Below are 136,820 nucleotides of genomic sequence, written 5' to 3' on the forward strand. Positions count from 1 at the left end.
GAATTGTATCAGGCTGAGCCTGGCACATGTTGTGGACACATTGACTCTACTCAACGCATCCGCTCATAGACGATCCTCTATCTCTCCTCCCAGCTCCTCCTCCCATTTGCGCTTCAGCTCCTCAATCTACGTCGACTCTGACCCCATAAGTTACTTGTAAATGTCAGAGACACTCCCTTCTCCTACCCACCCTCTAGAAACGACCCTGTCCTGAATCCCCCTTGGTGGTAGGAGCGCAAAGGTTGAAACCTGTCTACCTAGGAAGTCCCGCACCTGCAGGTACCTGAATTTGTTTCCCCTCGCCAACCCAAACTTCTCCTCCAGCGTCCTCAAACTTGGAAAGCTCCCCTCTATAAACATATCCCCCATCCTCTCAATCCCTGCTCTCCGCCATATCCGGAACCCCTCATCCATACTTCCCGGGGCAAACCGGTGATTATTACAGATTAAAAAAGGACCGCGGAATAAAGATGCGGAGACACTGAAATACAAACAGGAATCTCGGGAGGACTGTCATCTTCACCGTCAACACTCTCCCAACTAGTGACAACGGAAGCATGTCCCATTTCTGAAAATTATCCTTCATTTGGTCTACTCATCGGGCCAGATTTAATTTATGCAGCCGGTCCCATTCCCACGCCACTTGGATGCCTAGATACCTAAAGCTTCCCCCTACTAATCTAAACAGCAGCTCCCCCAATCACCTCTCCTGTCCCCTTGCCTGGATCGCAAACATCTCACTTTTCCCCATATTTAGCTTATACCCCGCAACCGGCCAAATTCCTCTAGAATCCTCATGATTTCTTCCATCCGCTCTGCTGGGTCCGGTACATACAGAAGCAGGTCGCCTGCATAAAGCGAGACTCTGTGCTCCACCACCTCCCGGACCAGCCCCTTCCAGCCCCTTGAAGCTCTCAAAGCAATTGCCAGTGGCTCTATAGCTAGCACGAACAACAGTGGGGAGAGGGGGGGATCCCTGTCTCGTCCCTCGGTGCAGTCTAAAATAGTCCGATGTTGCCCTATTCGTCCGTACGCTCGCCACAGGAGCCTGATACAGCAACCTGACCCAGTCAATAAAGCCCCGCCCAAATCCGAACCGTCCCAGTACCTCCCACAGATATTCCCATTCTACTCGATCAAATGCCTTTTCTGCGTCCATTGCGACCACTACCTTCACCTCCCTACCATCCGGGGGCATCATGATCACGTTTAATAGCCTTCTTATATTGGCCACTAACTGCCTACTGTTATGGGTCAGGGTTTAGAAAACCCCAAAGTGTATCAGGAAATTCACCTGACCCACAACTTTTAATAGATTGTGGTGTGGGGAGCACACAGCCCACTCTACAAGTGTGGTACAGCAGAAATGGAAAAGTATTTTTTAAAGCAAAACAATGTTTATTCTATGAACTCAAGTTAACCTTTTTAAAACATACAGTGAACATCTTAGCAACCATTAATTCAAATACAACCCCCAAAGAATACAACACTAAGTAATCCTTTAAGCTTTCCTTTTAACATCCATAAGACTTAAAACACCTTTTACCAGAAGCACATCAGGTTAAAGTCACTATTGAAAACATTTAGAATTCTGAATTCACCAAATGATCAAGAGATAGTCTTTTGATGGCAAAGAGATCAGCAGTACACCTGCTTGGTCTGGCTTCAATTCCAACACTGAAAACAAAACTAAAACACACCCTGCAGCAAACAGCCTGAAACGAAAGTAAAAAGCCGACACACAGCCCAGCTCCACCCACTCTCTGACATCACTGCAGTAATAAACAGCCATATTTTAAAGGTATTCTCATTACAGATATTTATATACATACCCATTTATAAACACCCATTTCTTAAACGTACTCTCAGATGGACCTACCCTTAACAAACCCCGTCTGGTTCTCCCCAATAATGTCCGGAACACAATCCTCAATCCTGGAGGACAAAGTTTTGGCCAGCAGTTTGGCATCCACATTCAACAAGGATATAGGCCTGTAGGATCCACACAGCTCCGGGTTCTTGTCCCATTTAAGGATCAGCGAAATCGTGGCTTGTGACATTGTCGGGGGCAGCACCCCCTCTCTCTCTTGCCTCATTGAACATCCTCATCAACAACGGTCCCAATATCCCAGAGAACGTTTTATAGAACTCCACTGGGTACCCGTCTGGCCCTGGGCTTTACCCGACTGCATGGCCTTCAGACCCTCCACTATCTCTCCCAACCCGATCGGGGCCCCCAGCCCTTCTACCAGCTACCCGTCCACCTTTGGTAAATTCAGCCCCCCTAAGAAGCACCTCATCCTCTCCGGCCCCGTTGGGGGTTCCAACTCATACAGCCTACTGTAAAAATCCTTAAACGCCTTATTCACCCCTGTTGAATCTCCAACCAGGTTCCTACCTCCATCATTTACTTTCCCTATCTCCCTGGCCGCCTCCCTCTTTCTAAACTGCTGTGCAAGCATTCTGCTGGCCTTCTCTCCATGCTCTTAAAATCGCCCCCCTCGCCTTTCTCAGCTGCTCCACTGACCTCCCTGTGGTTAACAAACCGAACTCCGCCTGTAGACTCCGCCGTTCCCTTAAAAGCCCTGCCTCTGGGGTCTCCGAATATCTCCTATCGATCTGTAGTATCTCCTTTACCAGTCGGTCCGTCTCTGTCCTGTCTACCTTCTCCCTGTGGGCCTGTATCGAGATCAGCTCCCCTCTAACCACCAGACCACCGCTGCTGAGATTTCCCCCATGTCGTTGACCTGCAGGTAGTTCTGAATACATTTCCCCCAGCCGCTTGCACACCCCTTCATCAGCTAAAGTTCCCACGTTTAACCTCCAGTGCGGGCGCTGGTTACTGTCTTTACTAACCTGTAGGTAACCCAGTGCGGGGCATGGTCTGAGATTGTGATTGCCGAGTACCCCGTGTCCACCACCCCTGTCAGTGAAGCCCTGTTCAGAATAAAGAAATCGATCCGGGAGTACACTTTATGCACGTGTGAGTAGAAGGAGAACTCCTTCACCCTCGGCTGCCCAAATCTCCAGGGTCCCCCCCCCCCCCCCCCCCCCCCCCCCCAAATCTGCTCCATGAACCCTTTTAGTTCCTCTGCCATTGCTGGCACCCTGCCCGTTTGTGAGCTTGACCGGTCCAGGCCAGGGTCAATAACTGTGTTAAAGTCCCCTCCCATGACCAACCTGTGCGAGTCCAGGTCCGGTATCTTCCCAGCATCCTGTTTATGAACTCCACATTGTCCCAATTTGGCGCATACACATTTACTAATACCACCTGCACCCCCTCCAGTTTCCTACTGACCATAATGTACCGACCTCCCACATCCGAGACTATTCTACCCACCTCAAACACCACCCACTTATTGATCAGGATCGCGACCCCTCTAGACTTTGAATCTAGTCCCGAGTGAAAGACCTGGCTGACGCAGCCTTTCCTCAATCTAATCTGGTCAGCTACTCTAAAGTGCGTCTCCTGCAACATCACCACGTCCACCTTCAGTCACCTCAGATGCGCGAACATGTGTGCCCTCTCTTGACCGGCCCATTTAGCCCTCATACATTCCAGGTGATCAGCCCAGTTGGGGGGTTCATTGCCCCCCCCCTTCGCCGATCAGCTGTCCCCTTTTTTGGGCCAGCCTCCAGCCTGTGCTCCACACCTCCACTGGCCCGTCCCCAGGCAGCCTCCGCCCCCAACCTCCTCTTTGTCCCTCAGCACAAGTTCCTCCCTCGTCAGCAGAACATTTTTGTCCCCTCCCTCCCTAGTAACAATACAATATAACTCACCCCCTGTAATAAACCTAACATATGCACACACCCCACTACGATTCTGTGAGCTAGCCCGCCCAGCTAGCTTGGTGGCCCCACCCCTGGCGCCAAAAAGTCTTCCACCTATTGTTCCCTCCTCACCCGCTCATTCGTACAATGACAAACAATCCCAACACAATTGCTCGACAGAAAAAACAGGAAGAAAAAAAAAACACTAACAAAGATCAAGTAAGAGATCCAAAGTCTAAACAAGCACACCTCCATCCCCCAACAGTGCAAATGTAAACCTTAACTTACTCATCTCTGCAACTGGCCCCAAATCAGTACAGAAGCCATTACATACAGCATCTGCAAAACTAAAAACAAGAAACTTTTATTTTAAAAAAACATGAACATTGCAGCAAAGTTCAAAAGTTTTCAGTCCACCACCAGTCCTTTCCTTTTCGCGAAGTCCAGCGCATCCTCAGGCAACTCAAAATAAAAGTGCTGTTCCGCGTACGTGACCCAGAGCCAACAGTCTGAACTTCACCTTTTCCTTAAAAAGGGTCGACCTGATCTGGTTAAAGTCCGCTCTACTCCTGGCCACCTCCGTACTCAGGTCTTGGTAGATCCGCAGGATACTGTTGTCCCATTTGCAGCTCCGTGTCTGCTTGGCCCACTGTAGAATGCGCTCCTTATCCAAGTACCTATGGAATCTCACCATCATTGCCCTCGGGGGGGGGGGGGGGGGGGGGGGGGTGGGGGGGGGGGGGGGGGGTTCTCCCATTCACGGCTTCCTCGCGAGTGCTCTGTGAGCTCTGTCCACCTCCACGGGTCGGGAGAATGCCCATCCCCCAGCAGCTTCTCAAACATGTCCGTGATGTATGCCTCAGCGTCCCGCTCCTTCGGACCCTATTCTCTAGGTCCTCCACCTTCTCTAGGAGCCTTTTCTGCTGGTCTCTCAGCATGCTCACCTCCAACTCCACCGCGGTTTGATGTTCCTCCTGGTCAGCCGGCGCCTTCTCTACTTTCTGGATCGCCCGATCTTGGGCATCCAATCTAAGCTCCATCCGCTCAATTGACACTTTTATCGGGGTCCAAGCAGTCCCGTTTCTGCTTAGCGAAGCCTTCCTGAATAACTTGCATCAGCTGCTCCGTTGACTGCTGGGTCGCCTAGCCAGAGGTCCGGTGCTCTGCCATGCTTTCTCCCCCTACAGTTTCAGCCCAAGCCTTCGCTGTCTTTCTGTTTCTGCCTTTCCGAGCACTTCTAATCCTCCTCTCCATGCACCGATGTGGGAATTCAGTACATAATTGCCTCTGTCATCAATTTTTCAATTCAAGTCTGGTAGAAAATCGGGGGGAAAAGGTACAAAAGTCCGACCCGAGCGGGAGCCCCAAATGTGCGACTTACTCCTTCACAGCGCCACCGGAAGTCCCCCTCATCTCAGTTCTAAATCTACCACCTCTCAACTTATATCTGTGACCTCTCGTTCTACATTGCCCCACAAGTGGAATATTTGGTCCAAGTTTATTTTATCAATCCCTCTTTATATTTTAGATACCTCGATCACATCCCCTCTCATTCTTCTAAACTCCAGCAAGTATAAGCCCAAACTGTTACATCTCCCCTCATCCGTAAACCCTTTCATCCCTGGAATCAATCTGGTTGAAGGTAGAAGATCAGCCATGATCTAATTGAATGGCGTAGCAAGCCTGAGGGGCTGAATGGGCTACTCCTGCTCCTTATCGTCGGTTCAAAATTTAAGTGCATCTGAAAGGCATGCAGACAATAAATATGGCTAGCCATTTGCTTTCTTTAGTAATTGCTTCACACAATAATTATATACATCATGAGGTGATAGTTACCAGATTATTTTCCTCAAATATTCCTTTATATGGGCATCAGATTCACTATTTTGGATTAAAAACTGCTATTTCCCCTTTACCATCATAAATAAAATCATACATTAAACAGTGGTAGACTCTTTGTTATTTGAGTATGTCCCAACTGTAAGTGACTTCAAAGTCTGATGTGAGAGCAGCATGAGTGTCCACAGAATTGGCACGTCATGTCATGGTTGATGGTCGGGGGTGGGGTGTGGAGCCTCGCCAGCTACGCCTTCCTCTGGCATGTTGGATGTTCGCAAGTTTCTCGTAGATGGTCCTCGAAGCACGCTGAACCAAATGTTTCTACCTCGGCTGGTCACCTGCAGTCTTCTCCCAAGAGAGGCAGCCTGTAATGCTCATTCGGTAAGGCTCATTATGAGGAAGTCCTTGTCTCATTTGTACTGACCACCTTGATCTCATTTGTCCTGAGACAGTTCCCAAGAGAAGATCTGCTTGGGGATTCTATAATCATCCATCAGGAGAAATGGCCTGTCATCTAAGTTAACATTTCTGGAGGGTGGTCTCCATGCTGTTGAGCCCAGCTCGTTGAAGGACCATGTTGCTTGTGATGGCAGTGGCGTAGTGGTATTGTTACTGCACCAGTAAACCAGAAATCCAGGGTAATGATCTGGGGACCCGGGTTCGGATCCCGCCACGACAGATGATGAAATTTGAATTCAACAAAAGTCTGGAATTAAAAGTCTAATGATGACTATGAAACCATGGCCGATTGTCGTAAAAACCCATCTGGTTAACTAATGTCCTTTAGGGAAGGAAATCTGCCATCCTTACCTAGTCTGGCCTACATGTGGCTACAGACCGTCAGCAATGTGGCTGACTCCTGACTGCCCCCTCAAAGTCAATTCGGGATGGCCAATAAATGCTGCCCAACCAGTGACGTCCATGTCCCATGAAAGAATTTTAAAAAACATTTTGTCCCTGCCTTCAAACTCTTGTGATGGACCTCAAGTATCTTGGGTGGAAGCATTCCAGATCGTTGATGTAGCAATTGTAGCGGATCTAGGATTCTGTGTCATGCAGCAGGATGGTAAGCACAGTGGCCGAGTAGTTTGATGTTAGCCTTCAGCTTATTGCCATGCTCCTTCCAGATACGATCATGGAGCTGTACGTCGGGAGAACTTACTTTTTTGGTTGCATGCACTGATATCAATAGTGGAATCCTGAGAGAGCATATTGCCAAGGTATGAGAATTCTTCTACAACCTTAGAGACTGTTGCCATCAGCATTTATATCAGGTCCTTCATATGCGCGTGTTGATGGCTGAAACACCATCTTGGTCTTGGACATACTGATTCAGAGATGAAAGGTTTTGACAACACTGAACAACATGTTTGTCATGATCTGTATGTCTGCTTCGCTGTGGGCAGCTAAGCACAGTCATCTGCACACAGAATTCTCAGATTACTTCGTCCGTGACTTTGGAGGAGGCGCACTGTCTGGAGAGATTGAAGGGCTTCACTGAACAGAACGCAATGCTCTCTGGTGGTATGCCTCTGTTGGCTTACTTAGACATTGCAGCAAAGAAGAGATTGAAGAAAAGTTTGGAGAGCTACGAGGCATCATTGCTTTATGTCACTGGTTACTGCAAGGCATCTTGTCACTGGCACAAACACATCCAACCATGCCATCGTGCAGTAGGTGTAAACTCTTGACAAACATGTTTGGACATCCTCCTTCGAGAGAAAGTGCATTAGACCAGTTATTTTCAAACTTATGGTCGCGACCCGCAACAAATGAATGAAATTAAAATTGCTTATTGTCACAAGCAGGCTTCAATGAAGTTACTGTGAAAAGCCCCTAGTCGCCACATTCCAGCACCTGTTCGGGGAGGCTGGTATGGGAATTGAACCGTGCCTTGGTCTGCTTTAAAAGCCAGTGATTTAGCCCAGTGTGCTAAACCAGCCCCTGGTTCACCAAGGTTCACCAAACTAATTCCTGGGATGGAGGGATTGTCTGATGGAGGAAAAATTAAACAGACTGGACCTTTATTCTCTGGAGTTTGGAATAATGAGAGCCCTTCTCATTCAAACGTAGAAAATGTATGCAGGGCTTGACAGGGTTGATGCAGGAAGGATGTTTCCCCTGGCTGGGGGTTTTAACCAGGGGCACAGCCTCAGAATAAGTGGCAGGCCATTTAGGACTGAGATGAGGAGGAATTTCTTCAAACAGAGGGTGGTGAATCTTCGGAATTCTCTGCTCCAGACGGTTTTGGGAACTCAGTCATTCAATATGGTCAAGATTGAGATTGATAGATTTTTCCATATTAAAAACATCAATGGATCTGGGGATAGTGTAAGGAAATGGTGCTGACGCTATGATTTAATCGAATGGTGGAGTGGGTGGGCTTAACATTCGACACCTGCTCTTATTTCTTGCGTTCTTATCTTATTACAAGATAAAGTATCACACCGAGCCACACATGGAGAAAAGTGAGGTTGGGAGGCTGACAGGCATAGGGAGGGAATTCCAAAGCTTTGGGCCTAAGCAGCTGATGGCACTGCCACCAATGATGGAGAAATAATGATTGGGACTGCAGAAGAGTTTAGAATTAGTGGAGCACAGAGATCTCGGAGAGTTCTGAGATTGTAGGAGATCACAGAGATAGGGAGGGGCAAGGCCATGGAGGATTTCAGTATCAAGACATGACTTGACTGGGAAGCCAACCAAAGCAGCGAGCACAGGGGTGATAAGGAAATAGGACTTACTGTGAGTCAAGACATGGGCAGCAGAGGTTTGGATGACCCAAAGCTTATGGAGGGTAAAATGTGGGAGACTAGCCAGGAATGTTTTGGAATTGTCGCTTGTAGAGGTAACAAGAGTATGGATGAGGGCTCCGCAGCAGATGAATTGAGACAGCAACAAAATCGAAAGTTACCAAAAGTATTACCAGGGTGACCAATTCTAATGGAAAAGATTAAGGGACATTTTGACATTTGGGTCTGTCAGAACTGGTCCCAAGATGGAACGGCACTCATGGGGGTTTCCCGGGGGATTGGAGCCCCCATAGCTGCGTGCCCTTTGGGCAGGGTAGTACCCTGGCACTGCTGGTGCCACCTGGTCACCCTTGCAGTGCCAGCCTGGCAGTGTCATTTGGATGCCAGTCTGGCACTGCCAAGGTGCCCAGGTGACACTGCCAGCTGTAGGGGCACTGCTAGGTTGGCATTTTTGCATGGGTGCGATTAGGTCAAGGTGCCCTGTGTGGATGCTGGAGGGATGCTGGGGGGAGGGGGTTGCGGGGTGCTCCCATAGTGTGTTAGGGTTTGGGGGGGGGGAGGTTGGGAGTCGCATCAGGGGCTTGAGATCGAGATGCCATATAAAAATGGTGTCCCACTCCCTCGTTACATTGAGGAGTTCCTAGGGGTAGCACGATGGTGCAATGGTTAGCACTGCTGCCTCACGGCGCTGAGGACCCAGGTTCGATCCCGGCCCTCGGTCACTGTCCGTGTGGAGTTTGCACATTCTCCCTGTGTCTGCGTGGGTCTCACCCCAAAAGATACGCAGGGAAGGTGGATTGGCCAGACTAAATTGCCCCTTAATTGGGAAAAAAAGAATTGGGTAAAAAGAACTACATTGAGGAGTTCTGGTGAGCAGAGCTCCTCGATGTAGAAAACAGGGCTGGGTGCGGCCTCGGCTGTGCATTCCCCATTGTGGCCCCCTATTTAATGTGAATGGCATTGGATAGCTATGTGTTTCTCAGTGCTGCGAGCGCCGGGAAACACGTGGCTAAATGCACTCGCTACGGGACTTTGTTCCCATTTAGTTGAATCGCACCCAAAGAGTACTAAAGATTCATGACCCTCAGAGAAACAAATTCTCCTCATCTCTGTCTTACACAACAACCTCTTATTTTTAAACAATGACCCCTAGTTCTAGGTTCTCCCACAAGAGGAAACTTCCTTTACACATCCACCCTGTTAAGATCACTCAGGATCTTAAAGGTTTCAATCAAGTTGCTTCTTACTCTTGTAAATGCCAGGGAATACATGCCTACCCTGTCAAACCATTCCTCTTAAGACAACCTACCTAGTCCAAGAATTAGTCTAGAAAATCATCTCTGAACTGCTTCTGATGCATTTACATCCTTCCTTAAATAAGGTGACCAATACTCTACACCAAATGTGGTCTCACCAATACCCTGTATAACTGAAGCATAGCTTCCCTACTTTTATATTCAATTCCCTTCACAATGAACAATAGCATTCTATTAGCTTTCTGAATTACTTGTTGTACCTGCACACCAACCTTTTGCAATTCATGCACTCAGACCCCACTGCATTGCCCAATGTTCTCATTCAGTTAGCATGGCTTTATGATTCCAAGACAAGTAATTTAAGCAAATAGATTACAATGTATCTATAAACACAGCAATAATGCAAACTATGCAGCGCCAAGGAAAATCCCACTTTCAACAGTACTTTGCCGTTGTTTTGGCTTCGGTGACAAACTCTCTGTTGAGGCCACTCTTTAAGTAATTTCCTGTACTTGCGTATTGGGGCGCCATTTTTAAAGGCAGCCTTGATTTTTGAATCCCCCTCAGCCCTCCCACCGTGGCCTCCGGCCCACTCCCCCCATTCACCCAACTTACCTCTTCTGGGGTCCTTGACCCCCCCCCCCCCTCCTCCCGCCGCCCCACACCTCACCTCACCTCTTATGGGCAAGGCATCCCCGGACCCAATCCCTAGCATAGGCAACCTGCAACCTGGGTACTTTAGTGCTGCCAGCCTGCTAGTGTGCTACCCGGGCATCCTGGCAGTGCCAAGGTGCGAGACTGGCAGTGCCAAGGTACCCAGGTGCCAGGGGAAGTGTCAGGGTACCACCTTACCCGGTCCCAAACCAACCTGGGGCCTCAACTCCCTAGGGTGACCCCCAGGTGCCATCACGACTTGGTCTGACTTTGTGAACCAGTATCAAATGGCGTCCGTTTGAGGCCTCGCTGGGGATGCCAGTGAATCTGGGGTCTCAGGTGAATCCGACAAATACATATTTAAATGTGCCTTATGACTCAATTAAATATGCGCAACTGCATCACACACAGCGAGAGCGAAATCCAGATCGCGACACCTCACAAAATTCAGTTGAAGAGGCCTCTCGCAAGATTCAACAGCCTTGTCCCGACACCTAATGGGCGTGACCAGGCCATTGAATCGCGCCCTATGTGCGGCGGCGGGCGGCTCCTGCATAGCCTGTTCCGCCAACCAGAATATAAGGATCCAGCACCAGATACATTAATTAGAATATCTTAAAGAGGTGAGTTCCCTTCCGAATCTCCTGGTGGGTTGGCAGCTGATTCATCCACCAGTCCTCTGCTGGTGGGTTTGAAGGTCCAAACGCCAAATTTAAATACCAGTCCAGCACACTTATAAGACTCTTTTTAGCCCACCCTGTATTAACCAGACCATCCAACATGTCCAGAACCCAGAGAAAAGGCCCACAGCCTCAAGAAGAAGGCAGCACCAGCTTTCAGCACCAGTCCGCTATTTGGGGAGCGCGGGCCCACCTGCATATCCTGTACACGAGGGGTGGCTCAAAGAAGCACATCAACCTCAACTTTCAAGCTTGGAAGGCTGATGCCCAGGAGTCAGCTTGGTCGTCAGTGCAGGAAGCAAATTGTGTTATGTATTTAAGTAATACACCCCTACTGGTGGAACACCACATGATTTGCAATGACATCAGCAGAGTGTTTGCGCGGACTCTAGTTCTCCATCTTTTTAAAAAATATATATATTTATTAAAGTTTTTAACCAACACAATTTTTCCCCCTTACAAACAATAACCCCCCACCCCTTAACAAAATAACACAAAATCGCACTGAGCAAGATATATACATGGCAAAATGGTATATTTACATAGCTTTATACACTGGCTCTCTCCCGCACGTGCCAGTTTCCCCCCCGCCCTTCATGTTATCTCCTGCGCATCCATCCCCCCAAGCAATCCCCCATTCCACCCCCCCTCCTCCCCCAGGGTTGCTGCTGCTGACCGATCTTCCTCTAACGCCCCGCGAGATAGTCTAGGAACGGTTGCCACCGCCTGTAGAACACCTGCGCAGACCATCTCAAGGCAAACTTAATCCTCTCCAGCTTTATGAACCCGGCCATGTCGTTTATCCAGGCCTCCAGGCTAGGGGGCTTCGCCTCCTTCCACATTGGCAAGATCCTTCGATGGGCTACTAGGGACGCAAAGGCCAGAATGCCGGCCTCTTTCGCCTCCTGCACTCCCGGCTCGTCCACTACTCCAAATATTGCTAGCCCCCAGCTTGGCTTGACCCGGACTTTCACCACCTGAGATATTGCTCCCGCCACTCCTCTCCAGAACCCCTCCAGTGCCGGGCATGACCAAAACATATGGGCATGGTTCGCCGGACTCCCTGAACACCTTCCACATCTGTCCTCTACCCCAAAGAACCTACTCAACCTCGCTCCCGTCAAGTGCGCTCTGTGAACCACCTTAAATTATATCAGGCTGAGCCTAGCACATGAGGAGGAGGAATTAACCCTACCCAGGGCATCAGCCCACAAACCTTCCTCGATCTCCTCCCCCAGCTCCTCCTCCCATTTACCCTTCAACTCTTCTGCTAGCGCTTCCCCCTCTTCTTTCATCTCTTGGTGTATTGCTGAAACCTTGCCCCCCCCGACCCATACACCCGAGATCACCCTGTCTTGAATTTCTTGTGCCGGGAGCAACGGGAATTCCCTGACCTGTCGCCTCACAAAAGCCCTCACCTGCATATATCTAAATGCATTTCCCGGGGGTAACTCAAACTTCTCCTCCAGTGCCCCTAGGCTCGCAAATGTCCCGTCAATGAACAGGTCCCCCATTCTTCTAATCCCCGCCCGATGCCAGCCCTGGAACCCCCCGTCCATCTTCCCCGGGACAAACTGGTGGTTACCTCTGATCGGGGACCACACCGAGGCTCGCACTGCACGCCTGTGTCGTCTCCACTGGCCCCAGATCCTTAACGTTGCCGCCACCACCGGGCTCGTGGTATACTTTGATGGCGAGAATGGCAGCGGTGCCGTCACCTACGCCCCCAAGCTCGTTCCTTTACAGGACGCCAACTCCATCCTCTTCCATGCCGCCCTCTCTCCCTCCATAACCCACTTGCGGATCATCGCCACATTTGCTGCCCAGTAGTAGCTCCGTAGGTTTGGCAACGCCAACCCTCCTTGGTCCCTACTGCGTTCCAGGAACTCTCTCCTTACCCTCGGGGTCTTATTAGCCCACACAAACCCCATAATACTCCTACCTACTCTCTTGAAAAAGCCCTTGGTGATCACGATGGGAAGGCACTGAAACACAAACAAAAACCTCGGAAGGACCACCATTTTGACCGACTGCACTCTACCCGCCAGCGAGAGCGGTAACATGTCCCATCTTTTGAAGTCCTCCTCCATTTGGTCCACCAACCTCGTCAGATTCAGTTTATGTAGGGCCCCCCAACTCCTGGCTATCTGGATCCCCAGATACCGAAAACTCCCCACCGCCCTCCTCAGCGGTAGGTCCCCTATCCCTCTTTCTTGGTCCCCTGCCTGTAATACAAAAAGCTCACTCTTCCCTACATTGAGCTTATAGCCTGAGAACTCCCCAAACTCCCTCAGAGTCTGCATGACCTCCACCATCCCCTCCATTGGGTCCGCCACGTACAGCAACAGGTCATCCGCGTATAACAACACCCGATGCTCTTCTCCCCCTCGGACCACCCCCCTCCATTTATTAGACTCCCTCAGTGATATGGCCAAGGGTTCGATCGCCAATGCAAACAACAAGGGGGACAGGGGGCACCCCTGCCTCGTTCCTCGGTACAGCCGAAAGTACTCCGGCCTCCGCCGGTTAGTCACTACATTCGCCACCGGGGCTCTGTAAAGGACCTTAACCCAGCTGATAAACCCTCCCCCAAACCCAAACCTACGCAGCACCTCCCAGAGGTACTCCCACTCTACTCGGTCAAAGGCCTTTTCTGTGTCCATAGCTGCCACTATCTCCGCCTCTCCCTCCTCCGATGGCGTCATTATCACGTTTAAGAGCCGCCGCACATTAGTGTTTAATTGCCTGCCCTTTACGAATCCTGTCTGGTCCTCATGAATCACCCCCGGGACACAGTCCTCAATCCTCGTGGCCAGCAACTTATAGTTGCCAATAACTTAGCGTCCACATTGAGGAGCGAAATCGGCCTGTACGATCCACATTGCAGTGGGTCCTTGGCTCGCTTTAGAATCAAGGAAATTGGTGCCTCCGACATTGTCGGGGGCAGGGTCCCCTCCTCTCTTGCCTCGTTAAAGGTCCTCACTAGTAGTGGGGCCAACAGGTCTACGTACTTTCTGTAGAACTCCACCGGGAACCCGTCCGGCCCCGGGGCCTTCCCCCCCTGCATACTCCCCAAACCCTTGCTCAGCTCCTCCAACCCGATTGGTGTCCCCAAACCAGCCACCTCTTGCTCCTCCACCCTCGGGAACCTCAGTTGGTCTAGGAATCGTCTCATCCCCTCTTCCCCCCCTGGGGGCTGGGATCTGTACAGCTCTTCATAGAAGGCCTTGAATACCTTGTTTATTTTCGTTACACTCCGAACCGTGGCTCCCCTTCCATCTTTGATTCCCCCTATTTCCCTCGCTGCCGTCCTCTTACGGAGCTGGTGTGCCAGCATCCGACTAGCCTTTACCCCGTACTCGTAGGTCACCCCCTGCGCCTTCCTCCACTGTGCCTCCGCCTTCCCCTTGGTCAACAGGTCAAACTCCGTCTGGAGCCGTCGTCTTTCCCCCAGTAATCTTTCCTCCGGGGCCTCTGCGTATCTCCTGTCCACTCTCAAAATCTCCCCCACTAACCTCTCCCTTTCCATGCCCTCTGTCTTCTCCCTATGAGCCCTGATGGAGATTAGCTCTCCCCTGATCACCGCCTTCAACGCCTCCCATACCACCCCCACTCGCACCTCCCCATTGTCGTTGGCCTCCAAGTACCTTTCTATACACCCCCTCACCTTCCCACACACCACCTCATCTGCCAGCAGTCCCACATCCAGCCGCCACAGTGGGCGTTGGTCCCTCTCCTCTCCCAGCCCCATTTCCACCCAGTGCGGGGCATGGTCCGAAACGGCTATGGCCGAATACTCCGTCCCCATCACCCTCGGGATGAGCGCCCTGCCCAGAACAAAGAAATCTATTCGGGAGTAGGCTTTGTGCACGTGGGAGAAGAAAGAAAATTCCCTGGCCTGCGGTCTTGCAAACCTCCATGGGTCCACTCCCCCCATCTGATCCATAAACTCCCTGAGCACCTTGGCCGCCACCGGCCTCTTTCCCGTCCTTGATCTGGAGCAGTCCAGTGCTGGGTCCAGCACTGTATTAAAGTCCCCTCCCATTATCAGGCCTCCTACCTCCAGGTCCGGAATGCGCCCCAACATGCGCTTCATGAATCCAGCATCATCCCAGTTCGGGGCGTATACATTTACCAACACCACCCACGTCCCTTGCAACCTACCACTCACCATCACATATCTCCCTCCATTATCCACTATGACAGTCTTGGCCTCAAATGACACATGCTTTCCCACCAAAATTGCCACCCCTCTATTTTTTGCGTCCAGTCCTGAGTGAAATATCTGTCCTACCCATCCCCTTCTTAACCTGACCTGGTCCGCCACCTTCAGGTGTGTCTCTTGGAGCATAGCCACGTCTGCCTTCAGTCCCTTCAAGTGCGCGAACACTCGAGCCCTCTTCACCGGCCCATTCAGGCCTCTCACGTTACACGTTATCAGCCGGATTGGAGGGGCTCTCAACCCCCCCCCCGCCGACTAGCCATCTCCTTTTCTGGGCCAGTCCCATGTCCGCGTCTCCCTCGCCCTCCAGTCCCCCAGCCGGGGGACCTCCGTCCCGACCACCTCTTCTGTGTCCCATTCCCTTTCGGCCAGTGCAGCAGCAACCGACTTTTGCCCCCCTCCCCTCCCCCCCGCTAGACCACTGTCTAGCTTTTTTGCTCCCCCCATATCACTCCCGTAAGTCAGCTGACACCTGCTGACCCCGGCTTCCCCCGCCGTCCCTTTGACCCCCCCCCGTGTGGGAGTCTCCCAATCCATATACGTTCCTTTGTTCCCCTTCCCGCCTTTCTTCCCGCGCGTGGCAACCCTCCCCGCCTTTCTTCCCGCGCGTGGGAACCCCCCCCCCGCGCTTTCCAAAACCTGCCCCGCCCCCTCTGGCGCAGCTCCTGTCGTGGCCTTGTCTCTCTCCCCCAGCTCATATAACATTTCCTGCATGTGACTGACCCCCTATATACAACAACCATCATACTTCAATCCTCAAACACCCCCCGCCCTCACAAACCCTCAGTTAGAGTCCTACTTTCCAGTTTGTATAAAGGTCCACGCCTCTTCAGGCGTTTCGAAGTAATGGTGTTGGCCATTATGTGTGACCCACAGTCGCGCTGGCTGCAGCATTCCAAATTTCACTCCTTTCCGATGCAGCACCGCTTTGGCCCGGTTGAAACCCGCTCTCCGCTTAGCAACCTCCGTGCTCCAGTCCGGGTATATTCTGATCTCCGCATTGTCCCACTTGCTGCTCCGCTCCTTCTTGGCCCATTTCAGGACCCTCTCTCTGTCCGTAAACCGGTGAAATCTCACCACCATCGCCCTTGGCGGCTCATTTGACTTGGGCTTCCTCGCCAGCACCCGGTGCGCCCCGACCAGCTCCAGCGACCTCGAAGGGGCCTCCGCGCCCATCATCGCCCCGATCATCGTGCCTGCGTATGCCGCGGCATCGGCCCCCTCCACTCCTTCTGGGAGACCCAGGATCCTCAGATTATTTCTCCTCGACCTGTTCTCCAGGTTTTCGAGTCTTCCCGCCCACTTCTTGTGTAGCGCCTCGTACCGCTCCACTCTCACCGCCAGGCCCAAGAGCTCGTCCTCATTCTCACTCACTCTTTTCTGGACCTCCTGGATCTTCACCTCGTGGGCCTTCTGCGTTATCCCTGGTGTGGTGTTGGGTGCTCTGAGGTACAGACGAACCAACACGGTTGCGATTGGTACAACGCAGTTTTATTCCAACTAGTTATTTACACATCTGACTTGGTACTCAGCACGTGGTGAATGTGTGAGTGTCTTGTTAATGAGGTCCTGGCCTTGTCCTGTCTCCAGATGGACTGACCAGGAGGTGTCGTCTTTCTTGTCTTATACTGTGTCTGCTCTTGTCTGTGATTGGCTGTCGTGTTATGTGTGCTAATTGGTCTGTTGGTCTGTCTATCATGATGTGTGTGTTGTGATGTGTGTTTGAATATCATGACATCCTCCCTTTTTTACAAGATTATGTGCCTACGTGGTTATAAATATAAATGTGTCCTGAGTGCAGCTAAAGGTGTGTGTGCGTGATATTTACAGCATGTACATGTGGCGTAACTATATACAAGGGGCGATGTCAGGTGTGACATGCTAACGAGGTTGTACCATAACAAAATTTGGACCGATCAAACGAGGCCTGGAACGATAAAACAGTGACATGTTACAATACAGTAGTTGCTAAAATTTGACGTGTGAACAGTCTCATAAGTCCAGTCTAGTAGGTGGGCGACGAATTTGGGTTGACCGCCTCAAGGGTGGGTCGAGAACCACCGGCTGAGGTGCGAGCCTGGCCACGGGCGGCGACAGAAGGGGCATGGTATATGGCAGCTCCACGAAGTCGCTATCAGGAACCAGTGGAGGACACGGCGTCTGTGTATGGTTCCGTTACGAGCGTGGAAGTAGGCGAAGGGCTCGGCGATTGCGCCTACGCACAGATCCATCCGGCATGCGTACCAGGAACGAGCGGGGAGCCACGCGTCGGAGAACTTCGGCAGGTGCTGACCAGCCACCGTCTGGTAGGTGCATGCGGACGTTGTCTCCAGGGGCCAGGGAGGGAAGATCAGTTGCCCTTGTGTCGTACGATCTCTTCTGGCGATCGCGCTGCAGTTGCATCCTATGCAGTACCGGAGCATGGTCTATTGTTGGTGCAAGGATGGAAGGCACAGTGGTTCTGAGGGCGCGACCCATCAGCAGCTGTGCTGGCGAGAGACCCGTGGCTAGTGGGGCCGAGCGATAGGCCAGCAGGGCGAGGTAGAAGTCCGATCCGGCAGCAGCAGCCTTGCAGAGGAGCCGCTTGGCAATGTGAACGCCCTTCTCCGCCTTTCCATTGGACTGGGGATGCAGAGGGCTGGACGTCACGTGTGTGAAGCCATACGAGGCCGCAAAGGATGACCATTCATGGCTGGCAAAACAGTGCCCATTGTCCGACATGACAGTCATCGGAATGCCGTGGCGAGCAAAGGTGTCTTCGCAGGCCCGGATGACAGCAGGCGACGTCAGATCGTGCAGGCGTATGACTTCTGGGTAATTGGAGAAGTAGTCCACTATGATAACATAGTCTATGCCAAGCACGTGAAATAGGTCGACACCCACCTTTGCTCAGGGAGACGTCACCAGCTCATGGGGCAGAAGCGTCTCAGGAGGTTGCACCGGCTGAAACCTTTGGCAGGTTGTACAGTTGAGCACCATGTTGGCAATATCGTCACTGATGCCCGGCCAGTATACCGCCTCTCGGGCCCTCCGTCTGCACTTCTCGACCCCCAAGTGGCCTTCGTGTATTTGATCGAGAACCAGCTGGCGCATACTGTGCGGAATCACAATCCGGTCGAGCTTCAGAAGGATCCCATCAATGATGGCTAGGTCGTCTCGTACATTGTAGAACTGCGGGCACTGCCCTTTGAGCCATCCTCCCGTCATGTGGCGCATCACTCGCTGCAAAAGGGGGTCGGCCGCTGTCTCTCGGCGGATGCGGGCCAGACTGGAGTCGTCAGCCGGCAGATTTGCCGCTGTCAAGGCCACCTATGCCTCGACCTGACATACAAACCCCTCCGCATCTGGCGGCGTGCTCACTGCTCTGGATAGGGCATCCGCCACGATGAGGTCCTTCCCTGGAGTGTAGACCAGTTGGAAGTCGTACCTCCTGAGTTTAAGTAGGATGCGCTGGAGGCGAGGGGTCATCTCGTTCAGGTCCTTGTTTATTATGCTGACCAGGGGGCGGTGGTCAGTTTCGACAGTGAATCGAGGAAGACCATAGACATAATCGTGGAACTTGTCTAAACCGGTTAGCAAGCCCAGGCATTCTTTTTTGATTTGCGCGTAGCGCTGCTCTGTGGGGGTCATGGCCCGCGATGCATAGGCAACCGGGGCCCATGACAATGTGTCATCCCTTTGCAGGAGCACTGCTCCAATGCCGGATTGGCTGGCATCAGCTGAGATTTTGGTGGGACGAGACGTGTCGAAGAACGCCAACACTGGTGCCGTGGTGAGTTTGCGTTTGAGCTCCTCCCATTCCAGCTGGTGTGTGTGTTGCCACTGGAACTCTGTAGATTTTTTGACGAGGTGGCGCAGAGTCGTTGTGTGGGAAGCAAGGTTGGGGATGAATTTCCCTAGGAAGTTGGCCATGCCAAGGAAGCGTAGGACAGCCTTCTTGTCGGCCGGCTGCGGCATGGCTGTGATGGCGCTCACCTTGTCTGCATCCGGACGGACCCCTGACCGGGAGATATGGTCCCTCAGGAACTTCAATTCGGTCTGGCCAAAGGCGCACTTGGCTCGGTTGAGGCGCAGGTCGTTTTCCCGTATGCGGACAAAAACGCGTTGGAGACGATGTATGTGCTCCTGCGGTGTGGTGGACCAGATGATGACATCGTCCACATATACGCGCACCCCTTCGATGCCTTCCATCATCTGCTCCATGATTCTGTGGAAGACCTCGGATGCCGAGCTGATGCCAAATGGTATCCGGTTGTAGCAGAATCTGCCGAAAGGGGTGTTGAAGGTACATAGCTTTCGGCTGGACGGGTCCAGTTGGATCTGCCAAAATCCTTTAGAAGCATCCAGTTTCGTGACTATCTTCGCTTGGGCCATTTCACTGGTGATCTCCTCCCGTTTGGGTATGGGATAATGTTCCCGCATAATGTTATTATTGAGGTCTTTGGGGTCTTTTCAGATGTGTAGCTCGCCAGAGGGCTTCTTGACACACACCATGGAGCTGACCCATGGCGTGGGCTCCGTGACCCTGGATAGGACCCCTTGGTCCTGGAGATCCTGCAGCTGCAGCTTGAGGCGGTCTTTAAGTGGCGCAGGAACCCTGCGAGGTGCGTGAACGACCGGGATGGCGTCCGGTTTGAGGCGAATTCGGTAGGTGTATGGCAGTGTTCCCATGCCTTCGAATGCCTCCTGGTTGTGGGCGAGGAGCGATTGGAGCTGTGCGTTGAACTCTGCATCCGGGAAGTCAGACGTGCCGTCTGGAGAGAGAGAGAGAATTTGTTGCACAAGGTGGAGAGCCTTACATGCCTGTGCGCCCAGCAGGGTGCCCTTCGATGAGCCAACTATCTCAAACGAGAGTGTGGCCGTGTGTGTTTTGTGTGTCACCTGGAGCTGGCAGGATCCCATGGCCGGGATAACGTTCCCGTTGTAGTCGACCATCTTGCACCGGGATGGCTGGATTGGTGGTCTGACCTTCATGGCATAGAATGCTGACCATGCTATGAGGTTGGCGGAGGCGCCAGCGTCCAGGCGGAAAGTGATCGGCGATCGGTTGACCGTCAGGGTGGCACTCCATTCATCGGCCAGATTGATGGTGTTGACCCGGTTCGCATCAATGACCGCAACGCGGAAGGCGTCTTGGTCATCTGTGTCGTCGGTTTGGATGTCGTGATGTGGAGGCTGGATGGTCCGCACGTGTCTGCGAGGTTGTCGGAGATGTGGAAGATCCACAGGTTGAGCCGCTCGACATTAGGCAGCGTAGTGGCCCATCTTGCCACAGCGTAGGCATTGTCGGGTTTTTGCAGGACATTGCCCTTTTAAATGTGCAGCTCCACAGTTGCCACACGTCATGACGTCATGGCGTTCGTTACGCCACTGCGCATGCGCAGTTCGGTCTTGCGTCGGGCGCGCCTGCGCAGCACGTCCCTCAGTGTTGCTGTAGGTTTTGGTGCGCACAAACGCGGGAGGCCTCAAAATGCGTGCGAAACGGCCACCCTCGTCCGGGCCGCGGGCCGGGAGAAACTTGATTGCCTGGATGCGTTCGGCCTCGTGGGCGGCCTGGCTTGCCAATTCGATCGCTTGGGACCCCCTCCGTGCCGATTCGGTCACCTGAAATTGGGCATAGCGGCTGGTCACATTTTCATGCAGGACACAGGCTTCAACTGCAGATGCTAAGGTCAGGCCTTTAATTTTTAGAAGCTGCTGGCGTAGGCCACTGGAGGCAACGCCAAAAATGATCTGGTCCCGGATCATGGACTCTGAGGTGGTGCCGTAACCGTAGGACTGCGCGCGTATGCAGAGGTGCGTCAGGAAGGACTGAAAGAGCTCATCCTTACCTTGTAGGCGCTGCTGAAAGATATACCATTCAAAGCTTTCATTGACCTCAACGTTGAAGTGCTGGTCGAGCTTGAGGGGGACCGTGTCATATTTAGATTTGTTCTCGCCTTCCGCGAACACCAAGGAGTTGTATACATCGATGGCGTGCTGACCTGCGGTAGTGAGGAGCATGGCAATCTTTGTTTCGTCCAAGGCGCCCTGTTTTTCGTTGGCTCGCATGAACAGTTCGAATCGCTGCTTGAAGAGCTTCCAATTGGTGCCCAGGTTCCCAGCGACTTGCAACGGCTGCGGTTTGTTGTGGGTGTCCATGGCTCAGGATGGCAGATTTGCCGGTAAGTATCGATTCACTCACTGGTACCATGTGGTGTTGGGTGCTCTGAGGTACAGATGAACCAACACAGTTGCGATTGGTACAACGCAGTTTTATTCCAACTAGTTATTTACACATCTGACTTGGTACTCAGCACGTGGTGACAGTGTGAGTGTCTTGTTAATGAGGTCCTGGCCTTGTCCTGTCTCCAGATGGACTGACCAGGAGGTGTCGTCTTTCTTGTCTTATACTGTGTCTGCTCTTGTCTGTCGTGTTATGTGTGCTAATTGGTCTGTTGGTCTGTCTATCATGATGTGTGTGTTGTGATGTGTGTTTGAATATCATGACACCTAGTCCTTCAATTACCGCCAGCATAGGCGCCAGCATCTCCTTACGCAGCTCCTCAAAGCAGCGCTTGATGAATTCCTGCATCTCCTCTTTGTCCCCGGCCGCCGCCATTTTGCTTTTTTTCCCTCGCTTCTCCCGCTGCTCCAATGCCGCTTTTTTGGCCGTTGTACTTCGGGTCCGATCCATAAAAGTTGGTAGGGGACCTCTCTCTTCTCTTCCCCACGGGATGTCTGTGAAAAAAAAATCTGTTGGGGCTCCTCTAGCGAGCCCGAAAGTCCGTGATCGCGGGAGCTGCCGAATCATGCGGCTTAGCTCCGCATAGCCGCAACCGGAAGTCTTAGTTCTCCATCTTAACCTTGTATGAGCAACAGCTCTAAACAAACCTCTCATCATGTTTTTAGGAAATCTAAGTGTGTGGCATCTTCGTACCTTTTCTCGTTGTGGCACATAAAGAGAAAACCAGCGACGAGGATTGAGGCAAGAGAAAACTGTTGAGGCACTAAAATTGTCAATGTGAAAAATTAACACGGCAACGAGAGCGAAGAAGATTCTCGGGATCGGACTCAAACGTCAATGAAGGGAAAAACCGCTAATGCAGAAGGTTTGAAAAAAAAACAAAGCACAACCTTGAGTAAGCAGAACAAAAGTTCAAAAACCTGCTTGCCGTTGGAATTGGGTAGACTGTAGACTGCAGGGACCGTACACATGGCAAAGTGAAACGGGTTGCAAAGTCAGAACGGGAACATCAAAAGTCTTTCTGATTCTGTGCAAGCTACTACTCGTATATGACAAACCACAGTTCAAACAAAAGAAACATTTTATTTTGCTTTGTGGATTAGGAGACATCAGGGGCGAAATTCTCCTGAAACGGCGCCAATCAGACGGGCATCGCGCCGCCCCAAAGGTGCGGAATGATCTTTGGGGGCCGAGCCCCAACATTGAGGGGCTAGGCCGACGCCGGAGGAATTTCCGCCCCGCCAGCTGGCGGAAACGGCCTTTGTTGCCCCGCCAGCTGGCGCGGAAATGACATGTTGGGGAGGCGCATGCGCAGGAGCATCAGCGGCCGCTGAAAGTTTCCCGCGCATGCGCAGTGGAGGGAGTCTCTTCCGCCTCCGCCATGGTGGAGACCGTGGCGGAGGCGGAAGGAAAAGAGTGCCCCCACGGCACAGGCCCGCCCGCGGATCGGTGGGCCCCGATCGCGGGCCAGGCCACCGTGGGGGCATCCCCCGGGGTCAGATCGCCCCGCGCCCCCCCCCCCTCCCCCCCAGGACCCCGGAGCCCGCCCATGCCGCCTTGTCCCGCCAGTAAATAGGTGCTTTAATTTACGCCGGCGGGACAGGCAATTTATTGGCGAGACTTCGGCCCATCCGGGCCAGAGAATCGAACGGGGGGGGCCCGCCAACCGGCGCGGCGCGATACCCGCCCCCGCCGAATCTCTGGTGCTGGAGACTTCGGCAACCGGCGGGGGCGGGATTCACGGCAGCCCCCGGCGATTCTCCGACCCACGCCCCTTGTTTCATACTTTTAAAAAAATGGAAGGGAGGAAGGCTGAAGGAAGATTAGACCCTGGGAGCCGGTATCCAAAATGGCGGACAAAGTGGGGACAGATGCATTTGATTGATTGCTGGACTTCTTCAAGGTCAGAATTACAGTAAATAGATTCTTGTTAGGTGAATTGGACATTCTGAATTCTCCCTCAGTGAACAGGCGCCAGAGTGTGACGACTAGGGGATTTTCACAGTAACTTCGTTTCAGTGTTAATGTAAGCCTACTTGTGACACTAATAACGATTATTGTTTTCACAGGCGTATTTACTAAAGAATGCGGCCATAAAATCATAACCATCGTGACGCATAGAGGTTTTATTGTTACAGGAGACTTCCATTAGGGATAACTTCTGCTCCTGCTCTTTATCAGAGATCCATGGATCAAATCCTGAGTGGGCTAAATGGGGTGCAATGTTATCTAGATGACATGCTCATCACCGGCTCAACTGAGCAAGAGCACTTGACGAACTTGGAAGCTACACTGGAACATCTACAAAACCATCATCTCAGAGTTAAAAAGGAAACGTGTGACTTTTTCAAGACATCCATAAACTACTCGGGTCACATCATCACTAAAGATGATTTGTATAAAGAGCCCCCCCCAAAATTAGAAATTTTAGAAGCACCAGGTCCTCAGAATGTGACACAACTGAGGTTGTTTCTGGGATTAATAAATTATTACTTTAAATGTTTAAAATTTTTCCAATTAAGGGGCAATTTTTAGCGTGGCCAATCCACCTACCCTGCACATCATTGGGTTGTGGGGGTGAGACCCATGCAGACACGGGGAGAATGTGGAAACTCCATTCACACGGACAGTGACCCGGGGCCGGGATCGAATCGGGGTCCTCGGCACTGTGAGGCAGCAGTGCTAACCACTGCGCCACCGTGCTGCCCAATTATTACGGTAAATTAGTTCGAAATTTAGCAACACTATTGAAGCCATTACACACTTTGTTATATGCCAAACAGGTATGGCACTGGAAAGACAAATGCAAAAGTGCGTATAGAGGGAAAAGAAGCCTTAAAGAAGTCAGAGCTAATGGTTTACTACAATCCCAAACTGAAGTTACAACTTTCCAGGTGTTTCACTCCGGCCTTCATAGTAGAGCCCGGTGGGGTAGCAATACTGATTAACAAGAGAGTGCGGTTTCAGATGGAGACGGTGGTGGCAGCTCAGGGGGGCAGGTTACGGGTACTTTGGAATGAAGGTTGGTGGTGTTGGTTAGCGTGTATGCTCCCAATTGGGACGATGTAGGGTTCATGAAGAAGATGTTAGCTGCCATCGCCCATATGGACACACATCAGTTGATTCTGGGGGGAGGAGGGGGACTTGCTTACAGTGTTGAACCTGAGAGTGGATCGGTCTAAGCCAAGCAGCGGGATTCTCCCTTCTGGGGACTAAGTCCCCACGTCGGCAGGAGAACTGGCGCCAACCACTCCGGTGTTAACAGCCCCCGAAAGTGCGGAATTCTTCGCTGGAGGGGCACCGAAGGGACTGCGCGAGTTTGTGCATGCGCCAAAGGGCCGGCGTGATCTTGCGCATGCGCGGAACCGCCGGCATAGTTTCGTGCATGCGCAGACCGGCTGGCGTATTTTGCCGCATACGCAGGGGGTTGTCTTCTCCGCGTCGGCTCCTGTAGGGCTCCGCCATGGCCGGCGCGGAGAAGACAAGGTCTTCATCGACCAGGCCACCATTGGGGCCCCCCCCCCCAGAGTCGGATCCCCCCGCGCGCCCCCCGAGGAGTGCCCCAGCCGACTTACCTGCCAAGTCCCGCTGTGTGGGACCATGCCTAACCCACGCCGGCTGGACTTGCCAAAAACGGACAGCCGCTTGGCCCATCGGGGCCCAGAGAATTGCCGGGGGGGGGGCGCTGCCAATGGCCCCCGACCGACGTGGTGTGAACCCCGCCCCACCTGAAAACCGTGCCGGAAAATACAGCAGCCGGCATCGGGGCGGTCTGAGGTTCTGTGTGTAGATGGCGAGGGTGATAGATGAGTATGTGGAGTTTAATAAAAATGGGGAGGTCTGGCCGTTGGTGCAGTGGGAAGCTTTGAAAGCGGTGCTGAGAGGTGAGATAATCTCACACAAGGTGCAGGTTGAGAAGGAAGCAAGGGAGGAGCTCCACTGGTGCACAATTTTGGAGGTTGATGACAAGTATTCGGCAATCCCAGTGTGCTGAACGTATTGCTGCTACAATTTCCCACTGTATTGTGTTGTATTATGTTGATGCCCTTGTGGGCTCTGCCTGTGGCTCCGCCCCCTCAGGGGTGGTATATTGATCTGCAGCCTGTAGGCGGCACTCAGTACAGAGCAGTCGCAGGCAGGCACAGATCTAGCTTATTAAAACCACTGTTCACTTCTACTCATCGTCTCATGTGAATTGATGGTCGCATCAATTTAATAAGCTAAGATATCGCAATGGAAGCCGCCCTCAAACCTGATTGACTGGAACTCGACCCACAGGCAGCTGAAGCCAAAGGAATCTTTTCACATTGGTTCCGCTGCTTTGAGGCCTACCTCGCCGCCACCTCCTCGCCCGCCATCACCGAGGTACAGAAGCTGAGTCTCCTCCACACCTAGGTGAGCCACAGAATCTCTGTACTAATCGAAGACGCGACCACGTACGCAGACGCGTCGCGATCCTGAAAAGACATTATGTGAGGCGGGGGAACGAAGTGTTTGCGCAGCATCTCCTCACCACACATCGTCAACGCCCCGGGGAATCGCTGGAGGAATATCTGCGCGACCTGAGGGCACTCGCTCGAAACTGCAACTACAAGGATGCCACGGCCTCGCAGCACAGGGAACTCGCCATCCGGGACACCTATGTGGCTGGAGTCCGGTCCAACTATGTCATACAGCGCCTGCTCGAAAAGGGCACCCTTGACCTAGAAGAGACGGTAAAGCTATCCACCTCATTAGAGGTAGCCTTCCAGAGTCTAAATGCTTTCCCCTCCGACCACGCGACTTCCTCGTGGGCGGCGGAGGCGCGACCATCACCCGACACGAGGGTGTCCCAGGCCTGTGCCGCGTGGCTGCCCGCCCAACCCGGGGGGCCGCCTTGCTATTTCTGCAGTCAGAACCAGCACCCCCGGCAGCGTTACCCAGCTCGGAACGCGACCTGCAGCGACTGCGACAGGAAAGGACATTTTGCCAAAGTCTGCTTGGCCCGACCCAAAGTTCCAAAATCGCAGACTCACAGACTCACAGGCCCGCAGCGTGGCTGCGTGCCTGCCGGTAACGTCCCCTTCTGATGCGTCATCTGCCTCCTGCTATCCATGGGGACTGCCATCTTTAACCCTACCCGACACGTGCGACTCATGGGGGCCGCCATCTTGGCTGCCATCTTCAACATCACCCGACATGTGTGACCGACGGGGGCCGCCATCTTCAACGCCGCCCGACACGTGCGACCGATGGGGGCCGCCATCTTGGGACCACCGCACTAACACCGACCACGCCGGCTACCCGCAGCTTGGCGCTGTCACTCTTTTTTTTAATAAATATTTTATTGAAAATTTTTGGTCAACCAACACAGTACATTGTGCATCCTTTACACAATATTATAACAACACAAATAACAATGACCTATTTTATAAACAAAAAATGAATAAATAATAAATAACAAAAATGAAAACTAACCCTAATTGGCAACTGCCTTATCACAAGTAACACTCTCCAAAAATATAATTTAACAGTCCAATATATAATTATCTGTCGCAACGACCTATACATATTATACAGTATATATTAACAACCCTGAGAGTCCTTCTGGTTCCTCCTCCCCCCCCCCCCCCCCCCCCCACCCCCCGCCCCCGATCCTGGACCGCTGCTGCTGCCTTCTTGTTCCCATTCCATCTATCTTTCTGCGAGGTATTCGACGAACGGTTGCCACCGCCTGGTGAACCCTTGAGCCGACCCCCTTAGAACGAACTTAATCCGCTCTAGCTTTATAAACCCTGCCATGTCATTCATCCAGGTCTCCACCCCCGGGGGCTTGGCTTCTTTCCACATTAACAATATCCTGCGCCGGGCTACTAGGGACGCAAAGGCCAAAACATCGGCCTCTCTCGCCTCCTGCACTCCCGGCTCTTGTGCAACCCCAAATATAGCCAACCCCCAGCTTGGTTCGACCCGGACCCCCACTACTTTTGAAAGCACCTTTGTCACCCCCATCCAAAACCCCTGTAGTGCCGGGCATGACCAAAACATATGGGTATGATTCGCTGGGCTTCTCGAGCGCCTCGCACACCTATCCTCCACCCCAAAAAATTTACTGAGCCGTGCTCCAGTCATATGCGCCCTGTGTAATACCTTAAACTGAATCAGGCTTAGCCTGGCACACGAGGACGACGAGTTTACCCTGCTTAGGGCACCTGCCCACAGCCCCTCCTCGATCTCCTCCCCCAGCTCTTCTTCCCATTTCCCTTTTAGTTCATCTACCATAGTCTCCCCTTCGTCCCTCATTTCCCTATATATATCTGACACCTTACCATCCCCCACCCATGTCTTTGAGATCACTCTGTCCTGCACCTCTTGTGTCGGGAGCTGCAGGAATTCCCTCACCTGTTGCCTCGCAAAAGCCCTCAGTTGCATACACCTGAATGCATTCCCTTGGGGCAACCCATATTTCCCGGTCAGCGCTCCCAGACTCGCGAACTTCCCATCCACAAACAGATCTTTCAGTTGCGTTATTCCTGCTCTTTGCCACATTCCATATCCCCCATCCATTCCCCCCGGGGCAAACCTATGGTTGTTTCTTATCGGGGACCCCCCCAAGGCTCCAGTCTTTCCCCTATGCCATCTCCAATGTCCCCAAATCTTCAGTGTAGCCACCACCACCGGGCTTGTGGTGTAGTTCCTCGGTGAGAACGGCAATGGGGCTGTCACCATAGCCTGTAGGCTAGTGCCCCTACAGGACGCCCTCTCTAATCTCTTCCACGCCGCTCCCTCCTCCTCTCCCATCCACTTACTCACCATTGAAATATTAGCGGCCCAATAATACTCACTTAGGCTTGGTAGTGCCATCCCCCCCCTATCCCTGCTACGCTATAAGAATCCCTTCCTCACTCTCGGGGTCTTCCCGGCCCACACAAAACCCATGATTCTCTTTTCAATCCTTTTAAAAAAAGCCTTCGTGATCACCTCCGGGAGGCACTGAAACACAAAGAGGAATCTCGGGAGGACCACCATCTTAACCGCCTGCACCCTCCCTGCCAGTGACAGGGATACCATATCCCATCTCTTGAAATCCTCCTCCATTTGTTCCACCAACCGCGTTAAATTTAACCTATGCAATGTGCCCCAATTCTTGGCTATCTGGATCCCCAGGTAACGAAAGTCCCTTGTTACCTTCCTCAACGGTAGGTCCTCTATTTCTCTACTCTGCTCCCCTGGATGCACCACAAACAACTCATCTTTCCCCATGTTCAATTTATACCCTGAAAAATCCCCAAACTCCCCAAGTATCCGCATTATTTCTGGCATCCCCTCCGCCGGGTCTGCCACGTATAGTAGCAAATCGTCCGCATACAAAGATACCCGGTGCTCTTCTCCTCCTCTAAGTACTCCCCTCCACTTCTTGGAACCCCTCAACGCTATCGCCAGGGGCTCAATCGCCAGTGCAAACAATAATGGGGACAGAGGGCATCCCTGCCTTGTCCCTCTATGGAGCCGAAAATATGCAGATCCCCGTCCATTCGTGACCACGCTCGCCATCGGGGCCCTATACAACAGCTGCACCCATCTAACATATCCCTCTCCAAAACCAAATCTCCTCAACACCTCCCACAAATAATCCCACTCCACTCTATCAAATGCTTTCTCGGCATCCATCGCCACTACTATCTCCGTTTCCCCCTCTGGTGGGGCCATCATCATTACCCCTAACAGCCTCCGTATATTCGTGTTCAGCTGTCTCCCCTTCACAAACCCAGTTTGGTCCTCGTGGACCACCCCCGGGACACATTCCTCTATTCTCATTGCCATTACCTTGGCCAGGATCTTGGCATCTACATTTAGGAGGGAAATAGGTCTATAGGACCCGCATTGTAGCGGGTCCTTTTCCTTCTTTAAGAGAAGCGATATCGTTGCTTCAGACATAGTCGGGGGCAGTTGTCCCCTTTCCTTTGCCTCATTAAAGGTCTTCGTCAATACCGGGGCGAGCAAGTCCACATATTTTCTATAGAATTCGACTGGGAATCCATCCGGTCCCAGGGCCTTTCCCGCCTGCATGCTCCTAATTCCTTTCACCACTTCTTCTACCTTGATCTGTGCTCCCAGTCCCACCCTTTCCTGCTCTTCCACCTTGGGAAATTCCAGCCGATCCAAGAAGCCCATCATTCTCTCCCTCCCATCCGGGGGTTGAGCTTCATATAATTTTTTATAAAATGTCTTGAACACTCCATTCACTCTCTCCGCTCCCCGCTCCATCTCTCCTTCCTCATCCCTCACTCCCCCTATTTCCCTCGCTGCTCCCCTTTTCCTCAATTTGTGTGCCAACCTGCTCGCCTTCTCCCCATATTCGTACTGTACACCCTGTGCCTTCCTCCATTGTGCCTCTGCAGTGCCCGTAGTCAGCAAGTCAAATTCTACACGTAGCCTTTGCCTTTCCCTGTACAGTCCCTCCTCCGGTGCTTCCGCATATTGTCTGTCCACCCTCAAAAATTTTTGCAGCAACCGCTCCCGTTCCTTACTCTCCTGCTTCCCTTTATATGCCCTTATTGATATCAGCTCCCCTCTAACCACCGCCTTCAACGCCTCCCAGACCACTCCCACCTGGACCTCCCCATTATCATTGAGTTCCAAGTACTTTTTAATGCATCCCCTCACCCTTAGACACACCCCCTCATCTGCCATTAGTCCCATGTCCATTCTCCAGGGTGGGCACCCTCCTGTTTCCTCCCCTATCTCCAAGTCTACCCAGTGTGGAGCGTGATCCGAAATGACTATAGCCGTATACTCCGTTCCCCTCACCTTCGGGATCAACGCCCTTCCCAGCACAAAAAAGTCTATTCGCGAGTAGACTTTATGGACATAGGAGAAAAACGAGAACTCCTTACTCCTAGGTCTGCTAAATCTCCACGGGTCTACACCTCCCATCTGCTCCATAAAATCTTTAAGTACCTTGGCTGCTGCCGGCCTCCTTCCAGTCCTGGACTTCGACCTATCCAGCCCTGGTTCCAACACCGTATTAAAATCTCCCCCCATTATCAGCTTTCCCATCTCTAGGTCCGGAATGCGTCCTAGCATCCGCCTCATAAAATTGGCATCATCCCAGTTCGGGGCATATACGTTTACCAAAACCACCGTCTCCCCCTGTAGTTTGCCACTCACCATCACGTATCTGCCCCCGTTATCCGCCACTATAGTCTTTGCCTCGAACATTACCCGCTTCCCCACTAATATAGCCACCCCCCCTGTTTTTCGCATCTAGCCCCGAATGGAACACCTGCCCCACCCATCCTTTGCGTAGCCTAACCTGGTCTATCAGTTTCAGGTGCGTTTCCTGTAACATAACCACATCTGCCTTAAGTTTCTTAAGGTGTGCGAGTACCCGTGCCCTCTTTATCGGCCCGTTCAGCCCTCTCACGTTCCACGTGATCAGCCGGGTTGGGGGGCTTCCTACCCCCCCCCCCCCTTGTCGATTAGCCATCCCCTTTTTCCAGCTCCTCACCCGGTTCCCACGCAGCTGTATCTCCCCCAGGCGGTGCCCCCCCGCCCATCCCCTCCCATACCAGCTCCCCCCTCTCCCCAGCAGCAGCAACCCAGTAATTCCCCCCTCCCACCCCCCCGCTAGATCCCCCGCTAGCGTAATTACTCCCCCCATGTTGCTCCCAGAAGTCAGCAAACTCTGGCCGACCTCGGCTTCCCCCCGTGACCTCGGCTCGCACCATGCGACGCCCCCTCCTTCCCGCTTCTCTATTCCCGCCATGATTATCATAGCGCGGGAACCAAGCCCGCGCTTCTCCCTTGGCCCCGCCCCCAATGGCCAACGCCCCATCTCCTCCACCTCCCCTCCTCCCCCCATCACCACCTGTGGAAGAGAGAAAAGTTACCACATCGCAGGATTAGTACATAAAACTCCTCTTTCCCCCCTTTTTAACCCCCCTCTTCGCCCCCCACATTCGCCCCACCACTTTGTTCAAATGTTCTTTTTAATAACCCGCTCATTCCAGTTTTTCTTCCACAATAAAAGTCCACGCTTCATCCGCCGTCTCAAAGTAGTGGTGCCTCCCTCGATATGTGACCCACAGTCTTGCCGGTTGCAGCATTCCAAATTTTATCTTCTTTTTATGAAGCACCGCCTTGGCCCGATTAAAGCTCGCTCTCCTTCTCGCCACCTCCGCACTCCAGTCTTGATAAACGCGGATCACCGCGTTCTCCCATTTACTGCTCCGAGTTTTCTTAGCCCATCTAAGGACCATTTCTCTATCCTTAAAACGGAGGAATCTCACCACTATGGCTCTGGGAATTTCTCCTGCTCTCGGTCCTCGCGCCATCACTCGGTATGCTCCCTCCACCTCCAATGGACCTGCCGGGGCCTCCGCTCCCATTAACGAGTGCAGCATCGTGCTCACATATGCCCCGACGTCCGCTCCCTCCGCACCTTCAGGAAGACCAAGAATCCTCAGGTTGTTCCTCCTTGCGTTGTTCTCCAGTGCCTCCAACCTTTCCACACATCGTTTCTGATGTGCCTCATGCGTCTCCGTCTTCACCACCAGGCCCTGTATGTTGTCCTCATTCTCGGCTGCCTTTGCCTTCACGACCTGAAGCTCCCGCTCCTGGGTCTTTTGTTCCTCCTTTAGCCCTTCGATCGCCTGTAGTATTGGGGCCAACAGCTCTTTCTTCATTTCCTTTTTGAGCTCTTCCACAGCATTTCAAGAACTCTTGTTGTTCAGGGCCCCATGTTAAACTGCCACCTTCCGACGCCATCTTGGTTTTTGCTTGCCTTCCTTGCCGCTGTTCTAAAGGATCCACTGCAATCCGGCCACTTTCTCCTCCTTTTTTCATCCGTATCCAGGGGGGATTCCCTTCTGGTTTACCGCACAGTGTTTTTAGGCGTCAAAATTGCCGTTGGGGCTCCTATCAAGAGCCCAAAAGTCCGTTTCACCGGGAGCTGCCGAAACGTGCGACTCAGCTGGTCATCGCCGCACCCGGAAGTCGGCGCTGTCACTCTTGGCCAGTCACGGCCCAAGCACCTCAAGAACTCCATGATGACCGTCCGGGTCAATGGGCACGAAACGCCCTGTCTGTTTGACTCTGGGAGCACGGAGAGCTTCATCCATCCGGACACGGTAAGGCGCTGTTCCCTCCACATTTCCCCTGCATCCCAAACAATCTCCCTTGCTTCCGGATCACATTCTGTGCAGATCCGGGGGTACTGTGTCGCGAACCTCGCGATACAGGGCGCCGAGTACGCCGATTTCAAACTCTATGGCCTCCCCAATCTCTGCGCTCCTCTCCTGTTAGGACTGGATTTCCAGTGCAACCTCAGAAGCCTGACCCTGAAGTTCGGCGGACCCCTACCCCCTCTCACCATATGTAGCCTTGCGACCCTTAAGGTCGCCCCCCCCCTCACTCTTCGCGAAGTTCACCTCCGACTGTAAACCCGTCGCCACCAGGAGCAGGCGGTACTTTGCCCAGGACAGGACTTTTATCAAGTCGGGGTCCAGCGGCTCTTGAGGGAGGGGATCATCGAGGCCAGTAATAGCCCTTGGAGAGCCCAAATGTTGTTCGTCAGGACCCGGGAAAAGAACCGGATTGCTGTAGACTACAGCCAGACCATAAATCGTTACACACAACTCGATGCTTACCCCCTTCCCCGCATTGCGGACATGGTTAATCAGATTGCACACTACCGGGTTTTCTCCACGGTAGATCTGAAGTCCGCATACAACCAGCTTCCGATCCGCCCGGAAGATCGCCACTACACTGCCTTTGAGGTAGACGGCCGCCTCTTCCACTTCCTCAGGGTCCCCTTCAGCGTCACCAATGGGGTCTCGGTATTCCAAAGAACGATGGACCTGTCGTCTTTTAAAATCTTTCCTACTTCAAGACTGTGAAGAAAACAACTTTACAACTCTGTTTCGAAATAAATAACTTTGTCTTTATTGACCAAAGTCTGCATGCAGATGGCTACAGGTTAGAGAGAGAGAGAGCTGTTAAGGTAAACCTGCTCATTCTTTCTCAAGCTCGCAAAGACATGGAGAAAACGTTCAATATTTATACACAAGCTGTATCATTTAACAAAATCAGACCTTGTTCAAAAATGTCAATACAGTCATAACTTCTGATCAAACATGTTGTCATGGAAAGACCCTGACTCGGCTTATTTGCAGTAGTTTGTTTTTAGAGGAAATAAGACGTGGTCCTATTTTGTTTTTCACCTCTGCCCTCATGATGCCTTGACGCAGATGGACCTAGGTCATGAGGAAGTTGTGTTATTAGGACATTCCTAGATCGTGGCTTTGTTATCAGGTTTTAATAAGGTCAGGCACTATCTTCCCTCTTCTGGCCTTGTATGATACAATTATGTGGATTCTTAGCTTTGTCTAGTTTGTCAGGGTCTGATCTTGGCACTAGCTGACACAGCTTTCTCACACTTGGTTACATAAGTTGGCTATTTTTCCCATCATGCTATTGCTGAGTTTGTACACTTTCACAGACCGAATGGTTGATCAGTACGGGCTGCGGGCCACGTTCCCGTACTTGGATAACGTCACCATCTGTGGCCATGATCAGCAGGACCACGACGCCAACCTTCATAAGTTCCTCTAAACCGCCCATGCCCTCAATCTCACCTACAACAAGGAGAAATGCGTTTTCTGCACAACCCGACTAGCCATCCTCGGCTATGTCATGGAAAACGGAATCCTAGGGCCTGACCCCGACATCATGCGCCCCCTCCTGCAACTCCCCCTTCCCCACTGTCCCAAGCCCCTGAAGAGATGCCTGGGGTTCTTTTCATATTATGCCCAGTGGGTCCCCAACTATGCGGACAAAGCCCGCCCACTTATCAAAGCCACCATCTTTCCCCTGACGACTGAGGCTCGCCTGGCCTTCAGCTGCATCAGGGCAGACATTACCAAGGCCACGATGCACGCGGTAACGGATCCATCCCCTTCCAGGTGGAGAGTGACGTGTCGGATGCCTGGCCGCTACCCTTAACCAGGCATGCAGGCCCGTGGCCTTCTTTTCCCGTACCCTCAACGCCTCCGAGATTCGACACTCCTCTGTCAAGAAGGAAGGTCAAGCCATTGTGGAAGCTGTGCGGCATTGGAGGCACTACCTAGCCGGTAGGAGGTTCACCCTCGTCACCGACCAACGGTCGGTAGCCTTTATGTTCAATAACACACAGCGGGGCAAGATCAAGAATGATAAAATCTTGAGGTGGAGAATCGAACTCTCCACCTATAAATACGATATTGTGTATTGTCCTGGGAAGCTCAATGAGCCCCCAGATGCCCTGCCAGCGTGCAAGATGACCGACTTCGGGCCATCCACAATGACCTCTGTCACCCGGGGGTCACCCGGCTCCTCCACTTCATCAAGGCCCGCAACCTGCCCTACTCCACCGAGGAGGTCAGGGCCATGACCAGGGCCTGCCAAATCTGTGCGGAGTGTAAACCGCACTTCTATCAGCCAGACAAGGCCCACCTGGTGAAGGCATCCCGCCACTTTGAGCGCCTCAGCGTCGATTTCAAAGGGTTCCTCCCCTCCACTGACCGCAACGTGTATTTTCTCAACATTGTTGACGAGTACCCCCGTTTCGCCTTCGCTGTCCCATGCCCCGACATGACCGCAACCACTGTCATTAAGGCCCTGCACAGCACCTTCACCCCGTTTGGTTTCCCCACTTACATCACAGTGACCGGGGCTCCTCGTTTAGGAGCGATGAGCTGCGTCAGTACCTGCTCGGTAAGGGCATTGCCTCGAGCAGGACTACCAGCTACAACCCTCAGGGAAACGGACAAGTTGAGAGGGAGAACGCAACGGTATGGAAGGCCGTCCTACTGGCCCTACAGTCTAGAAGTCTCCCAGTTTCCCGCTGGCAGGAGGTCCCCCCGATGTGCTCCACTCCATTCGGTCGCTCCTCTGCACAGCCATGAACGAGACCCCTCACGACTGTCTATTTGTCTTCCCCAGAAAATCCACCTCTGGGGCATCGCTTCCGTCCTGGCTGACAACACTAGGGCCTGTCCTCCTCCGGAAGCACGTGAGGAGCCATAAGTCCGACCCCCAGGTCGAGAGGGTCCAGCTCCTACATGCCAACCCTCAGTATGCCTACGTGGCGCACCGCGACAGCCGACAAGATACAGTCTCCCTCCGGGATCTGGCACCCGCCGGTTCCCCAGTGACCATCACCTACGCCCCCCGCCCTACACTGAACACCGCCCCCGCCCCTACACGGCCTACACCCCCCCTCCCCCATCACCAACCCACAGTGATGAAGTTCCAGACGACACGCTCCTGGAGTCAACGTGCCCAACACCCGTGCCCGCAGTGGCGAGTTCAACACCTGTGCCCGCAGTGAAGCCGGAGCTGAGGAGATCACGGAGAACGATCAAGGCGCCGGACAGACTCGATCTGTGAGCCCACTTTACCCCCGCTGGACTTCAATTTTTTAACAGGGGGTGAATGTGGTGAACGTATTGCTGCTACAATTCACCACTGTATTGTGTTGTATTATGTTGATGCCCTTGTGGGCTCCGCCTGTGGCTCCACCCCCTCGGGGGTGGTATATAGATCTGCAGCCTGTAGGCGGCACTCAGTACAGAGTAGTCGCAGGCAGGCACAGATCTAGCTGATTAAAACCACTGTTCACTTCTACTAATCATCTCGTGAATTGATGGTCGCATCACCCAGCCCAGAGCTTTTGGACGGTCGGAATGCACTGCAGACACAGTTCGATCTGTTGTCCACAGGTAAAGTGATGCGTTGGTTGAGGCAGGCAAAAGGAGCAACGTTCAAATATGGGGAGAAGGCCAGCAGTTTGTTTGGATGTGGTGGAGCTTTTGGAGGGATTGGAGTGCCCTATAATGGAGGAGGAGGCTAGGGAGTGTTTGGAGGAGCTACTGGGGATTGAGGAGTTTTGGACGGCCACAGGAAAAATGCAGATGGGCAAGTTACTGGGGTCAGATGGGTTCCCGGTGGGATTTGAAAAAAAAAAATTTACTGGGTTTTTTGCACATGGTATACTTACAGGTGCACACAAAGAGAAACAGAAAAGAGGATAACAAAAAACAAAAACACTACATATATAAACACATAAATAAAAAACCAAGGGATGGGAAAGTAAAAACTGGGGAGTGTATAAGCATAGAAGCACCTGAGAGACAAATACATTTTACATGTCTTTGGGGGGCCTTTTCTTCAGTTTAAAAAAAAGAAAATACATACAGCACAAGCAAAACAAAATAAAACTGGGTGGGCGGGGCGCCTGGGCAGATGCCTCTCATGTTGCTTGCTTCTCCCGGTCGGTTTTCGCTGTTGTTGCGTGTTTGCCTCCGCTTCGGCTGTCCGTCGTTCCTTCCTCCTGTACTTTCTTACTCTCTGTTGTCCTGCTGTGTTCATTAGGGCCGTTGTCATTTCCCCTGGTCTCCTTCCAGTTTGTGTTCCCTCATCTTTCCTCCCCTCTATTATTCTTTGTCCCCTCGTCCTTCCTTCTCCCCCCCCCCTTCCCTACCCCCCTTTACCCCACCCCTCCCCACTCTCCCTCTCTGCAGCTCTCCTTCCTTTTCTGTTGTGTTTGGCTACCCCCGCTTGCACTGTTTTTAAAAAAAAAAAATTTTCTTTAATTTCTTAATTAGTTAACGCAATGTCAGTCAGAGGGGTGCAGCGCTCTGACTGTGTGATGTGGCAGGTCCGAGAGGCTTCTAGCGTCCCAGATGGCTACATCTGCAGAAAGTGCACCCAACTGTGGTTCCTCACAGACCACATGGATCGGTTGAAGCAGCAATTGGATGCACTTAGGAGCATGCAGGTGGCGGAAAGCATCATAGATAGCAGTTATAGTGATGTGGTCACACCCAAGGTGCAGGCAGAGAGATGGGTGACCACTAGCAGCGGCAGGCAGTCAGTGCAGGAATCCTCTGTGGTTGTCTCCCTCTCAAACAGGTATACCATTTTGGATACTGTCGGCGAGAATAGCCTATCAGGGGAAAACAGCAGCAGCCAGAGCAGTGGCACCACGGCTGGCTCTGATGTTCAGCAGGGAGGGTCAAACCACAGAAGAGCAATAGTCATAGGGGACTCTATAGTTAGGGGCACAGATAGGCGCTTCTGTGGATGTGAAAGAGACTTCAAGATGGTTTGTTGCCTCCCTGGTGCCAGGGTCCAGGATGTCTCAGAACGGGTAGTGGGCAGCCTGAAGGGGGAGGGCAACAGGCAGAGGTCGTGTTACATATTGGTACTAACGACATAGGCAGGAAGGTCCTGCAGCAGGAGTTCAGGGAGCTAGGCAGAAAGTTAAAAGACAGGACCTCTGGAGTTGTAATCTCAGGATTACTCCCTGTGCTACGTGCCAGTGAGGCTAGAAATAGGAAGATAGAGCAGCTAAATACATGGCTAAACAGCTGGTGTAGGACAGGGGGTTTCAATTATCTGGACCACTGGGAGCCCTTCCGGGACAGGTGTGATCTGCATAAGAAGGACGGGTTGCATCTAAATTGGAGAGGCATAAATATCCTGGCCGCGAGGTTTGCTAGTGTCACACGGGAGGGTTTAAACTAGTATGGCAGGGGGGTGGGCATGGGAGCAATAGGTCAGAAGGTGAGAGCATTGAGGGAGAACTAGGGAATAGGGCCAGTATGGCTCTGAGGAAAAGCAGACAGGGAGATGTTGTTGAAAACAGCGGGACTGGTGGCTGAAGTGTATATGTTTTAATTTAAGAAGTATAACAGGTAAGGCAGATGAACTTAGAGCTTGGATTAGTACTTGAAACTATGATGTTGTTGCCATTACAGAGCCCTGGTTGAGGGAAGGACAGGATTGGCAGCTAAACGTTCCAGGATTTAGATGTTTCAGTCGGGATAGAGGGGGGCGTAAAAGGGATGGAGGAGTTGCGCTACTGGTTAGGGAGAATATCACAGCTGTACTGCGGGAAGACACCTCAGAGGGCAGCGAGGCTACATGCGTAGAGATCAAGAATAAGAAGGGTGCAGTCACAATGTTGGGGGTTTACTACAGGCTTCCCAACAGCCAGCGGGTGATAGAGGAGCAGATAGGTAGACAGATTTTGGAAAGGAGTAAAAGCAACAGGGTTGTTGTGATGGGAGAATTTAAGTTCCCCAATATTGACTGGGACTCACTTAGTGCTAGGGGCTTGGACGGGGCAGAGTTTGTAAGGAGTATCCTGGAGGGCTTCCTAAAACAATATGTAGATAGTCCAACTAGGGAAGGGGTTGTACTGGACCTAGTATTAGGGAATGAGCCCGGCCAGGTGGCAGACGTTTCAGTAGGGGAGCATTTCAGGAACAGTGACCACAATTCAGTAAGTTTTAAAGTACTGGTGGACAAGGATAAGAGTGGTCCTATGGTGAATGTGCTAAATTGGGGGAAGGCTAATTATAACAATATTAGGCGGGAACTGAAGAACCTAGATTGGGGGCGGATGTTTGAGGATAAGTCGACATCTGACATGTGGGAGGCTTTCAAATGCCAGTTGAAAGGAATTCAGGACCGGCATGTTCCTGTGAGGAAGAAGGATAAATACCTGCAGAAAGTGCACCCAACTGTGGTTCCTCACAGACCACATGGATCGGTTGAAGCAGCAGTTGGATGCACTTAGGAGCATGCAGGTGGTGGAAAGCATCATAGATAGCAGTTATAGTGATGTGGTCACACCCAAGGTGCAGGCAGAGATGGGTGACCACCAGAAGGGGCAGGCAGTCAGTGCAGGAATCCTCTGTGGTTGTCCCCCTCTCAAACAGGTATACCATTTTGGATACTGTTGGGGAGAATAGCCTATCAGGGGAAAACAGCAGCAGCCAGAGCAGTGGCACCACGGCTGGCTCTGATGTTCAGCAGGGAGGGTCAAAGCACAGAAGAGCAATAGTCATAGGGGACTCTATAGTCAGGGGCACAGACAGGCACTTCTGTGGATGTGAAAGAGATTTCAAGATGGTATGTTGCCTCCCTGGTGCCAGGGTCCAGGATGTCTCAGAATGGGTAGTGGGCATCCTGAAGGGGGAGGGCAACAGGCAGGGGTCGTGGTACATATTGGTACTAACGACATAGGCAGGAAGGTCCTGCAGCAGGAGTTCAGGGAGCTAGGCAGAAAGTTAAAAGACAGGAACTCTGGGGTTGTAATCTCAGGATTACTCCCTGTGCTACGTGCCGGTGAGGCTAGAAATAGGAAGATAGAGCAGCTAAATACGTGGCTAAACAGCTGGTGTAGGACAGGGGGGTTTCAGTTATCTGGACCACTGGGAGCTCTTCCGGGGCAGGTGTGATCTGCATAAGAAGGACGGGTTGCATCTAAATTGGAGAGGCATAAATATCCTGGCCGCGAAGTTTGCTAGTGTCACACGGGAGGGTTTAAACTAGTATGGCAGGGGGGTGGGCACGGGAGCAATAGGTCAGAAGGTGAGAGCATTGAGGGAGAACTAGGGAATAGGGCCAGTATGGCTCTGAGGAAGAGCAGACAGGGAGATGTTGTTGAAAACAGCGGGACTGGTGGCTGAAGTGTATATGTTTTAATTTAAGAAGTATAACAGGTAAGGCAGATGAACTTAGAGCTTGGATTAGTACTTGGAACTATGATGTTGTTGCCATTACAGAGCCCTGGTTGAGGGAAGGACAGGATTGGCAGCTAAACGTTCCAGGATTTAGATGTTTCAGTCGGGATAGAGGGGGCGTAAAAGGGATGGAGGAGTTGCGCTACTGGTTAGGGAGAATATCACAGCTGTACTGCGGGAAGACACCTCAGAGGGCAGCGAGGCTACATGGGTAGAGATCAAGAATAAGAAGGGTGCAGTCACAATGTTGGGGGTTTACTACAGGCTTCCCAACAGCCAGCGGGTGATAGAGGAGCAGATAGGTAGACAGATTTTGGAAAGGAGTAAAAGCAACAGGGTTGTTGTGATGGTTGAATTTAAGTTCCCCAATACTGACTGGGACTCACTTAGTGCTAGGGGCTTGGACAGGGCAGAGTTTGTAAGGAGTATCCTGGAGGGCTTCCTAAAACAATATGTAGATAGTCCAACTAGGGAAGGGGTTGTACTGGACCTAGTATTGGGGAATGAGCCCGGCCAGGTGGCAGAAGTTTCAGTAGGGGAGCATTTCAGGAACAGTGACCACAATTCAGTAAGTTTTAAAGTGCTGGTGGACAAGGATAAGAGTGGTCCTAGGGTGAATGTGCTAAATTGGGGGATGGCTAATTATAACAATATTAGGTGGGAACTGAAGAACCTAGATTGGGGGCGGATGTTTGAGGGTAAGTCAACATCTGACATGTGGGAGGCTTTCAAATGCCAGTTGAAAGGAATTCAGGACTGGCACGTTCCTGTGAGGAAGAAGGATAAATACGGCAAATTTCGGGAACCTTGGATAACGAGCGGTATTGTAGGCCTTGTCAAAAAGAAAAAGGAGGCATTTGTCAGGACTAGAAGGCTGGGAACAGACGAAGCTTGTGTGGAATATAAGGAAAGTGGGAAGGAACTTAAGCAAGGAGTCAGGAGGGCTAAAAGGGATCACGAAAAGTATTTGGCAAATACGGTTAAGGAAAATCCCAAGGCTTTTTGCACGTACATATAAAGCAAGAGGGTAGCCAGGGAAAGGGCTGGACCACTGAAGGACAGGGGAGAGAATCTATGTGTGGAGCCAGAGGAAATGGGCGAGGTACTAAATGAATACTTTGCATCAGTATTCACTGAAGAGAAGAAATTGGGGGTGTTGAGTCTGGAGAAGGGTGTGTAGATAGCCTGGGTCACATTGAGATCCAAAAAGACGAGGTGTTGGGCGTCTTGAAAAATATTAAGGTGAATAAGTCCCCAGGGCCTGATGGGGTCTCCTCCAGAATACTGAAGAAGGCAAGAGAGGAAATTGCTGAGGTCTTGACAGAAATCTTTGGATCCTCACTGTCTTCAGGTGATGTCTCGGAGGACTGGAGAATTGCCAATTTTGTTCCTTTGTTTAAGAAGGGTAGCAAGGATAATCCAGGGAACTACAGGCCAGTGAGCTTACATCAGTGGTAGGGAAATTACTGGAGAGAATTCTTTGAGACAGGCTTTACTCCCATTTGGAAGCAAGTGGACGTATTCGCGAGAGGCAACATGGTTTTGTGAAGGGGAGGTAGTGTCTCACTAACTTAATAGAGTTTTTCAAGGAGGCCACAAAGATGATTGATGCAGGTAGGGCAGTGGATGTTGTCTATATGGACTTTAGTAAGGCCTTTGATAAGTCCCTCATGGCAGACTGGTACAAAAGGTGAAGTCACATGGGATCAGAGGTGAGCTGGCAAGATGGATACAGAACTGGCTAGGTCATAGAAGGCAGAGAATAGCAATGGAAGGGTGCTTTTCTGATTGGAGGGCTGTGACTAATGGTGTTCTGCAGGGATCAGTGCTGGGACCTTTGCTGTTCGTAGTATAAATGATTTGGAGGAAAATGTAACTGGTCTGATTAATAGGTTTGCGGACGACACAAAGGTTTGTGGAATTGCGGACAGCGATGAGGCCTGTTCCTATGCTGTACTTTTCTTTGTTCTTTGTCCCCCCCCCCCGCCCCGGGTCCTACCTCCCTTCCTTCTCTTTTCTCACGTCTTGGCTACATTCCCTGGCTCTTGGTTACTTGATTATTTATTTGTTTGTTCGTTGGCCACAAACAGGTCCCGGAACAGTTGGGTAAATGGCTCCCATGTTCTGAAGAAGCCATTTTCTGACCCTCGGAAGTCGAATTTAATTTTCTCCATTTGGAGAAATTCCGATAGGTCGGACAGCCAGTCTGCAGCTTTAGGTGGTGCTACTGACCGCCAGCTGAGCAGGATTCTACGGCGGGCGATCAGGGAGGCAAAGGCAAGGGCGTCCGCCTTTCTCCCTACCACTTTGGATATTGCCTCGAAGAAGGCTGTCCAGTACCCAGCAAGTCTGGGACAAGACCAGAACATGTGGGCATGGTCGGTCGGGCCTCCTTGGCAGTGTTCACATCTGTCCTCCACCTCCGGGAAGAACTTACTCATTCGGGTTCTTGTTAAGTGGGCTTGATGTACCATCTTTAGTTGCATTAGGTTGAGTCTTGCGCACTTGGAGGTGGAGTTGACCCTATGTAGTGCTTCGCTCCAGAGTCCCTACCCTATTTCGAGCCCCAGGTCTTCCTCCCATTTCTTCCTTGTTGCGTCCAGTACAGTGTCGGCCCTCTCTACCAGTCGTTCGTGCATGTCGCTAGTTTCCTTTACCTAGAATGTTTGCGTCCAGTAACTCCTCGAGTAGTGTCTTTCGTGGTGGTTGTGGGTACATCCTTGTCTCCTTCTGTAGCAAGTTTTTAAGCTGCAGGTATCGGAGTTTGTTGCCCTTAGCAAGCTGAAATGTTTCCGTCAGTTCGTCCAGTGTTGTGATCCTGCCGTCAGTGTATGGAATTTTTAAAGAGCTTTGCGGACCAGCTGGTGCCGCTGTTGGTGGAGATGTTTGAGGATGCAGAGGCAAGGGGGGACGCTCCCGGAGACGATGAGGCGGTCTTCCATTTAATTTTTATTGAAGAAAGATAAGTAACCGGTGGAGTGCAGTCATACGGGCCGATATTTCTACTAACTGTGGATGCCAAGATTTTTGCTAAGGTGCTAGCGCTCAGGATGGAGGAGTGTCTTCCACAGGTGGCTGGGGAGGACCAGAGAGGGATTGTGAAGGGCAGGTGGTTGTCCTCAATGTATGGTGTTTGTTGAATGTGGTGCTCTCCCCATCGGGAAGGGGGGGCAGGTGGTTATTGTGGCGCTGGATGCAGAGAATGCCTTTGACAGGGAGTTACCCGTTTGTGGTGTTGGAAATGGTTGGGATAGGGCCCAAGATTGTGTCGTGGGTTAAGTTGCTTTATAGGGAGCCCAATGCGAGTGTCCGTATGAACAATTGGAATTTAGGATGTGGATTTGGGTGGGTTACAGTTCCAGGTGGCGACCTCCCACTTTAGGTATCTGGGGGCGCAGGTGGCTCGAAATTGGACCCGGCTCCGTAAATTAAACTTCATGAGCCTGGTGGGTAAGGTCAAGGCAAATTTACAGAGGTAGGATAGCCTCCCTCTGTCATTGGCTGGCTGCGTTCAATCGATAAAGATTAATATTTTACCACGGTTTCTATTTTTATTCCAATTGGCCTGCCGGTGTTTTTGCCGAAGGTATTTTTTCAGGGGGTGGAGTGGTTGATTACTTCATTTATCTGGGCGGGGCAAGGTAGTCAGAATTCGGAAAATGGTGCTTCTGATGGGTCGGTAGTTGGGTGGTTTGGCTCTGCCGAATTTGATTTATTACGACTTGGCGGCGATCGTCAAGAAGGTGCTGGGCTAGTATGGGGACCAAGAGGAAATTTAGGTTAAGGTGGAGGCAGATTCATGTAAGGGGTCAGGGCTGTGGGTGCTGGTGATTTTAGAACCTACAGTGCAGGAGGCCATTCGGCCCATCGAATCTGCATCGGCCCACTTAAGCCCTCACTTCCACCCTATGCCCGTAACCCAATAACCCCTCCTACCCTTTTTGGACACTAAGGGCAAGTTAGCATGGCCAATCCACCTAACCTGCACGTCTTTGGACTGAGGGAGGAAACCGGAGCACCCAGAGGAAACGCACGCAGACACGGGGAGAATGTGCAGGCTCCGCACAGACAGTGATGCAGCGGGGAATCGAACCAGGCGCTGTGAAGCCACAGTGGTAGCCACTTAAGCTACCGTGCTGCCGTGAACAAACGGAGAGCAGCCCAAAAGGAACAAAGAGGAAACGGAAACTTAAAAACCATCAAACCAAGATAAAGCAGTGCAATCGCTCGGTGCCCACTGAGCACGGAAGGCCTCGAGTGTGCCCATGGACACCGCATGCTCCCTTTCCCGTGACGCCCGGCCGCGAAAGAGGGGCAGACATTCCGGTCGGATGACCCAAGGACCTTGGATATTTTAAATAAATTCAAATTTCACCTGGGTGGAGCTCAACTGGTGCTGGAACTGACCGTGCCCTGGCCCAGGGTGTTGTGACCCACTATCGACAGAATTCAAAGGAACTTAATTGGAGGTAAGGTAAGTGACTTTGGCAAGTCCAGTGGCTGCGATGAGCACAGTATAAGTGACCCTCTAGTGAAGGGCCAAGGGCCCAGCAGCAAAAAAGAAAATATACTTATATACTTCAGAAGTATAGTGGTCTAATTAAAAAACATTGATTAAAGGGTCTAAACAAAGTTGGAAGTATAATGCAGTGGGAAGAGGAAGAACATTTTAAGATTTGCAGGGCTGGGGGCAGGCGGCTGGTTGCCATGGCGTCCGGGCTGTGCAGTCGCCGGACGCGCACGCGCACTGCGTCACTTTGAGGCCTTGAAGCCGGGCCGCGGGCGGGGTGAAGCTCTCCTGAGGGGAGCAGTGGCAGCAGCGCGGGGGGGTGCCTCTTTGCCTGAGGAGGAGGATGAGGGCCATGGCGGACAGGAGGGAGGAGCCGTCTCCTCGTCCCGAGCAGCAGCGGCCCAGTCAGCCGCCCAGCCTGGTGCAGATAGTCAAGTCCTTGAGCCCCGTGCTGCCCTGTGCTAACGTCTCCACAGCCCTGCTCGGATGGATCATATTCTACCTGAGCTGCAGATGCAATATGTTTGACGCGCGCACCTTTACCCTCGGCCACTTCCACAGCCGCCTGCAAGGTAAGGATGGTGTGGGTCCTGAAGCCCTGGAATCGTGAGGCTATGTGGGATGGGGGGATGGGGGGGGGGGGGGGTTCCTTTGCCTTTTGTTCCATGACATGCTTGTCATTTAATCTCACCCCTCCCCATCCTGGCCCCTAACCTCTCCTTAACCTTTCCTTTTACCCCCAACTGACCAGCCCACCTCCCCACCCCACCCTTTTTCAAAAGCATAAAACCCATCAGATTTCTCCAATTCATAATATTTATTAGTGTCACAAGTAGGCTTACATTAATACTGCAATGATGTTAGTGAAAATCCCCTGGTCGCCGCATTCCGGCGCCTGTTCGGGTACACAGAGGGGAAATTCAGAATGTCCAATTCACCCAACAAGCACATCTTTCGGGACTTGTGGGAGGAAACCGGAGCACCCAGAGGTTGTAAAGAAGAGTCATATTGGACTTGAAACGTTAACTCTGCAGATGCTGGGGAAATTTTCTGTTTCCATCTTGTTCAGGGCCCATTTGGGCACCTGGATAGTGAGATGTTAAAAATTCCATTTGACATACTCGCGCACCCAGCGGTACAATGGTAGCATCTTCCAAGTCTCAAAGCATTTGGATGATGGATTTGGATATGCAGTGAGAGTAGGTGGGTGTTACTGTAAGACGTGAGCATGGTATGTATGTGTGGTCATATGCAGGAAATGGGCGGAAGCTGAAAAAGCAGTTGAACCAGTAGTTAGACACAGGCGCAGATTCTCAATCATTGTAGTGGTTGGGGAAGGGCAGTAGATTGGCGAGATACTTTTAAATGTAGCAGACAGAGACAGAATTTGCAGTCTAGCGCAGAGAAAAAAACATCATCTTGATGTTGAGAGGAGCATCTTCAGGGCTGTTGTGATGCTCTGTGGCCCAGACACTCAAGGGCCACAACCTGCTAAGAGCCAAACATAGAGGGGAGCTCATCAAGGACAGGGAGGCACTCTGTTTACCAGAGAGAACATTTTGAAAAACATCTTAACTGGGATTTAGGCTGGAATTCTCCAGATGTTGGGATCGCATTTTCCCGCTGGGAGTGCACCCCCACCCATGGGTTTCCTGGCAGCTTGGAGTGGTTTCAATGGGAAATCACATTGACAAGTGTTGGGAAGAGAGAATCCCACCGTCAAGAAACACATAGCTGGGGGATCAGAGAATCCCGTCCTCTGTCTTTGACTCAAATGCCCTCAACCCCATTCCTGGTACTTCACCTTGCTTCGTCTCAATGCTACCCCAGTCTGGAGTGAAGTTGAAAAAGCCGTTTGACACCTGAAAATCACAAAGACCTGTAGCAGATGGAATCCTGGCTGAAATTCTGAAAAGCAGTGGCGAAACCCTTCTGGCATGGCTGTATTGTCCATCTGTGAAGAAAGAGTGCATATTAAGGAATCTTGAGCACATTGTGATCTTGACTATATTCAAGATGGGAAAACAAGTCAGAATGTGGTAACTACAAGGGAGTCTCCCTACTGACTGCCACAGGGAAGATGATTGCCAGGATTTTCTTAACTGTTTCCTCCCAATGCCTGAAAAACTCTTTCACAGTTTGATTTCGCACATCATGGGTGTCCACAGATCTAGAATCCATAGAATCTCTGTAGTGCAAAGGAGGCCTGTTGAGTCAGCACCGACCCTCCGAAAAAGCACTCCGCCAAGGCCCACTCCCCCGCCTTATCCCCGTAACCCGGCACATCGATCATGGCCAATCCACATAACCTGCACATCTTTGGACTGTGGGAGGAAACCCACACAGACACTGGGGGAACATGCAAACTCTTTTCTTTAATAAATTTAGAGTACCCAATTCTTTTTTTTCCAATTCAGGGCCAATTCACCTACCCTGCACATCTTTGGGCTGTGGAGGTGAAACCATGCAAACACTGGGAAAATGTCAAACACCACACTGACAGTGACCCAGAGCCGGAATCGAACCCTGGGACCTCGGCGCCGTGAGGTAGCAGTGTTAACCACTGCACCACCGTGCTTCCCCAGAACATGCAAACTCCACACAAGACAGTCACCCAAGGCTGGAATTGAACCCGGTCCCTGGTGCTGTAAGACAGCAGTGCTAACCACTGCCACCGTGCCGCCAATGATCTTAACTGATGTATGTGGCTTTTTTCTGACCTCACAATAACCTTTGGCTCTGTGAACTGTGAAGGCTCATGAAGTATCCTCTTCAAATTTGGCTGCCCGTGACTTCCGGTGACGACGATGTGCTGAGCAGTTGCACATCTGGTAGCTCTCCTCCCGTGGGCCCGAGAAATAGCCAATTTTCAATGAAAACGTGTCAAAAAACGCAGCAACTCATTCCCCGACCTTGCTGGGAGAGTGCAGACGATCAAAATGAACGTGCTGCCCAGGTACCTCTTCCTACTTAGATCCATCCCGATTTATATCCTCAATGCCTTTTCAACTCATTGGACAAGTTAACCATACCGTTTGTATGGTGGGGGGGGATAGACTGCTAGGAACCCAAAGAAGGTCATACAAAAAACAAAGTCCAGGGGAGGGCTAGCCCTACCAAATCTACAGTACTACCATTGGGCAGCGACAGCAGAAAGAGTAATGGGATGGATTAAGGAGCCAGAAGCTTATGGGGTGTGCGCGGAGGAGGCCTCCTGGGCCCTCGCCATCCAGCAGCCCAGTAGTGGTAGCCACCCTCCAGACCTGGAACCAGTTACGGCAGCAATTCGGCCTGACCGAAATGTCCGACAAAGCCCTGATCTGCAACAACCATAGATTTGCGCCAGCACTCACTGATGACACGACCTTTAAAAGTTGGAGACGGTTCGTGGGGGGGGGCCACTGACAGTTAGGGACCTACACATCCACGGCAGGGTCACAACACTGGACGAACTGACGGAGAGATTCCAACTAGCAAAAGGCAACCAACTCGGCCAGGAGGAGACCAGGACATACCTGCGACCACCGTGACAAACACTACTAGAAGAAATGCTGGACGCAAACATGCTAGGTCGAGGAAACTTTAGCGACATGTACGAACGATTGGTAGAGAGGGCCGACACTGTACTGGATGCGACGAGGAGGAAATGGGAGGGAGACCTGGGGCTCGAAATAGAATGGGGACTCTGGAGCGAAGCACTACATAGGGTCAACTCCACCTCCACGTGCGCAAGAATCAACATAACGCAACTAAAGGTGGTACATAGAGTCCACTTAACAAGAACCTGAATGAGTAGGTTCTTCACGGAGGTGAAGGACAAGACGTGAACGGTGCCAAGGAGGCCCGGCCAACCACGCCCACATGTTCTGGTCTTGTCCCAGACTGCTGGATACTGGTCAGCCTTCCTCGAGGCAATGCCTTCTTTGAGGCAATGTCCAAAATGGTGGGGATGAGGGTGTAGCCGTGCCCGAAAGTGGCGGTCTTCGGGGTTTCAGACCAGCCAGATCTCTTCATGGGGAGGAGGGCGGAAGCCCTTGCCTTCGCCCTTCCTGATCGGCCGGCGTAGAATCCTGCTCGGCTGGCGGTCAGCAGCACCACCTAAAGCTGCAGACTGACTGTCCGACCTATCGGAATTTCTCCAAATGGAGAAAATTGAATTCGCCATCCGGGGGTCGGAAGATCTCTTCCTCAGAACATGGGAGACAATCACCCAACTCTTCAGGGACCTGTTTGTGGCCGACGAACAAACAAATAGATAAACAAGTAGCCAAGAGCTAGGGTAACATAGTCAAGGCATGAGAGACGAGAAGGAAGGGAGTGAGGACCGGGCGGGGGGGGGGGGGGGGGGGGGGGGGCTTGTGGGCAGTGCAAGGGGGAGTAGCCAAACACAGCCGAAAAGAAAGGGGAGCAGCAGAGAGGGAGGGGAGGGGGGCAGGGAAGGGATGGGGGTACAGGGAGGAAGGAAGAGGGGAGGAGAACTGCAGAGGGGAGGAAAAAGGAGGGATCACGAACTGGAGGGAAAGCCCAGGAAATGACGACGACCACACAGCAGGGCAAAAGAGAGTAGGAAAGTACAAGAAGGAAGTACGACGGACAACCGAAGCGGAAGCAAATGCACAAAAACAAAAAAGAAAACCGACCAAGAGATGCAAGTGACCTACCCAGATCTGTTTTTGCTTGCTCTGTATTTAACAAAAAAAGCAGAAAAGAGGCGGGGGAGAGAAAGGCGCCCCCCTCCCTAATGGCATGTGTAATGAAATTCTCTCCTCTTTGCTTCTCTGTACATACACTTCCCCTGTTGGTATCGTATCAGCCTAGGGTTTTTAGTTTTGAGTTTTGTAATGTTTTTTTATTTCTTTTTGGTTTCTTTTTGTGTGTACACTGTAAATATATCATGCATAAAACCCAATAAAAACATTATTTAAAAAAAAAAATTTGGCTGCCCTCCGAAACTTGTCATGATCCTCCAGCTACTCCTCAATGACATGCAAGGCATGATCCTCTCCAATCCTAAAAACCCGATTTCAGTGAAAACTGACATAACATCGTATCTGAAAGAAGGCACATCTTTAAACTCTTTCAGTACTGCACTGGAGTATCAGGGTGTTGATTACCATTCTGAAAGTTGGAAAACACTTGAGCAGTCACGTCGTACAGCTGAAGTTAAATATAATAGTCAGACTCTATTGCAAGATTGATGATTGCACAGGAGCTGATGCAATAATCAGCAGTACAAATACTAATTGAATACAACTAGTGAGAAAATCTTTCGGAATCTTGGACACGGTGTCACAGTCTCAGAATAATGGGGTGGCCAATTAGGGCTAAGATGAGGAGAGTTTTCTTTTTATTCAAAAGGATGTGAATCTTTGGAATTCTCCACCCTAAAGAGGTATGGATCTATATCTTTGTGTGTGTGTGTGTATATATCTCAGAATATATTCAAGACAGAAGTCAATAGATACTTTGGTATTAAGGGATATAAGGATAGTGCAGGAAAGTGGTAAAAGATCTGTTTTTAACTTACAGCTGACTCCAAATAAAAAAACTACGCTGCTATATCCTGCCTGTGACAGCACATTAAAAACACTCCAAAAGCTCATGAGGCTGTCAGCATTTTGGAGCAACATCTCCCTGGAATATCCAATGCTAAGTAAAACAAACATTTTGTTGCTATTGCCTTCATAACCACCTACATGCGTAAGGTTGTATTTTCCGTTCTCAAAGATGAAGACCGCACAAAGTAACTGGCTGAAATATGCACTTGTACCCTCCTCCTGTGAACCTGATTGGAGTGAGATTGTGAGGATCAAGCAGGCTCCCCTTTTAAGCGAACGTAGCGTGGGTTGCGAAGGTTGGCCAGTTGGCAAAATCTCCTATTTTGTGGGATAAAACTGTCCCTATATCTTAAGGGGCCACATTACTTGTAAGCACGATTGGTTCTTCGGGACCAAAATTCACCAAGAGGTTTGAGGACTGTAGTGTTTGCTTCATGACTCCGAAGTCTTCCTGTTGGAGCTCTCCACTGATTCGTCTTTAGTAGTTGGTGTAGTAGTGCCAATGTTGTGACTAAATTCAAAATTACCTTCCATTATAATTTACCATACAGAGGAGAAATTTGGGTCGCTGAGAGTTTTGGGTGCAGGGACGTCTCATATAGTCTTGACATTTTCTTCCAGGGATCAATGTGAAATCTGGTCTGGAAAGTACACTTTATGCCTTTGAGGCAAACACCCCCATCCTGAAACCTCTCTAATACTTCCTCTAGGCTGGCCAAGTGTAGAAGTCCTTGATTCGGGTACTGATCAGCCTGATTTATGGTTAGTTTCTAGTTTACAGTGTGTCTAGCTTTGAAGAACTTGGGCGTTGAATCCGGATTGACAAAGGCTTTGGCACCTTTAATCCAACCCAGTTCCTTGTAAAAGACGTCTTCATGCCTCCTTTAGGACATCTTGGAGGATGCCATTGGATATTTTCAAGATTTCCAGCCAATTGAGCTAAATCTTTTGTAATCAGTCTCTTCCCATCAGATTGGGTCGGTGCCCTTCCTTGACAGCTAAAGGCAGATTGGCCACCTGCCCTCTATAGGCCATTGGTGGTTCCAAGGATCCCGGTATATATAGAAGGCTTGACTGTAGTACTCTTCAAGCTTAAAGTATGAGATCCTGCACAAAGATATTAGAAAGTCTGCTCCCCCACTTGAGGTCACTGAAGCACGGCATCAACTTCCATTTTAAGGGGTTTGCCGTTTTACCCTTAAGATTTGCATTGGCGCGCTTTGCCTCGTGCGGTAGTGTAGTTGAATGTGCCTCCTTCGGACTTCCGGTGGCTACCATGGAGTGAACGGTCGCACATTTAGCAGCTCCCGCTCTTAGTGGTTTCTTAACGGCTTTTACGATGGATTCCTGTGGGAATTTTGCAACATAAGTGGATAAAAGCAAGAGGAGAAGAAGGCGACCCCTATTTTATGGAGCTGCGCCCAGAAACAATCGTAAAAGAAGAAATCAAAAGTTGGTTCAGAGTGAAGCTCAAGAGTTTGGTGTATGCAATGGCAGAGAAGCAAGGTTTGACCACATCTGATGACAACTCGGCGACTTTTAGGAGGTTAGAGATGGGGACCAGATGGCGGTAGCTGCTGAGGGGCGGGCCAGGGCAGGTGCGGGACATGGGCTAAGGGCTGACCTAGGAAAGGTCATAGATGATAGATTGGGGAGGGGGGGCAAGAGCCCCCCCCCCCCGACCAGACTGGTTACGTGGGATGTTCGTGGACTGAATGGGCCGGTTAAAAGGGCCCGTGTGTTTGCACACTTGAGACAGCTAAAAGTGGACGTGGCCATGTTACAGGAGACACACTTGAAGCTGGGAGACCAGTTTAGACTGAAGAAGGGATGGGTTGGGCAGGTATTCCATTCGGTACTAGATTTTAAAACAAGGGGGGTGGCCACCTTGATTAACAAAAGGGTGGCATTTGAGGTGGGGGAGATAGGGGCAGACCCGGGAGGCAGATTTATTATGGTTAGCGGGAAACTGGAGGGAATGGCAGTGGGGTGCTCTTTCCAAGAGCCGGTGCAGACTCGATTGGCCGAATGGCCTCCTTCTGCACTGTAAATTCTATGAAAACTATGAAATATATATGCCCCCAACTGGGATGATGTCGCGTTTGTCAGGAACATGCTGGGAAAGATCCCGGACCTTGACTTGCACCAGTTGGTTATGGGGGGTGACTTCAACATGGTCCTGGATCCGAGAATGGACCAGTCGAGTTCTCGGTCAGGAAAAGTATCAGCACGGCAAAAGAACTCCGGGGGTTTATGGAGCGCATGGGAGGGGTTGATCCGTGGAGATTCGGGAGGCCAAGGAGCAAGGATTCATTCTACTCCCATGTGCACAAGGTATACTCCAGAATAGATTTCTTTGTACTGGATAAAACACTGTTAGCGGGGGTGGAGGACACGGAGTATTCAGCAATTGTGGTGTCAGACCACGCGCCACATTGGATAGACCTACGGGTAAGCACAGGAAAGTCCCAGCGCCCACAGTGGAGATTAGATGCAGGGCTGTTAGCGGAGGATGAGAGCTGTGAGCGAATGAGGGACGCCATGCGGGGGTATATAGAGAACAACGACACGGGAGAGACCGTGGCTGGGGTGGTGTGGGAGGCATTGAAGGCGGTTATTAGAGGAGAATGTATTTTGATTCGGGCCCATAGGGAGAAGACTGAATGGGCGGAGCTCGACAGGTTGGTAGGAGAAATCTTACAGGTGGACAGGATACACGCGGAGTCTCCGAATGAGGAGCTCCTAAAGGAGCGTCAAGAGACTCCAAATGGAATTCGGGCTCCTTTCCACAGGTAAGGCGGAGGGACAGCTGAGGAGGGTAAAAGGGGCAACATATGAATATGGGTAGAAAGCTAGCAGGATGCTGGCACATCAGCTGATGAAGTAGGAGGCGGCGAGAGAAATAGGGAAAATAAAGGATATGAGGGGGAAGGTAGTGGTGGACCCTGGGCGGTTAATGATGTTCTGTGAATTCTATAGTTGACTATATGAGTCGGAACCCCCGGTCGGGGAGGAGGGTATGAATCAATTCCCAGAGAGGCTAGAGTTCCCGAAAGCAGATGAGGAGCTGGTGGAAGTTCTGGGGGGCCCAATTGGGTTCGGGGAGGTGATCGACGGATTGGGGGCAATGCAATCGGGTAAGGCCCCGGGACTTGGAAGGATTCCCAATGGAATTTTATAAAAGGTTTTCTGGGTTACTGGGGCTGCTTCTGGTTAAGACTTTCAATGAGACCATGGAGCTGGGAGTGCTTCCCCCAACACTATCACAGGCATCAATTTCTCTCATTCTGAAGCGAGACAAGGACCCGGAGAGCTGTGGATTGTACCGGCCAATTTCCCTTTTGAATGTAGATGCTAAATTGCTGGCAAAGATCTTGACCACTCGAATAGAGGATTGTGGCCCGGAGGTAATCGGGTAGGATCAGACGGGATTTGTGAAGGGCAGGCACCTGACGTCCAATATTAGACCGCTTCTTAATGTTGTAATGATGCCAGCAGAGGAGTGTGAGGTTGAGGTGCTAGTAGCCATGGACTTTCGACCGGGTGGAGTGGAAGTACCTATGGGACATTTTAGGCAGGTTTGGGTTCGGGCAGGGATTTGTGGATTGGGATCGGCTGTTATATCAGGCGCCGGTGGCGAATGTAAGAACCAGCCGAGTCCGGTCAGAATACTTTGGTCTCTGTAGGGGGACGAGGCAGGGATGCCCGCTCTCCCCATTACTGTTTGCCCTAGCCATAGAGCCCTTAGCGATGGCCCTTAGATCATCAAATGCCTGGCGGGGGATAGTGGGGGGAGTGGGGGGGGTGCGGGGTGGAGCACAGGGTCTCTCTCTATGCGGATGATTTGCTGCTCTATGTCACAGACCCGGTGGGGGGGGGGATGCCGAAATCATGGAGGTACTAGGAGAATTTGGGCGATTTTCAGGCTACAAGTTAAATATGGGAAAGAGCTAGATGTTTGTGATCCAGGCACGGGGCAGGAAAGGAGACTGAAGGAGTTACCTTTAAAGTGGTTGAGAGGAGTTTTAGATATCTGGGGATTCAAGTGGCTAAGGATTGGGGGCAGCTTCACAAGTTAAATCTGGGCAAAGCGGTCGATCAAATGAAAAGGGACTGCTGCAGATGGGACATGCTCCCGCTGACGCTGGTGGGGAGCGTCAAGACGGTAAAGATGACGGTCCTTCCGAGACAATGTCTCCTGGTTTCTGTCCCAAAGGCTTTTTTTAGGAAAATGAACGCTGCGATCTTGGGTTTTGCGTGGGCTGGTAAAACCCCCGAGGGTGAAGAAAGCATTCCTGAAACGGGGTCGCGGAGAGGGGGCTTAGCCCTCCCGAGCTTTATTAACTATTACTGGGCGGCCAACATATCGATGGTCAGGAAGTGGGTAGTGGGGGAGGGGTCGGTTTGGGAGTGAGTGGAAGCAGCATCCTGTAAGGTTACGAGTTTGGAGGCTTTATTGACGGCACCCCTGCTGTTCTCGCCAGCTCGGTACTCTACAAGCCCTGTGGTGGTGGCAGCCCTAAGGGTGTGGGGGCAACGGACGCAGCACATGGGTCTGGAGGGGGGCGTCAATGTGGTCACCAATCTGTGACAACCACCGTTTTGCCCCGGGGGAGCTGGATGGGGGCTTTAAGGTAAGGCAGTGGGCAGGGATTGAGAGATTTGGGGACCTATTCAGCCAGGAGGGCTTTCCGACCTTGGATGCTTAGAGGAAGAGTTCGAGCTGCCGGGTGGAAAAGGGTTTCGGTACCTTCAGGTGCGGGACTTTGTACGGAGTCAGGTACCAAGCTTTCCTCGCCTCCACCTGAGGGGACTACAGGACAAGGTGATGTCAAAAACAGGGGTTGGAGAGGGGAGGGTTTCGGAGATATACAAGGAGTTGATGGAGTGGGAAGGGGCCCCTATCAGAGAGGTGAAGAGGAGCTGGGAGGAAAGCTGGATAATGAACTGTGGGGGAAAAAGCCTTGAAGAGAGTCAATTCATCCTCATCGTGTGCCAGACTTGGCTTGATCCAGTTCAAGGTGGTCCACAGGGCCCACATGACGGCAGCCCGGATGAGCAGGTTCTTTGAGGAAGTGGAGGAAAGATGTGGGTGGTGTGGGGGTAGCCTGGCGAACCATGTACATATGTTTTGGGCACGTCTGAAATTGAGGGGATTCTGGCAGGAATTCGCGGACGTTATGTCAGAAGTCCTGGAAGGGAGGGTAACTCCTGAGTCCAGAACTGGCAATATTTGGGGTATCGGAAGATCCTGGGGCCAAGGTGGGGAAGGAGGCCGATGACTTGGCCTTCTCCTCCCTGGTGGCCCGGAGACGGATTTTGCTGGGATGGAGGGACTCAGCGCATCTAAAGTCAGGATTGTGGGTCAGCGTTATGGCAGGGTTTCTCAGGCTGGAAAAAAAAAATCAAGTTCGCTTTGAGAGGATCAATTCAGGGGTTCACCCGGAGATGGCAACCGTTCATCGATTTCTTCAAGGAAAATCAATGTCAGCAGTAAGGGGGGGGGGGGGGGAGAGGGGAAAAGGGGGGGGGGGGGGTGGCGGGGGGAGGAAAACAGGATGCATGGCAATGTTAGATAAGGACAGGGAACTTAGTATACAGGTAATTAGGGCATAGGGCGGGGGAGTAGGGGACGTTGTTTACTGTTTTTTGTTTTGTAGGTGTTTTGCGAGTGTCGGCCTGCGCGGCCGTTTTAAAAAATGTTAGTGTGTTAAACTGAAAAACAAATGCTTCAATTAGATATTTTCTAAAAAAAAGAATGTGCCCCCTTCAGTTGCATCAGAAGCACACAAACTCCATGACAGGTGTACCTCTGACCTTGGTTCGCCCTGTCTTTTTCCTGGTCCTTTGACTCTGGTCTGGTACCGAGGACTGTGTCTGGTTCTCCGCTGTGCCTGCTGATCCTGGCATGGACCTCACAGCCGTATCATCCCATACTTTGCTAACCTCCCCTTCCGCCGCGCTTTGGTGCTCAGTGGCACCATTTTCGGTGCATTCCGTCGCTTAAGCTATCTCGATCGCTTTTTCCAAAGTTATGGTGGTTTCAGCCAGAAGCTTGTTCTGGATATTACGGTTGTGGATCCCACAAACCAGCTGGTCACACAACATATATCTAAGCGTGGTCCCGAACTCAGTCACTCAGTGCTTAGCGAGCTGGTGAAGCCTGACTATGAAGGCTGAGACAGACTCTTCGTGAACTCTCACTGCAGAGTTGAACTTATAAAATTGGAGAGGATAATTGAGGGCTTGGGGTTGAAATGTTCTTTGACCAATTTCATTGTCTGGTCAAAGGCCTTCGAGTCGGGTACATCCGAGGACGTGAGGTTTCTAATCAAATTATACATTTGTAGCCCACAAACTCTCAAAGTATCACCTTCTGCTTGCCTTCACCTGTGAACTTGTTCGCGGTTCAAACAAAATAGCGAAGCTGGACTCCAATCCTCAGCCTCTTGGTCAAATGGATCTAGTTTACCAATGATGGATATTTTTACTAGCCATTTAAATGATTCCCAACTCTTGCTGAAGCTTCTCCACTTTCTCAATTGTTCCTCCTCCTCTCCCTGCCACCCCCCCCCCCCCCCATTCACAAAGTCTGTCAGCTGCGATGGAAACCTTAACCATGCGCGATTGGTCTGAGTTTGTCTTGTGGCCCATGGAGCCCACCCCCATAAAAGGGCCCCACTACCACAATGTGTTAATTTTTCTTTTCAAAAATTTGGGAGAAGAAAAAATTAGGAAGACACTATATTTTTCTGTTTTGATGACAGCTGTGACAGTGCATTTTATTTTTTCTAAGCTCTTGGCAATAATGTCCATTTAAAACTGTACACTTGCATGTGGTATATTGGAATAATTATTGCAATTTTTTTCTTTTGCCCTTTGGGAGGACTTTTATAAATACAAAAAGCGACAGAGAACAGCATGCTACACTGTCCCTTGTGTGATGGGATACTCAGATGGATCTGACAAAACATCCATGTTCTTCTGTGTTCAGCACTAGGGTCATTGGTCCTAAATAATCATGCCGTAGTTAGGAATTTATGTCAGTGTCCTGTCTGCTTGGTCTTAAACTCAAAGTCCTGACATTGTTTCCTCAAGGCACCTTGATAATTTGAGTGGGTAAGCTAACCATTTATTGTGGTACTGAGCCACCAGATTCAGGAATTTATCAATTCAATCTATGGTTATTGATGTTTGACAGGTAACCTTGGGGCCCCAAGTGTAAGAAAAGATTTCAGTTTCTGATTGTTTTTCTGTGCCCAGTGCTCAGTGTGTGTTTGAGTGGTAAAAGTAAACTGGCATTGGCTTAGTTGTTCAGCTTCCATAGTTGAATAGTCCGCTAATGCATCCTCCCAATTTAAGCATGTCCACCTGCACAGGATGCAAGTGGGGGGTCACCGTCCTCCAGGAATGGAGTGAATTTACTGTTGCTTTCAACATCAGCCACTATTCTCAAAACTATATTGTACCACTAATATGTATTTCTTTTTTCTTTAACTACAGTGTACAAGGTGTTTACTTATACGTTCATCCATAAGAGCATGAGTGCGTTGGTATGCAACGTTTTAATGCTGTGGTATTTCGGTGGTGCTATGGAGAAGAACATTGGAACAGTCAAGTACGGGTACCTCAATCTCCTGTTTACAGTTCTCACTGGAATTCTCTATGTTTTGTTTGGTTCAATAATTTACGGACTGCAAAACCTAAAAGACATTCAGGGATTTACTGTAGTCGTATTTTCCCATGTGGGGATGTCGGTATTCCTGTCGCCTCTGAAGCACGTTGTCTTTATAACAACCATCAAATTGATTTACCTCCCATTTATATTACTATTCCTTGCAATTTTTATACCGGAAACATCGATCTTGGGCAACGTTTGTGGATTGGGAGCAGGATTTGCATGTATCCTTTTTTTCCCCCCTCAAAAAATCTTGCTAAATAAATCTGAAATATCATGCTAATTTTGTGTTTGGCCAAAATCTATCCTCCCTCCAACAGGTTTGAGTGTCCAACCGTAATCTGTTTTGACTAGCTGTCATCAAAAGGTTAATGGATACTTGAAATGGCGAGATCAGCCATGGTCTCAAAGTTTGAGCCATTTTTTTCACCCATCATCAGACAACAAGAAACGTTGTGAGTGACGCACAAAGATTTGGCCACTATTGCACCTGATTCGCTTGGTGCTGCCATTGTTTATGGAATCAGGGTGTGTTCTGTATTGTTTACATATCAACTCGAGTCTCTTTATTGGAACGCTCTTTGCACATCTGGACTTGTTTTTCTAACATTTGTTTTCTAACACCTCTGAGACTTGTGCATAGGAAAATAAGCTTGTCATCTCCGAGGCAATCTTTCTAGCCTCCAGCTGGTCGTTATGCCTACATCTTTCTGGTGTTGTAGAAACATGGAAAATAGGTGCAGGAGTAGGCCATTTGGCCCTTGGATATGACCACCATTCAATATGATCATGGTTGATCATGCAAATTCAGTATCCCGCTCCTGCTTTCTCTCCATACCCTTTGGTCCCTTTAGCCGCAAGGGCCACATCCAGCTCCCTCTTGAATATATCCAACGAACTGACCCCAACAGCTTTCTATGGTAGAGAATTCCACAAGTTCACAACTTTCTGAGAGAAGAAGTTCTTCCTCATCTCAGTCCTGAATGGCTTACCTCTTATTCTTAGGCTGTGACCCTTAGTTCTTGACGTCCCCAACATTGGGAATATTCTTCCCGCATTTAGCCTATCCAGTCCCATCAGGATTTTATATGTTTCTATGAGATCCCCTCATTCTTCTAAACTCCAGTGAGTACAAGCCCAGTTGATCCAGTCTTTATTCGTATGTCAGTCCTGTCATCCCGGGAATTAGTCTGGTGAACCTTCACTGGCCACCCTCAATAGCAAGAATGTCCTTCCTCAAACTAGGAGACCAAAACTGCACACAATACTCAAGGTGTGGCCTCACCGAGGTCCTGTATAACTGCATCAAGACATCCACACTCTTATACTCAAATCCTCTCGCTATGAAGGCCAGCATGCCATTAGCTTTCCTCACCGCCTGCTGTATCTGCATGCCAACCTTGAGCGAGTGTTCCACCATGACATCCAGGTCTTGTTGCACTTCCCCTTTTCTTAAACTGCCACTATTCCGATAATCTGCCTTCCTGTTTTTGCCACCAAAGTGGATAACCTCACATTTGCACACATTGCGTTAACCAAGTAATTGCCCACTCAGCCAGCCTGTCCAAGTCCCCCTGCAGCCTCTTTGCATCCTCCTCACGGCACACACTGCCACCCAACTTAGTGTCATCTACAAATTTGGAGAAACTGCATGCAATTCCTTCGTCCAAATCATTAATGTATATTGTGAACAGCTGGGGTCCCAGCACTGAACTCCACTAGTCATTGCCTGCCACTCTGCAAAGGACCCGTTTATTCCCACTCTCTGCTTCCTGTCTGCCAACCAGCTCTCTATCCACGTCAATACATTACCCCCAATACCATGAGCTTTAATTTTGCTCATTAATCTCGTGTGGGACCTTGTCAAAAGCCTTTTCAAAGTCCAGACACACTATATCCACTGGTTCACCCTTGTCCATGCTACTGGTCACATCCTCAAAAAATTCCAGAAGATTTGTCAAGCATGATTTCCCTTTAGTGAATCCATGCTGACTTGGACTGATCTGGTCCTCAATTTCCAAATGCTTAGTCATTCCTTAATAATTGACTCCAGCATTTTCCCCACCACCAGTGTCAGGCTAACCGGTCTATAATTCCCTGTTTTCTCTTCCCTCCTTTTTAAAATAAAATGTGGGTTGACTAGCTCCCCTCTAATCCATTTGAACTCTCCCAGAGTATATAGAATGATGGAAAATGATCACCAATGCGATCACTATTTCTGGCGCCACTTCCTTAAGTACTCTGGGATGCAGAACATCAATCAGACCCTGGGGACTTATTGAGTTTTAATCCCATCAGTTTCCCCAATGCAATTTCTTGACTGATAAGGATTTCCTTCAGTTCCTCCTTCATGCTAGACCCTCTGTCCCCTAGTATTTCCGGAAGGTTATTTGTGTCCTTGGTGAAGCAAGATCCAAAGTAATTGTTCAACTGGTCTGCCGTGTCTTTGTTGGCCATTATGAATTCACCTGATTCGAATTAAGGGACCTACACCATTCTTTTTCTCTCACATATCTACAGAAGCTTTTGAAATCCGTTTTTATGCTTTCTGCAAGCTTACTCTCCATATTCTATTTTCCCTTCCAAATTAAACCCTTTGTCCTCCTCTGCTGAATTTTGAATTTCTCCCAGTCCTCAGGCTTGCTGCTTATGTCCTGATGTTTCTTTGATATTTTTACATTGAATCATGCTACTGTTGAATTTTCTTCTCTTATTCCTTTACACCATAAATAAGCCCATCTACATACTCTTCCTGCTCCTCAGATCCTCGTTGCGGCTAAATCAAAATAGAACATACAGTGCAGAAGGAGGCCATTCGGCCCATTGAGTCTGCACCGACCCACTTAAGCCCTCACTTCCACCTTATCCCCGTAACCCAATAACCCCTCCAAACCTTTTTGGTCACTAAGGGCAATTTATCATGGCCAATCCACCTAACCTGCACGTCTTTGGACTGTGGGAGGAAACCGGAACACCCGGAGGAAACCCATGCGCACACTGGGCGAATGTATAGACTCCGCACAGTGACCTAGCAGGGAATCGAACCTGGGTCCCTAGCGCTGTGAAGCCACAGTGCTATCCACTTGTGCTACCGTGCTGCTTGGATCAAGACTTGGATACAAACATACATAGAAAATAGAAGCAGGTGGAGACCATTCGGCCCTTTGAGCCTGCTCCACCATTCATTATGATCGAGGTCAATGCCCTGATCCCCCCCCCCCCCATATCCTCTGATTCCTTTAGCCCAAAGAGCTATATCTAATTCATTCTTGAAATTACACAATATTTGGCTTCAACTACTTCCTGTGGTAGTGAATTCTGCAGATTCACCACTCTCTGGGTGAAGAAATTTCTCCTCACCTCAGACCTAAAAGGATTACCCCTTATCCTCAAACTATGACCCCTAGTTCTGGACTCCCCCAACATCCGGAACATTCTTACTGAATTAATCCTGTTGATATTTGGAAGTTTTTATGAGATCTCCCCTCACTCGTCCAAACTGCAAATAATATAACCCTAACTGACTTAGTTTCTCCTCACATGACTGTCCCGCCATCCCAGGAATCAGCCTGGTAAACCTTCGCTGCATCCTTCCATAGCATGAACATCCTTCTTGGATAAGGACACCAAAACTGCACACACTGCTCCAGGTGTGGCCTGACCAATGCCCGATAAAATTGCAGTAAAACATTCCTATACTCAAATCCTCTCGCTATGAAGACCAACATACAATTTGCCGCCTTTTCTGCCTGCTGTACCAGCGCACTTACTTTCAGTGACTGATGCATGAGGACACCAAGGTCTCGCTGAGTATCCTCTCTCAATTGACACCCATTCAAGTAATAATCTGCCTTCCTATTTTTGCTACCAAAGCGGATAACCTCACATTTACTTGTATTATTTATTTTTCTACTTCAGTCTTTTACCAGGACTTTAATGAAATTTCTTGTCTTTCAGTCTTCCTCTTTTAGTTTACAGGCTTTTACAATCCCAGGTTTGATACCACCTAGTAATTATTTTCTTGATTAACCAATGCTATTTTCAGTCTTGCTAATTTTCTTCACTGTGGGCCTTTCATCCTAAGTCTCTTGAAACGTTTAACTGTAATGTCTGAGTAAAGAAACTAAGTCAGTTATTGTATTTAATGAGAACTATCATATTTGTCCTTAATAATGCCCCCTTTGCAAGATGCTTACGGGCGACAGTACTTTCCTCATCTGGATCTGCATGAGATGACTGCTGCATCTATGGAGAGGTATTTTCCATTCAACCTTATGGGGGACATACCGGGGATCACATTTTATTCGGCTCTGTGGGAAGTGAGAAATGTCGATGTAACCAACAGGTAAGCTAGCTGTTTTACCCACCCACCCAAAGCCAGTTGTGGCAGTATTTGCTTTTGCTTCTATCAAATGATACAGCAAAGACCACAAGTTGAATCAGGTTTTTCCTGCTCTATCTGATGCTGTCCCACGTCACATGGTTGATATGCTCGCAGAGGCATCAAAAGTGCCTGTTTCGTATTTATAAAATAGAATTATAAAGTACAGTAGTTACAGCACAGCAGGAGACCAATTGTTTAGGTGATTTTGTGCCGGTTTTCTGCAAGATTCATCTGGTCCCTTCCTCTGTTGTTTTCTTGTAACCCTGCAAATCTTTTACCTGCAATGCTGATCCAGTTCCTTTTTTGAAAACCACGATTGAACTTCCTTCACCCCCTTCTTGGGCAGTGCATTCTAGATCCCAACCAGTCGCCACATAAAAAATTGATTTCTCATGTCGTCATTGATTCTTTTGATAATCACTCTAAATTAGTGTTTCCCCTGGTTTTTGATCCCTCTCCCAAAGGGAACACCCTTTCCCTATTTACTCTTCCCAGACCCCTCTTGATTTTGAACACCTTTATCAAATCTCCTGTCCCCATCAAAATTTCATTTGCCACCAGTTGGCCCTTTCCATCAACCTGTCTACATCCTCTTGAAGTCTATCACTATCCTCCACATAGTTCACAATACTACCCACGTTTTGCATCATCTGTAAATTTTGAAATTGTGCCCTGCATTCCCAAGTCTAAGTCATTAATATATATCAAGAAAAGCAACAGTCATTGTACTGATTCCTGGGGAGCATCACCTTCCTCCAGTCCAAAAAAACAATCGGTTACCGCTACTCTCCATTTCCTGTTACTCAGCCAACTTTGTATCCATGGCGCCACTATCCCTTTTATTCCATGAGCCTCAACTTTGCTGAGATTGATTGTGTGGCACTTATACGCCCTTTGGAATTCCATATGGACCACATCAACAGCATTACTTACATTAACCCCTTCTGCTACCTCATGACATGATTTGTCTTTAACAAATCTGTGCTGACTTAATTAATCCACACTTGTCCAAGTGACTGTTAATTTTGTCCCTGATTAAAGTTTCTACTCTCTGGCATGGAGGGTAAACTGGCTGGCCTATAGTTTCTGGGTTTATCCTTTAAAAAGAGACCGAGGGAAAATCCAAGTAACTATAGGCCAGTTAGCTTAACTTCAATTGGGTAATTATTGGAATCAATTCGAAGGGACAATATAAACCTTCAATTAGAAAAGCGTAGATTAATCAAGGAAAGTCATCATGACTTTGTTAAAGGCAAATCATTTTTAACTAATTTAATTTTTTGAGAAGGTGACAAGTGCGATTGAGGGCAGGCTGGTCAAAAATGCAATAGGCCATGGGATCTAAGGAAGAGTTTTTAAAAATGAATTTACAGGATGGGGACATTGATGTCTAGGCCAGCATTTATTGCCCACCCCTCGTTGCCCCTGAGAAGGTGATGGTTAGGGAGGGAGTTCCAGGATTTTGACCCAGTGACAGTGAAGTAACGGTAATATATTGTCAAGTCAGGATGGTGAGTGATTTGGAGAGGAACTTCCAGTTGGCGGTGTGCCCAGGTGCCAAATTGTATCCAAAGTAGGCTTAGTAACAGGATGCACACTGGCAGCAGTGTGTACCATCTACAAGATGCCTTGCAGCAACTCGCCCAAGCACCTTCGACAGCACACTCCAAACCCGGGACCTCTGTAACCTTGAAGGGCAAGGGCAGAAGATGTGTGGGAAGACCATCACATGCAAATTATCTTCCAAGTCTCTCTCAGTCCTGTCTTGGAACAATATCACCATCCCTTCACTGTTGCTGAGTCAAAATACTGGAACTGCTTTCCTAATTGTGCTGTTAAGGTACCTGCATCACATGCACTGCAGCTGATCAAGAAGGTGGCTGCCACCACCTTGAAGGCAATTCCGGATGGACAACAAAAGCTGGTGCTCCAACGTCGCCCCCGTGTAAAAGAATAAAAAAAGAAGAGGGGAATGGCTTGAAGGTGGTTTTGAGCCTGAAAGATTGTTACCAGTGGAGTTCCGCAAGGTTCAGCACTCTGTTCCTTGCTTTTTGTCATTTATATTAATGACAGACTCAAATAACAAAATAATATCTTAATGACAGACTCAAATTCCCGTAACAGCCTCCCCGAACAGGCGCCGGAATGTGGCGACTAGGGGCTTTTCACAGTAACTTCATTGAAGCCTACTTGTGACAATAAGCGATTTTCATTTCATTTCAAATATAGGGATCATAAAGAAGTTTGCACATAATACAAAAAAATGGCTGTGTGGTTGGTAGTGAGGAGGAAAGCATTAGACTGCAGGAAAATATAGATGATCTGGTTAGTTAGACAGTAAAGTGGAAAATGGAATTCAACCCAGAGTAATGTATTCTGGAGGTGCAGCAAGGCAAAAAAAACAATGAATGGGAGCATACTGAGTAGTGTGGAAGAACAGAAGAATAGAGTATATATCCACAGATTCTTAAAGATAGCAGGACAGGTCACTATGGTAGACTTTCCTTTATGAGCCAAGGCATAGAATATAAGAGTAGGTATGTTATGCTTGAACTGTTTACAACACTATTAGATCATCGCTTGAGCACTGCATACAGCGCTGGTCATCACATTGTAAGAAAGACGTGATTGCCATGGCGAGGGTGAAAGGGAGAAAAACAGAGTACCCAAATATTTTTTTCCAATTGAGGGGCAATTTAGTGTGGCCAATCCACCTACCCTGCATATCTTTCGGTTGTGGGTGGGAGATCCACGCAGACACTGGGAGAATGTGCAAACTCCACATGAACCATGACCCGGAGCTGTGATCCACCCCGAGTCCTCGATGCCGTGAGGCAGCAGTGCTAACCACTGTACCACCGTGCCGCCCACGATTTATGAGAATGTTGCCACAACAGGAACATTTTAGCTATGGGGAAAGATTGGATAGGGTGATTGTTTACCATGGAACGGAGGAAGCTGAGTGGTGGCTCATTAAGGTGTATAAAGTTATGGGCTGTAGGTGGGCGCGGTCAGGCTCAGTTGGTTAGGTGGCTGGCATGTGGTTCAGAATGACACAAACAGTGTGGATTTGATTTCCATACCAGCAGAGGTAGACATGGGACCTGCCTCTTCACCCTGCCCCTGAGGGGCAAGGCAATGGGAAACCACGACTGGAGAAAACAAAACCGCCAAGATGGCGGCTCAGCTGAAGCACCAGCAGATATGAGCCAAAGACTTCCCTTCGGGCAAAGCACAACAATGAATGAATAAAAATTAGGAGGGGCTTGGATATAATAAGTGGAGATGACCTGTTTATCTTAGCACGGGTTCAAAAACTAGAGGCCATAGATTTTAAAGTAATTGGCAGAAGGATTGGTGGGGAGATGAGAAAACATTTTTTCACTCCCGAGGATGGTAGAGACCAAGAAATCACTGACTGAAAGGGTGGTTAAAGGCAGAAACTCTCACCACATTTAACAAGTACTTGGTGTTTTCTTGAAGAACTGTGACCTGCAGGCCTATGGAGCAAGTGCAGGAAGGTGGAATTCGGCCGGGTTGCTCTTTGCCAACTGGCACAGTCATAATGGGTCGAATAACCACCAATGTCACAAATTTTCTCAATTCTATCCGTACACACATTTTTTGAAAAAATGTGTAACATTTGCAATTCTCCGATCCTTTGGCACCACCCCCATATCTAAAGATTATTGAAAGATTCTGGCCAGTATCTCCACAATTTCTGTCTTTCCCATCCAGTTATCAGCTATAAGTACAACCAGTCTTTCTAATATCTCTGTCAATATCACCTTCACTATGACTTTGGCAGCAGGCAGATGCAAAGTACTCATTTAGTACCTCAGCCATGCCCTTGGTCACTATGCATAGATCCCCTTTTGGCCCCTAACTGACCCTCCCCTCTTCTTACTACCCTTTTACTATTTGTAAACCCGTGCAAGACTTTCAGGTTCCTTATGTTAGCTGACATTTTTCTCCCCTCCTACTCTCTCTGTCTCTCTCTTTTCCTTTTTCACTTTCCCTCCGAATTTTCAGTAGTCAGCCTGGTTCTAACTTATCAACCTGACATCTGTCATACTCTCTCTTTTTCTGCTGCATCTTTTTCTCTATCTCTTTCATCTAGCAAGAAGCTCTGACTTTAGTCCTACCTATTTCCCATGTGGCAATGTATCTCGACTGTACCCAAACAATCTCCTCTTTAAAGACAGTTCATTGTTCCATTACAGTTGCCGGGGGCCGGTTTAGCTCAGTTGGCTAGATAGCTGGTTTGTGATGCAAAGAGGGTTCAATTCCCCTACTGGCTGAGATTATTCATGAAGGCTCCGCCTTCTCAACCTTGTCCCTCCTCGCCTGAGGTGTAGTGATCCTCAGGTTAAATTACCACCAGTCACCTAAAACTGGGAAGCAGCCTATGGTCATCTGGGACTATGACGACTTGCCAATACTTCATTCCAATTTTCCCTGGACAGTCCCATTTACACGTTTTAAAGGGGCATTATAATGCAAAACAAAAATCCAGTCAGTGTCTGCTTATAAAAATTCTTATTTTCTTTAAGGATTTATTTTCAGTATTTATTTTCAATATTGTTAATTTTATAATATATTTTTTGGATGCAAATTAAAGTGTTCCCCATTGTGTCAATTGCTACATTTAAAAAAAAAAAAAAAAAAATTTTTTAGTGTACCCAATTCATTTTTTTTTCTAATTAAGGGAAAATTTACCATATTCAATCCATCTACCTTGCACACCTTTGGGTTGTGGGGGCGAAACCCTAGCAAACACGGGGAGAATGTGCAAACTCCACACGGACAGTGACCCAGAGCCGGGATTGAACCTGGGACCTCGGCGCCGTGAGGCAACAGGGCTAACCCACTGCGCCACCGTGCTGCCCAATTGCTACATTTATGTGCCCTTAGGACACTTGCTGAATTCCATTTACCTTGCACCTCCCCCACCACCCACACTCATCACCAATGTCCAGCAGTGTCCTGTCTGAGCTGTAAAATAATGTAACAACAGGATACTCTGCATTTAGAAGATCTTTCCCAGTCTTGAGGCAGAACCGTAAGCAACTGAGCGATTGTCTCTTGGACAATGCCACGGTCCTTCTTTGGAAACGATTACAAGCACAGCAACAATACTTGACTTGCAAACATTGTACACTGTAGCCTATCCTGAAGGATGGGAATTAAGAGTGATACTATTTTGCAGTAAGGTCTGAGATTGAGGCCAGTGTATATTATGCAAGTGTGTTCATATAGTTTGACATGTTACTAATCACAGCTTTAACTTCTGAATGAATTTTCAAAATAACTATTAAACGTGGGACGTACACTCATCATCAGTATTCGCCTTTTATTTAAAGGAAACCGTTACATAGGGCGTGATCTAATGGAAAAGTCATTTGTGGTGGGTCTTGCCACGAGTTCCCCACCACTATCTAAACCATACTTAGTCACTTTTTGGGGCCCTGGGGAGCTTCTCCTTGGTCAAGCCCACACTTCAAATTATTTTCATCACTGGGAAACTGAACTCGCTGGCCAAACCGGCTCCTCCGAGATCGGGCCACTATTCTGAAAGGGTGCCCCAATCTCTACGCGGACTTTCATCCCCCACCCATGGGCAATGTTACTCCCCCCACATACATGGGAATTACCCTCACCCCCCCCCCCCCCCCCCCCCCCCTCCAAATGATGACACCATGCTATGGGATTGCTGAGGACCCCCTTTTCAGGCCTTCCCACACCTCATTTCGGAAACCCCCCACCCAATCTTCTGCACACCCTTTCGTACCGGCCTACTCCCCTCCCCCACCCTTCATACCCCTTTACCCTCCTTTCATAGGCATAGCCCCCCCTCAGGCCATGACCATTGGCAGTGCCACCTGGGCCCCCTGGCAGTGCTCCTGTCGACCTTGCAGTGCCCCTGGCACCATGGCAATGCCAGGATGGCAGTGCCAAGGTGCCAGCCTAGCAGTGCCATGGTGCCTGCATTCAAGGGGGAGGGCCAGGGGGCCACCCTGCCCTGTCCTTGACCGCCCGGGGGCCTCCTGTAAGCATTTGTGTGGGCCATTACTGAACAGCGTCTGGCTGGGGCCTCCCTGGGGAGGCTGGTAGATGTCAGGAGCATGATAGCTCCCAGGTCAGCACGCCTAAGTGGGTTTTAACCCTACTTGGGAGTGAGAGGCTTGGTCCTGTCTATTGCAGGCAGGATCTTATTCACGAGACCTGGGTATATTTCACCTCTCACTGCATCTACCAGCTGCGCCGCATTCCCATTCGGGGACAATGAGGCCCGTAGATCACGGCCAAAAAGCAACGATTTAACACATTTCTGCTTTTGTTAACTGTTTTTGTTAGTTTTGGCCAATCATAGACCTGAAACTCTTGAACAGCAGCGCCACTGGAGAAGCAGTGGCTGCTGCAGCCCCCTGCCTTTCCCGAAAGCAGTTTCCACTCCGGTTTGCCCTCTCCTCCGCCCCCCCCTCCGGTAATCCCATCATGCCTTCATTTTGGCATGACATGCGATTTGGGTACCTCGGGATTTTCCACTCTTGTTGCTGAACCTGCCCGATGGTGTGCAGGTGCAACAGGTGATTAAGAAGGCTAATCGAGTTTTGTCTTTCATTGCTAGAGGGATGGAGCTCAAGACTAGTGAGTTTATGCTGCAATTGTATAGGGTGTTGGTGAGGCCGCATCTGGAGTATTGTGTTCAGTTTTGGTCTCCTTTCCTGAGAAAGGACATATTGGCACTGGAGGGAGTGCAGAGGAGATTCATTAGGTTGATCCCAGAGTTGAGGGGATTAGATTATGATGAGAGGTTGAGTAGACTGGGACTGTACTCATTGGAGTTTAGAAGGATGCGGGGGGGGATCTTATTGAGACATATAAAATTATGAAGGGAATAGATAGGATAGATGCGGGCAGGTTGTTTCCACTGGTCGGGGAAAGCAGAACTAGGGGGCATAGCCTCAAAATAAGGGGAGGTAGATTTAGGACGGAGTGTAGGAGGAACTTCTTCACCCAAAGGGTTGTGAATCTCTGGAATTCCTTGCCCAGTGAAGCAGTTGAGGCTCCTTCTTTAAACGTTTTTAAGAAAAAGATGGATGCCTTTCTAAAGAATAAAGGGATTCGGGGATATGGTGTACGGGCCGGAGAGTGGAGCTGAGTCCACAAAGATCAGCCATGATCTCATTAAATGGTGGAGCAGGCTCGAAAGGCCAGATGGCCTACTCCTGTTCCTAGTTCTTATGTTCTTGTGACTTGATTATAGCTGGCTGCATAGCCAGAAAGTTACCATCAAGGTATATGAATGCGTAACCTGTTGCAATTAATTAGGTGAGACAGTTGAGTGTTAAACAGTACATATAATATGACATCTTGGCTAGCAAGTGTTGGAAATGGAAGAAAGGTCTCACTGACTCAGTAGGAGTTGTAGTTCTGTTGTTGGGATAGATTAGAGGGTTCTTGCTGCACATTCTAGCATGCTAAACTTCAACTTCAAATGTTTACCAACATTAAATATCCATCTCTAATATCACTCTCCTTGAGAACAAATTTATTGGAAAAAAATGAAGAATATGTGGTTAATAAGAGTTACTAGTGCAATGTCTTAATTTTGAACTTTCTGTCTTAATTGTAGTTAGTACTTAAAATACCAATTATATTTTAAGAATTTCTGTGGGGCCCTCCTTCCATTGAGGAAAAACAAATGAATGCTTCATTCTCTTTCTAATGTAGTTATTTCAAACCCTGCCTAACAGAAATATTTTGTTTCCAGGTGGTTTGCCAGGTGGGAGTGACTTGCATAAGTTCAAAGAGAGGATTTCTCAGTAATGAATTTGGTGTCCTTTTGTCTCGGAATCCGATGCACTTTAAATAGCTGTGAACCATGTCAAATGTATACAGGCCAGATGATATCAATGAAGCAAGGTGATGAGAACCAACTGTACACATTCTCCCTGATAAGGAAAATTAAAGAGTTAGACAATATGTACATAGTTTTGTCATCTTTAGGCTTCTAGGTCTTTTATGCACCACCTCATACTGTGCATCTTGTCAGGAGAATGCGTTTATCGCCTGTTTTTTCTATGGATCTGTCAATGCTGCCTAGAGCCAGGCAGTTTAAGCTGTACACAATTAGTAATTAATATTTATCTTTTTTCCTTCCTTGTATTGCGTAAGGTTCCAATATCCATTTCAGCCCTCCTCACGCTATCTTTTACTTACCTTTTCTCTTTCTTCCCTTTCTACTCCCCTCAGAAGAGATCAAGGGTTCACTAAATGGGAGCTGAATGTGTAAACTCACATTGGTACAGCAGACTGTGTGGCCTGGCAAGTGCATTACAATTTGAGTGATGCATTATCAATATTATTGACCTTTTATGAGGAGGAGCAAAACATTGAATTTGTAGTGGGACAGGTGCTTAAAGTACAAAAATGTTATATTATAAATTTGTATCAAATGGAGCTCAAGTATCAACATTTTCTGAAAAGCATCATAATTTTAATACTTTTACAAGGAAAAAGTGGTGTCTACTGAGTGGAGCAGTTAATGAGTTTGTTCTTGATTGATGGTAAAATTCCCATCATGTGACACCATAGAGTGATAGAATTGGGATTGGTGAATTCTTTGATCCTGTTGTAATGTGTGGAGGCACCAACCAGCCCAACCATAAATAAGCAGGATAGAAGGAAAGCGAAAGTTAAGAGAGCCCAAAACATTGGGCTGCTCTCGTAAAATTAAGACCAGAAAGTTTAAAACATCATTTAATACCTTGGGACTCCCCAAATTCTTACCAGCCAGTGAAGCCATGAACTTTATGTTAGCAGAGGCTGAGTCAGATCACCATTTTGTCCCTGATGTTTCAAGAGAGGAGACAAAATGTAGCTTACAAAAACTATAGCCGATTCTCAGGGTCAGTGATCTGTGGCCTGGATTTTCTGTCCGTTTGAATGTGGTGCTGAATTAGGGCATCCCCTGGAGCCCAGTGGTGGGGATGTAATCAAGAGGGGTAAGCAGCTAATCACACTGGGGTATTCTCCCACCACAAACCAGGAAGTAAAATGTGCTGATTTTGTTTCACTTTTTAATTAAAACTTCAGAGTGTGAAAAAAAACTGGGACATGAGATTAAATTAAAAGTTGTACTATCATAAAAAAGTGACTTTTATCTTCGAGAAATTTGACATCCACAAATCTAAAATTAGTTTTTCAGGGACAGTGAGGCGGTTCAGAAGCAATTGTACATTTAGTGTGTAATGAAAAACTAATTTTCATTTAATTCGACAAGGTGTAATGTTTTCAAGAGGTAACTAATAAAAAATGGCAACTGCTCATCAGATCTCTGATTGCTACTTGATTGTAGCCTGAGTGAACTTCAATGGCGCACCTGTGGAGAAATGTAGAATCATTGACAGCTACTTCCAGACTTCCATATTCAACTGCATATTTGTAGACTTCAGAAGTTGCAGTCAGTTTTGATGGAGTAATTGTGGCAAATGCTGACAGTTTTGTTATCATTACTGCCACAAAATCAAGTGAGCTCTTTAAAAAAAAAAGTTTTCACTCAAATTTTAGAATCTGTTAATCTTGGGTTAATTGCATATTTAATTGATACAATTTTTGGATCTATCTCTTACAATTATTCCTGAATCTATTGTTATTCAACAACAGCTAAGCCTTTAAAAACATCGGGCTGGATTCTCTGGTCCCCCAGCTGCATGTTTCTTGGCGGCGCGCTGTTCACTGGCAGCGGGATTCTCACTTCCCGCTGCTTGTCAATGGGATTTCCCACAGTACCACGTGGGTAGCACTGCTGCCTCATAGCTCCAGAGTCCCGGGTTCAATTCCGGACTCGGGTGACTGTCTGTGTGGAGTTTGCACTTTCTCCTTGTGTCTGCGTGGGTTTCCTCCGGGTGCCCCGGTTTCCTCCCGCAGTCCAAAGATGTGCAGGTTAGGTTGGTTGACTATGCTAAATTGCCCCTTAGCGTCCAAAAGGTTAGGCGGGGTTCAGGGATGGGGTGGAAGCATGAGCTTCAGCTCTTACAAAGGGCTGGTGCAGACTCGATGGGCTGAATGGCCTACTTCTGCACTGTAAATTCTATGATTGAAGCCCCTTTACGCTGCCGGGAAACCACGTCAAGGGTGCACTGCCAGCAGGAAAAGAGAATTCTAACGGCCGGAGCGTTACAGCCACTGTTTTCGTAATTCTTATTAACTTTTCTAGTTTCGCATTTACAATGATTTTTACATTGAGATGTATGTCAGTTAATCACAGCTAGCTTCTGCATAGCATAATTTTTTTCAGATTAATCTTCAGCACTAGTTATATGAAGAGGGATATTCATTAATAATCTCTGAATGGAAAACCAAATTTAGGTTGAGTAATCCCAAATTAATTCATAATTGTATAGCATTGCCAAACCAAAGCACCATATCTACTTCTTGCAGCACCTTCTCTCTGTTCACTGCTCACCAATAGTCCTCCAATCCAGTTATCTAGTGCATTTCCTAAAAGGGCTCACGTGACAATAGCTTCTGTGAAAAGCTATTAATTCAGAATGGGTTGATGTGATTGTTTCCATTATTCTGGGTTGGCTGTGGTATTCTTCAGCATGTTTTAAATTATTGTTTTTGCAAGGAATTAATCCAACTGTAAAATCCTCCTGAGTTGCAGTGCTATATTACACATTACAGTATTGGTATCCTTTCTTTAAAGATTCAGTTTTACCAAACAGTAAGAATGCAGTTACCACTGTTAATCAATCTAACACAAAAGCAGAGTACTCAAAGTGAAAGATTAAAATTTTTTGCATTGTGTACCCAAGGTCTTTTGTCAATGGAAACCCATGTAGTTTCCAATCTCAGCCATGCTACCTGTTAAGGTGCCAACCGAAGGCCAACAGCCTCCCATTATGGAGTAAAGAAACAAAGAGCGTTTAGGCCACACTGACGGAAACGTTTTCTGTGTGACTGAATGCAAGGGAATCGAGTGTTGCCTAATTTAATGGAAAGGATTTGTAGGAAACTCACGCTAAGATCGGTGTGTTTTAGGCTTTGCTTTATTCAGGTCTAATGCTTTCTGCTGATTTTAAGTTCCTGTTTGGCTGCTTTATTGCATCACTGTCTCGCTCTTTCATGCCCAATTGCTTTCTTCGTTCTTTTTCCACTGCCTCTACTAATAAACACTCAGGATATGAATCATTTAAGCAGTTATTGAGATTTGATTTTTCATTCTAAAAATTGTAAATGCATTGGTAACTTTTGAGATTTCTATTGGTTAAAATGACAAAATACTTGGAAGCAATATGAAGATTTTAACACACCATTAAAGTTGCTCCATTGAAAGTTTAAATTAATATAAAATGATTTACAAATCAATAGAATTATTAATTTAAGAGAAGACTTCAGCATCACCCGGATTGTTTTTGCAGATCGGTTAGCACCGTTGCTTCACAGCACCAGAGTCCCAGGTTCGATTCCTGTCTTGGGTCACTGTCTGTGTGGAGTCTGCACGTTCTCCCAGTGTCTGTGTGGGTTTCCTCCGGGTACTCCAGTTTCCTCCCACAAGTCCCTGTTAGGCGAATTGGAAATTCTGAGTTCTCCCTCAAGTGTATCTGACAGACACTGGAGTGTGGCGACTAGGGGATTTTCACAGTAACTCTATTGCAGTGCTAATGTAAGTCTCCTTGTGACAATAATAAAGATTATTATTATTATTGTCTTGCTCATTGTCACGTTAAGTGAGCACTACTGCATATCTGGAAGGGGGTGAAGCTGCCCAAGATGAAAAGTCGACCAAGCAGTGCAAGGGAAATAGAAATTAATCTATTTATTTGATTCAAAATTATTCCTGCTATTAACAGTAATTCAGGTTCCTAATAGTCTGCCTCAGAAATTTAAAATGTTAAAACAAAGAACTAACCCCAAGGATGATAGATTTTAAAATATATTTTAGTGATGTATTTTTAGAGAATACTTCATGACTTGATGAGCCATTGAAATTGAAGTATATAAAAAGATTATTCAGTCCACCTTGTCTGTGACAATCCTCCCAACTGGAGCTATCCATTCTAATCCCAATCCTATATTTTTTACTTCCTTTTACAAATATTTATCCAATTATTTTTTAATGATGTTTGAGTTTTTTGCCTCAATAGCCACTTTGGGTGGAACTTTCCATGTCCTAATAACTTTCCATTTCCTTATTCGCCTTTCCATGGCGAATAAAACCCTTTTACCACTTTTGCTATAGTGATGCACCTGAGACTGTCTCTTTTCCAATCAGTGAAAACACTTCATTAGATATACGAGTTGAAGTGCATCATTTTGACTTTATAACCTGGTCTGCCATTCATCAAGATAATAACTGATAATCTACCTCAATTCTCTCTTCCCGCATCCTCCCATATCTCGTTACCCAAAATTTTATCAACCTCGGTCTTGAATATACTGAACTGTTGAGCATCCATCGCTCTCTGGGATAGAGAATTTCAAAGATTTGCAGTCATTTGAGTGAAGAAATTTCTGCTCATTTCAGTCCTAAATTGCTGACCCCTCACACCTACCATATTTTGAGACTGTGACACTGTGTTCTAGATTGCCTAGCCAAGGGCAACATTTTCTCAGCATCCATCTATATCCATTCTATAGATAGTTACATGGGTAAGATGGGTATAGAGGGTTATGGGCCAAGTGCGGGCAACTGGGACCTGCTTAATGGTAAAAACTGGGCGGCATGGACTGGTTGGGCCGAAGGGCCTGTTTCTGTGCTGTAAACTTCTATGATTCTATCCTGAAAAACTCCTTTATTCATTCGATCATCTTTCATTTTTCTAAACTCTGGGTAATATAGTCTTCTCCTATTTATCTCTCCTCCTACTTATCTCTCCTCATAGAATAAACTACTCATCCCAAGAACCAGTCCAGTGAACCTTCACTGCAGTCCTTCTAGGGCACGTATGTCCTTCTTTGGGTAAGGGCACAAAACTACACATGATACTCCAGGTTTGGCCTCATCAATGCCCTGTGTAACTAGTAAGGCTTCTTTAATCTTCTACGTCAATCCCTTTTTAAGAAATGCTAACATACCATTTGCCTTACTAATTGCTTGCTGTACCTGTATGTTAGCTTTCTGTGGTTCATCGACAAGGGTACCCAGGTCCTTTTGAATCTGTCCCTTTGGTCTGTCACCATTCAGAAAATACTCTGCTTTTTTATTCACACTTTGGACAGGATTTTCCAGTCATTGTCCAGGCTGGTATTGTTGCGGATAGGAGAGGAAAATGTGGAGAGGGCTGTGGCTGGTCTCCAAATTTTCCCGTCTTGCTTGTGATGCTGCCCACTCCTGACAGGGCCGGAAAATTCCCGCCTTTAACTTCACACGTCGCCACATTGTAATCAACCTACCATTCTTGCTCATGCACCCAACTTGTCTAAAATCATTACAACCTTGTTGCATCTTCCTCCTAACTTTGTACTGTCAGCAAAGGATGGACCTGTTCTACTTGGTTCCCTTATCTCTGTCATTAATATAGACTGTAAATAGCTGGGGCATAGTTACATATCCTTAGTTACAGCGTCAGAACCCAAAAATGTCCCTTTTCCTGCTATCTGTTTCCTGTTAGGTTTCAATCCATGGGAATAATCCACTACCCAATCTAATGATTCCTATTTTTGTGTAATAATCTCTTGTGTGGCACCTTACTGACTGCTTTTTGAAAATCCAGCAACACTCCTCCACTGCCTCCCCTTTATCCATCTTACGAGTTACATCCTCAAAAAGCACCAACAGACTTGTCAAACATGATTTCCCTTTCCTAAGTTTCTGTTGACTCTGCTAAATGATGATTTTCTCAAGTGCCCTGTTACCATGGCCCTAATGATGGATTCAAGCATTTTGCTGACTCCTGATATTAGTTTGGCTAAATGGCCGATAGTTTCATCTTTTTTCTCTCCTTCCATTCTTGTGTTCTACTTTCCAGTTCTTGATAAACTGTTCAGAAATTTAAGGAATTCTGGCAGATCAAAACAATGCAGCTGCCTCTATTAAACCACTCTGGGTTTTTGACGCCATCTGATTTCTTTCATTTATCCGGTACTATTTCTTGTGCTGATTCCTTTGAGTGCCTGATTCTTGTTAAGCCCTTCATGCTCCATTATTTTCAGAATGTCTTTTTGTCTTCTAAAATGAATAAGTTTACAAAGCATGTGTTTAATGTCTCTATTATTTCCTTTGTTACGGACAGGATGGTGGTCAATTTAAACAGCACTGACTTCTCTCATCACCCAACTGTAAACGGAAAGATGTTTATGATTTGCTTTTCCTTTGATAATTGGTGACATATTTCCCAGCTCCTTGGTTTTGGTGTGATTCCATTTCTATTGATAACCCCACAGCAAACTATTGGGTGAACTCAAAGGGTTAGTTTATTTGCACATGTTCAAATTGCAGGAGGGGGGTTACATCATTGCCTCTTGTGCATTTATAAAGTAAAAGATGGATAGAGAAAGGAAACATTTACAGTGCAGAGGCCAAAGAGAAAATAAATATTGTTTCACGTGGGTTCCAGAGTCCAGAATCAAACTCCAATGGAGTTCGACGAGCTGAAAATTCACTTTTTCACTTAATTCACTTTTCCGGTGGTGTTAAGTTTTCGCAATGAGATAGTCATGCCGAGATGAATCATTCTTGGAGACAATGTTAGGGACTCTCCAATAGGAGCTTTGTAGATGTGGGGTGTAGGTGTCCAACCTGGACCAGAGCGCCTTGCTTGTGATGCTCCTCGTTAGATGGTAAAATGGCAGACTGACTTTGCAGTTCCATCAGGCAATTTTACTGGTTCAACAAGCTAGAGGTTCATGTCACATGATCCCACTTCTCCACTCTGGCTTCGACAAGGGATTTGTATCCTTCGACTATGTCCCCAAAATTATTGAATGTCTCAACCATTAAGAATTGAAAGGAAGGTTGTGGGGTCCTGTCTTAACGGGCAAACAGACTCGTTTTGGCCAGCCTGGGTTATCATAGATTATCATAGAATTTGCAGTGCAGAAGGAGGCCATTCGGCCCATCAAGTCTGCACCGGCTCTTGGAAAGAACACTCTACCTAAGGTCAACACCTCCACCTCCTATCCCCATAACCCAGTAACCCCACCCAACACTAAGGGCAATTTTGGACACTAAGGGCAATTTATCATAGCCAATCCACCTAACCTGCACATCTTTGGACTATGGTTATGAAGTGCAGATGGCCTTTGTATAGCTCTTTTTGAATTTGGTCTATGCTGCCCACTGTGTTGCTAGAGCATTTATGGAGATAATGGTGTATGACTTTCCCTGACACTGCCATCTAGCTTATTTTGCTTGAGGGTCACAGCCATAGATTCAATGTTTTTGGATATTTGTCCAGGTTGAAATTTTTAGCGATAGCAATGAGCATATCACTATATATTTTTATCTTAAAAATGATACAGGATGAGGTCTTGGTCCCTCACATCCTTATTCCCCATTATCATTTCACTTGTCTCTGCCTCTAATGGGGCTGCATTACTTTCGGCAATCTCATCTTTTTTTAGATGAATTTTAATGGGATGTGAGCATCGCTGGTACGGCCAGCTCTAATTGCCCTTGATAAGCTGATAAGCTGCTGCCTTGAACCGCTGTAGTCCATCTATGCAGGTGGTTGTAAGGAGGCAGTTCCAGGGTTTTAACCCAGCTACAATTAAGGAATAGTAGGGCAGCACAGTGGCGCAGTGGGTTAGCCCTGTTGTCTCAGGTTCGATCCCGGCTCTGGGTCACTGTCCGTGTGGAGTTTGACCATTCTCCCCGTGTTTGCGTGGGTTTCGCCCCCAAAGCCCAATGATGTGCAGGTTAGGTGGATTGGCCACGCTAAATTGCCCCTTAATTGGAAAAAATGAATTGGGTACTCTTAAATTTATTTTTAAAAAAGGAATAGTGATATAGCTCTAGGTCAGAATGGTCAGAGGGGAACACGCAGGTGGGTGGTGTTCCATCCATCTGCTAACTTTGCCCTCCTAGGTGATAGAGGCCATGGGGCTGAAAGGCTCTGTTGAAGGAGCCTTGGTGAGTTGTTGTAATGCATCATATATGGTAAATATTGCTGTCACTGTGTATTGGTGGTAGAGAGAGTAAATACTTAAGTTTGTGGATAGGGCACCAGCCAAGCAGGCAGCTTTGTCCTGGATGATGTTGACCCTTTTAAGTGTTGTTGGCGTTGCACTCATCCAGGAAAGTGGAGAGAGTATTCGATCACACTCCTTACTTTGGGCCTTGTGGATGGTGGACAGGATTTGGGTAGTCAGAAGGTGAGTTTCTCTCTGCAGAATTCCCAGTCTCTGACCTGCTCTTGTAGTCACAGTATTTAAATGGCTAGTCCAGTTCAGATTCTGGTCAGTGGCAACCCCCCGCCCCCCCAACCGAGGATATTGATAATGGGGGATTCGGAGTGAAAATGGCATTGAACTTGAATGTCAAGAAGAAATGTTTAGATTCTGTCTTGCTGGAGATGGTCATTGCCTGGAAATTGTTGGTGCCGATGTTACTTCCACTTATCAACCTAAGCCTGAATATTGTCCTGGTCTTGGTGCATATGGACAGGGACTTCTTCAGTATCTGAGGAATTGTGAATGGTGCTGAACATTGTGCTGCCATCTTTGAACATCCATACTGAGCTTATGAAGCAGCTGAAGATGGTCGCGCCTAGATACTGCCCTGAGGAACTCCTGCAGTGAGATTCTGGGGCTAAGATGTTTGCCCTCCAACAATCATAAGCATCTTCCTTTGTGCTAGGCTCGAGTCCAGTCATTGGCGTGTTTCCCCTGATTCTTATTGACTGCAGTTTTACTCGGATTCCTTCATGCCATAACTGAGACAAATGCTGCCTTAATGTCAAGGGGACTCATTCTCACCTCACCTCTTGAGTTCAGTAGGTTTGTCCTTGTGGGTAATGAGGTCGAGTGGTCCTAACAGAACTCAAACTCAGTATCAGATTATTGCTGTGCAAGCACCGTTGATGATCTTCCACCATTTTGCTGATGATTGAGAGTAGACTGATGCAGCAATTATTGGCAGATTGGATTTGACTTGTTTTCTGTGGACTGAATATACTTGGGTGGTTTTCCACATTATCAGGTGAATACAGTTTTGTAGCTGTATAGTTCTGGAGCACAAACCCTTAATACTATTTTGAATTGCTGTCAGCCCCCATATCCTATGTTGTATCCTATTTGCATACCTATCGAAAAGTTTACAATTTGTTTTAATGTCTTGCTAATCTATCATATGCTCTCTCTCTCTCTCTCTCTCTCTCTCGAGTGTCTTCTCTCTCGAATTTAGAAGAATGAGAGGAGATCTAATTGAGGTGTATAAGATGATAAAAGGTATTGACAAAGTCGACGTAAAGTGGATGCTTCCTCTTGTGGGGCAATCTAGAACAAGAGGTCATAGTTTTAGGATAAGGGGTAGCAGCAGATTTAAAATATGAGGAAAAATTACTTTGTAATGAGTTCAATATGTTTATTGAACTATTAACACCGTTCTTAAATGAGTTCGACTCTCCTGCTAATCTAACTGTCGTAACTCAGTCTAACTAAACCAGTCTGCTCTAAGCCACGTGCTGGGTGTGATGCTTCTGATCAACCCTGATGTACTCTCTAGATGTCTGTCTGTGGAAAGAGGCGGAGTGAGTGCCTCGTGCCTTTTATAGTGAGATACTACCCCTGAGTGTCCTGCCTGCTCATTGGTCATGTCCTGTTCGCTGTGTTCATTAGCTGCCTGTCTGTATATGTTATCTGCATGTCTGCATATCATGACATCTCCCCCTTTTAAAAAAAAATGTTTTGTTGGCATATGGGAACGTACTTGCAGGTGGTGGCATATGTTAACATCTTTACAAGCGGTGGCATATGTGAACGTATTTACATGTGAAGATAGCTGTCTAATGTGAGAAAACAGAGCATAGCAAAACAAATGTTCATAAGTCCAGTCTCTGGGGCTTGTGTCTGATCCTTGTCAACCACCGGAGAGGTGGTGATGGGGACGGCGGCGCCTTGACAGGTGGGATGGAAGCCTGACTGGTGGCCTCATAGTTCGAGGTATCAAGAGGTCGCAAAAAACAGACGGAAACGGAGAAGAAAGCGGGTGTGGGCTGGCAACCTTGTGCAGTGCCCGTCTGTTTTGTCGCATAACAGAACCATCAGCCATACGTACAACATACGAGCGGGACGCAGCCTGTCGAACAACGACAGCTGGAGCAGACCAGCCACCATCCATTATCTTGATCCTGACAGTGTCTGCTGGGGATAACACGGGCAAATCGGTGGCATGAGCATTATAACCTTGCTTTTGCTGGTTTCGGAGCTGCTGCACCTTCTGCCGCATCGGGAGGTGATCCAGGTTGGGCAAGTGTATGGCTGGAAGTGTCGTCCGCAGGTCCCTGTTCATCAGGAGTTGAGCTGGCAACATGCCAGTGGACAGTGGGGTCGCCCTGTGCGCAAGCAGCGCGAGGTAGATGTCAGAAGCCGAATCCGTGGCCTTGCAGATGAGCTGTTTCACAATGAGCACCCCTTTTTCAACCTTCCCATTGAACTGCCGATAGTGTGGGCTGGAAGTGACATGTTTGAAATGGTATGACTTGACAAACATTAGACCACTCGTGGCTGTTGAAGCACGGGCCATTGTCACTCATGACAGTGAGTGGGATACCATGCCTGGCGAACATCTCCTTACAGGCCTTGATGACGGTCCAAGATGTGAGGTCTGAGAGCTTCACGACTTCAGGGTAATTGGAGAAATAGTCAATAATCAACACGTAGTCACGATCATTCGCACGAAAAAGGTCGATGCCAACCTTGGCATCTCCTTGCTCTGTGCTGGCTGGAAGCGTTGACAGGTCGCACAGTTGAGGACCATGTTCGAGATGTCCTGGCTAATACTGGGCCAGTAGACAACTTGCCTGATTTTGCATCTACACTTCTCGACGCCCAGGTGTCCCTCATGGATTTGGCGGAGCACCAAGCTCTGGAGACTGAGTGGAATGACAATCTAGTCCAGCTTGAGGAGGATACCATCAATCACCGTCAGGTCGTCCTTTACAAATTGAGGGCACTGCCCTTTCTGCCAGCCATTGGCGAGGTGGTGCATGACACGCTGCAAGAGGGGGTCTTTGGCTGTCTCCTTGCGGATACGAACCACCTTTTCATCAGATGCCGGGAAGGTGCTAGCACACAGCTGCACCTGTGATTCAATCTGCCGGATGATTTCCAGCGGTTCACTAGGCAATGTGATGGAGCTGGACAATGCATCAGCGATGATGAGCTCCTTGCCAGGCGTGTACACTAAGTCAAAGTCGTACCTTCTGAGTTTGAGGAAGATGCGCTGCAACCGAGGCGTCATGTCGTTCAGGTCCTTGTGGATAATGTGGACCAGAGGCCTATGATCCGTCTCGACAGTGAATGTCGGCAGGCCGTAGACATAGTCGTGAAACTTGAGAATGCCAGTGAGAAGACACAGGCATTTCTTCTCTATTTGCGCATATCTTGTTTCGGTGGGCGCCATGGCCCTCGATGCGTAGGCTACTGGTGCCCAGGATGAAGTGTCATCGCATTAAAGCAGCACCGCACCGATGCCATCCTGGCTCGCATCTGTCGAGATCTTCGTCTCCCTGTCTGGGTCGAAAAATGCCAAGACTGTTGCAGTGGTGAGCTTGGCTTTCAGCTCCAACACTCTGCCTGATGTGCTGCCTTCCACTCAAAGGCAGTGGACCTTTTCACCAGGTTTCGTCGGGCCGTGGTGTGTGAGGCCAGGTTTGGGATGAACTTGCCCAGAAAAGGCAACACCGCCTTCTTGTCTTCAGGGACCTTCATGGCTTTGATGGCCTTGGCCTTGTCTGTGTCCGGATGCACGCTCTGTTGAGAGATCTGGTCACCTAGGAACTTGAGTGTCGACATGCCAAAGCAACATTTGGACCTGTTCAGCTTCAGGCCATTGGCATGGACACGGCAGAATACCTGCTGGAGACAGGAAACATGCTCTTCAGGGGTCGTGGACCATTTGATGATGTCGTCCACATACACACTAACTCCTTCAATGCCCTCCATCATCTGCTCCATGATGCGATGGAAGATCTCCGATGCTGAGACAATGCCAAATAGCATGCGATTATAGCAGTATCTGCCAAACGGTGTGTTGAAGGTGCAGAGCCTTCTGCTGGACTCATCCAGCTGGATTTGCCAAAATCCATGTGACTCATCTAACTTGGTGAAAAAACGTGCGTGTGCCATCTCACTGGTGAGTCCTCCCTCTTCGGGATGGGGTAGTGTTCACGCATTATATTCTTATTGAGATCCTTGGGATCAATGCAGATGCGCAAGTCTCCCGAAGGCTTTCTAACACATACCATCGAGCTGACCCAGTCAGTCGGTTCGGTTACCTTGGAAATGATGCCCTGTTGCTGAAGATCCTTGAGCTGTGCCTTCAGGCGCTCCGAGCCGGGACCCGGTGTGGTGCGTGGACCACTGGTTTGGCATCAGGTTGTAGCAGAATCTTGTATCGATATGGCAGCGTGCCCATCCCGTCGAACACATCCGGATACTGAGCGAGGGTGTCGTCAATGTCGGCCTGATGATCCACATTGGAGGATGTTGTTGTGTAAACCCGCTGCACGAGGTTCAGCTGCTTGCAAGCATGTGCGCCAAGTAGGGATGCCCTGTCTGGCTTGACAATTTCAAAACCGTAACCGTGCATGGGTGCTCCGGTTGGAGACGAGTAGATGGCTGCCAATCAAAAATGCCGTTTGCTTTTGTTGCATCCCCACCTCTGCCTCGTGGTGAGTATAGGTGCCAGTTTTACCGATTTATTTTGTGTTTACCTCGCAGTAGTTTTCAAACTTGTCCAGGACTGTCTGGAAGTCTTTTTTTCTCCTGCCCGTTGGCGTATTTGAAGGAGTTGCAGATCTCAGTTGCATGCTCGCCCACAATGGTGAGTAGAAGAGCTATCGTTTTAGCATCGGCCACGCCATTTAGGTCAGCTGCTTCCAGGTAAAGCTGAAATCTCTGCTTGAATGCACGCCAGTTGGCACTGTCATGTGAGAGTACCCTTTAAGAAATGGGTGTTTAAGTACCTTTAGGAAATGGAGCTGCTCATGTTACTGGAGTGATGTCAGAGTATGGGTGGAGCTGAGCTTCACTTCTGCTTTTTAGTTTCAGTTTGGGTGTGTCTGTGAGCTGTACTGCTGTTGATCTCTGCCATGAAGGACTATCTCGTAATCATTTGGTGAATTCAGAAGAATTATAAATGTTTTCAGTCTTGAATGTAAACCCAAATGTGCTCCTGTTTGAAGGTTTGTTAAGTCTTTTGGATGTTAAAAAGACGGCATACAGATTACTTAGTGTTGTATTCTTTGGGGGGTGTATTGATTTACTGGTTGCTAAGATATTCACTGTTTGTTTTAAAAAGGTTAACTTGAGTTCATAGAATAAACATTGTTTTGTTTTAAATGGTCCATTTTCTGCTATACCACACCTGTCGAGTGAGCCGTGTGCTCCCCATACCACAATCTATTAAAAGTTGTGGGTCAGGTGAACTCCATGATACACTTTGGGGTTCTCAAAATCCTGACCCATAACAGCACTAAGATTGCCGTGGTACCCGGGTTGCTGAGGAACCTGAATCTCGATCATCTTGCCTCGGTGCTGTTGCTGGCTGTCAAGGATCTTGCTGAGTTGAGCTAAATAGATGTAACAGGCACTCCTGGTATCATGTGTTATTCTTCTTCGTGCAGCATAAGCTGCTTCCTTGATGTGTGCTTTGACAAAGGAAGGTCCAGACTTTGTAATGAGTTCAATATGTTTGTTGAACTATTAACACAGTTCTTAAAATGAGTTCGACTCTCCTGCTAATCTAACTGTCGTAACTCAGTCTAACTAAACCAGTCTGCTCTAAGCCACGTGCTGGGTGTGATGCTTCTGATCAACTCTGATGTACTCTCTAGATGTTTGCCTGTGGAAAGAGGTGGAGTGTGAGTGCCTCGTGCCTTTTATAGTGAGATACTACCCCTGAGTGTCCTGCCTGCTCATTATTCATGTCCTGTTCTCTGTGTTCATTAGCTGCCTGTCTGTATATCATTATCTGCATGTCTGCATATCATGACAGGCACTTCCCAGGGGTTTAGTGTTCAGGAAAATCACAGGTCTGATTCTTGGTAGCTCCAGAGTTAGCTAATCATGCTCTGGCTAGATGTCACGGTGCTACAGTTGACCTCAGCATCCCTGGGGCCAGAGAGTGGAAAATAATTTAAACAGCAGGGGCTTCAGGTGGAATCAACTCATGGTCCTCACTAGACATCCAAGTGGCTGCAATTACATCGAAGGTGGGGCCCTTCCCAGTTTTACATGTTTGTTTATTCCAAGTTCATCCTTTGTGGTGAATGCCTTGCATCTCTTGAATTAATTTGTAGTTGTTTGGTTATTCCTAATCTCTTTATCAAGTTTATTTTTTGTTCTTCCTTGACACACTCTCTTAAACTGACCTTTTAAAATATGCTCCTATTTTATTTTCAAGTGTCACCCCCCCACATAGGGAGAGATTCCCTCGACCTTCTGCATAGTCCAAGTTCACTCTTCAGTCTTGTAAATCTGCATTGTTCTTGGCCTTAGATTTAATTACTGTACCAAATCAAAGTATAAAAATTGAAGCTAAGTACAAGCAAAATTAATTCCAAACTTAGGCCAAAATAAAGAAAACTGCAAGTAATGAAAAGGGCACCAGGAGAACGTTAAGCTCCTGGCAAACCTTTTGTAAATTTGGTAATTAATGTTTTGCCTGGAAGTACTGTGAGTAAAATGTACTGTATCCAATGTATAAGCAGAACAGGCATGCAGCTGGCACGGTACTAGTGCGTATCTTCTTTATTTTGGTACATGTTGTTCTGGTAATTGTGCAGAAAGTTGATACCCTGAAGTCATGTTTGAAGACCCTTATTGAGGGCGACCGTGTCACTGTCATCCTCTGCAAGAAGGGTACCGTTAGCGACAGTTCAGACTCTGCAGAGCAATTTAAAGGACAGAGAAGAATGCAGGGCAGGCAAATTAATTGTGCAGTCGTTGCCCGTAATAGTGAGGGGAACAACTTGAGAGCACGGGTAAAAAATCATTGTGTTAGAGTGAGATGCTGCTCATTTGAACTGCCGAGGATGCACTCCTGTTTAGATAACTGTAGAAATCAGACAATTGATCTATTCAGCATAATGCTGTATTAAACTACGTTAATTCAGCACAAAATCTGGTATGCAGTATGAACGCCCATGTACATGGGGCATAGTTTTTGAAAAATTCATTTACGGGATGTGGGCGTCGTTGGTTAGGCCAGCATTTGTTGCCCAGCCCTAGTTGCCCTTCAGAAGGTGGTGGTGAATTGCCTTCTTGAACCGCTGCAGTCCTTCAGGTGTAGGTACACCCACTATGCTGTTAAGGATGGAGTTCCAGGATTTTGTCCCAGTGACAGCGAAGGAATGGCGATGTATTTCCAAGACAGGGTGGTGAGTGACCTGGAGGGGAACCTCCAGGTGGTGGGGTTCCCAGGTATCTGCTGCTCTTGCCCCTAAATAGTAGTGGTCGTGGGTTTGGAAGGTGCTGTCTAAGGAATCTTCGTGAGTTACTGCAGTGCAACTTGCAGATGGTACACAAGGCTGCCACTGTTCGTCGGCGGTGGAGGGATTGAATGTTTATGGAAGGAGGAGCAATCAAGAGGGCTGCTTTGTCCTGGATGGTGTCAAGCTTCTTAAGTGTTGTTGGAGCTGCATTCATCCAGACAGGTGGAGAGTATTTCACTATACTCCTGACGTGTGCCTTGTAGTTGGTAAACAGACTTTGGGGGGGGGGGGGGTCAGGAGGTGAGTTACTCACTGTAAGATTCCTCGCCTTTGACCTGCCCTGCTAGCCACAGTATTAATATGGCTAGTCCAGTTCAGTTTCTGATCAATGGTAACCCCCAGGACGTTGATTGTGGGGGATTCAGCGATGGTAATGCCATTGAATGTCAAGGGGTGATGGTTAGATCCTCTCTTGTATGAGATGGTCATTGCCTGACACTTGTATGGCGCGGACTTGCCACTTGTCAACCCAAGCCTGGATATTGTCTAGGTCTTGCTGCATTTGGACACAGACTGCTTCATTATTTGTGGAGTCGCAAATGGTGCTGAACATTGTGCAAGTCATCCGCAAACATCCCCACTTCTGACTTAATGATGAAGCAGGTGAAGATGGCTGGGCCTAGGACACTACCCTGAGTGATGTTCTGGAGCTGAGATGATTCCAACCACCACAACCATCGTCCTTTAAAGTGCCCAGTCTGATATGTGGACACTTCAAATAAGTGAAGTTTGAATAAAGAGGCCCCACTTTACAGTCCTGCCATAATTTAAACACCGGAATCATATCCTTTTAAGCCTGATTAATATTTAAGTGTAGGAGCCTCTACTAATTACATGAGGCCCCATTCTAGTCTTGGAGGTTTTGTGAAGCAGTGGGTAGCTTCCCTCCCTCCTGATTTGGAAGTTCTGGGTCCGAGACCCACCCCAAGACTTGATGGCAAAGGAAGGCATATTCCTAACGCAGCCTAACAGGATTAGCGTCAACCTGCAAATCTTTCCAAAGCGTGGCAATGGCAGGTGGTAATTGCAGGGGTAATTCCTGCTCAGCTAAGTAATGGAAAGAGCGTTGGAGCTTTACCTTCATTATCCATAGTGCTCCAGGCTGCAACATGCCATGTAAAATGTGTATCTTACCACAGCAACACTCTCTCTCTCCTGAGTGACCTGCAATATAGCGCCACCATCATTCTAATCACATTTTAAATCACCACCTCCAGCTGTGATATCTTTTATTACGTGCCAAACCCAGTGGTTGAAGAGTAGACAAACCAAAGCTTTGATGGCATAATTACAATGCTTCTGTTGCTGCTGCTTCAGACCTGCCCAGTGAGCTGGGCGCTGGCTGACATGCAAACCCACAAATGAGTAGTTCCTGGCCAGATGGCTGTGCCGTCAAATGAATGACAGATTCAGGCTGTGCACCTCTCCAGAACCGAAATAAATACTTCAGTTCAGACACGGCCGTCAATCAAACGTGTTATTTCAGAAAGGATTCCCAAGATGTTAATTACATGAGACATTTGCTCCAGTTCACTTACAGAAAGCTTATACATTTAACAAGGCAATATTAGGAACACTAATGGACAGAAAAAGGCTAAATATTCAGCACTCAACAGGCATTAGCACATTAAATCAGTCTTTGTTAGAGGAAATCGCAAATGCGGATTAATATATTATTTTGGGCGACACTGTAGCTCAGTGGTAGCACGTTTGCCTCTTGAGTTGTGTTGGTTCAAATTCCACTTAAGAAACCGGAGTACAATACCCAGACTAAAACCCCCAGTGTAGTGCTGGTAGGACTGTACTATCGGGAGGTGGTGGTTTTCAGATACGAAGTTAAACCAAGACTGAGGGTGGAATTTTCTCCTTTTGATTTTGCAGACTGGCGCAGCGGCGGGCAATACAGCACGGAAGTCGCTACCCCCAAGGACGGCTTCCCCTGCCAGATTGTTAGGAATTCACTTTCTTTTTTAAAGTGAGGGAGTGGATCCCATGATTTCAATCAGAGCCAGTTCCGCCAGCAACTTCGTTCTTAAAAGATCAGGGTGCCATTATAAAATAATACAAAATAGAACCACCACTTATCCACGCAACACCCACCCCTCCCCATGGCATTGCCCCCAGCACTACCCCTTCCACACATCACTGGTGGGTTCTGCTCACCAGGTGCATTCTGTGGAGGTCCTGCCATGACGCATGTTGATGTTAATGGACAATCTAACAGGCAGCAGGCAGGGGGGGAACTATCAGGAGTAAAGACCTGATAATTATATTTAAATGTATTCAAATAGGGATCCTGACGTTCCATGTCAGGATTCCTGTTATGTCTTTGGTGGTTTGGGGGGGGGGGGGGGGTGCAGGGACAATCGGAACTGGAAATGGTATGAAGTATAGGGAGACCAGGTTCTCTTTGGAATCTAAGGGTGAGATTTTAACACACTCAAAACCCATCTACTTCCACAGTCAATATCCATAGAATCCCTACAGTGCAGAAGGAGACCATTCGGCCCATCGAGTCTGCACCAACCCTCTGAACATCCTATCCCTGTAACCCCATCGAACCGCAAATCTTTGGACACTAAGGGAAAATCTTTAGCATGGCCAATCCACCTAATCTTCACATCTTTGGACTGTTGGAAGAAACCCACGCAGACACTGGGAGAAAGTGCAAACTCCACACAGTCACCCTAGGCTGGAATTGAACCTGGGTCCCTGGTGCTGAGACAACAGTGCTAACCACTGTGCCACCCTGCCGTGCCCACGGACCCAATGACTCAGATTTTCATCCACAAGCCTCAAAATTTCCCAGCTCAGCAAATTTGACCTTTAAAACTGTCCATCCGCAGCTTAGGTTTTTGGTCAGGGGTGGGGCGGGCAAGCCCGGAATAAATGTGGAGGCTTCTAGGTGCAAGGCCTGCCCCTCCGTTCCTGCACTGTTTAAACACATAAAAGAAAATAACAAAATACCCCTCCGGCCCTCATTCGTCACTGCAGAACCAATCACTTTTAGCTGCTTCATCAATGACTTCTGCCATTGGAATTAGGGATGTTTGTTGATGGATGGAGCAAGGACAATTCCATTTGCAATTCAGAACCACAGGATTACAGAATTGTTACAGTGCAGAAGGAGACCATTCAGCTCATTGTGTCTGCACCGGCTCACCAATTCACCATTATGACTTAGTGCCATTCCCCTGCCTTTTCCGCATACCTCTGCATATTGCTTCCATTCAAATAATCATCGAATACCCTCTTGAATGCCTTCCAGCCGCTGAAATTCAAACCCCAGCCACTCCCTGTGTGAAACCGTTTTTTCTCGCATCACATTTGCTTCTTTTGCAAATGTGCTCTCTTTCTTGATCCTTTTATGAGCGGGAACTCTTTCACTCTATCAACTTCGTCCAGCCCCCTCATGATTTTGAACATCTGTATCAAATCTCCCATTAGCCTTCTCTCCAGGGAGAACAGTCCCAACCCCTCCAATCCAGCCTCACAACTGACGTTTCTCATCCTGAAACCATTCTTGCAAACTCTCCAATCCTTCTTATAGTGTGGCCCAGAATTAGACATAATTCCTTAGAAAATACAGTAGTTTGTGTTGCATGCAGCAAGACTCTGGACAACATTCAAACTTGGGCTGACAAGTGGCAAGTAACATTCGTGCCATACAAGTGCCAGGAAATGACCACCTCCAACGTGAGCGATTCTGACCATCAGCCCTTGATATTGAACACCAATTCCATCACTGAATCACCCACTATCGACATCCTCGGAGTTACCATTGACCAGAAACTGAACTGGACTAGCCATATAAATACTGTGGCTACTAGAGGAGGTCAGAGGCCGGGAATCCCTTGGCAGGGGATTCTCCTGACTCCCCAAAGACTATCCACCACCTCCAAGGCACAAGTCAGGAGTGTAATGGAATACTCTCCACTTGCCTGTAAGAAGGCAGCTCCAACTATACTCCAGAATGGGAGCACCAGCACCTCTTAGGTTTCCCTCCAAGTCCCACACCATCCTAACTAGGGGATATGTTGCTACCCCTTTTCGTTTGCTTCGTCACCATCTTGGAACTATTTGCCTCCATTTCTGTAAGCGACATGGATTGCAGTGGTTCAAGAAGATGGCTCCCCATCATCTTCTCCAGGACAAAAAATGTACCTTACCATCAATGATCACATTCCATAAACAATTTTTAAAATCCTAAGGACCAAGTACCCCCTATGATCTCCCTGGCAACTTTGCCAAATAGCTAGCTAAATGATAGCAAGAACTAGAGATCAGAATAGAGAACCCTTTGTCTGTTCCCTGGTGCATTCTTTCTTTTAGGAAAACAGACAGAAAAAAAACTTGAGATGAGATATGACTTCAAGTTATAATCTGATTATTTGACATAAATTAATAGTGAACAGTATAAGTTTTCATAACAAAAGATGATTTCCTTACATTCTCCCCCCCCAGTTATGAAAAGTACTGAGAATGCAGTTTTCCAACTCCTGCAAAAGCTTTCTTCTCCAACTAAGCTATTCAAACCTGAACTATTATTGACTTTTAAAATGCAGAACACTAGCTGCTGTTATTTGTTAACCTAACACCTCGCTGTATGTGTGGGATCCAGGGAGGAGGAGGGGGCGGAGGGAGGATGTACATTTCTGCCAACTTCCGTTTACGATTGGTATTAATGTGTTGGATGAAGGGACCAACTACGTTGTAGTCAAATTTGCTGATGATGCAAAAATAGGTAGGAAGGCAAGTTATGAGGGAGGTTGCAAAGGGATACAGATAGATTAAGCGAGTAGGCAAAAAACTGATGGAGAAAATGTGATGTTGTCCACTTTGTGGAGAATAGAAAGGCAGAATATTATATAAATGTCGAGAGACTGCAGAATGAGGGATCTGGTTGTCTTTGTAAATTAATCATTAGCATTCAGGTACAGTAAGTAATTCGGAAAGCAAATAGAATGTTGGCCTTTATTGCAAGGAATTGCAGTATAAAAGTAGGGAAGTTTTACTATAACTATACAGGGCATTGGTGAGACTGCTCCTGGGGCACTGTGTACAGTTTTGGTCTCCTAGGGCAGCACGGTGGCACCATGGATAGCACTGCTGCCTCACGGCGCCGAGGTCCCAGGTTCGATCCCGACTCTGGGTCGCTGTCTGTGTGGAGTTTGCACAATCTCCCCGTGTTTGCGTGGGTTTCGCCCCCACAACTCAAAAAGATGTGCAGGGTAGGTGGATTGGCCACACTAAATTGCCCCTTAATTGGAAAAAATGAATTGGACACTCTTAAATTAAAAAAAAAAAGGTTTTGGTCTCCTTGGTTAAGTAGGGCTGTACTTGGGGGCGGCATGTGGTGCAGTGGTTAGCTTTGGGACTGCGGCGCTGAGGACCTGGGTTCGAATCCCAGCCCTGGGTCACTGTCCATGTGGAGTTTGCACATTCCCCCCGTGTCTACGTGGGTTTCACCCCCACAACCCAAAGATGTGCAGGGTAGGTGGATTGGCCACGTTAAATTGCCCATTAATTGGAGAAAAAATAATTGGGTACTCTAAATTTAAAACAAAAAAAAGTAGTATACTTTTATAGTTGGTCCCTTCATCCAACACATTAATACCAATCGTAAACGGAAGTTGGCAGTATACTTAGTATACCCTGTATACTTGCATTGGAAGAAGTTCAGAGAAGGTTCAAAAGGCTGGTTCCTGGGACACACAGGTTGTCTCCTGAGGAAACATTGATCAAGTTGGGCCTGTACTCATTGGGGTTTCGAAGGATGCGAGCTGGTCTTGATTCTGAGGGCGGGGCTTGTCAAGCCAGGTGCTGAGGGGATAGCTCCTCTCCTGGGGGAATCTAGAAATAGGGGGCACAGTTGAAAAATAAGGGCTCTCCCGTTTGAGATGAGGAGGCATTTCTTCTCTCAGAAGGCCCTTGGTCTTTGGAATTCTCTTCCTCTGAGATTAGTGGAGGCTGGGTCATTGAATCTATTCAAGGTTGAGTTCAACAGAATTTTGAGGGGCAGCACGGTAGCATAGTGGTGAGCACAGTTGCTTCAAAGCTCCAGGGTCCCAGGTTCGATTCCCGGCTTGGGTCACTGTCTGTGCGGAGTCTGCACGTTCTCCCCGTGTCTGCGTGGGTTTCCTCTGGGTGCTCCGGTTTCCTCCCACAGTCCAAAGATGGGCAGGGTTAGGTGGACTGCCATGCTAAATTGCCCTCGAGTTAGGTGGGGTTACGGGGGTAGGGGGAGGTGTAAGCTTAAGTGGGGTGCTCTTTCTAAGAGCCGGTGCAGACTGGATGGGCCAATTGGCCTGGTCCTGCTTCTGCACTGTAAATTCTATGATCTATGATCTAAGGGTGCCGAGGGATATAAGGGGTAGGCAGGAAAGTAGAGTTAGGACCATGATTAGATCGTATTAAATGGCGGAGAAGGGCCAAATGGATACTGTTGGTCCTATTTCTTATGTTCTTGTGGTCCACTGAGCTGACAATCATAGTGACTGCCCTTTGATGTGTGAGCACAAGGCTCCCTACAGTGGCCTTTGCCGAGCGTTCCAGGGTTAAATGAAATGGGATCTCTGGTGTGGTAAGGGAGCCATTTTCCTACATTACCATGAAATGCTTAAGATTGCACACTGCAACCTTTTTAAAAAATAAATCTAGAATACCCAATTCATTTTTTCCAATTAATGGGCAATTTAGCATGGTCAATCTACCTACCCTCACATCTTTGGGTTGTGGGGGCGAAACCCACGCAAACACGGGGAGAATGTGCAAACTCCACACGGACAGTGACCCAGAGCTGGTATCGAACCTGGGACCTCGGCGCCATGAGGCAGCACGGCTAACCCACTGCGCCACCGTGCTGCCCCACACTGCAACCTTTTTTAAGAAATATTTTTATTAAAGGTTTTCCACTGATAACAAAAACAACGTCAAACAGCCCCGAAAGCGGCTCTGACATAGCACAGGGTCATAATAACAATATATATTTTTTAAAAAACCAACAAAAAACCCCAACCGATCTTATAACTCCCACCAGCCCAACAAAAATTACCTACTAACAACAATAATAATACCCACCACCTCCAGCTCCCTCCCGCCTTCTCACAGCTGATGGTGACAAACTTTTTTTTCCTGGATCAAAACATGTATTCACAAGATTTTTACAATCACTGTAGTTTAACTACTATCCATATGGGGCGGATTCTCCGTCGGCCGACTCCAGAATCGGGAAGCGCGATTGGACAGAGAATCGGTTTGAATGCCCAAATCGCGACGGGCACTGATTTCACGTCAAATCGCAATTCTCCATTGCCACTACAGCGGTGTCGATGCATTCCAGAATGCAAGTACAGTAAACACCATTTGCATATCATTAGCAGGCCCAACCCAGTATTCTCCGCAAATATCCACCTCTGATGGGCTGAATTCCCGACCGGTGAGGTTCACTTGTGCTTTTTAAAATCGTGGCTGCTGAGGAAGAGAGAGGGGGAATGAAAGTGTCCAACATCACCATAGTTTGCTGACAATTGTGCCGCTGGCCAGGGGGCTTCTGCCAGGACCGACGGGAGTAACAGGGGTTGGCCAGGAGGTGGGCTGCGGGTCGGGCGGGCACGGAACATTATTTCTATGGCCTGCAAGCAGCCATCCAGCTGCGCTTGCCGCTGACTGCACACTGTGAACGTACAGCCACAGGGTCGTATGGTGTCCCCACCAGGGCACCCCACCCCCCACCCCAGATGCTCTGCGGCCCTAGCCAACCCATCAGCGGGATGGGAGTGCTCCAATGCAACTGTAATGCGTTGGAGACTGTAATGTGTATATGCGGCTGCAGCTTATCGGCATCCCGAGTGTCAATCACGGACCCGGCGAATCCTGCACCATTTCTCCTTAGAATCGATTGTGTTCCATGTGGCGCCGGGGCTAGCCCCTCCACAGTCGCTGAATCAGTCCAGTTTCGATGCCGGTTCTGCTGTCATGAAAGTTCACAAATCCTGCCCCGGCGTCAACAGTTAGTCTCAGGAACAGAGAATCCCACCTATTGTGTTTCATCTCAACCCATGAGGCCTGTCGTACAAGGTTCAATAGTTGAGGTCACAAGGTGATCGAGACCGATGCAGAGAGAGGCGGCAGTTGTGCACTGGCTGGGGCCAGACAATGGCCCAGATTGCGTCCACTCGGTCATGTGGGGATCAGTAGCTGGCTGTGTTCCCCTTTGAGGGAGCCTCCACACAGCTATTGGAGGATGGTCCCTGTGTGGGAGCCCCTGGTGGTCGGCTGTGTCCCGTCCCCCGTGTCCGTCTCCCCCCCCCCCCCCCGGCGCTTTGGCTGCCTCCCAGCACTTAGCCGTGCTGGAAGTGGGGGAGGGGGCGTGTACGCTGGATGTGCTCTTTTGTTGCCCTTTGTCCCTAGTGGTTCTCCTCCTTTCCTACTTGACCTGCATTTTCCTTTGGTGCTTTCATCCTCCTGTTCCTCCTGCTCCCCCACCCCGACTTGCTCACTTCCTTATTTCGTGTTCCTCTGATGACAAATTATTTTCCCCAGCCTGAGAAATTGTGCCAGGTCGTACAGCCAGTCTGCAGCCTTGGGTGGTGCTGCCGATTACCAGCCAAGCCGGAGTCCCTGGCGTATGATCAGGGAGGCAAAGGCTAGGGTGTCTGCCCCTCTCCTCGTGAAGAGCTCTGGCTGTTCTGATACCCTGAAGACTGCCATCAGTGGGCACGGTTCCACCCACAATCCTCGACATTGCCTCACAGAAGGACATTCGTACCCGACAAGTCTGGGGCAGGTCCAGAATATGTGGGTATGGTTGGCCGGGCCTCCCTGGCACTGTTCACACTTGCCCTCCACCTCTGGGTAGAACCCGCTCATTCACATCCTGGTTAGGTGCGCCCTGTGCACCACCTTTAGCTGTGTTATACTCAGCCCTCTGTACGTGGAGGCGAAGTTTTCCCTGTGCACTGCTTCCAGAATCCTCCCCCTATCTCCCTGCCTAGTTCCTCCTCCCATTTCTTCCTTGTCTTGTCCAGGGGCGAGCGTACCTCCTCCAGCAGTCATCCGTACATGTCTGCACAGTTCCCCGCCCCTAGTTCGTCCACAGTCAGTAGCTCGTCCAGTAGTGTGCATCCCGGTATCTGGGGGAATGTCGTTGTTTCCTTGTGGAGGAAGTTTTGGACTTAGTTATACCTCAGTTTGTTCCCTTTTAGGACCTGTCAGTAAGCTCCCCCAGTGTTGCTGTAAATGTAGAGGAGCAGGTCATCTGCATAGATTGAGACTCTATGCTGTCTGTCTCCCCTTTGGATACCTCTCCACCCCTTCGCCGCTTTGAGAGTGATCGCCAGTGGCTCAATTGCCAGGATGAACAGAGCGGGGATAAAGGGCATCCGTGCCTCTGTGCAGCAGGAAGTATCCAGAGCTCGTGGTGTTTGTCCATACGCTCACCATGGGAGCGTTGTACAGTAGTTTCACTCACGAGGTGAACCCTGGCCCAAACCCAAACCATTCCAGTAATCCACTCAAGTCTGTCGAAGTCCTTTTCTGCGTCCAGGGAGGCATTCACCTCTGGTGTTCTCTCCCCGGATGGGGTCATGATCATGTTGAGCAGGCGGCTGATGTTCGCTGTTAATACAATCTTCTTTAGACTCCAAATCAAGTTCAGAAAGAAATTATAGCCTTGGGAGTTAACCCTTTATAAATAGAATCTAACATTCTTGAAATATAAGTTGAAAAATATCCAGCGCAGGCACAGTAGTAAAGTCCAAGTTGCTTTGAGCATCAGTTTTGTAACCTTGGTTCTTTATTTTGATGGATTATTTTCAGATGTTTTCTTGCCACAGATCAGCTAACACCCTCTGGACATCGGTTAGAGCAATGTTTATTTAATGACGCTCTATTATTTTGTCCGAAGCTCCCATCAAAGAAACTCTGTATTGGATCTCCCTTGTGTGTCTTGGTCCTGTAGACTAATTCCACCTGCCTACTTCACCAGAGCCTGTTCTTAAAATATATATAACCAACTAGTCCTCAAAATGCGTGGCTGAATACTTGAGAGAATACAATTATTCACAGAAGCTCTCTCAACAGGACACATATGGTTTCCATGACAGTGATGATTTATTAGATGTCTGGTGCCTTACAGCCACGTGATGTGAAAACCTGCAGCTTGTTTTTTTTTAATAAACTAGGTTAGACGGTAAGGATTGTTCGCTATTTACCGTACTCAATTATAATAATTATATTTAAGATGAAAAACCCAAGCCTCTTGTAAGATGCAAGTTATTGCCAAGACCAAGTCGTCGATTTGATTGCAAAATGCCCTTTTGTGGGTCTGTGGCACAGATCCTTTCTGTTTCAAATTATGGAAATTCTGCACATTTCATCTCATAAGTTTGACTATATGGTTTCCCATTTCCTATTTTAAATGTAATTGGTAGTCACAAAAATAACTTGCATTTATATAATGCCTTTAATGTAGGGGAATATCCAAGACACTTCATTGGGGAGTAATCAGCCAAAGATTAACACTGATTAAGGAGAAGCTATTAGGAATATCAGGATGGGCGACTAAACATGTAATCAGGAGAAGTAGGTTTCATGGAACGTCTTGGAGTTTTAGGAAGGAAATTTCTGAAATTAGGGCCCAGGTGGCTGAAGGCAAGACCGCCAGTGCTAGGACAAGTGGAGTGGGGGGGGGTTGTACAGAAGAGGTCAGATTGGGGGAGCACAGAGTTCTTGGAGGATTGTATATTACAGGAGGTTACAGAGGGCAGGAAGGGTGCGGAGGCTATGAAGTTATTTGAGTTTGATGGTGAGAATTTTAAAATCCAGGCATTAGTGGATTGAGCAGCAATGGCAAGTCAGCGGGCACAGTGGTAAACTGACTTTGTTGTGTGTTAGGAGATTATGGTATGCCTTCAACCCAGTGGAGAGTTTTCCTCTGATTTCCATTGATTCCAGTTTAGCTAGAGCTCTTTGATAATCTTTATTATTGTCACAAGTAGGCTTACATTAACACTGCAATGAAATTACTGTGAAAATCCCCTAGTCGCTACACTCCGGAACCTATTCGGGCACACAGGCAGAATTCAAAATGTCCAATTCCCCCAGCAAGCACTTTCGGGACTTTGGGAGGAAACCAACGCAGTCACGGGGAGAATGTGCAGACTCCGCACAGACAGTGACCCAAGCGGGAATCGAACTTGGGACCCTGGTGCTGTGAAGCAACAGCGCTAACCACTGATGCCATACTCTGTCAAGTATTGCCTTGATGTCAAGGTTGGTCACTCTCACCTCACGTCTGGCATTCAGCTCTTCTGTCCATGTTTGAACCAAGGCTGTAATGAGGTCAGGAGCTGAGCGCCCCTGGTGGAACCCAAAATGAGCGTCCGTGGACAGGTTATTGCTGAGTAAGTGCCGCTTGATAGCACTGTTAATGACTCCTTCCATCACTTTGCTGGTGATGGAGAAGAGACTGATAGGGCATTAATTGGCTGGGTTGTATTTGTCCTGTTTCTTGTGTACAGGACCCACCAGGATAATTTTCCACATTGCCGGGTAGATGCCAGTGTTGTAGCTGTACTGGAACAGCTTGGCTAGGGGTGTGGCAAGTTCTGGAGCACAAGTCTTCAATACTATTGCAGGAATATTGTCAGGGCCCATAGCCTTTGCAGTATCTAGTCCTTTCAGCTGTTGCTCCGATGGTACATGGATTAATTCCTCTACAGTCCATTACCCCAGTAATCTTGCACATAAAATCAAGTTTGGTTCCTAGAAACTGCAGGTTCGCTTATAGAACTTAACCTGTAAAAGTTAGAGCAAGGCTCTTCAGGGGTATAGTCAGGAAGCACTTTGTTACATGGGCCATGGAAATCTGGAACTCTTCTTTAAAGAGCCGAGGAGGCTAGGGCAATGGAAAATTGAGTTATAGATGATTTTTGAATTATAGGATTTTGGTTAGTTAAGGGGAATTATCAGGCATGGAATCAAAGCAGGTAAATGGAACCACGAGACAAATCAGCTGCAATTGAATAGTGAACAGGCTCAAAGGATTGAATGGTCCACTGCTTTTCTTCTGGTTGTCGAAGCTGGCTTTTGGAGTGAACACAAATGAGGAATATTTGGACACCTGAAGTTAGAAAAAAAAATGAAAACCTCAGCACATCCAGCAGCATCTATTAAGGTCGCTAACCTTTCATCAATGTTCTCATTGCACAGATTCCTTGGTCAAATGTTTCTGGCATTTTCTGTTTTTTTTTAATGAGAGGTGCATTGAGAAGTGGCCTGAATTATAACATGCAGACCTGTCACGTTCTGTTACCATGGCATTATTGTAAAAAAGGAGACTGATTTTGTAGCTACTTGCTCATCACAGAATTCACTCCACATTTTAAAATGATACTCTCCACTGCTTTCCTTGTTTTAACATTTTTTAACTGAGTTTGGCAGATAGATTATTTTCTGCAGATGGATCCCTATGGTAGACTTCTAGTCAGCTTGTCAGACATATCTTTCATTTTATTGAGTTGCTCATTTAATTGAAAGTCTGTGGCATATTTTCCTGTGCTATTTCACATCATCAACTGTCCATTATCATGAATAAACTTGCTGCAATCACAAGGGGCCATTAATCTTCCAGTGAAACAATGGAGCCTGCTGTTCAGATAACATTGCCAGTGAATTGGAGAGTCAGAATGAAATAAAATCCTTTCATCAATGCTCACGATATTATTACAAAAAGGATGAATGATTTCCTGGAACAACTTCAAGATTAGCGTCGCCTCAGGTGAATAGTGCGTTGACACGCACTGTGAACAGCACATTATCCTCAACCCACTTGTCCATCGCTCCTGTGATTGAGGCTCCATCAACAGTTAAACGTGCTTTATTTATAAAGCACATTAAATGTAACAAAACGTCCCAAGGATCATTGTAAAACAAAGTATGACACCGAACCACATAAGGAGACCATAGCTCTCCGATATCATTGTCCATTTGAACCATTCCACTAGATTATTTATTTTTAAAATAAATTTAGAGTACCCAATTCATTTTTTCCAATTAAGGGGCAATTTAGCATGCCAATCCACCTATCCTGCACATCTTTGGGTTGTGGGGGCGAAACCCACGCAAACACGGGGAGAATGTGCATACTCCACACGGGCAGTGAGCCAGAGCTGGGATCGAACCTGGGGCCTCGGCACCGTGAGGCTGCAGGGCTAACCCACTGCGCCACCGTGCTGCCCTATTCCACTAGATTATGACCTTCTCATCACTACTCAGTTTACACATAGAGTAACGGTAGCATCAGATTTCTTCCTTTATCATCGCCTTGCAATCGCTAATAGATTTCAAAATGCAGTGTGATCCTATGACATGCCAATTTATTGGGTGTACAATACCTGGACTGCAGCAATTTGTACAGTGGACAAAAATTCTTTCTCTTGTTTCTTCTTCGAATGATATACATTGCATCCTAAAAGTATCCTTCACTTTGCTTCCATTTACGAATGTGCTCTGAATCAACCCCCTTTAGTTTTCTCTCCATCCCCATAAAATCCACCTTCTCAAAAGTTAAGATTCTCTATTGTGTTCCCCTCTCTTTAGTGTTGTGAGCGTTACCATGAACATAGCCGTTGTATCGTCGCTGCATCAAATTCTCTGCCTCTCTATAGGGAGGAATTTTAGGGCATCTTACGCCAGCGGGATTTTGAGCGGCTCACTGTGTTTCCCAGCGGGCAGTCGCATTCCACCCTCTCTTCCACCTGTCCCCTTTTAAAGTTGAAGAGCATTTTGCTGAAGCTAGGAATTCATGATCCATCTAACATTTCCAGCAAAGAGTACCATGTAATAAATTTTACAGTGGGCAACCATCTTATTTTTAATTTTGAAGATTTAAAACTCTTTTCATTTGGAAAAGTGATGAACTTGGGTAGTTATGGTTCTAACTGACTTATAAGACATAGGAGCAGATTAGGCCACTTGGCCCATCGAGTCTGCTCCGCCATTCAATCATGGCTGATATTTTCTCATCTCCATTCTCCTGCCTTCTCCCCATAACCCCTGATCCCCTTTTAATAAAATCCATAAAAATAAAGTGCACTTCTCTAAAAGTTGTAAATAAATGTCTGCGTACTATCATTTTTGGGGGATTTTAAAAATCATCTCTTCCGAATGTGTTAACCTTGTGTTCCAATTGCCACGGGGTATCCTTGGGTATCTTGGCCAACTTGTTAGGTCCCATGCATGACAGTGCATGTCAACATACTATTCAACTGTTTACAAACATACAACATGGTGGGTAGGAAAAGACAAGCTGGTCCATCAAGGCTGCCTCACAGTCATGATGACTAGGCACTTTATAGTCCCCGGTAGCCTTGGCACTTCCTGAGAAAAGCAAAGATCCAGGGCCACTGAGGAAATAGAAACTCTGGAAAATTCCTTGTAGGGCCCCTTCACGTGATCGGAACCAGTCCCAAAGATTACTTCACCTACCATTGCCAGTAAATTTACACATTGGGATCAGTATAGTCCATGCTCTGAGATTTTTACCGGCAATCTTGTACATAGGGCCCTAGCCATTTCCTCATTTTGCAAGATTAACAGCAAAATCGAATACAGCAAAATTTTCATGATCAGATCATTGGTGCAGACTCGATGGGCCGAATGGCCTCCTTCTGCACTGTATGTTCTATGTTTCATTGTTCACTGGGTATTGTGCAAACTTGCAAATGGGCTGCCTTTGGTCCTGAAAAGTGCCTGATCTACCTCCAATTACCCTGGAAAGCCAAAGTACCTCAAACGTTTAAACAACAGGTTTAAATGAATCTGATACTACGCAGTGGCTATGTGGGTGATATTTTCTGCTAACAGGATGCTGCCGTTAGTCCAAAAAGATATTCTGCCTACCACCACACTTGAGCAACGTCGTCTATGAAATTCTGTGCCAGTGTGATGCTGGGTATGTTGGCCGATTGAATCAATCAGCATAGTCCTTCTGTTTGGAGACCAAAGTACACACCGTCTTCAACCAGCTCAAAACAAAACAATTATTAGATGTGATTCCGTGATCGGGCAGAACTTGCTGAACAATCCGGAGTGTGCTAATAGCTACACTAACAACCAATTTAAGATGTGGAGATGCCGGCGTTGGACTGGGGTGAGCACAGTAAGAAGTCTTACAACACCAGGTTAAAGTCCAACAGGTTTGTTTCAAACACTAGGAACCGGAACCAATTTAAGATAATCAGTCAAGCTCTTAATGTGGGTAATTTACACTTGTAAGAAGCAACATACATCCGTATGCAGGGACCCATTCTCTGCAAACAAAAGGAATATATTCAAGCCTTGCACCATTTTTGAATTACTCCGGCTTGGGGAGCCAATAGTTTCCTGTTACTCTTTCGCCATTACAGCATCTCAGTCAAGCAGAGCTGATTTGTCAACCAATCCTTTTCTCCTGTTGTTTAAATTTGTAATGATTGTTTGAAATTTGGCATTCTTGCATTTATCCCCGACTGCAAAACGAAAAGTTTCGGCAACAGATCTCTCAGCAATATTCTAGCTCAGATCCTCATTTATTACCGACATGATGGCTTCCAGCCAGGGGCGGCATGTGGCGCAGTGGTTATCACTGAGACTGTGGTGCTAAGGACTCGGGTTCGAATCCCGACCCTGGGTCACTGTCCGTGTGGAGTTTGCACATTCTCCCCATGTCTGCGTGGGTTTCACCCCCAGAACCCAAAGATGTGCAGGTTAGACGGGCACGCTAAATTGCCCCTTAATTGGGAAAAAAATAATTGGGTACTCTAAATTTAAAAAAAAACCAAATAATTGCTTCCAGCCTGTATCGCCAGAGCCTGCCAATTTTATCATCTTTGACCAAACGGGGCAGCTCCATACTGACCTACCTCAGATCAGCTGACTGGGCACTGAGAGGTGATTGGAACACTCCTGGTTTTAAATGTCATATCGACTGAATTTAAATCCGCCTTTGGGAAATTTCCAAGGTTTTGCTATTTTTACAGCTGGACATTAATTTTTTCTATTGGATTTATGTATTCACATATATCTGGCATGACTTTGTTGTTTATTTTAATCTCATGCTGTTCATGGAAGGTGGGTATCATAGCTTTAAGGTTTTATGATAATTGAATCTGCTGGGAGAAATGCAAGTTTACAGCCTGGATTTTGTGTTGCAAGTCTGACCCGCTACCGCTGTTCGTGGGGACAAGGAATTTGGCGTGCCGTTCACTGGCAGTGGGATTCTCTACTTCCACCACTTGTCAATGTGATTTCCCATTGAAGCCAACCCGCACCACCGGGGAATTCAGGTGCCCTGCCAACAGGAGCAGTGAATCCCACCCTATAATAATAGTAATCTTTATTAGAGTCACAGGTAGGCTTACATTAACACTGCACTGAAGTTACTGTGAAAATTCCCTAGTCGCCACACTCTGGCGCCTGTTCGGGTACACAGAGGGAGAATTCAGAATGTCCAATTCACCTAACAGCACATCTTTCGGGGCTTGTGGGAGGAAACCGGAGAACCCGGAGGAAAACCACGCAGACACAGGGAAAACATGCAGGCTCCGCACACACACTAACCCAAGCTGTGAAGCATCAGTGCTAACCACTGTGCTACCATGCTGCCCATGTACATGTTGAAGCATCCTCCTGTTTCAAGGAGATGCCTACAAGAGGGAGCACAGGGTTAATGTTGGAAGTTAAAATTGGGCTTTATCACTAAAATCTTGTTGATTTTAATGCTTATTGCAAAATAACAGCCTCATAATCTGAAGGGTTTAATTTGGGTGCAATCACTATTTGGACAATGGTTGATGTGATTTCTGACTGTTTATCTCAAGCCTTGCTCTGCTCCAGCAATTTATTTCTGTGTTTATACAACACAATAGCTTACAATATACTTGCCTGTATACATTTTCAGCAGAGTAGCTTTTGCCAAAAGTTCCTGCACATTTGGCCATATATGGGCTACTTGGTGGAATTGGAATGGAAAGTGTTACATCAGGAACTAGTTTCTTGCAAATGAAAAATGTGGTTTTTTAATATAACTTGTTGGCATTGATCCTGGATGTTGTGATTCATGTCATTTTCTACAACTTCACACTTTAAAACTGAACATGATGTTGGCTTGCATATCTGCAGACAATACTTGCCGGATAAATATCTATCTATATAATCTTCACAGCAGTTCAACATTGCAGTAACTTTTTCTCTTTATTTCAGGTGCAATCCTAAACCAGGGTCCTATCCCACTCAAAAATATTACTTTCCTCCAGCCACTGATTCCCAGTACTACCAATATTCACAGATTGCAAATGAACCGATACATTGGTTTGGACCTGAGCATCAACAGAGTCCCAGTTATGGTCTTGAATATTCTCCTAGACTTAAATATGATGTTGGACATGGACACTGTCATGAGCTCGGTTACACATCACAACATGGACACAACCATTATGTTGGACGCACATCTGGACATGGGCACAGCCAGGATCTTGGATGCACATCTGGACATGGGCATAGCCATGATCTTGGATGCACACCTGGACAAGGGCACAGCCATGAACTTGGACACACACCTGGACACACTTTTGACCATAAACGTGATTATCAATATTCTGAAAAGTTACAATTTCATTCTTCTGGGCTCCAGCAGAGTTACTATAAGAGCCCTGCTGTTACAAAAGACTTTGAAGGTTCCTGTTCTGTTGTCATGAACTAGGTTCTACCCTCTGGTCCTTTACTGGCACAGGCGTCTGCACAACATAGAGGTGTTATGCCATCATCACAGAGGACACTATTCTTCCAAAGATGACATGTTATTGTTAGATTACCGGTTATCAGACAATAGAAGTACAAAAGTTCCCCAAGTGCTGGTTCACACCGGTTAGATAGTAGAAAAGTGCATATTGCTTCATAGCGAGTTGTATTGTTGGCATCAAATTGAAAGTGTGAAAGATTTGAAAATGCACAACAACGTATGGACCAAATATTGGATTAAAAATCTTGTCACTCTTTCAATAGTTTGCATTTTTTAGTTATTTTAATAATCGGTTTCTTATTTGTGCTTGCATTAGGATCATCGCTATTACCACAGATGACATGGAAGCATTGTTTCTCGTTGCAAAATATCATAGAATTTTAGAGCTTGTCTTTCCGCTGGCACATTGTTCATTTCAATGTCATCTGGCAGTGCCTCCGAGTGCAACTAGGATGATGGAGCAATTGAAGTACATGAAATGGCTCATTTTGCATTCAATTGACATGCTAATCAACAGCCAATCGGATAAGGACGAATCTCCAGCCCAGGTGGTCTTGTGTTTGAGTCCTGGGGATGCTGCATGTTTGAACCTGACTTGCACCGTTGGGAAACGATTTAATGAGTTTTGTCAGGCTACTTACTCTATGTGCAAAAGTAATAGTAAGGAACAAGGGCAAAAGGAGTGCTGGCCTACCATGTAGCTTCCAAAATGCCACAGAAAGCAGCTGTGGAGAGCCCCAGTTAGACTATTTGTTTAAAACTCTGTCAAGCCTAATATTAACCAAGGTGTTTGCCAAAGGTGGGGGGGGGGGGGGGGAGTAAGGACGAGCTATCCTGGGTCACTGGATGCACCTTATCCAGATGAGTGCATGTGAACATATAATTTGTGTAAGATTTTGATAATTCTACTTAATTTTAGGGTTCGCTGTTGGTCTGTGACGTCTGTGGATTTTGATCCTTAACCACTTTTTAAATGGTTTAGTATAAATTTCTGTTCGTGAGCTAATGGGCAGTCAATGCAGTTGGGATGCTATTGTTTTACACTTTAAGTTGCCTAAGACTCTGTTTGAAGAAATGGCTAAAAATAGCATTTTCTTAGAATGACACCTTGGGTGGGATTCTCTCAGCCCTGGGCCAGGCCGGAGAATCCCCGCGACCGGCGCGAATCGCGGCACAGCGCCAGGACGTGATTCTCCGCAGAGCAGAGAATCGGCACGGTTGGGGGCTGCGCTACGCGCGCCCCCGCCAATTCTCGGCCCAGGAAGGGCCGAGCGGCCGTTAGAGAAAACCCGAGTCCCGTCGGCGCAGTTCTGATCTGCTTTCAGCCGGTGGGACCTTGGCATGGAAGGGTCCGGGGCGGCCAATTGGGGGGGGGGCCGACCCCAGGGGGGCCTCTGTTGTGGCCTGGCCCGCGATAGGGGCCCACCGATCGGCGGGCCGGCCTCTCGGGCTGGGGGCCTCCTTTCTTCCGCGCCGGCCCCTTTAGCCCTATGCCATGTTGCGCGGGGCCGGCGCGGAGAAGGGAGCCACTGCACATGTGCGCATTGGCGCCACTGCGCATGCGCAGACCCTGCGGCGCCCAGTTGATGCCGGGATCAGCAGCTGGAGCGGCATGGGCCACTCCAGTGCCGTGCTGGCCCCCTGTTTCCGACGTCGTCAACACTTAGCCTCAGGATCAGAGAATCCCGCCCCTTGCGTTTACCATTAAATGACTACCAGAAGGAAACCTTTGTTTTCTGAAATTCATAGAATAGAATAGAACCCCTACAGTGCAGAGGGAGGCCATTCAGCCCATGGACCCTCTGAAAGAGCACCCTAGGCCCATTCCTGCCCTATCCCCGTAACCCCACCTAATCTTTGGACACACTAAGGGATAATTTCAGCATGGTCAATCCACCTAACCTGCACATCTTTGGATAGTGGGAGGAAACCAGAGTGCCCGGAGGAAACCCACGTAGACATGGGGAGAACGTGCAAACTCTATACAGTCACCCAAAGTCAGAATCCAACCCAAGTCCCCGGTGCTGTTTTTTTTAAATATAAATTTAGAGTACCCAATTATTATTTTTTCCAATTAAGGGGCAATTTAGCGTGGCCAATCCACCTAACCTGCACATCTTTGGGTTGTGGGGGTGAAACCCACACAGACATGGGGAGAATGTGCAACCTCCACACGAACGGTGACCCAGGGCTGGGATTCAAACCCAGGTCCTCAGCGCCGCAGTCCACTGCGCCACATGCTGCCCCCACACTATGATATGATATCAAGTGTTCCTAATGGTTTTGTTATTTGTAGGAATGGGTTAAAGTAAGTTGACAAGAGAATATGACTTTGTTTGTGACTATTGTACCTAGAGGAAATGTATTATTTGTTTGCAATGGAATATAAACTCTGAGGGATCCAAGGAAACAAGGGATGAACATTTGTCTTTCGTCTATATGGCTCTAGTGAGGTGGAGTGTGACTCTTCTGGATGCAGTTCAACGTCACTTTAAAGACAGAGAAGAGAGACATTGCCTGTGCTGGCAATGCTCAAGGACTCCTGCGAACTTGAGGGACGAAGAACTTCTCTGTTGTCTTCACTACTTTGTGATAATTTTTATGTAAAATCTTGCTCAATAAATTCTGCTTGATCCACACATACTCTTAATCAGTACCTTAAATAAAAACAGAAAATACTGGATAGACTCAGCAGGTCTGGCATCATCAGCAGAGAGAAAAACAGTTATGGGTGCAGTTCTGCCCAAAAAATTAGAGTAATTTTGGGTGAGTTTGGCAGGGTCTTTCCCGCCGGCTTTTTGGGTGAGATCCAGACTTCGATTCACCCACACTTAGTCATTTGTTTTGGGCCTTGGGAATTTCTCCCCGGTTTAGTCCATACTTTGGAATTTTTGCATTAGTCAGGAGCTCAACTCACCAGTGGGATCAGCTCCTCAGATTGGGGTGCCCTTTTCAAGTGTGTTTCAGGGGTCACTCCCCCAAAGTGAGCGCACTGCAATGGGGTCGCTAAGGAGCCCCTCTTTCAGGCTTCCCCAACTCCCCATTTCAGAACCCTCTCTTCACCTCCCAACCTTTATGAGGCCCCTTCCTACCGTAACCCCCCCACTTTTCATACTCCCCCTTCCCTGGCATGGCATGACAAAGAGTTGTGATAGCTTGCCAAGTTTACCTTTAGAGTTTGGTTTGAATGGCACTTACTGTCGGATCATAACAACCAGATAAATGCCCCATCAGCAAGACTGCTTACTCCCACCTCTGTAACATTGCCCGACTCTGCTACTGCCTCAGCTCATTTTCTGTTGAAATCCACATTCCTATGTTTGTTACCTCTGGACTTGACTTTTCCAAAGCTCCCCGCGCAGGATTCCCATCTTTCAACTTCCATTTGAACTCGTCCAAAGCTCTGCTGCTCGTAACCTAACTTGTACCAGATTCTGTTTGCACATGTGTTTGCTGTTCTGCATTGGTTCCCAATCCACTAACACTTCAATTTTAAAATTTTCATCCTTTTTTTTCTAATTGCTCAATGGTCTCACCCTTCACCATCTCTGTCACTCCCTCTAGCCCGATAACCCTCTGAGATCTGTACCTCTTTCACATTCCCGGTTTTAATCACTTGTGGCTGTGCTTTTAATTTCCTAGACCCGAAGATCTGGAATTCCTTCCTCAAACCTCTTTGTCTCTCACTCTCTCTATCATCAACATCTGTAAATTCTTTCATTGTGCAAGGCACATTTATTTGACTGTGTAAAATATTATCTTAGAATCCCTATAGTACAAAAGGAGGCCATTCAGCCCATCGGGTCTGCACTGACCGTCCGAAAGAGCATCCTACCTCGGCCAACTCCCCTGCACTATCCCCGCAATACCACATAATCTGAATCTCGCACAAGTGGGGCTGGATACTCCAGTTCCCCAGCTGTGTGTTCCTTGGCGGCGTGTCCTCGCTGGCAGTGGGATTCTCCCTTCCCACCACCTGCCAATGGTGGTGCACAGGCTAGGTTTTTCCTCCAAACCTTGAGCCTCTTTGAGAGAAAGAAATGAGTGGGCAGGGTTTATCCCTCTGTACCCGGCTCCACAGAGATTGGGAAGCCATCTTTGAAGGGCGTCCCAATCAGCACTGAAGTTCGACTCTTCTCCCCCATCCCCCACATCACCCCGGAGGTATCGGAGGATCTTCCAACCCCCTCCCCAACCCTTCCCGCAGAATTATTGGACTCTTTTCTCCCCCCCCCCCACCCCCACACGCCATGCACCCCCCCCCCCCCCCCATTCAACCATTGAGGCTCCCCACCATGAGCACCCACCCTTCGCACTGCCTGTTGGCACTGGTTGGCAATGCCAGGTTAGCACTACACCAACTTGGCAGAGCCAATCTGTGCCACGGCACTGCCCGGGCATATCCCTCTCCCTTGGGGTTCGTACCTATCTTTGCACCCCAGGAGGCAACCCCTTGACTGAATCCCGTTTTTTAAAAGTTGTAAACTTCGCCAACGTGACGTCACATTGACTATTCAGTGAGGAGGGATCATGTGATGGTGGACTGATTAATCATATGTAAATTGATTAAAATGCATTAAAATTAGGTTCTCACCCTTTGTGGGCGTGAACCTCGTGGCATCAATAGCGAGGCAGCCCCTTTATTTTGAAATTGTGAAAATTATATAAGTACAAGGCGGGGTTAAAAGGTATAGGCACTGAAAATACAGAATTACTATAGACCATAAGACCTACGAACTGAGGTAGGCCATTTGGCCCATCGAGTCTTCGCCAATCAATGCCCATTGATCACAATGGATCTGGAAGCAATGCTGTAAGAAATGTAATCGCCTCAGGGAAGTGGTTAAGGTCAGTGAATGTGTTTTCAAATGTCACATCTTCCCAAAGGCACCAGTCATCTAAGCCATTGTTCACATCCCCCTCATTACTCAGCCACCAACCATCTCTACTAATCAGGATATATACCTCATGGAGATATGCTTCATCTCCACCCTGACACACTTGGTACAACCACAAGCCTCACAGGCGCATCTTTAACCTTGCACATACTGCTAGCTATTCAACCATGACTGCTGTGTCAGCCAATAATATTGCCCAACACTCACTGTCACACTTCCTGCTACTGGGATGCCTATTTCTGAGGTGGGACCCTTCGCAGGCCTGAAGCCAGTGAAGACAATGATATTCATTTACCCAATCCTCACATCCTACCGTCACCTCATCTCTCAGGCTCTCCTGATTTACCAATGATGGTGTTAATTCTGTGTCTCTTTCTTTCCTCCCCTACCCGTACCACAAGCCTATGCCATTTTCCTTTCAGATACCCAAGAGCTGCAACCTGACCTGGGAAACACCAGGAACGGAATGATGGTAATGACACAATGAGTTCACTTGCTCTCGCACTCGCAACCACCAGTCCAGATGCGGACACTGGCTGTATTTTACAGGATAGATTAGAGGCAGGATCTGCACATTGTGAGACACTAGGCTTGTCTGCTCTTCAACCAAAGTAAGGGGAATGTATAGCACAGGTGCAAAGGTGATGCCACACACACACACAGGCTCCACTGCAGAAGAGTTGGTTTAGAAGAACGCATTTGGATATGCACGACAAAATGTTTGGAGTTTTGGGAAGTCTGTCAGAAATCCGGCAGTTAATGTCAAGGAGCATGGAGGAGTCTAACACCCACTTGCCACAGGGTTTTGTTCAGAGCAAAGAACATAGAGCAGTACAGCACAGCAACAGGCCCTGCGACCCTCCAAACCTGAGCCGTTCATGACACCTGTCTAAACTAAAACCCTCTGCACTAACGGGCTCCGCATCCCTCTATTCCCATCTTATTCATATACTTGTCAAGGTGCCTCTTAAACAGCGCTGTAGTATATTCTTTCACCACCTCCCCCGACAGCGATTCCAGGCACTCGCCACCCTTGTACTGCAGTCAGTACCGGGCCTTTGAGGTTGTCCGATAAGGTCACCTGCGGTCTCCTCCAGCTTTAAACCAGCCACGCTGCAAACTCTGGCATAGTAATGTTTACAAAGGTCCAAGGAAGATGGGCATTGAGAGAATACATAAAGCTGAATAGTTGACTTCTCTATGTAATATGACAAGGTCATTTATAAATTCAATTTTGAATGTTTGTTTTTGCACTCTGGCCAAGTGAGGCCTGTGATGGTCAGTAACAGAGGAAAGGGAAGGCGTGGGACAGTTGATGAATGGGAATTGGGATTGTGGTTACTGATATCAGACTCCAAATAGTTCTTCACAGTCAACCCAGGCAAAAAGGGGCTGACTAGGCTGCCTGCTCCCTTCCTGTTCCTTCTCTTCCGCTTCTTTCCTCCTCCATTTGCGCCTGGTTCCAAGCTACTCACTGTGCAGCTGGTGATAAGGGCTTTTCCCTCATGACAGTTGTCATGTTCTGTAGACTGGCCGATACGAATGATGCACAACAGAACATCTAATTTAAATAATTTATTATGAGACAACTGCGAGGTAAAGATAACTAGAATAAATAAAATAACAAACTACTAACACTAACTAACTATTATAGAGCTACTGCAAAATACGTCTATCCTGATTTACTCCCAACTCCCTAGACACAGGGTCACGTGGTGGGTTTACACTGCCACCTGGTGCTCAGAGGTCATGTATAATATTATGTACAGAATTGCTTTATGCGTATCATCACGTCCCCTTTCCTGTAAACCTGCTTAACTAGATGCAGTTCCTCCCAAGCTTCTACTCCCAGCAGAGATTTGCGTTCCGCCGCTACAACGGAAAATGTCAACGTGTAAATTCTGTCTTTTACATTGACATTGAGTTCTGATAATCTTTATTAGACGTGCTCCTAACAACGTGATTTCATTTCCATTGTAATCTCTTAACAATACTGTTTTGTTAACTACTTTCAGTTCAATTTGCAGCTTTTTTTTAATATCTGACAGATTGATGAGATTGGCCCTCACATCTGTGTCAAGTTTGACTGTTATCACTGTGTCATGTATCTTTAATGGTACAATCCATTTATCCTTATCCAGGGCGGCACAGTAGGTAGCACTATTGTTTCACAGTGCCTGGGTCCCAGCTTTGATTCCCGGCTTGGGTCACTGTCTGTACGTTCTCCCCATGTCTGTGTGGGTTTCTTGTTGCTCCGGTTTCCTCCCACAAGTCCCGAAAGATGTGCTTGTTAGGTGAATTGGATATTCTGAATTCTCCCTCTGTGTATCCGAACAGGCGCTGGAATGTGGCGTCTCGGGAATTTTCACAGTAACTTAATTGCAATGTTAATATAAGCCTACTTGTGACAAAGATTATTATACTTGGTAGCAGAGTGTGTAGTACTGTTGCTTCACAGCTCTAGGGTCCCAGGTTCGATTCCTGACTTGGGTCACTGTCTGTATAGCGTCTGCACATTGTCCCTGGGTTTGCGTGGGCTTTCTCCGGGTGCTCCGGTTTCCTCCCACAGTCCCGAAAGCCACGCTGTTAGGTAATTTGGACATTCTGAATGTTCCCTCTGTGTACCTGAACAGGCTCTGGAATGTGGCGACTAGGGGCTTTTCACAATAATTCATTGCAGTATTAATGGAAGCCTGCTTGTGACAATAAAGATTACTATTAATACTTATGATTATTTGCCTTTAACTCACTATTGCTACAAATTGTTACAAACACATTGTCGTTTGTTTTGAGTTGAGTCTTCTTGTCGTCACTGGAAATCATGCCTACAAAAAAAATGTGTCCTCGAGGCACATTTCATCAACTGTGTTGATACTTTTTGTTTGTTCAGACCTTCTCCTGGAAAAATGTTATGTTGCAAAATGATATCTGCCATTACAGTTGGAACATGTCTTTCCAAACGCTTGACATTGTCATGGCAAATGCTGTTTGCCACATCATGTCATAAAATGGAGGATCAAGTCGGCTGCTCAAAATGGCCACACGCACTGGGAGCATGTTTTTTATTCGACTGCGTCACCACACTAATGGCGTCGGCCGCCTCTTCTACCTTCACCCAAAATGCCAGAGATTCAATGTGCTGACCTGTTTTAGAAGTCGTTAACACGCCTTATCGTTGGAAATCCCGAAAACGATCTGGTCACATATCATTGACGACTGGAGGATACTAAAATTGCATGACTGCGCCTTCAACCACAAGTCGGTGAGGAAGCTATCAAATGGCTCACCCGCGTTCTGGGTGCGTGTACGAAATATATAGCGTTCGAAGGTTTCATTTTTTTTAGGAGACCAATGCCGATTTAATTGCTTGAGAACTTTGCCGAAGTTCTCGCTATCTGCCTCACTTTCGAAGACAAACGTGTTGAAAATTTCAATTGTTTGGGGACCTGCTACAGTGAGCAGCAATGTGATATGCCTCGCGTCAGGCTGTTCCTGCAGACCACGGGCTGCAACATAGAGCTTGAACTGTTAATTAAACACCCTCCAATTCTCGTCCATGTTACCGGTAATCCGAAGCTGTTGAGGTGCCTAGATACCTTCCATCCTGGGCTTCGAAGTTTTACTGCGCATTGAGCACCAGTTGCCAGTAGCTTACAAGGTTCGTAGAAAAAATGCGTTTTCTTTTTCTTCTTCAAAGTTACCTTTAATAGTTCGGATTTTGTGAAGAATCTTCTTGTTCTTAGTCAATCATCAATCCTTGTACCATGTCATGTTCTATAGACTGGCCGATATGAATGATGCACGACAGAACATCTAGTTTAAATAATTTATTATGAAACCACTGCATGGTAAAGATAACTAGAATAAATAAAATAAACTACTAACACTAACTAACTATTATAGAGCTACTGAAAAATACGTCTATCCACCAACACGACTTACTCCCAACTCCCCAGACACAGGTTCACGTGGTGGGTTTACACTGCCACCTGTTGGTTGGAGAACGTGTATAATATTATGTACGGAATTGCTTTATGCGTATCATCATGACAGTGAGGTTGCACAGCTTGCAGCAGACCACCTTGAGTCTTGCTGCCCACTCTGCCAGGTATCAGAGGGTCCTTGCAGAGGAGTCCAGGCAGTGGAATCACCATTTCAGCACACTAATGGTTTGCTTTATCACATTTCACGAGGCGGTGCTGTCTGCGTGCTTCGCACATATGCATGGGTTGTGCATCGGCATCACCAGCCATGTGAGCTGACCCTCACCACCTCATAGCTTGGTCTTTGCTTTGCCATAAATGTAGCTGGCACAGCGACTGTGCAGAATGAAGGCATCATGACAGCTGCCAAGATACTGGGCATTAATGCAGCACTGGTTTCGTATCAGTTGGACATTGAGGGCGTGGAATTCCTTTCAGTTTCGCTATAGAGTAGATCCGACATGTGGCACCAGTAACGGAATCTGTGCAACCAATGACACATGGCATCATGGGAAAGCTTACAATCATGGTGAACCTGCATGCTGGTCTGCCAACTTGTGTCTGGAAAGAAATAATGAAATGTTATTCACATCCTTTGAATAGAGAGCTTCCTCAGTAAGCGCCTTTACATAGCAGCGGACTGCAAACTGAGATAATGAAAATATCTCCAACTCCAGTCTGGAAGGAGCCAGACACACAAATGTTCATCGCTACGGTCATTGATAATAAGATTCTCACTTGTCCTAAAGCTGCATTTGAGACTCCAACAAGGAACAGACCCAGTAAGTGTTATATTGCACTTTGTGGTAATATGTCGTTATTCTTTGCCTTGTGATCCAGAATGGTCAGATGAGTTGATGATAATGAAACCACCAATCTTTAGATTGAAGCAAAACTGATTTATTGAATAACGATTAAATTAAATAGAGTTTGCACACTCTACAGAGCTATAACTACTAATAAAGTAAGTTTGAGTCTGTTAAACAGTAATCTATAATTTAGAATTAACTAATGATGTCCTCGTGCTACTTCTCTCTAATCTACACTATTTCTTGAGCTGTGATCAATACATCTCGTCTGCTAACACTACCCAAGATTCCCTGAGATCTGATATTTATATTGGGAACTGGTGGTGCCCTCTAGTGTTTGAATTACACTGAGATGTAATAATTAACCCTTCACTGGCGTACCTATATACATATCATTACAGTAAGGACATCACACACACTGTTTCCCCCTCAGGTTAAGGTAGGAGAATTGCTACGAGTCCTTCCTTCCCTCCTTCTCCGTCCTCTTCCAACAGTCTGTCCTGCTATAAATGGCCTCTATTCATTCTTTGTGTAATATGGCATTCTAAAGTGAAGGGCTACCAGAGAATTCATGTTTGGAAGCAATTGGTTTTGTGCAGAAGTCAGCAAAAACGTCTTGAGCATCTGCCACACCAACTCCCTGTAGACTTATGCAACTTGAAGTAACTGTAGAAAGCACCAAACAGTTATAAAATTGTAGCAACAGCCAAAAGAAATTAAACCATCAACCATCCTCGAAATAATAAATAATCTCCTGGATTTCCTCTCTGCTGGCCCATTCCATGGCACGATTTACAACAGCTGTGTGACAGCGAGAACCCAGCGACCTCCCCTCCGAGGGGATATCGAAGGTAAGCGCTCAGGTCGCCAGCACCTTCTTGCGGGTATAAATGGGAGAGGGGGCACCGGAGAGTGGAGCAGCAGGAGGTTGTATCTCAATATTTCAGGGGTGGGGGGTGAGGGGGTTGCTCATTGGCCTTAGCAGCCCTTCATTGCTGTGGTCCTCCAGGTTTCAAGCGGTCTGGCGGCTGGTGCGTATGGTTTCAGGTCCCCCTTGCTGGGCCTGAAGTCATTTCTCCACTGAGGGATTGCCCTTCTATCGTGACAGCTGGAGGTGGGTAGGAGTGGGTAAAATCACTGGGTCAGCACAGGGGGTGACTGTGACGCCCCTGGGTGGGGTTCTGTGAAATGCCAGGCTGCTTGGGCAGAAAAAGAGACTCTGACCAGGGATGTTGGGCAGCAACATGAGGGCAGAACACGGCGGGGGTGGGGTGGATGAGTGCAGTCAGAATGAAGCCCCACCCTCAGGCTGTAAAGTGCATCCTCAGGACATGAAGGGAAATACCACTGATTTTGGTGGCCAGGCCATAAGGGCATAAAGTCTGGCTGTCCAAAGTGTGAGGCTGGTTTAATCCACAGTCTATGAGAACATGGGGAATGGGGTGCCCGCTAAGTATGAAGGTGGCTGCACATTGCTGTCTTGACAAGAATCAGGTGTGCCTCGCCTGTCACAGGGGAACCCAGTTGCCTAATAAGCTCCTTGAGCCTTCCTTGATGAGTCAAATGTGCCAATCTCGTCACTCCTGCAATGCTGGAGTGTGATATCTTTACATCGAGCCCCCTCCTAGATGGTGTGCCTGCCGACGTATTTCTTCCTCATAAACCTGAGGGGTCTTCGGAAATCCCTGCAGGCGTTGCCCGTCTCTTACCAGAACCTGATCAAAGTCTGGTACATGGTCGCCTCGCACCGCAGCTCTACCCCGTTTGGAGTAGCGACTGTCATCACGGAGCCACTGCTCAGGAATCTGCACCTCCATCAACGTCACTTCGGGTGGCCGGCAAAGAGGCGGGCTGTGGCTGCCGGGCTGACCAGGATCGGGGACGTGCTGGGAGGTGGGCTGGATGACAGCCCATGATTTGGCACATCGCGCGATGGAGGATGTCCGGTCACACCAAATGTCATCCAGCTCAAAACAGTCCTGCTTGGATCCGACGGCACTCGTAATCTCAAGGTGGCACTGGTGGGTGATGGACTCCTGACTGAGCATCAGTTCACGGACTCCCAAGATGCTTGCTTCGTTTGCGGCCTTGTTGAGTCCGTGGACCATCGGGCGGATTCTCCGTTCCTGAGACTAAGTGCTGATGCCGGGGCAGGATTCGAGGAATTCCATGACAGTACAACTGGCGCCGCACCTGGACCGATTCAATGAACTTTAAAGGGTTAACCATGTGGAACACAATCGATTCCAATGGGAAACGGTGCGGGATTCGCCAGGTTTGTGACTGACACGCAGGAGGCTGACAAGCTGAAGCTGCATATACACACTTCACTCCCCAGTGGCGGCCAGGGTGAGTAGGCAGCACTGTGCCCCTGGCACCAACCCCCATCCCACACACCCGTAACCCCACCTCCACCACCCGGAGGGCGGCCAAACCCCCACCCTGCACCACATGCCGGCACCCATACCGGCCGCCATGGCCGGGTGCCCTGGCCACTGAAGCCACCAGCTACCCACCCCCTGGGCTGCATGTGTCGGACTACCCACCCTCACCATCCTCATACCCAATCCACCTACCCTGCACATCTTTGGGTTGTGAGGGTGAAACCCACACAGACACGGGGAGGATGTGAAAACTCCGCACAGACAGTGACCCGTCGCCGGGATCGAACCCAGGTTCGCAATACTATCATGGACGCTCCCTGGGAAATGGGCACACACCTGCATGATCTGCATCACATGGTCACAGACGATCTGGACATTGAGGGAGTGGTATCCCTTGCAGTTCACAAATCATAGATTATCATAGAATTTACAGTGCAGAAGGAGGCCATTCGGCCCATCGAGTTTGCACCGGCTCTTGGAAAGAGCACCCTACCCAAGGTCAACACCTCCACCCTATCCCCATAACCCAGTAACCCCACCCAACACTAAGGGCAATTTATCATGGCCAATCCACCTAACCTGCATATCTTTGGACTGTGGGAGGAAACCGGAGCACCCGGAGGAAACCCACGCACACACGGGGAGGATGTGCAGACTCCGCACAGACAGTGACCCGAGCCGGAATCGAACCTGGGACCCTGGAGCTGTGAAGCAATCGTGCTATCCACAATGCTACCGTGCTGCCGGCCCGGGGCATTGCCCCATTGTCACCATGGGGAGTGCAGAGCCACGTGGGTGCAGTTGATGACAGCTTGCACCTGGGGCCATGCCTGCTATGTGGGCGAAGCATGCACGGTCGCCTGGTCCCAGTCCAAATTGCTGTTCATGTGGGCCCTTGCAAAGAGTGCATCTTATGTACTTGTGTGCTGCTGACTGGGAGATGCCGCCAAGTCACCCGTGTAGCCCTGATACGATCCACTGGCATACAAGATTACAGCGACAGTAACGTTCAGGGCCATAGGCCACAGTGAACTCCCAGACCATGTGGTGCCAACTCCTGCATCACCTGGCACAGGTGGTCCTCTGCCCCTGGGACAGTCAGTCATCTCTGGCACTAGACCTCTGACATCTGGAGATAGGAAGTGCTATGGTGGAATATCATGGCTGCTAGTGTCCCCTCCGAAGCTCCGCCATTTACGGACCTGCTCCCGGAAGATCAACGGGCTCTGCCTCCCCTCCTCTGAAGGGCGGTCCTATCTATGTGCAGCGGCATGTTGATATCACAACCCATGTTAGCCTTCAGTGTAAATGGCAATGTGGGCCCAAAGGTCCCTTCCAGTCCGTGAACAAGAATCTCACTGCCGAGATCTCATTTTTCGATTTTCCACCCCCCTCGCCGGTGATGTACTGAAGTTCTCGCTTAGAAAGGGCGAGAATCTCACTTCACTAAATTTAAAGAACTTAAATATAATCAAAGAGTTTCCCTGGAATATGTTCCCCCTCACTGAATATTCATACCTCGGCGATGTGACGTTACGTTGGCAAAGTTTACAACATGTTTTTAAAAACATGAAGCAGGTGAGGGGAACGCGCTAGGGGCGCAAAGGAAAGTATAGCACCCGGGAGGGGGGGGGGGGGGGGGGGGGGACATGCCCGGGCAGTATCCTCGCACTCTGGGGCGCCCTGTTGTGGGGGTTCCCCAGATGTGTAAAGGGGGCACCCACATGCCTGTGTTGTGGGCGGATTGGGGTCGCCCCAATGCTTGCTTTGGGGAGGGGAAGGTTATCTTAATGCTTGTCTGGGGGGGGGGTTGCGCACGGGGGGGGGGGGAGGGAGGTTGCCCCAATGCTTGTCTTTGGGGGGGGGGGAGAGGTTGCCCCAATGCTTGTTTTGGGGGGGGGGGGGGAAGGTTACCCCAATTCTTGTGTGTGGGGGAGGGGAAGGTGGTCTGATGCTTGTGTGTGTGTATGTGGGGGGGGGGAGGCGGGGTGCTTGTAGGGGCTCCCATGAGTCTGTGGGAAGGTGGGGAAGTTTATTTCAGATGCAATTCGGAGTGCCTTTTAAAGATGCTGCCCCAATGTGTGTGGAGCCAGCATTGCCGGCTCTATCAGCCCCGCCCCACCAGAATGACAGCGGAAACCATGGGCGGGATTTTCCATTTCAGAGACTAAGTGCTGAAGCCAGGACTGAATCGGTGGACTTCACGATAACTAAATTGCCGCCGGTCCCGGAGCAATTGGTGACCCGTTAATGGGCTAGGTCCTCTGCCACGTGGAACACGATCGATTCCAATGAAAAATGGTGTCTGATTCACCGGGGTCGGGATTTCCACTTGAGAGGCTGACAAGCTACAGCCGCATATCAGCATTCCACTTCCCACACACACTCGTCCCAGCCAACAAGATGGCAGCACGAAGAGCGGCACCCCGGATGCAGAGCTGGAGACCCTGCTGGACGCCATGGAGGAGAGGTGGTCCACCCTGTTCCCAGGGGTAGGAAGAGGCTGCCACCCTCTGCCGTAGACCTGGCCTGGGTGCAGGTGGCAGAAGCCGTGAGCATCGTGGGCCCCACGACCAGGACCGAACAGCAGTGCTGGAAGATGTTGCATGACCTCCTCAGAGCAGCCAGGGTGAGGAGGCAGCATCATGCCCCTGGCACCAACCCCTGTCCCACACACCCCTAACTCCCCCACCCCGAGGGTGACCGAACCCCACCCGCCGGCAGTGTGCGCACACCCCACTCTGCACCACATGCCAGGACCCATACTGTCCGCCATGGCCGGGCGCCCTGGCCACAAAGCCCACCAGATGCCCATCCCCTTTGCTGGATGTGTCTGACTGCCTAATACTGTGCACTTTCTGTCTCTCCCAAGAGAAGGCGGTGCATAACCGATGGGAGAGAGTGAAGACCGGAGGGGGATTGCTGGACCTGCGGCCCCTCACCGTTACAGAACAGCGGGCACTGAACCTGGTTTGTGGGCTAGGAGAGAGAGCAGTCGCCGAGGCAGAGGTCAGCATTGGCAAACAGAATTTAATATAACAATGTATGACTAATGTACATTATTGTTTTCGTCACAGAATTTTTGTGCAACTTAATATAAATTCAAATGTTAAAAAAAGCGGATGAACTGTTTTGGATTAAGAAGAAGAATTGGAAAATCCGTTGTAAACGAAGTGCAACATGAATAAAGTATTAAGAATCTTAAGGCTTATGGATTACTGAAGAGATATGTGACACTTTCCCTGTACTGGCTGCTGGGAGGTAGAACAGTCTGTGCAGATCTAATAATAGATTCTCCTTAGAGCAGAAATAGTTAGGATGGGATTTAATAGACGTGTTCAGGGTGGCACAGTGGTTAGCACTGCTGCCTTACAGTGCCAGGGACCTGGGTTTGATTCCGGCCTCGGGTGACTCTCTGTATGGAGTTTGCACTTGCCCCCCCCGTATCTGCGTAGGTTTTCTCCGGGTGCTCCGGTTTCCTCCCACAGTCCGAAGATGTGCAGGTTTGGTGGATTGGCCATGCTAAATTTCCCCTTAGTGTTCCAAGATGTGCAGGTTAGGTAGGGTTGCGGGGATAGTGTGAGGAATGAGCCTAGGTCGGGGTGCTCTTTCGGAGGGTTGGTGCAGACTTGGTAGGCTGGATGACCTCCTTCTGTACTGTAGGGCTTCTATGATCCTATGAAAATTATTAAGGGCTTTGATGGAATAAATTAGAAGCTGTATTCTACTGACAGGCGGGTCGGTATATTGAGGAGACAGTACAGAGCAATGCTGTCAAAGATTACACTAGGAATGTCTACATTGCTAAATTGTTCTGGGTGTTTGTATCCTGAGGTGATTCCAGTGACACAAATTATAAGTTAACGCAGGTGTGACACGCCTCAGAGAGCTTGATGCCCCTGAGTCATGTCAAGTCAATACCTGCCTCAGCAGTGTCAAAAGATTTGCAAATGCCTCTAGCATTGTATGTGGCTGAAACTTGTTTTAAGTGGAGCATTGCTGGTGTTTTTGTTTTGAATGTTTGCCCTTTGTGACGGGCGCCTTCTAATATGCACCTGAGTCACGAGCAGTGGGGTGGGACATTGATCTGAGGAGCCAGCCACAGATTGCGATGATCAAATGGTCCGATTGTTTGATATGCAAAGCAAATGATTATTTTGTGGAATAATTTACCGCTCTCTTCCCTGTTACTCCAGATCATGTTGATAAATGTTGGCTCCTGTCTGTTTGGAGTTTGCACGTCCTCCCCGTGTCTGCGTGGGTTTCCTCCGAGTTCTCCGATTTCTTCCCACAGTCTAAAGACGTACAGGTTAGGTGGATTGACTATGCTAAATTGCCCCTTAGTGTCCAAAGATTTGCAGGTTAGGTGGTTATGAGGATAGCACAGGGGAATGTCTGGAGTAGGGAGGGGATGTCTGTCTGGAGAAGGGAGGGGGTGTCTGTCTGGAGCAGGGAGGGGGTGTCTGTCTGGAGCAGGGAGGGGGTGTCTGTCTGGAGTAGGGGGGTGTCTGCCTGGAGTAGAGAGGGGGTGTCTGAAGTAGGATGGGGGTGTCTGTCTGGACTGGGGAGGAGGTGGCTTGAGAAGGGAGGGAGTGTCTGCCTGGAGCAAGGAGGGGGTGGCTGTCTGAAGCAGGGAGGCGGTGTCTGTCGAGTGGGGAGGAGGTGTCTGGAGAAAGGAGGGGGTGTCTGGAGCAGGGAAGGGGTGTCTGGCTGGAGCAGGGAGGGTGTGCCTGTCTGGAGCAGGGAGGGGGTGTCTGTCTGGAGCAGGGAGGGGGTGTCTGTCTGGTGTAGAGAGGGGTGTCTGAAGCAGGGAGGGTGTGTGTGTCTGGAGTGGGTAGGAGGTATCTGGAGAAGGGTGGGGGTGTCTGGAGCAGGGAAGGGGTGTCTGTCTGGAGTAGGGAGGGGGTGTCTGGATCAGGGAGGGGGTGTCTGGAGTGGGGAGGAGGTGTCTGGAGAAGGGAGGGGGTGTCTGTCTGGAGTAGGGAGGAAGTGTCTGGGGTAGGGAGTGGGTGGCTGGGATAGGGGGTGACTGGCTGGAGTAGGGAGGGGTTGTCTGTCTGGAGTAGGGAGGAGGTGTCTGGGGTAGGGAGCGGGTGTTTGAGGTAGAGGGTGTCTGCCTGGAGTAGGGATGGGGTGGCTGGAGTAGGGAGGAAGTGTCTGGAGTAGGGAGGAGGTGTCTGGGGTAGGGAGCGGGTGTCTGGGATAGGGAGCGGGTGTCTGGGGTAGGGAGGGCATGTCTGTCTGGAGTAGGGAGGGGGTGTCTAGGGTAGGGAGCGGGTGTCTGGGGTAGGGGGTGACTGTCTGGAGTAGGGAGAGCATGTCTGTCTGGAGTAGGAAGGGGGTGTCTGGATCAGGGAGCGGGTGTATGGGGTAGGGGGTGACTGTCTGGAGTAGGGAGGGCATGTCTGTCTGGAGTAGGGAGGGGATGTCTGTCTGGAGTAGGGAGGAGATGACTGTGGAGTAGGGATGGCATGTCTGTCTGGAGTAGGGAGGGGGTGTCTGGAGTAGGGAGGAGATGACGGTCTGGAACAGCGAGGGGAGTGTGTGGGGGGGGGGGGGACTCATCTTCTTCCTGGTCAATGTTGTATAATCGTTTTGGAAAACAATGAACAGTGCCAGCGTGAATCAATTACTCGGGGATAAGTCCCATTTGGACCAGAACAGAACAAAGTGCCTTGTATTGGTTCTGAACACATCGCTGGTACCAGTCACACATTGGCATTACCAACATTCAATTATGTCCAGCTGGGAGTGGAACTGCTGCACCAAATAGAATATTCTGCAACGATATCAAGAGATTTTTTTTGTGTGGGTAAGCACAGTGGTTTGCACTGTTGCTTCACAGCGCCAGGGCCCCAGGTTCGATTCCCGCTTCTGTTGCTATCTGTGCGGAGGTTGCACGTTCTCCCAGTGTCTGCGTGGGTTTCCTCCGAGTGTTCCGGTTTCCTCCCACAAGTCCCGAAAGACGTGTTTGTTAGGTGAATTGGACATTCTGAATTGTCCCTCAATGTATCCGAACAGCCGCCGGAATGTGGTGACTGGGGACTTTTCACAGTAACTTCATTGCAGTGTTAATGAAAGCCTACTTGTGACACTAATAAAGATCATTATTATTGTAAGCGAAAGAATGGAGTTGTCGTCCAGATCAATATTTTGTTCTGAATGCCGCTTCAGCAGTCATCTCTGGGGTAATTTTCTATGCCAAAGGCGGTCTGCAAATCCAAGCTGTTGGTGAAGGAACAGATGATGTGAATTGTGACAGTAATTTGCTATTTCCAGTTCGATCAGCATAGAATGGAAGAATGTGTTTCTCCATAGACTTACTATGCAACTATCAGGAACACTGCATACTCCTCTGCATATTTCAAACATTTCTCAGTGTTATTTATAAAAGCACTCATAATTCAACATTCAAAGAATTTGGGGTCAATAAACCTCCATTAACTGAAGATTAAGCATCCAATGGAACATAAAGGAAACTCTATAATGTATTTAATGGCTAAATGCTAGTCTATGGGATATCATTCTGAGGGGTTCAATAATGTCAAGTAGAACATATATTCGATCCTGGGTTTTGAGAGGTTCAATATGTCATTCATTCTTTAAACTGTACTGTATGTTTGTCATTTTCTAACAATTATCCTCTCTTTTTGTACACAAATTTTAAATGAATGTGGAGAGTTGGTTATTGCAAAACACAGACTATGCATTATTGGTCATAAGAGTGAGTAGGTCTTCAGGTCTCTCTCTGGGTTGAATGGGATGCATCACTCTATCTCTAATGTTACCTCTTTATCTATCTCTATTTATCTCTACATATATTTCTCTCTATTTCTTTATCTCACTCTCTCTCTATTTCTTTATCTCTCTGTACTACTCCTTCATGCCTCAAACTTCTCTTCTACCTGTACTGCACCAACTTTTGTGTCATCTGTTCCTTTGCACGATAAGTTGCTTCAGAATAGGTTCTTGAGTAATTGTGTTAAAGTTATTACTCAGGGGGGGATCTTTATATCTGTATATTAGTCTTTATTAAAAAATATTCCTCCATAGGGGATACATTTTACCAGCGTGTTCTTTTGCTCACTCCCACGTTATAAAAGTCAGTCAGAAATCAATCGAGTTTAAAAAAGGCTGTAACAATATTACCCTTATCAATGGCCTTAACAAGCCTTCCTTAACAAGGAAGGCCCGCCCTCAAGAGCTGCGGGTCAATCTGATTGTCTTGCAGTTCTTACCGTCCCAACAGCATCAGGACTCAGTAGTGGTTGTTGCTGGGACTGCAGGCATAGCCAAAAGATGCTTGATGGTGAGGGGATCCAGGTAAACCCTGGGCTATTTGACCAGTGAGGGGGAAGGCACCCTAGGGAGTGGGGGTAAGGAGGGAGGGTTTTGGAGGCCAGGTGGGGAGGTACAAATGGAGAGGGGTTTCCCCAATGAGCACAGGACACCCTGCCTAAGCGTGTAACCCCACTCCTTCCAACTCTCTTCTTTGGTGAGAAAACACCCATCCCACTCTTGCCCACCTTCCACTGCCCAGCCTATTATGGCAGCGGAGGCAAAATTATGTCCATAAGTGGCCATTATTTGACTGCTTGAGGGCCACAATAGTCCTACGGGCAGGAAGGGTAATGAGTGCCTTATCCACACCCAGTGTATACTGGGGACCAGGTGAGGGGTTGGCGGGAAAGGGGAGGACTAGCTACCCAACATATTTAAAGTGTCCCCTGCCGAAAAACACACCTGGCAGTAAGCCATAAAATCCAGCTCCCTATCTCTCTGTCACTAGTTATCCCCCCACCCCTCTCTCTCTCTCTCTCTCTATACCATTTCTTTGTGCTCTCGAATACTTCTCATCTCCCTGCACTGAACCACCCCATGTGCCATCTTTGCACATGCTTCTTTGCACCGCAAGCTATTTTAATATAAGTTCCTGTGTAATTATTTAAAAGTCACTGCACAGAGGAGAAGATTGAAGATCTCCATGTCTGCTGTACATTGAGCCTTCTTTTTATTCTTTCATTGGATTTGGGTGGCACGTTAGCCCAGTGGTTAGCATTGTTACTTCACAGCGGCAGAGACCCAGGTTTGATTCCCAGCTTGGGTCACTGTCTGTGCGGAGTTTGCACGTTCTCCCTATGCTGCGTGGGTTTCCTCCGGGTGCCCCGGTTTCCACCCACAAAGTCCCGAAAGACATGCTGTTAGGTGAATTGGACATAATAACCATCCATGACAAGGCCAGAATCCGTTGCTCATCCCTAACTGACTTTCTCAAGATCAGTTTGTAAATAGACAGGGGTGAAACCAAAGAGTGAATTTTGTTGCTGCAAAGTTAGTCAGCCTGATGGAAGGGCAATCACAATCGAACCTGATGAACCTCGGCACTCTGCATACCACTGCAGGCTGTCCTAACTTCTCAACAAGACACAGAGCAAAGAGGCAAAACTCCATTGTTAAGATCCCAGACCAGACCCCAACTTCTCTTTGGACACCAGACAAGAACCCCAAACACTTTTTAAAATTTGTAAAACTGTGAGGAAAGGATGCTTCACTCCAGGGATGATTCCACTGACCAGTAGGTATCTTCTATATTAAAACAAACATTGTTATTAACATAGGATTAAACTACATTAACATCACAGAAAAATAGCTTTCAACAATTCTTAACAATAAAAGGGAAATGCTTTCACTTCTAACTGATACCTTCTCTATCTCCAATTAAGCAAAGCCCATCACAGGTCAAACGTCACTTATAAATAAAGTTAGCAAATACAAGGATACTTGCTGTCGTCTGGATAGAGATTTCTTGGAAAGACTGCTTGGAGAGACAAAGAAACTCTTTCAGGCACCAGCTGCAAGTCTTGCTATCTTTTGGGAAACTAAACTAAATTGCTTGCTATAGACTTGGCTCCTTGGTTAATTACATAACCGTTATCCCATTCAAAATCCCCTTACCTGCTTACCCAAGTCTGAACACATGTCTCAAACCACCTAATCTCCAGGGAATCTTATTTCTATAAACAAAAATCCATTAGGCCTCTCTTTGTAAACACATATATGGGTGGAATGAATGATGATCTCACTTTTACGACATCTTAATTGCACATTTTGCATCCACAGAGTGTGGATACCTTAACCCAGATTATTTAATAATATTTCTTCAACAGATATATAGACCTGAACTCAGGCTTAAAAAACCTTACTGCAACAGATTGAAAATGCAATATATCATAGATTATCATAGAATTTTACAGTGCAGAAGGAGGCCATTCAGCCCATCGAGTCTGCACCGGCTCTTGGAAAGAGCACCCTACCCAAGGTAAACACCTCCACCCTATCCCCATAACCCAGTAACCCCACCCAACACTAAGGGCAATTTTGGACACTAAGGGCAATTTATCATGGCCAATCCACCTAACCTGCACATCTTTGGACTGTGGGAGGAAACCGGAGCACCCGGAGGAAACCCACGCACACACGGGGAGGATGTGCAGACTCCGCACAGACAGTGACCCAGGCCCGAATCGAACCTGGGACCCTGGAGCTGTGAAGCAATTGTGCTATCCACAATGCTACCATGCTGCCCTATGTTATAACCCCCACAAGACCCATGGGGACGACCTGATTGATTGCCCATGGGGCTTGTGGAATACAAGCTCCCCCGCTGAGTGGTGGAGGCCAACAGTCGGCTCGTTAATTCCCAAGATAAAGCTGGCCCAGGAGGGAGCCGGCATCCAGGATGGTCCCGGCTGGGGACTTTGACTGTGCTGAGTTGCTACATTTACAAACTGGAGTAGGAAATAAAGTACTTTTGGACTCACCTTTTTGGGGCTCCTCACTGCCTACAATAATATATATACCAATTTTTTCCATTCATCACACCATCGACCCCGCCTTCCAAATGTGTCCCTGCATTGTTTTGCTGCATGCTCTTATTAACATGACAGGGTCAGCAGGTTGTGGGTGGCTGCATAACTACCTCAGTCCTCCCATCACCAGACTTTCATGTGCATCTACTTGAGAGCATCGGAAGTCACTGGGTGCCAAAAACAAGCAGGAACGTTAGTCGATTAACTGGAATCTAATCAAGGGATACAGAGATCTAGGTGTCCATGTACATAGATCCCTGAAAGTTGCCACCCAGGTTGATAGGGTTGTGAAGAAGGCCTATGGAGTGTTGGCCTTTATTGGTAGAGGGATTGAGTTCCGGAGTCGGGAGGTCTTGTTGCAGCTGTACAGAACTCTGGTCCGGCCGCATTTGGAGTATTGCGTACAGTTCTGGTCACCGCATTATAGGAAGGACGTGGAGGCTTTGGAGCGGGTGCAGAGGAGATTTACCAGGATGTTGCCTGGTATGGAGGGAAAATCTTATGAGGAAAGGCTGACGGACTTGAGGTTGTTTTCGTTGGAGAGAAGAAGGTTAAGAGGAGACTTAATAGAGGCATACAAAATGATCAGGGGATTGGATAGGGTGGACAGTGAGAGCCTTCTCCCGCGGATGGATATGGCTGGCACGAGGGGACATAACTTTAAACTGAGGGGTAATAGATATAGGACAGAGGTCAGAGGTAGGTTCTTTACGCAAAGAGTAGTGAGGCCGTGGAATGCCCTACCTGCTACAGTAGTGAACTCGCCAACATTGAGGGCATTTAAAAGTTTATTGGATAAACATATGGATGATAATGGCATAGTGTAGGTTAGATGGCTTTTGTTTCGGTGCAACATCGTGGGCCGAAGGGCCTGTACTGCGCTGTATTGTTCTATGTTCTATGTTCTAAAGTTGTTGTCTAAAATGTTTGATACTCTGGGTGGCACGGTGGCGTAGTGGTTAGCACTGCTACCTCATGGCACCGAGGACTCGGGTTCGATCCCAGCCCCGGGTCACTGTCCGTATGGAGTTTGCTCATTGTCTGCGTGGGTCCCACCCCCACAACCAAAGATGTGCAGGGCAGGTGAATTGGCCACGTTAAATTGCCCCTTAATTGGAAAGATTTTTAAAAATCAAATAAAATGTTATAGAGACTCAGGATTGAATTACATACAAATCAGCAAAGCACAAGATTGCCAACATTATCATGTGACCTCCCACTTCTAATGGCCTAACCCAGTCAAATAGCCTATTCCTCCATCTCCAATCTCATGATGGCTATTAAATTAAATTGTTCAATGAAAAGTAAATAAAGCACACAATCTATTTTAATGACTCAATCCTACAGGGTTGCAGTGTGGCGGGAGGTGAACCTTCAAATCTGGAAGATTTCTGGGTAATCTCCAACAAAACTTGGGTTGGTTTCTACATCTTCCTCAAACACCGCTCCTTGTTTTCAGCAGTGAATTGAGAACCAGGGACAAAAACAAAAACACCCTGAGCTGCTTGTTGCTGGTGAACTTGTGAATTTATGACCCTGAAGCACGCAATCTGATTTGTGCTTTTTGTTTTAAAATTTCCCCCGAGCTGTTTGTCTTCAGCTCTCGAGAACAAACACAGCGTCCTCATTGTTATCACATCCTTCTCAGAGGCTGTGGCTGGTAAAGTGCTGAAATAATTATGGCTAGGGACAAGGAACTTTCACACTCTTTTCTACGCCATAAACCACTCAGACTATTCTTGACTTTGGTTACACTTCCTCTGCTTGACAACATCCATTGAGGTTGAGGTTTTCGTAACAGAGACTCAATTTTCTCATTGGTGTTTTTATTGCCATATTCATGTTGTGCAACTATTCACATGATTCTCTCGCAGGAGCTTCATCAGCTCTACGATCCTTGGAGAACTGTGCCTTCCTCTAATTCTGGCCTCTTAAGCATCATTAATTTTCTTTGTCCCTCAATTTACAGCCATGTCCAGGCCCGAGTTACCATTCTAAAGCTCTCTCCCATTCGACTCCTTTTTTAAAATTTGAATTTTTAATTTTTTTTTTAAATTCTCCTCCTTTTTCACATTTTCTCCCACATTTACACCCATCAACAATAAACAATAATCAGCAAGATATGTCAATCCCCATAATAACAACGATCCCATCCGCCCACCAACCCCCCAAACCTCAACCCGCATGTATACATAAACAAATGACAAAAAGGAATCAGGGATTACCCGTAGTCGCCCCTTTAATCTACACAGCTCCCCATCCCCCACACCCCACCCCCAACCAACGCCATCCAGCTCTGAGAGAGTACCGTACATGATACCCCAGAGTTGTACCCCCCCCCCCCCCCCCAAGTCTCCAGCTCCTCCCGTCCACTGCCTCTTGTAAAACCCTCCTCCCAACCTCGGTTCCTTCCCTCCAACTTTCCACCCCGGCTAGACCACTCGGACCCTGTTCTGCCAGGCTCCGATGGCCGCCAGCCCCTCCCCCCACCTCACTCCCGTTCACTGGCCGGCTTAAACCAGCCAGCGTGGAGGCCCCCGCCCGGGTCCCTTTCCCCCTTGCCCGGCCCTAGGAAAGCCCAAAGATCCCCTTTTAGCACACAAACCCCACATATCCACCTACACCCCAAAGAGCCCTCATTTCGAGTGAAAGTCCCATCCCTTCCCTTGTCCAAATATATACACCATTGGCTTCTTTAGCCTCTACACCCGCGCGCAGGTGATACAAAAAAGAAGAAAATACAGTCATGAGGTTACATCGGCACATGGCCATTCCTCAATTTGTCAGTTCTGCCACAGTCCTTCTGCCTTCGCAAACTCCTCCGCTGCTTCCGCCGTTCCAAAATAAAAGTCCCTGAGCTTATAAGTCACCCTCAGCTTCGCTGGATATACAATGCCGCACTGCACCTTGCTAATGTACAGTGCCCTCTTCACCCGGTTGAAGGCAGCCCGCCTCCTTGCCAGCTCCACCGTAAAGTCCTGGTATACACGTATAACCAGCTCCAGCCACTGCCACCACCCGCTTCTACTTGGCCCAGCTCAGGACCGTCTCCTCCACACTGTACCTGCGGAAGCACAGAGTCACTGCCCTTGGCGGCTCACTTGCCTTTGGTACATGCCTCCATGACCGATGAGCCCGATCCAGTTCATATCGGGAGGGATCCTCCCCCTCCCCCAATAGTTTTTCCAGCATCGCGGCAAAATACTCAGTCGGCTTCGGTCCTTCAACTCCTTCGGGCAGCCCCACAATCCTCAAATTCTGTCGCCTGGATCTGTTTTCCAGGTCTTCCATTTTTCCTCGCAGATCCTTGTTAGTGTCCATCATCTTCCGCATCTCTTTCCCCATCGAGGCAAGTTGATCACCGTGCTGCAATAACGTCTCCTCCACTTCCTTCAGCGCCTCCCCTTGCTCTCGTACCTCCGCCACTGCGCTCGCCACCGCCGTCATCACCGGGGAAACCGCCTCCTCCACCAGCGCATTCAAAACCTCCCTCATCTCCTTCCTCACCGTCTCCATGCATTTCGCAATCTGCGCCAACTGCTTTTCGAATTCCGCAGCCATCACCTTAGTTATTCCTTCAGCCGTAAGCACTGCGGCCTCCCCTGGTGCTCCAGCCTCCATTTTCTTTGCTGACCCCGCGGTGACCTTTCCACTCCCCAATGGACTTTCAGCCGCTTTTTTCACGGCCGTTTTTTTTGCTGTTTTTTGACATCCTTCTTCTCTGTGCGCTGTCTCCCGACTTTTACTGCTGTCGCTGGCCCTAGGACCGGGTGTTTACTCCCGACAATGCCGTTCCCGAACGGGACCCCTCCAACGCGTGGCTGCCTCCCGCCCGCTGTCACCGGAAGTCCCCATTCGACTCCTTTAAGATGCTCTTAAAACCCTACTGACCAGATATCTCCTTCTGTGGCTCAATGTCAAACTTTGCCTGATAATACTCTTCCTGGTAAGTATCTTTTGGGAGGTCTTACGAGGTGGAAGTGTTGCACTGTTGTTGAACTGATGTCTGGGTTCCAAATAGATCTAATTCATACAGTGGCGTAGGTACTGAAACCAGAACAACAATGTAACAATGACACTTTATGACTATTGCTGGAAAATGGGATTAAAATAGATAGGTACTTGATGGCCAACTCAGACATGATGGGGCGAAGGGCCTCTTTCTGTGCTGTAAAACTCTATGACTCTAATGAAACACAAGATTTGTTATCAACAACCATCATCATCCACGTTGAACTTTAAAAAAATATCCAGAACATTTTTTGACCCAGTCACCGGGCCACCTGTCACTTGATCCTTACGTTTTTGTCTCACTGAGCACTGCCCTTTATTCACCCATTTACATATTCTGATATCTTACCTTCATGACACTACTAACACCTTCCCCTGCTATTACTGCTTCCTGTATCGTGACCTACACATCTCTGTTGCAATCTCGCCTAGCTCCCATCAATCACTGACCTTTCTACTCTGTTCCACCTGCTCCACCCTCTCTTAAACAGATAAAATCCATCACATTTCTCCCTCTCTTCAATGCTGAAGAAGAGTCATATGGACTCGAAACGTTAGCTCTGTTTCTCTCTCCACACATGCTGCCAGACCTGCTGAGCTTTACCGGCATTTTCTGTTTTTATTTCAGACTTCCAGCATCTGCAGTATTTTGCTTTCATCATAACTCTTTAAATGTGGGAGGTCAGGTTGTCCAAACTCTCATTGTGTTAATATTCACTCACTGATGGATGGAATGTAGTCAGCCTGAATATACGGAAGTTTAACTTTCCATGAGTAACCTGGAGTTGATTGATGAGGAGGCGGAAGTGTTTATGTGTTTCAGGACGATCTATCATCACATGAACACTCGCCTTCCTCGCTAGTTGCTAATCTTGATGTAAAGCAACTAGCTTTTCCTGGTAGCTAGTCAAATCCTAAATAGAAGGAAAATAAAACCCAGTCACTTTGTGGTATATTTATTTTCAGAATCTCATTAGTTTTAAAGGCTGTTGCTTTGGAAAACAATTGGACTACTCCATCAGTGATTGTGCACCCTGACACTCGAGCAGTAAACTGCTATCCAATGCCTGCTCTGTAAGAAAGGTTTGCATTTATATAGCACCTTTCATAACCTCAGGATGTTCCAATGTTCTTCACAGCCAATGGAGTAATGTTTTGAGTGTAGTCACTGTTGTAATATGGGAAACGCAGCAGCCATAGAATCCCTACAGTGCAGAAGGAACCCATTTAGACCATCAATTCTGCACTGACTCTCTAAAAGAGCAGTCTACTTAAAACCTTTTTGCCGGGCCCACTTTAACCAATTGGCCCATGCCTGCCAACCTTCACGCACCCCCCCCCCCCCCCCCCCCCGAACTTGGAACCCACTATTTTCACTTACCATTAATGTGACAGAAGAGCCTGCTTGGTCCTCATGATCTCACTGTTATTCAATGTTACATTTCTGATAATGACTTCAGCTGCTGATTTAAGATCTCACTGTATCCATTGAACAAAATAAAGAAGTTTGTCTTCAAATGTCTTTGAAGTTTTGATGGTTTTAAACTTTCATTTCCAGTGCTGCCCTGCACATAACACACATGGACTTTGAATCCTGATTTGCAGCGGCACAATTAATAAACCCACACCTCCAGTAATCATCTTTATGCTGCTTTGTACCTGTTTTCAGTTTAGTCTTCATGGGTTATTCACCAGAAGCTCTGAGTTCACACCAGCACTGCTGGCAGCTTCAAAACGGAGGAATCTCTCTTGCGTCCAGAACACGTGATTGTCAGCTTGACCTCTCTGCCGCCGCTCCAGGGTGGAAGACACCAGGAATTAAATTAAAAAATCTGCACCTGGGTCAGTGCGCTGACGTCAGGAGGAAGCATTCTGTCCCACTCAGCTCCGGGCCTGCGCACTGACACATGCACGGAACGGCCGTAATCTGAAAGCCAGTTGCGGCTGGCATTTCTAAAAGCCGGTCACGCCATTGGGCACTCCTTCCCGCAATCAGGAAAGCCGACGCATGGTCCCGCAATCGGGAATGCATGACACATGGCCCCGTGACCCTCCTGACACCCGCCTGCGACCCACTTGCGGGCCGTGACCCTGGGTTTGAAAATGACTGACCTAGGCCACTCCAGAGCCTATCCCCCACAACCCCACTCAACCTGTACATCTTTGGACACTAAGGTACAATTTAGCATGGCCAAACACCTAACCTGCACATCTTTGGACTGGGAGGATTAGACAGGTAGATCCAGAAAGAATGTTCCCGATGGTGGGGGAATCCAGAACCAGGGATCATAGTTTGAGGATAGGGGGTAAAACCTTTTAGGACTGATGTGAGGAGAAATGTCTTCACCCTGAGAGTGGTGAATCTGTGGAATTCACTACCACAAAAAGTAGTTGAGGTCAAAAGGTTGTCTAATTTCAAGAAGGAATTAGATATAGCTCTTGGGCTAAAGGAATCAAGGGATATGGGAGGGAGGCAGGATCAGGGTATTGAACTTGATGGTCAGCCATGATCATAATGAATGGCGGAGCAGGCTCAAAGGGCCGAATGGCCTCCTCCTGTTTCTACTTTCTATGTATGAAACTGGAGCACCCGGAGGAAACCCATGCGGACACGGGGAGAATGTTCAAACTCCACAGTCACCCAAGGCCGAAATCGAACCAAATTGTCTGGCAAGGTGAGGCAACTGTACTAACCACTGTGCCACCATACCATCATATTTGTGAATAGCAAGCTCCAACACACAGCCATGTAAGAGTGACCTGATCAACCATTTTTGTAATGTTGATTGAGAAATATTGGCTCGAATTGGGGAGAACTAGTTAGTAGTGCCCCGACTGAGGTGGGGCCAAGTCGTGGCACCTGGCACAGGTTAGCTGATGGCACAATCCTAGGAATAGAATCTGGAAAGTTATAATCTGTATGGTTTAGTCACTTACTGTGTTCATTGAGGGATAAAGGATATCAGGAAAATCTCTCTGCTCTTTCTCAAAAACAGTATCACAGAACCTTTTGTTATGCCCACCTGAGAGGGCAGATAGGACCTGGGTTTAACGTTTAACTCAGTAGGTGGCACTGTGAACAGTGCAGCATTTCCTCAATACTGCCAGAGTTGTACGTAGTAATCCAGGAGACATGAAGATAAAGGTTAAACCAAATTTATTTTAACTTAATCGTAAAGCCACACCTGCGGTCTACAACACTTATGTCCCAACCCGGGACTAACAGGAACCCCCAGTCTGGGTTTGGGGTGGTATTTAAAAGGCTCGATAGCGTGTCCCAGCTGGATGGCAGGGCAGGCCATGGATGACAGCTACCCATGCATTTACCATTTTTAGCAGTTGTGTGAAGGTAAAGCCATCTTGCCGTATTCATTTTCAAAGCTGGTGGCGTCGCCAGACTGAAAGTCTGCGGAAAGCAGCAGACTACCTGCGGCTGGCACTGGAGGTGATGGCAGCCACCACACCAGCACCTTCCTGCAGCCTCCAGGATATTGGAAGCAAATTGCTAAGCCTCGGCCTGCGGAGGATCTCAGGCTTGCTGGTGGATTTAATTTATTTCTCATGTTACTCTGATCTTCTGTTCTGCATGCTTGTCTTGTCACCTAGTGAGCTGCAGATACAGCAGGGGTGGGTTGGGGATAGGGGGGTGATTGGTGCTGGCCTGTTCAAGGGGATTTAAACATACAAAGCGACTGGGTAAGAATATGACAGATGGAGTACGATGTGAATATGTGTGACGTTATTCGCATTGGAAGAAAAAAGAGAAAGGCGGACTGTTTCTTGAATGGTGAGAGATTGGGGCATGTTGATGTCTAGAGGCACCTGCGTGACCTTGTTCATGAGTCACTGAAAGCTAACATATACAAGTGCAGCAAGTGATTAAGAAGGTCAATAGTATGTTGCCATTCATCGCAAGAAGATTTGAGTGCAAGGGCAAAGATGTCTTGCTGCAGTTATATCGAACCTTGGTGAGACGACACCTGAAGTATTGTGTACAGTTTTGGTCTCCTCTGAGGAAGTGTAATAAGCCCCATGAGACCCGGGGGATGCTCCAATTGATCTCCCTGTGGGACTCGTGGAATGCGAGCTTCCCCGTTGAGCGGCAGAGGCCAAACAGCGGGGCTCGTTGAATCAAACAGATAAAAGTTGGCCAGGATTGGAATCGGCATCTTTGCATTGTCCCAGCTTGCACTGGATGCACTGACTGCCAGGGTGTGGCCTCGCATTACTTTAGCTGAATAAACCTTTGAGTTTAAGTCTGCTCGAGGCTCCTGTGAATATTATAGGAAGGATGTACTTGGCATAAAGGTGGGAGCGTCAATTCTGGAAGACATATTCCGGGAGATATCAGCGGACGTGATGTCATGGAAAGCCGGTGGCTTGGCAGAAGCACATCTGGAAACGTTTGACGATACCAACTCATTCCCAGAGGATCATCCCGGCCCGAAATAGCTCCCTGCCTGAAGAAGCTAACACAAGGGGCGTCATTCTCCGACCGCCCAGAGGGTCGGCGAATGGCCGTTGGCCGCCGTGAATCCCGCCCCCGCCGGTTGCCGAAGTCTCCAAAGGGAGAAAAGTCGGCGGGCCGTTAATGTCGCCGCTGCCGCGGAGAATGTCATGGGTCTGCGCAAGGCAGCCGATTTTCGGCCTGCCGATATTCTCCCTTCCGGATGGGCCGAAGTCCCGTCGACGTGATGACCGTTCACGTCGACGTAAATCAAACCTCCTTTTCATCGGTGTGACCCTGTGCTCCAGGGTCACGCCGACCAGCGTGGAGGTGAGTGACGGCCTGGGGGGTTGGCTCTGGGCAGGCGATGGCGTGGCCGCAGTCTGAATGTGTGGGGAGAGGTGTGTCTCGGGCTGTGTGTGTGTGTGTGTGCGGCGGGGGGGGGGGTTAGAGTGGGCTGGGTTCCGGGGGAGTGCCGGGAGGAGGGTCCGTGCCGGGGAGGAGGTTGGGAGGTCCGTGCCGGGGAGGAGGTTGGGGGGGGGGTCCGTGCCGGGGAGGGCGATGGGGGGTCCGTGCCGGGGAGGAGGTTGGGGGGGGTCCGTGCCGGGGAGGAGGTTGGGGGGGGTCCGTGCCGGGGAGGGGGATGGGGGGGTCCGTGCCGGGGAGGAGGTTGGGGTCCGTGCCGGGGAGGAGGTTGGGGGGTCCGTGCCGGGGAGGAGGTTGGTGGGGGGTCCGTGCCGGGGGATGGGGGGTCCGTGCCGGGGAGGGGGATTGGGGGTCCGTGCCGGGGAGGAGGTTTGGGGGGGGGTCCGTGAAGGGGAGTGGGATGGTGGGTCCGTGCCGGGGAGGGGGGGGGGGGGGGGTCCGTTCCGGGGAGGGGGATGGGGGGTCCGTGCCGGGGAGGGGTATGGGGGGTCTGTGCCGGGGAGGGGGGGTGCGAGGGCAAGTGAGTTGGTCCACCCGGCCAGGTGCCAGCCTCCAACAGTTGGACCCATGCGGTCCATGCCACATGGCTGGGGGGAAGGAGGGGATATGGGCAATGATGACATGCCCCCCCCCCCCCCCCAAACCAGGCCGTCATGTTTTCCGATCATCCGGCGATGTTGGCCTCCGTGGCGGCAGCTGCTAATGTCCATGTTGCCCTGGATGAGGAGGAGGAGGAGCGTGCCAGAGAGGCGGCGCAGGCTGCCGCAGAGGGGCAGGCGGCAGCCGCCCAGTCTGAAGGGACACCTGACCGACAGGTCGAGGAGGGGGAGGAGGACTAGGAGGGGGAGGAGGACGTCGCGGCGCCCCGTGTGTACCGGCCCCGGCAGTCATACCAGGACCTCACGGACCGGGAATGCAGGAGGAGACTCCGGATGAGGCGGGAAACCATGGCACACATCTGCCACCTGCTGGCACACCTGTCACCACGTGGCGCTGGCGGGGGACACCCTCTCCCCGTGTCCGTCAAGGTTACGGTGGCCCTGAACGTTTATGCAACGGGGTCATTCCAGGCACCGAGTGGGGACCTGTCCGGCATATCGCAGACATCGGTGCATCCGGGCAGTGACAGATGCCCTATATGCCATGGCGCACCGCTACATCCGCTTCCCTGTGGACCGGGCCAGCCAAGGTGCCCGGGCCGTGGGCTTCTCTGCCGTGGCCAGGTTCCCCATGGTCCAGGGCGCGATTGATGGGATGCACGTCGCCGTGCGGCCACCTGCAGATAACAGGGCCGTGTTCACCAATAGGAAGGGAACCTATTCGATGAACGTACAGGTGGTCTGCGACCACCGCATGAAGATCCTGCACGTCTGCGCCCGTTACCCAGGCAGTGTACACGACTCATACGTGTTGTCGTGGTCATCCATCCCCAGCATGTACGAGGGACGCCATCCCCGGCTGAGGGGCTGGTTGCTGGGCGACAGGGGCTACCCATTGCGATCGTGGCTGATGACGCCTATACAGAGGCCACGCAATGAGGCGGAGAACCGCTACAATGATGCCCATGTAGCGACAAGGGGAGTGATAGAGAGGTGCTTTGGCGCGCTGAAGATGCGTTTCAGGTGCCTGGACCTCTCTGGGGGCGCCCTCCAGTATCGGTCAGATAGGGTCGGCCGCATCATTGTAGTCCAACAGAGGGGCGATGTGCTGCAGGCAGAGGAGGGCGGAGTGGAGGAGCAGCAGGAAGAGGCGCAGTCCTCCCCAGATGAGGGCGATGGGGGTAATGGTCAGGGCAGACGGGGTAGACACAGGCAGGTGGCTGTCCACCGTTACCGGCTGGCCCAGCGGGCACAGGACAGACTGATAGCCGCCCGCTTCACTGACTAGATGGGCGTGGGAATCGGGTAGTATGGCCACAGACTGCACACCATGGCAACAGCCGACCACCTACACCCCACACCCATCCACCCACCCAGCACCCTCACCCCCCTCCCCAACCCCACCCACCCCACCCGCATGCACACCACCTCCCCCCCCCCCCATTGCCGATCCACCTGCAGCACAACGGCCGGGCTCACACAGTTGCGGGTGGACGCGTGTCTATTGCAGGCCATGGAGGATGATGACAACCCGCCCTGCGGTGAGCTCCTGGCTCCACATCGTTGGGACTATGTCTGACCCATGGCCACAGTACCACGATCCACCTGGACCATCCCTGCATGCGGCTGTGACACTGCAGCGCACGGTCCCGTCCTCTGCCTGGGGGGATGTTGATGGCGGCCCAGGGGGAAGGGGGCAGACTCACCTGGGGCTGAGGTAAGACCACCCCTCACACACACACTTGCGCTCAACGTACATGACACCCCCGCATGCTTGGCAGAGCACAAAGGCAGCTTCTGTAGGTGTAACATTGACTTTAGTAACCAAACGAGTTCATGCACGTTGCCCTAGCCCCTA

General features: G+C 48.6%; 1 protein-coding gene across 6 annotated transcripts; it reads left to right on the top strand.

Moving 5' to 3' along the window:
• The first annotated feature begins 44,710 nt into the window (after positions 1-44,710).
• Positions 44,711-106,175, top strand: rhbdd2 (rhomboid domain containing 2). Of its 6 annotated transcripts, none has more exons than XR_011933649.1 (5): positions 44,711-45,037; positions 57,527-57,925; positions 61,890-62,046; positions 69,863-70,014; positions 102,999-103,130. XR_011933649.1 is itself a non-coding variant. In XM_072469223.1 (5 exons), exons 2-5 carry the CDS (start codon positions 50,067-50,069, stop codon positions 103,495-103,497), a joined length of 1,107 nt encoding a protein of 368 aa, XP_072325324.1. In that variant the 5' UTR covers positions 44,715-45,037; positions 49,995-50,066; the 3' UTR covers positions 103,498-103,796. The 6 variants fall into 6 exon arrangements, 5 of the variants coding, with proteins under 5 accessions (XP_072325323.1, XP_072325326.1, XP_072325322.1 ...); XM_072469223.1 differs by lacking the exon at positions 69,863-70,014 and adding an exon at positions 49,995-50,118 and having other exon boundaries at positions 44,715-45,037; positions 102,999-103,796; XM_072469222.1 differs by lacking the exons at positions 69,863-70,014; positions 102,999-103,130 and adding an exon at positions 103,853-106,175.
• The last annotated feature ends 30,645 nt before the right edge of the window (positions 106,176-136,820 follow it).

This window comes from Scyliorhinus torazame, chromosome 12 (genome assembly GCF_047496885.1).
Source record: "Scyliorhinus torazame isolate Kashiwa2021f chromosome 12, sScyTor2.1, whole genome shotgun sequence".
NCBI lineage: Eukaryota > Metazoa > Chordata > Chondrichthyes > Carcharhiniformes > Scyliorhinidae > Scyliorhinus > Scyliorhinus torazame.

What these genes read in the sequence shown, in the direction of transcription:
- rhbdd2 (XM_072469220.1), top strand. Translation starts at nt 44,809, where the DNA reads ATGAGGGCCATGGCGGACAGGAGGGAGGAGCCGTCTCCTCGTCCCGAG. An exon ending in ATTGGGAGCAGGATTTGCAT is followed by an intron (nt 57,926 to 61,889) that starts GTATCCTTTTTT and finishes CCCCTTTGCAAG; the next exon opens with ATGCTTACGGGCGACAGTAC. An exon ending in AATGTCGATGTAACCAACAG is followed by an intron (nt 62,047 to 102,998) that starts GTAAGCTAGCTG and finishes TCTTTATTTCAG; the next exon opens with GTGCAATCCTAAACCAGGGT.